General features: G+C 36.8%; 3 protein-coding genes across 5 annotated transcripts; all 3 read left to right on the forward strand.

Annotated features, from left to right (window-relative positions):
• Positions 1 to 21,678: 21,678 nt before the first annotated feature.
• Positions 21,679 to 38,195, forward strand: PRRG4 (proline rich and Gla domain 4). 2 transcript variants are annotated; one of them, XM_007426993.4, is made up of 6 exons: positions 21,679 to 21,850; positions 22,945 to 23,057; positions 27,598 to 27,761; positions 29,067 to 29,115; positions 31,226 to 31,358; positions 35,832 to 38,195. In XM_007426993.4, the coding sequence occupies exons 2-6, from the start codon at positions 22,955 to 22,957 to the stop codon at positions 36,052 to 36,054; spliced, it is 672 nt and encodes a 223-aa protein (XP_007427055.1). In that variant the 5' UTR covers positions 21,679 to 21,850; positions 22,945 to 22,954; the 3' UTR covers positions 36,055 to 38,195. The 2 variants fall into 2 exon arrangements, with proteins under 2 accessions (XP_007427055.1, XP_007427056.1); XM_007426994.4 differs by lacking the exon at positions 21,679 to 21,850 and adding an exon at positions 21,884 to 21,906.
• Positions 38,196 to 38,701: 506 nt separating this feature from the next.
• QSER1 (glutamine and serine rich 1) lies at positions 38,702 to 85,301 on the forward strand. 2 transcript variants are annotated; one of them, XM_015887860.3, is made up of 13 exons: positions 38,702 to 39,208; positions 56,189 to 56,298; positions 56,832 to 56,993; positions 58,811 to 62,362; positions 63,091 to 63,362; positions 65,136 to 65,252; positions 66,883 to 67,016; positions 68,010 to 68,206; positions 69,446 to 69,583; positions 72,909 to 73,006; positions 74,541 to 74,693; positions 77,366 to 77,461; positions 80,786 to 85,301. In XM_015887860.3, the coding sequence occupies exons 1-13, from the start codon at positions 39,081 to 39,083 to the stop codon at positions 80,924 to 80,926; spliced, it is 5,298 nt and encodes a 1,765-aa protein (XP_015743346.1). In that variant the 5' UTR covers positions 38,702 to 39,080; the 3' UTR covers positions 80,927 to 85,301. The 2 variants fall into 2 exon arrangements, with proteins under 2 accessions (XP_015743346.1, XP_007427054.1); XM_007426992.3 differs by having other exon boundaries at positions 58,814 to 62,362; positions 80,786 to 85,300.
• A 6,857-nt stretch (positions 85,302 to 92,158) lies between these two features.
• On the forward strand, positions 92,159 to 105,133 carry DEPDC7 (DEP domain containing 7). Its single transcript, XM_007426991.4, has 9 exons — positions 92,159 to 92,290; positions 95,628 to 96,021; positions 98,562 to 98,692; positions 99,897 to 100,086; positions 100,784 to 100,998; positions 102,379 to 102,521; positions 103,233 to 103,358; positions 103,447 to 103,525; positions 104,030 to 105,133. Exons 1-9 carry the CDS (start codon positions 92,218 to 92,220, stop codon positions 104,245 to 104,247), a joined length of 1,569 nt encoding a protein of 522 aa, XP_007427053.2. The 5' UTR covers positions 92,159 to 92,217; the 3' UTR covers positions 104,248 to 105,133.
• The last annotated feature ends 364 nt before the right edge of the window (positions 105,134 to 105,497 follow it).

Here is a 105,497-nt window from a genome sequence, read left to right on the forward strand (position 1 = left end):
ATGTTTGTAGGGTTTTTGGATCAAGAAAGAAGACACACACACCTCCCCAAAAAGCAGCCACTTGTAATGGGGCCAAGGCAAAGCTACTCTTAAGAATAGTTAGAAAACTACAGGGGAATGGTGACAAGGTGCATGGCACCTTTGCTACAAAAGTGGAGAGGGAATCCCAGGAAACAGGAGGAACTATTTATCCCACAACTACAGAGGAAACAGGAAAAAATAATTGAATTTCTTGTTGAAGCTCTGTGTGGAGTTTAGCACCACCCTTGCATGTGGAAGGATCCATAATTGAATCAATCATAATTTCCTATGCTTATCTGTCTGAAATGATGAACAGTTTTAGCAGGTAGCTTACCATCTATTAAAAATTGTAGTATATAGGTATTAATATGAAATACAGGACTATAAATATAAAATTACTTTAGTCAAAAAAGATAATTTTAAATTATTGCTATTTTTACATGTAACAAAGTCAAGTCTTATCTGTAGTTTTGCCTAATCAGTGGATCTCCTGCCTAGGGAAGTCACACTGTTTCTTTGTAGTGGCATTCTATCACATTGAATTGTTTTTGTTTGTTTGTTTGTTGTTTCTAGAAGACTTTTAGGCTATGGGAGAGGGCTGTGGCCATCTTGGTATTGAATGTTAGAGCTATAGTATAGAAATAGATTTTTTTTTTAACACCTGCTTATCAGTATTAATCTAGTTTTTTCCTTTAGCTCTGCATTTTCTACAATGCATTCAATATTATTATTGCACTTGTTTTAGATACTGAATTCACACATCATGCTCAGCCATAGTTTCCTCGATTATGATTTACTGACTAACGTACAATTGATAGATTCACACAATATTCTAAACCATACTTTATAAACTGCAGGAACTGCATTCACACAACACATTAAGCCAAAACTCAAATGAGTAACATTATAGCTCAGTGTGATATACAAACATAGCCACTATTAGCTGACTTAGATATTTCAGGGAAAACAGGACAAATATTTTTAAAACAAATTAACTGCTTAGGAAAGAAAAATCTGTACAAAAAGAAACAAAATATATTTTAGATTACTTAACCTAACTTTATCTAGAAATCAAATATTCACTCGGAAGCTCAAACAGTCATTTACCTTTCCTTGAGGTGATATTCTGTTCTATTCCTCACTTACAAAGATATTTCAAAAATGTAATGTCAATATTCTACAGTAGTTAAAAACTGATATTTAGTTTTTCAAGTAATGCAGCAATGCACAATATTTTTCACCTGATTTTAATAAAATATTATGACCGAAGTGCTGTGTACTGATGCAGGAAAAAATTTGTCATAGTATTTGGTAAGGTCACCAAAAATAGAAATTCCGCTCCTCAAATGCATTATAAACTTTCCAAACAATGAAATAATGCCTTCTGGCAGCAAAACAGTTAAAAGCTAAGAATGATTTATGTGAAATATGCTACAGTACATTGTGTCTTTTGATCATATTAAATAAGTGATTTATTTGATCTTCTTTGTACTAAAGAATGTTTTCTATAAATTATTTGAATTGCTGACATAACTTTATTTTGTATAAAAATATAGCAAAAGGGAGGTTATAAAAGAAACTTTAATATAGCTGCGAAAATATATAATTTTAATAGGAAAATCCTGTTGTAGTTTTAGACAATTTTCTTCTTTTGTTAAAATATTTCATTTGACATGAATACAACAAAACAAAAAATAAAAATAAAAATAAAATCACTGCATTGAAATATCCATTGAATTTACTCTTCTGTTATTGACTTTCAGTTTAGCCAATATTGTAAGGTAGAAGTTTTCATTTTACAGTGAAAATGCATTATAAAAATATGTTTTTAACACACCCATAAGTACCATGTAAGTTTTCATATATTTGAACAACACTTCTTATTAAAAATTACATATTAAATAATCTGCACTAGAAAGTAAAGCAGTAAGCCTGATAGGGGTCAAGGTAATAACACAGGATGGACAAATTATACTGTCATTTCACTTAAATTATTTAAGTTATTTAATTTGACCTGTAGATAGACTCTTGTCATCTCATCATGCCTGACTTTTAAGTGGGAGGTCTTCATTCATGATGATCCTTTAATGGAAGCAAAGCTTTCTCCATTTAACCCATGGTATTATCAATCATGTACAGGGATAAATGAGCCAGTAAGATTTTGCCAGTATCACAAATGACACGGTGACCTGAGGCCAACATCTTTATTTGCTTCTCCAGTGATTCACTTCAGCAGATATTAACCAATTTTATAATCCATGAAAGGCAAAATTAAAGGACACCATCCATAAAACAGAATAATTCCTATCAGCAACAAAGTGATGTCTGTATTATCTTATAAATTATATAGCCATATAGTGTGGAAATGTAATGAAGTAAAGATGGTAATAATCAAATGCCTAGGGCAAACGCTAATATGCATTTAATCACACAGCATGAAGCCATTTGTCACTACAGTTGAATGCATGTGTACATAAAATACATGAGTCACGTCCTTATTGTTATACTATAACAGCATCAATTTCACACTATCTTTTTTACTACTATAACAACTATAAGAATTTGATATTATTTTAAAAAACTAAACTGTATACCACAATAGGTGTCAGCACTTTAAGTTAGTTTAAGTACAAGTTTTCATAGAATTTATATTTATATTTTCTAAAGCATAGTATCTTATGGCACTTTGGTACAACTTGAATCAAGTATTAGTTTTGTAATACTTTTAATGAATATTTATTTGTTTTTCATGGGTAACTGTTCATGTCTATAGCTTTAAATTCCCAAAGAAAATATGGATCCATTCCAATAAGTGTTCAGGTTACAATCCTATGCACAATTTTGGCTTTTTAAAGCCCAATATTTTCAATGTGATTGATACAGCCTATGGAGAGGATTGCCATCATATTTTTTTAAATCATGATGGGAGAAACTACGTGAATATGCTTATGTAGCTATGTAATATTGTTGTATAATACTAATTATAGTATGCAGTACAGTATATATTACTAACCTCTCTCTCGAATATGTTGTTTAGACCCAGAACAGACTATTGGGAAATTCAAACAAGCACCAGTTCATTTGTGATACCCTCTGCAGCATTTCAGAACTTCTGTACAGCTCCCTCCATCTGGCCAATGACCTATCATCTTCTCTATAAAATGACCAGCCTCTTCCTTCACTGTGTTTGCTTCTTATGGCCAAGAAAAAGATACTGAAGTGGACATTCCATAAGGAAGTTCCAAAACTACATGGAAGGATGGAACCAAGTTACTAATGTGTCTTCCCTTCAAAAGTGGAGGAGGAACAAGGAGATTGAACAAAGCAGAAATTCTCACCTGGATTGAAAACCTGGCCTTTTCATCAGGGGTGATTTGTAAACCATTTAAATAACTGTGTTTAATTTTTGTGTATTTCCTGAAGCATTGTTATTATGGCATTGACTCTACATAGTTTTTAAAGGCATTTTAAACTCTTATTGTATGCTGCCTTGAATCATTAGCACTTAGGCTGCCCTGAGAATTGATAGTAAATTAATAGGTAGAATTGATAGTAAAATAAAAACAAAGATTTTCTTTTCTTATCATGCTTCTCCTTACATGTATCATTTCTGGTCTATTTAATACTTATGTAGTATACTACAATGCCTTGCAATGATAGTATTCTGCAAAACAATGTCATTCTATATTTTTTACTATAATATACAACATGTTTGATGATCTTGTTAAATAATATTCAGTTGAATCAAACACTGATTTTTCAATGAATTTACCTCAATGGAATCAGTCAAGCACTACATTCTTTCTTCTTTAAAAAAATTAAGTGTCTTTTTCTTTTTCACAGGGTCAAGAATCTTTGGTTCTCCAGATGTTGCTGAATTCCAAATTCCATTAGTCCCAATGTACTTCATGGGAACTGGAGTCCAGCAGCATCAGTAATGCCATAAGCTTCCTATCTGTTTTCTACCTTACTGTTGCCTAGAAAATTATTTGAAAAGCTTACAACCTGTTTTGGAAGTAATTTAGCACAAAACACCATACTATATATTATCACAAGATTACGTTAGTTATAGAATATGCATGTAGAATAAGCACTGTATCTAATTTCTTTCTCATTTAAACACCAGAACATACTTGTAAGGTACATGCTATATACACTTCTAATACACTTCTAATATATTCTAGGTACTATTTTTGAAAAGGAATGATAATAATAGCACGGTTATAATGAGTAACATTAGTATTATAAATTATACAACTGGTAATTATTAAAATTATTTTGCCATTTTAGGGATAATTCTGTGTTGTCCAAAATGATCTTCCTCTGTTTCTTCTGGGTTATATACTTTAATACTTTAATGACCAAGTATAAAATGTAGCTATATGTAGCTCTGGCCTAGCCTCTTCATGGAACCAACCCAAAAGTTAGTTAAGGGTTAATTACAATTATATGTCAAATGCCATTAAAGGAAATGGGAGAGAAAATACATTACATAAAATGTGCTAAGATAACAGGACAAGAGTCATGTATCAGAGGGAAAGACTATTTCTGAAATACCAGTACAATTCATTCTTAAGCATTACTTGTAAATAAAAGGGTTTTAAGGTACTGCTGCAGTATTTTTAACCATTAGAGTAAAAAATTCAGTTTCTGGAAAATATGTAAAAGCCACTAGGCTAATGCAGAAATTATTACACTTTCAATTTTGGGGTAAAAGTTAGTAGATTTGGTGCTGCAATAATTTATCCTGAAAAACATCACATTTTGCAAATGTTTCTTTAATATCCTATGGATTCCACCCTGTTGCTGTTTCACTGGCATAAGATTTCCCCCATATTACTTCATCTTTTTCTTCCTGGACTAACTACATTTTGACCCCACAGATTAGGCATTAGGGCTGGGCAAAGCATTTGAAAGAAGTACTTTATAAAATATTTTATTGCAACAAAACACCTCTCTTCAAAGTGTTCACGTGGTTTCTTTGAAAGCTCCTCCTGTCTTTCTCCAGCCACCAGTCCCAGCAGAAGTGTGTCTGTGCATGCAGAAGTATGTTTCAGCAGAGACAGCTTTCAGAGCAACTTTAACACTTTGAACAAAGGTACCTCATTTGCACTAGCAAAGTACAATTGTACATAAGTCATCACATAGTTTATATTAAAAACAAATTAAAACAATTTATAAGAACATTTTCACAAGAAATGGCATACAATTATTAAAAAGGTGAAAAAACAGTAAAAGTTCTACTGTATCTAGAAAAATGCACAGATATTTCTTATGTTATAACCAAATCAAAAAATTGTACTATTCTTTGTACCAATCAATTAATATAACTGAGCCCAAATTAAGAGAGAATAGTTTGTTTTGGAACTCGTTCAGCTGTACAACTTATGCCAAATGGGCTTCACTGAAAAAATCAAATTAACAACCTGCCTGTATAATAAAGATATAGATTAAAGGCATGATAAGTTTTCTTTATGTAGTAATTATGTGCTAAATTCAATAATATATGAAATTCCATATAACTCAAATATATCTGAAATGTTTGCTATTCCTTATTATGTTATAAAAATAGTGTACACACAGAACATTGCAGTTTGCATGAACAGAGAAACTCTTTCCATTCTTCCTACTCAATGTTGCATCAGACACTTCTCCTACTGCACTTCACTGCAGGAAATTTCTACACCTGTAAATTACTAATCATGATGAGATTAATCAGAATTCTTGTTTAACCATCTCTGGTACACAATCTAATTTCAGATCATAGATCATAAAAGAATCCTGGTTGGCTCTAAAGTGATTAACATCACAGGTGTCAATATAATTTACCACGATTAGCCCAGAAGAGCAAAATTCACAGTCCGGGAAGGAAGAAGTAAAGCAGGGAGAATATAATCTCATAACAAATTCTTGATTGCTTCTATGTAGTTAAACATGAGATGGTACTGCATTTATAATGGCCCTGTTTACATATTATTAGTTGTTAGTTAAGCTCACTGGCTACTGTGCAAATCACAACCAAAGAAATTCTACCTTGTAATACTGAACTGTAATATATACTTATCTAGAAGTTGAAAATAAAATTCAACAGTATTACATGACACAATACAAAGGGGGTTATATTTTATGTTGAATATTATTACATTTTAAATTAAAGTGAAAAGATTAGCATCCTGATCTAGAGAGAGCTGCACAGCAGAAACAAAGTCACACTTAAATGTTTCCTCCTGCGTACAGGTTATTGAATAGAGATGGAGCACTTAACACAAGTATTCAGTGTAAATATTTACATTCTTACAGTGCTGGTAACTTGTTTGGCAAATGAATGAGGATGTGAGACATCTTTTTTCTTTCCTCTGATTGTCTATCAAATAATCAGCAGTATTAAAAATGCTAAACTTTTTATTGAATAGAGGTAAGAGGAGGCTCCATAAGTAGCAAGATTACAACAGAAATATATGATTCAGCTTACCTGTAGGTAGGGTTACCAGATGCCTGGGAAAAGGAGGGCATGTCCTCCTTTTTGTCTTCATGTCCTCCATCCAGCAGGCATAGTCTTAAAATCAAATATTGTCCAGCTTTTTTAATGTCTTTTTTTAAATTATTTTGGATTGTTGCATGACAGTAGTCATTTAAACTTTCGTGTATTGTAGCCTTGTAAATTGTCTGCTTCTTTATTTCCCTCATCCATTGACAAACATGACTGCCTAAATTTATGTTATTTAATTTATTTCCTAATTCCAGCAATCACCTTCAATCTAGCCCTTTCAAATTTATGATTTCTGTAGTCTGTAGATCACATGACTCATCATATGTTTCTATGGTGAAATTTGGAAAGTGCATCGTCGTTGATTCTATATTATCATTAGCATATGTTCTTGAAAATAAAGATTTGTTGGAAAAATATTGCAATTGAAAAATCAGTCTTTCTGTTGCTGGAAAAATTAACTTCATATACATGTAGGCCTAAGTACATTTTTTTGCAGTTTTTGCTGTAAAGTTGTTGCAGATGTCAAGAAAGATAAACAGTGTGTCCTCCTTTTCTTCCCATTTGTCCTCCTTTCCAATTGTCCATGTCCTCCTTTGCCTGTTCAGATATCTGGTAACTCTACCTGTAGGCATATTTCAATTCTTATTGATTTCAAAGTAAACACTAGATTACAATGTAGAATTTTACAAGGCTGAGGTTCCAATCATTTTTTTCATCACCATCTTTCAAATTAATTTTTATTGTTCACTCTTTGAACTGCAGTATTTCCAGACTAATATTAGTCAGTGCAATATATTCACAAGAATGGTTAATAGAACTATATTCAAACTGCATTATTTACAAACCTTTTGGGATACCTCCTATTTTTATTGTTAATTTTAATCCTAGATTGTATTTTAACTGGAACAATCATTAACCACCATTGCTGAAGTTTTTGCTTGTTTGTTTTGCAGAAAAATTGACAGTTGCAGGACTGACTTTTGTCAGGCAACATAACCATCCCTACTGTTCTGTCTCTTTCACAAAAAATGACATTGTCTTTTTATGGGTTCAGAAAAAAAAGTGGGGGAAGAAATTAGCTTCTGTGGTCCTGGACATAGCAATCTTTTCATGATTTATTAGAAACCAAGTTCCAGCTTTAAGCTTTCCATTGCTACTTTTAATAACTTCGAATTACTATCATTATAAAATAATTCTACATTCTTGGCTTATAACCAGAAAGTCATTTTTTTTTTCATAATCTGGCTTGTGTATTTTTCTCATTTAGCTGAGCATTTTAGTTTATAAGCTAAACAAACATATGCCATAAATCACCATTCCCCCTTCAACTGAAAATGTCAGACACAACATGATAAAAAAACTAAAGATGACAATAAACTATCCTGAAAATAAAATTATCAGAAAGATGATTTCCAGCTTTACAAAATTAAGACTATAGGAAGAATCCTATTGGAAGGTGTCAAAGCTTATAAAAACAAGGACCCTTTTATCCAGAGTAATCAGGAAAAATTTAGTATGCAATTTGTTTGTTAATATCATTTAGAGGGACATTTCACGGAATCATCTTCTGAAAATGTAGCTTCATACAGGTACAAACAACTTGAGAGACACAATTTCTATTTTCTCTACTTATAATAGAACTTTTTGAAGAAATCTGATTAAGTTGCAGTTCTCTGTCTAGAATATTAAACATTATACTGTCATCCAGTGGTCATTATAATGAACTACACAATTTCTTTGTTTTACACATATCAGTACAGTACTATTCAAGAATATTAATTAAGATAAACACAGAAATACTATAAAAACAGAAAATGTCTAATTTGTTAGTCTTTAAAGTCCCACAAGACTTTTTACTACAAAGATTAGACAGCTATTACTCTGAAAAAATGAAAGACATTTAAGTTAAAGAGTGCTGCATTATAAAATACAAGCTATTAAAGATATTGTACTAAAGTAATAGGTTTCAAATTTATACATTGAAGCAACTAGCTAAGGAACCAATTAAAAAAAAAAGAATGAATATGGGATCTGACCTTGACAAGATGGAGACACTGTGGATTGGGTTTCAAAATTTGTAAATTAGTATTTTCTGTTTTTAAATAGGATTGCACACAGCCTAAACAATGTATATGTATATGTATATGTATATGTATATGTATACGCATACTCATCATGCTATTCCCATTCAGGGTAACCAGTGTTATGCAGAATAGAAAACAAGAGTAAGAAATAGCAAACCAGAAAATCAGAGATAAGAAATAAAAAAGGGAGAAGGAAATACACCTAAAACTACCATACTCTATAGTTGTAAATAACTGGATATATTATATCGCCTTAAAAGACTAAGAAGACTTAGATCTGGCAGGATGGGTATGTTCTGGGTACCCTTGGTAAAACAGTGTCACCTGGTGGGGCCTCAGAAGCATGCCTTCTGTCATGGTGCCTGCCTTATGGAATAGCCTTCCCCCAGAAATATGGATGGTGCTGACCTACTGGCCTTCAGGAAAGTGGTGAAGACCTGGCTTTTCACCCAGGTACTGGGACCAGGATATTGATAGAGTTAGCACAGGGTAATTGGTGGATCGATGGGAATTTTATTGGGGCCCACAATGTTGTTTATTGTTTTAAATGCTCATTTTATTGTATTCTGCTTTTATTTTGTTCACTGCCCAGAGTTCCTTCTAGCTGATGGGTGGCTATATAAGTTTGTTTAATAAGAATCACTGTTAAGCTTTAAGCTAAGAGTGGATATCAAGCACCATGGTCAGCACAGTAGAAATCATAGAGTAAAATTATGAGCTATAATAAGTTCAATCCATGTTACTAAGAATTTATTCTGATTTAAATGTTCTGTAACACTGAAATATAGTTTCTTTTTTCCCTTTATTTTAGAAGAGTACAAAGTGTAGGCAAAATACCAAGATGCACTACAATAACAAAGTTAATCTGAACAATCCTTAAAGTTAAAAATAATTTTAAAAACCGGCAAAAGAAAAGAGAAAAAAAGGGGAAAATCAGACAAACAAAAAAGCTCTACTGTATATATTAAACTTACAGATTTTCACTGGTTTATTAAAAATACCATATAATACTATAGTATAATCAGGTACAAAATATTATTGTAAAATATCATAAAATCTGTACCAAAGAAGAACATATTGCTACATCCTTAATTAGTAAAAATACAGTATTTTCCAGAACTGATAATTAATATGAAATATAGATTGTATGCATAGAGAAACCCAAATTTGGGTTTGAATGTGGAACCAGTCCATGAATTAAGTTATGGTCTAAGAATGGTTTCTAGTTTGAATTGAATTCCATGTCAGAATTACTTTTAAGGTATGAGATTATCCTGAACACTAAAGCATATTCCAATCATATGGTTAGCCATTCTTCCATTGAAGGGATCAAACAACCTTTCCAAGAAGCATATAATATTTTTGCAGCAGTTAGCATATGCCAAGCTAACTAAATATCAGTACTTTGAAGGGATATATGATTTAATAAAGTTTAATAGAAATATCATAACTTGAAATGGAAATTCAACTTTAAAATTTGTTTCGAGTATGAATCATTTTCCAGAATTGTTGAACTTTATGAAATTTCTACCAAATATGAAAAAAAATGATCTGACCTGCTCATTACATTTCCAGCAACATGTAACAAAGTATGTTTCCCCCTGGATTGTATTAATTCCCCAAATTCTTCTCTGTTTCTTCCATTATCACCATTCACTGAATATTAACACTCAAACAACTATCCGTAATCTATGGATTTGTACTTTCAAGCTCACCCACCATGTAGATGATACCAGTTCACATTTTCTGACATAAATTTTAGTCATTTCATTATTAAACCTATATCCTCACTTCCTTGCATTTATTCATCAGAAATTGCTGTATTCCACTCCTCAAGGGCAGATTACCTATGTTCAGATTATTGTATCCTTTCCCATTCTTACTTTCACAGACACATAATATATTTCTTTCTTTCATTTCAGATGTTAATCCATGGCTTTTACCATTTTCTCCTCTTCCATTCCAAATTGCAATCTTTCATATACCATTGTCATCACCAGATATACCCACTGGTATTGACCTCCATAACCCTTCATGATTTTAAATTAATTGAGGCTTTCACAGAACTCTCTTTAGAAATACAGAAAAGCTATAAACTAAGTTACTATGCTTAGTTTTACTTGTGCCACATCAACATTCCCTGCTAACACTAAGGACATTATTGATCATTTTGGCACAGCTTGGCCAATATGTAGTATGCAATTAAAGTCCAGTTTTGCCCCAAGTATGTTCATACTGTTCTAGGGAAGTTAGGATGTCTAATCTAGAGACTACCTCACAAGGCAACATATCCTACCTCCCACCAACTAGGAAATACATGCAATGTACTGACAGACAGCATTCTGAGTTACCTACAGCTATTCATGTTTGCTACAAGGGACACATGTTTAACAATAGTGTTAGACTTCACACATAGTACAGGTGTAATCTAAACTAGCCAAATTCTTAACTCTTTATTCAAGAATAGGCTGCTTGGCAGAAGGTTCATAGGTATAACTTGGCTAGATTAGTTATGTTATTACAGAGAAGAATGAAGCAATCTACAACAGATCTGGTCATAGCAGTACATACCACTCAAAGTTTATATATAGGTTTATGCTACAGGGTTTAAATTCTAGGCTTTTGGGTGCATTTGGTATATCCTACAACATAGCACAGTAGAAATAAGAACTAGTTTAATGCATATTTTCTAATGTGCATGCTTATTTTACCATGACTTCATCTGTATCAGAGTATGGCAGGCTTGACATCTACCTCATAACCAATAATCTGTTTGTAATTTGAATCTCTTTGTTCCTGGAAAGTAGATATAGCTTGTATTGGGGTGGGGGGGAGTCTTTCACCTTGGGAGCATTACCAACATGTCCTTTGTGTGACTGATCAGGGTCTGCAGATCCTTGGACAATTTTGGAGGCTGAGTACTGGGTTTGTGGTCTTGACGGAGTGGACGAATGAACTGGGATGAACCTCTCTGTAAAAACAGTTGAGAAAAGAGAGAGCGCTGTGGTGCTCGTGAGTTTTCTTTCCAACAATTGGAAGCCCATTTTCTCAACATGGGTCAGACCAGGCTCTTAGGGGCCTTAGCCAGCCCAAGAGAAGAGAACATTCTTCCCTAGAAAGTATGATGGACATCTTTTCCTTTGGTTTATCTCTACCAGAAACTGATCCTATCTTATCCAGGAGTTAGGTAGTTGAAAGTGGGTAAATTACAAGACCGTAAGGGAATATCTCCATTAGGATTTGAACCATTCTCTTGCCTAGAGAAGCTCTCTTGCATTGGAAGGAACTGCATGGCAGAGCCAAAAGAGACTCCTAGATTTGAAAAGGGAGAAGTAGAAGGGAAGGATACTTTAAGGATACTATCAGTCAAAAAAATCAAATGCTTCCTGCATCTCCCCCCCCAATTATATTCCTGAGGAAAAAAAAATAAACAGTGAATCCACAGTTCTCCAGGGTTAGCAAGATTGATAGGCCTCAGGCCTGCTGCAGGCTATAATGAACTCATATAAAAGGGGGAGAACACGTGAGAAATTAAGTTCTTGTCTGGTCCCATTAGCTAGAATAGTATTTTTTTTTATTTCATTCAGACACCCACACACCCCTTAGTGCAAAACCATGAAGGCCTAACATTTTTATTTCCTGCTGCTGTCTCCTGACTGGCATCACTCTGACTCAGTTTAGGCCTGTAAGTGTGAGCCAAATTTAATTCATCACTTAGGTGAAAATTATTTTCCCCCTTCAGGGTTAGTTTAATTAAATCAAGGTAAATATCTTTCTTTCCCTCAGAAAACTGATTTGAGCAGGACAAGATTAATTTGTCAGCTGAACCATAATGGCAACATGCAGGGTTTAAACAATGAGGAAACTTGTGTATATTTATATCTATAAAATATGAAAGGAAAAATGGGCTAATGAGGGAAGGTTAGATGTTTCTTACACAGCATACTGTTTCCCTGGTGAACTCTCCTGAGGTAGTGGACCTTCTGAGAAGGATGGAAAGAGATTCAGACCAAGGACAAATAGATAGAATTTTGGCGGGAAAAGAAAAATAATAATAAAGGAAGTCTTTATTATTGGGAAAACAAGAAAGGGAAAAGAAGAAAGGGAAAAGAAGAAGGGAAAAGAAAGTGTGTGTTTAGAAAAGAAACCTGATCAGCAATCTTTTCTGTAGTTTTCCATTTTGGTAGAGTGAAAATGCTGAGTTTCCTCCTTGTGGTGCTATGGACATCGAGCATAGCAGAGAGTGATGGCCTAGACTTGCACAGGCAGGGAGGAAGGGGGCATAGCCCAAACAGCTGATCTTTGAAGCTGGGCCACTCAACCCATGAGTCACTTCCAAACATAGTAGAGGTACATTATAGCAGAACTTAAATGGAAATTTCTATTCCAAGTGCTGCATGTTTGCCTTCCATGTAGTTATTAAGAGCACGCAGTTATAGCAAAAAGAAGGCAGCCACTCTTTCAACTGTACTTTACTGTGTTTTATAAAAAATGTGCATTAATCATTCAGAGGTTTCTTTTGACTTGGGAAGCATTATGGAAATCAAATAAACTGCACCTTGCAACAGAATGTAATCCTGAATTCTCCTCCAGAACACTCCATTCCAGTCCCACTGTCCCATTTTTTACTTTTTCTTATTTTTCTCTCTCAAGAGACAGCATTCTGTGGCCACTGAGCATGTTCAGTCATATTTATTTATTTATTACATTTGTATGGCTGCCCGTCTTAGAGCACAACTCTGGGTGGCTCACAGCAACAATGAAACTACAAAGTCATAAAACCATAAATACCGTGGCATAAAACAAAAACTAAAAACTCAGAGCTTCAACAACCATTCATAGACTCCCATCACTCCAACCCATGGGCCAGGTCTTGATGGCCTTAAGGAAAGCTGACAGGCTGGGGGGCTGCCTGATCACCAGGTGAAGGGTGTTCCACAAGGTAGGGGTGGCCACAGAAAAGCCACACTTCCTAGGTGTCACTAGATGGCAATATTTCCCACCCTATCCAACCTGGTGAGACAAGCAGATACCCTCAGGGAGAGGCTGTCCTGCAAATAACCTGGTCCCGTGCCATGTGGGGCTTTAAAGGTGATAACCAGCACTGAGAATTGCATCTGGAAGGAAACTGGCAGCCAGTGCAGCTCGTGCAACAGGGATGTAATGTGGGCGAAGCTAGGATCGCCCGACACTGTGTGCCACTGCATTCTAGACCAGTTATAACTTCCAGGTGGTTTCAAGGGCAACTCCATGTATAGCACATTGTGGTAGTCCAAAACAGGAAGTAACCAAGGCGTCAGCGACTGGTCTTAGAGTGATGTAGCAGTTTCCATTTCATTAGTGTTTTTAAAAACAAAAAAACCAACAACTTTTTTCCTCCACCGCTGCAAATGTTGAGGTTTTCCCAAGCTTGCTGATAACCTCCCTCTTCTAAGTGAATGCATTTGGTAACATAAACAAGATATCTATTTGTGAACGCCAAAACAGAGGGAATAATTAACATGATTATTTATCACAATGATAAATTATTGGTGAAATTCTTCAGTTTCATAACTGGTTTCATGCATCCTTAACAGAGTTGCTTTTTAACACAAACACATACAGTACCTTTGAGACTGTGCTTTCTTTGACACTTGGAGTACCAAGTCTTCTATTTCAGATAAATATTTTTCTGAGTTACTCCAAGATATATTAAAAATAGCAAATATGTTTGTATGCCTATATGTTTGTATTCTGAGTTCTCATGGAAAAGTTTAGAAATGTTTGGCTGAGTATGTTATATTAATTTTCTGATATGAAGGAGTCAACTCTACCTATAACAGGAAAGGAAATTGGCTGCTTTATTTCTTCATTAAAATGTGGGAGTGAAATTAATTTTCTACTATGGTTTTCAAATTAATGAAAATAATTCTTCATTAATACAGGAATTTCTTATCAAAATAACTTTCTAAATTAATTTTAATTATTAAGGTTATGACCCTAAATATTTACCTAGAATAAACCCTATACAAATATTAACTAGGAAAGGCTTTGGAATATAGATAAACCATTAGGATTTTTTTTAAAGGCCTATAGAGAGAGGGGTGGCAGTTTGATAGATTTCAAGTAGCAGTGTGTTCCACTAATGTGAGGTCATGCAGAAAAGACTTCTCTTTCATGTAGGCTTTTCTCACACTTTTCAGGTAAACTAGAAGAGCCTCTGCTGCAAAATTTAAACTGTTCAGGCAGGAAGATATTGACCTCCAACTATTTAAGGCTCTAAGGGTCCAAATCAACTCTCAAATTTTGGTTTGGAAATGTAGAATCTGCAACCAATGTAGCTGGAACGGTACATGTATCATATAAACCAACCACCTCTTAGGGTTATCTACATTGCTTGGTTTCCTCACCATCAGAACAGGCCAGCAACTACTTTTAGAGGGCAGGAACAGATGAAATCATTCTGTACTCATTCCCCTCCCATTGCAAATGCAACATCTGGGCATGTTTTCCTGCTGCGGGTTTAAAGAACCCTTTTCCTCCTTACGTTGCCTTGAGCATTCCTGCCCATTTTGGCTGATGCACATTTCTTCATTACAGGTTAACCCCAGAGCGATCTCTGATGTCTTTTAGAGCTACCTTCCTTACCTCAAAGGCATTTCAATTGTCATCACTCTGACAATTCAGAATAAGTGAAGCACATAAACCAACAAACCCACGCAAAACATTCTGAGCGACCTGTGGACCCATTACCCAAAGAAGCAAAACAGGAGTTATATATAAAATAGAATGCAACAACTGTGAACACCACTACATACTGTAGGACAAACAGGCAGAAGACTAGCAGAATGTATCCAGAAGCTCTAACTAGCAGTCCAAAGACACAGCTTGTATAAAATTCTAATACCAACGCTGATAGCTGTCCTGGTACAAATATGAATTCTAGTTGTACAAAGAACTGTATAACACAAATACTGTATATCTAACATCAGAACAGATTCTAATGTTTGGTCCTATAGAACAATCTGAATCTTTTATGGATAATGAGAAAAGACAGTAGAATATGCTGCTAAATAAGATAATCTGTAAAAGAAACAATGTTTGGTTTATTGAAGGGGCTTCCTCAGACCCAGAAGACTAGAAGTAACTGTAGATTTAGTCACGCGCCTTCTATTTTCCTTACATTGAGAAATTCTGGTAACAATATTTACAAATTAGGTTGCAATACCACATCAAACTACTTGGAAGCAAAGCCCTATGAAATTATTAGAGCTCATATAGGATTAACTATCCATTTCAATTGGTTGAGATCACTGAAAATCTGATTTATTTGTAAAGTAAACAATCTGTTTATTTCTACAATGCACATTTTGCTGCTGAGCTACTGAGACAATCCTCATGGATAAACCCTGCTAGAAGACTCTCCCTCTCCCTCTTTTTCTTACAAGAAATAAAGTTGCTGTATTTGTTATTTCTCATGCAACATCACCCAGTTTTGAACCAAACCCTTACAAATGAATTGTCCATTCAGGTAACAAGAAACAGCCATAAACTACCACTAACTTTCCTATGTACCTTTTCAAGGGCTAAGTCCCATAGTGTGTTCAATGGGCCACAATAGGGGTTCTCTTCTAAATAAACATATATGATTATATTATAAGGTTTTTAATTAAATCACAGACTCCTCTTTAGACTTACTTTAGGCAGTGTGATTACAATAACTTTTGTAACCAGGAAGGGCAATGAAAGGATAAGGTGATCGTGAACATGTGTGGGATAAGTATGGGATACGTTTCCACCTGCTTTAAAGAAGGAGTTATAAGACATTTATTGAAAAAGCCCTCACTTGATCCAGAAGACCTCTACAAGTATAGGCAAGTATTTCATCTGTGACCTCACTTCATCTGTGATCCATCTGGATTAAATTGATTAACCAGACCCATTTCAATCAGAGGTTTGCCTAAGATACACTGATACACTATTCAAGGTGGTTTTGGTTACCTTTCTGGATGAAAACTAGATGGGAGGAATGCAACTAGTTCTCCTGGATCCCTTGGCAAATTGGTACCCTTGTGGGCAATCTAGGGTTTTGCAATGGCTCCAGCTTTTCCCTGATGGATATGTTCCAAATTTGATGCTGGGGGACTCTTGTTCAACACCTAAATTGTTGATCTATGCTGTTCCACAGAGTTCTATCTTGTCCCCCATGCTGTGTAACCCCTGGGGAGATCACTTGGAACTCAAAGTGATGTGGTACCATCTAACCCCAAGAAAGCAATTGGTATCCTTCAATACTGTTTAGTTTCTAATGGATTGAATGAGGGAAAATAAGCTGAAATTAAATCCAGAGAAAACAGAATTGTTGAGAAAGGAGAAAACCAAACTCAGGGATTGACATACATCCTTTTTAGGATGGGGTTGCAATACCACAGAAAATGCAGGTTTGCAGTTTGAGTTTGCTTTTTGATCCCTAGCTATCATTGACTTGTATGTGGTGAGGAAAGCATTTGCACAACTATGGCTAGTACACTAATTCCTGAGGTGGCAGACTTGGTAACAGTTACCCATGCCTTAGTTAAAATCCATATTTACTACTGCAATGCACTCAACATGTGGCTACCCTTGAAAATTCTCCAGAAATTCAAATGGTACAAACCTGAGGCAACCAGACTGCCAGCCAATGTAATGTATACAGATTATAGACAGCTGTCCTGAAAGACCTACACTGCCTACTGGGCATAACTTAAGGGTTGTTTTTGGCCTTTAAAGCCCTAAATACCATCTTAGGGATCGCCTCTCCTGCAATTAATCTGTTCAGTTATTTAAACTAGCAAGAGAAATCCTTTTGAAGATGCCTCTACTCCAAAAGCTCAGTTATTTGACATGGAAGAAAGGTTTTCTCTAATTTAACCCTAAGACATTGGAATGCCATAGAGCTACATTTGACCCACACTCTCCCAGTATTTAGGTAAATAACAAAAACACATTTATTTCACCAAGATTTTAACTGTTAATTGATTTTAATGACTCAATTCCATTTGAATAGTATTGATCTTACTGTCATATTTTGTATTTTGTTTTCTTGATATAAACAGCCTTAATTTAGAATTTCCATCTTTGAGCCAAGTACACTAAATGGCATCAAAATGTTACAAAAAAACTCTAACTCTTTGTTGCCATTGTGATCATCCATCCCAGATACAATAATCCTGTGTTGACTGCTTGTCTAAGCAAATAAGTAGAGTTTAAATAAAATAAATATATATCTAAAATAAAACTCTTTTCACAAGAGTAAACTCACAGTTTCACAATGCTCCAGTAGGAAACTTCAAGTACAGTCCTATGTACTGTATCTATTCAGAAGTGAATCCTATTGAGTTTAATTAACTTTTCTTTCAGGAAAATGTACAGTGGTACCTTGGTTCACGAACTTAATTTGTTCCATGACTCTGGTTGCAACCCGAATTGGTCGCGACCCGAATCAAATTTCCCCATAAGGTTCAATGTAATTATGGTTAATCCGTTCTGAACCATGTGTTTTGTTTTTTTTAAAACCGCAAAAATATGAAACAAAATACAATACAAAGAGAGAGAACGCTAACCTTGCTCGACGCGACTTCTGGCGTGGAGGACAGGAAGGCGGGTGGGGAGGCGGTTATTGCTTGGAGGGAAAGTCCCCCTCCCTACAGGAAGCCACGACCACGTGTCATGGAAGGGAAAATGGCCACGGATCCTGTTCGTCACCCGATTCGGCGTTCGCGAACAGAGGCAAAATTTTGCAAATGGAGCTGTTCGTGACCCGAATTGGTCATGAACAGAAGCGTTCGTGACCCGAGGTACCACTGTATATAGAATTTCAACTGAAATTGAAAGTGAAGTCAATCAGCTAATATGGTCTTGTCTGTAAAACATGGGTAGGATATGAAACAAGGTGGATAGTATTAGGGGCAGAAAAATATACTGAGACCCAACTGTATAGAGACAAATATTGGGGGGAAATCGTTATCAGAAGTGTATACCTCTCTGAGATGAATGTTCCAAATTAATAGTTAATTCATTTCTAAACCTGTGATCTTTAAATTATGGTAATATGTGATATCTTAGCTTGCTCTTAATTTTTGTCTTATGGACCAAGGAATGTGCTGCCTGATATTTAATCTTACCAAAGACTATCCAGATTGGTCTGTGGCTGAAAAGTCTCATTCAGATTATTGTCTGTTTTACTGAAATGAGGTACCAGGAACAAATTTTGAAAAAGTTTAGCTCTATGGGCAATATTTTATGTAAAATTTTATTTATTTATTTATGTATTGTATTGTATTGTATTGTATTGCTAAATACTGCCATATCTTCAAATGACACCTAGCAGTTAACAATGTTACCTAACTTAAAACTTCTATAATATAATTAAAGTATCCATGGTAAATACAAGAAAATACTTATGTCAAACTAATAACATTGTACTACAGCAACTAACAAAAATCTAAATGGTCTAAACCTATGCCAGATCACCAAATACTCTTCAGAAATGTTCAGAAGAGCTCTCAGAAAGCCACTGCTGATAGATTAAGTCCAACTTCTAAAAAGAAGCTATCTATAGGGCCACAATCATAACAGAAAAGGAATGGTTTCAGCTCTCCCTCTCTACTTCATGAAAGTAGGGAACAATTAACAATTTCTCCCAAGATGGCCTGAGGATACCTAGGTGCCAAGCCATATAAGGTTTTATAATTAATACCAACATTTGCTGATAGGTGAGTGACAAGATTACATAATTTTATTGATGGGACTTGGAATGTGTCCATTCTACTTGATCTAGAGGGACAGCAGACATAACTAGGGAGAGGTTACAGTATCTCACAGATAACCAGGCCCTGACTCATTAAGGGTTTTATAGATGATGACCAGAACCCTGAATTCAACATGTAAGCCAATTGGTTACTAGTTCAGCTCACAGAGAAAAGGTGTTACCTAGGTGAACCAAGGTACATACATAACTACTCATGCCATCACATTCTGGACCAGTTGTAACTCACAATTAGTCTTCAAGGACAGTCCCATGTAGAGCATATTGCAATAGTCCAAGAACATATAAAGCCTTTTTTCCACCAAGACCTTAATTGTCCTCTCCACTGGGGTACTCTAAGGATTATTCTTACACTCTTAATCATCCTTTCTTTAATTTACATTATCTGGGCCCCTTTCAGTCAGGATTCAGGCCTGGGTATGGGATGGAACTGGCATTGGTTGCACTGTTAGATGAACTCTGGTGAGAGCAGGAAAAGAGCTATGCATCCATCCTTGCTCTACTGGACCTCTCAGCAGCCTTCAATACCATTGACCGTGGTATCCTCCTGGATTGGCTCTGGGGATTGGTTGCTGGGCAGCACTGTATTGTTCTGGTTCTACTCCGTTCTCTGGGGTCAGTATCAGTCAGTGTTGATTGGGGATGAGAGATCCCACTCTTGGCCCCTAATATGTGAGGTGGCATAGGGTTCAGTAATCTCTCTGCTTCTATTTAACTTCTACATGAAGCCACTGGGTGAGATAATCTGTCGCCATGGGGTAAGGTATCATCAGTATGCTGATAATACCAAGTTGTACATCTCCACCCCAGTGAATTAAGCAATGCTGTTGATCTCCTATCCAAGTGTCTGGGGGTTGAAGGGGCCTGGGTGGGGAACAATAGGTTTCAGCGGAACCCTGACAAGAGTGGCTTTGGGTTTGGGGGCCTTCTGGTTCTGGGACTTTGCCAGAATAAATAAAAAAAAACTCAACCATAGTTTCAACTGGGGAACTATGAGCATCCTAGACTAAGCTAAATCCAAAAATGCTAGGGAATTCCTGGAAGCTTGGCATTCAGACAAATTAGCCATCAATAAACCCATAGAGATAAACCACATATACACATCATTCAAAAGAGACAATAAAAAAAGTAAGAAGGAAACAAAAAGACCAGAACACAACCTTTCCAGCAGCCAACACCCAGATAAGCAGGGATTAACACCAGACAAACAATCAAGCAAAAAACAATACCCTAATCAAGGAACAACCAGGGAGAAAAACCACACCCCCAGCAACACTGGCAGGGCAAGCTACTGTATATAAACAGGGAGCAAACCCCACACTCACGTGCACTGATGATGTTACCTAGTTGGGTAATGAAACATCTGCAAGCAAACAACCAAGCTCGGAGAGCACCAAGGACTCCACAGTTCATCCCTGAGCTACAGATATTCTATTTTAAATCTGCTTTATAATACATTTGACTCAGCAAGTCTAGCAGTATTGTGTAATTCAACAAAGTTGCACTAAAGACAATATTTGTAAATGTCATTATCTCTTGTGTGTACACTCACCCTTAATCACAATTAAAGCAACTTTGTGGATGAAATTTTCAGTGGGTCAAAGGATAAAGTGTAGGCCTCACATGCTCATCTTATCAGGGCTCATGTAAATAATTCAGTATGTGACAATAGCATTTCCAGTCTTTGGACTAATTTAATTTGTACAGGAAATAAGTGTATTAGTGCTCTGTTCAGCTGGACTAGTAATTCCAGAAGATTTGATGGAATCAAGAAAATTTTATAGCAGCTTATTTCATATTTTTCATAAAACATTTTCACAGGAGCAAAAACTAGTCCAACAGTGCCAAAGCATTCCAGCAGCTTTGTGCCAACCAGATTTTATAGTTCCTCAAGCAGCATTACATGCCAGAATTCATCCTAGATTTAAAAGTTAAATTGCCATACCAACACTACTAGTCAAATTATTATAGAGTGAAGTAGAAATAAAATCGCACTTTATTTCAGATAGTAGATAGGAAGGTTCTGCAACTGTACAACAACATTTTGAATGATTCTTAAACTTATTTGCAATTGCGGTCCACCAAATCGCAACACAATGCCACCTAAACCCAACTTTCCTCTCCTCATTTCTCGGATTCCGACGAGCGTATGCCCAACGCGTTACGCAAAGAGAGAAACAAGGACCGCAAAATGCTTTGTTTCCCAGGAGATAGTCAGTTCTGAACACGTAAAGTAAAACTCCGTTCAGCACGCAGACTGCGAGCTGATTTGAACATTTAAATATGCGGTCCCTTCCGCAGCTGAGTCCTCTTTTCCGGAATTCAGGTGGGCGGTTACAAAGGCAGCAGTCATAACACCATATGATCTCAGCCCCTCTCAGCCTCCCGGGGAACTCTCGGAAGTGGGGGAGAGACGATGCCTTCGCGGCGCGGACGAGAGTGCTAACATTTGCGCATTGAACGCAACAGGTAGGTGAACGCGAAGGCGCCGTACCCGCTCGGAGAGGCCGTTCAGGGACGGGAAGGTGAGCAAAAGGAAAATCACCGTGGGATTTCCTGGAGCGGCGGAAATAAACTTTCTCCAGTGAAAGGTCTTTCTGGGGCTTTGCTGTGCCCGTCTGATTGCTTGATCTGTTTCTCAATAATTAGGACAGGGCGGGTGGGTAGTGTGACTTAAGCCGAAAGGTGTTTTCGTTCGCTCGCCTATAGCGCTTGCCTACTTTACTATATCCTGCTTGTTCGAGGTATAGGCTGCCCTGCCGAATCAGTTTCTTGCGGCGACGTTTGGCCGAAAACGAAATTATCTTGAGAAAGAGAGCTCGAAAGTTATTAGTGGGCGTAGCTAAGTCTTAGTTTCAGCGGGGATCAGTTTCCCTCGCGCAAAGCAGCTCTGATGTAGTCAACTTTTTGTGAACCCGCCAGCCAGCCCTCGAAAAACCTTGTTGTAATTGCAGCTAGTCCAAAGGTGCTTGGGGAGCAGTGGTCCGTCCAGTTCAGTCTCTTATGAAAGTGCTTTGCAGCACCTGGGTATGATGAGGCCAGGGTATTTTTGAAAGAAGGGAAATCAGTCAGCCCCTTGGCAGGGCAGAGTTCTTAGCTATGTTTAAACTTGTTGTGTGGGTTCTGGTTACTATCTTCAGTAAATGCTGATTTCTGCTATGCCATATATGTCCTTTCATCTCTGTAGTTCAGTATCTTTTGCTCTGTGAATGGAATTTTGTGAGCCAGGCAACTTCCCCATGCAAAGCTCTACATGCAAAGGAAATGTGCTAACAGATGGGTGTACCAACGATTAGCATGTGTAACCCTGTCTTTCTCTTCAGTAATAATATTACTTCTTTCCTTCTGATTCTTGTGCAGTTGTGCAATTTCTGGGAATTCATTTATCTTATGAAACCACAATGGTTGTACAGGTTAGGCTAGTTTGTGGGAGTCCTATAACCTGTTTCCAATGTAGCGTTCATTGTATTTGACTTGTGCTGACTTGTGGGTGATATTCTTAGAACCAGATTAGTCCTTTTATTAGGTCTGCAGTGACTAATCTATTAATGTTTTCTTGACAGGCATCAGGGTATGTTATTTTTTTATGTTTTGCTACTTCAGCTGCTTATAAATTTGTCTGCGTTCCCTCACTGCTCAAGTCAATTTAAGGAATCAAAGGATGCAATAGAAGAAGGTAACGTATTTATATTAACAATTTTGAATCAGTTTGTATTAAAATTGTTTCTAATATGAAGGACAAAATCATCAAGGAAATGTAAAATTATGAATGTGTACTGTAGCCTAATGCTGTTGCTTAAGATGGCTCAGTTGGAGTTCAAGAGTCATTACCGTGGCATATATAAAGTCAAAATAATGAATTGCAGTAGTCTCATAAGGGATGAAATGAAAGATTAATTGTTCTGGATTTAAACCAGTTTTTCCCAGACAATTTCTCTTTATCTAGTATATTCTGCTGAAGATCAGAATAATATGTTACAACCAGTTATATGAATATATGTTCTATCCTTCCTAGAATATCATTTTCCTATAATGCAAGTAGAATTCCTCAACATCATTGCTAATCCCTTAATATATCCAAACATTTACCAGGTTTTATCATCAGGTGTATCTGCAGCCTTTAGAGCCCTAGTTAGTTTTGAAATCTCCATTTTCTCCTAAACTCAGTTTGACTGTATATAACAAATATTCCTGTAAGGTTTTCCTTTACTCTTTTTTTTTTTTATAACAACTTTACTAAATTTTAAAAGAGAAAGATAAAATCTAAAAAGAACTAATAATCAAGAAAAAGAATAGAGAAAAGAATAGAGAAAAAGAAAGAAAACAGAGCGCAGAAAGAAAAAGAATAAATACAAAAAAGAATTACTTCTGACTTCTTTTATAGCAGATACAAGTAAAACTTACATTAAACTCTTACTCTAAGATTACAACATAAGATCCATTTTTCTATTTTCTACTAGTATTACTAATTATCAAATCCATACATCATGATTTCAGTTTTTTCTGTTTCACACAAAAAGTCCAAAAAGGGATTCCAATTAGCATTAACATTAGTCAATGGGTTTTTTTTTAACTCTTTCTATTATCACTTTTGAGTATTATTTCTCTCCTTGCTGATTGCAGATTTTGGAATAAAATGAGTAACCATGAGGGAATTTCAGTAAAATTGGACTGTGTTTGTTCAAATTATATATGAATCAAGCTCTTTTTCTGGTTTTTGGTGTGCTGTGCAAATAGCTTGCCATTGCCTTTCTTTCAGGATTTTATTTTAACTTCCAGTCTGTACAGTCTCAGAATTTCTTGTCTCCCGTCCAAGTACTAGAGAGCCAGTATAGTGGTTACAGACACCAGGCTAAAAACCAGGGGACTGTGAGTTCTGGTCCTGCCTTAGGCATAAAGCCAGCTGGGTAACTCTGGGGCAGTCCCTCTCTCTCAGCCCTAGGAAGAAGGCAATGGCAAACCACTTTTGAAAAATGTTGCCGAGAAAACTACAGGGACTTGTCCAGCCAGTCACGAGGACTCGAGGCTGATTTAAAAGCACAAAACAGATCCAAATACTAGCCAGGTATAAGCCTCGTTACCTTTCTGAGATCAAGCCAGATTGTCCAACTAGATGACAGAAATGTGCAATCTGCTTACAGTACCCATAAACTTTTTCAAAGTTGCTTTGATACGTACTAGTCTCACCAGATGTGATAGTGGCTCTTAATATATAATGTCTTTGGGCAAGTTCAGGTTCTTTTTAATAAATTCCTGCTGGTTATCTTCTATAATATTTTTGTAATAAGTAACTTATGTTAGGTAAAGATGAACTGTGATGCAGTCTAAAAGTTCTTCCAGATCTCTATTGCATGCTAATATAACATATAGATATTGGAAGAACATTGCTATATTTTATAGAATTAGACTTTGGTGGGTTATGGAGATTTGCCTCTTCCCTTTTGAAAAAAAAGATTGTTTTGTTGGGTGGGAGATTAAGGGTGACAGTGGGTGATTCCATTAATGGATGATTCCATTCCTCAAGCCAGAGCACAAGGCGACCTTGTTGCCCTTTAAACTCTGAGGCATGCCAGCCATAGATTGTATGAAGGCAAAGGTGAGTAACATGTAAACTCAGATTTGGGGTCTCTAATCATAGGAGGCACACTCCATACTTGCTTTCAATTTTTACTCCTAATTGGCTTTGCAAAATTAAAGGAAATGTAAAAGTAATGATGGGTTTTAATGAATAATAAGGTAAGGTTAAACTACAAAGTGGGTTAAGAAACAGGCATATCCATAATATCCATATGTTTTCAATTATAGGCTTTGGCCAAGCTGACATTTTGCAGTTGCAGATTAGCAGATCTATAGGACATAGGATGCCATATCCATGTGTTCCAGTCCTGTGGTCTTAGAGAACTATATTCCTCAATTAATGGGAAATAAACTCATTTTCCCAAATATCAGAAATCTCTGTGTGCAGCTATTAAGATCTGTGCATTCCACTATAGTAGCACAGGCTTTCTTGTGTATAATTTCCTCTTAATGCTATAAAATGGGAGATGGAACTGCATCAAAACAACTGGCTTTTTGTCTTAATAGCAATTAATACAAGTTTATGTGTATTTTTTTCTTGGGAATATTTGTGCATATTAAAATCCATATTTCCATCTGAGAGTCAATCACGGCAACAATAAATAAAATAATGCTGCCAAACAAAGCCTGCCCCATCTTTTTGTATGTCATAGAAAAATGGAGATAGCTTTAAAGAGACCTGTTAAATTAAACAACACAGCTCTTCTGTTTCTATTGCTTTGTTTGACCAGAAAATTGTGTCTTACATCTTTTGAAATGGTAGGAATTTATATTAAAAAATTCCCCTCTCAGCCCTATGGGTGGTCTGTGTCTTCCTCAATCTCAGGTCCTCTACCAGAGGCCTGGGAGTTTGAGGGTTCTGCGCAGTATCTTAGCTGTTCCTAGCACTGCACTCTTCTGGACAGAGAGCTCTAATGTTGGTCCTGGGATCTGTGGGAGCCACTCTCCCAGCTTAGGAGTCACAGCCCCAAGTGCTCCTACCACCACTGGGACCACTTTGGCCTTTACTTTCGACATCCTCTCTAGTTCTCCCTGCAGGCCCTGATACTCCTCCAGCTTCTCATACTCCTTCTTCCTGAAGTTGTTGTCACTTGGCACTGCTACATCTATCACTACCGCTGTCTTCTGGTCTTTGTCTACTACCACGATATCTGGTTGATTAGCCAGTACCTGCCTGTCCATCTGGATCTGGAAGTCCCACAGGCTCTTAGCCCTGTTATTCTCCATGACATTCTGTGGAATCTCCCATCTGGACTTGGGAGGGCCTAGCCCATACACAGTGCAGATGTTCCTGTACACAATGCCAGCTACTTGGCTTCAGTATATGCTATTCCTGCCTGCATCTTACACCCTGCCACTATGTGTTGGACTGTCTCTGAGGCTTCTTTGCACATTCTGCACCTTAGGTCCTGTCTAGTGTGGTAGACCCCTCCTTCTATGGATCTGGTGCTTAGTGCCTGTCCTTGTGCTGCTATGATCAGTGCCTCAGTGCTATCGTTTAGTCCAGCCCTTTTCAGCCACTAGTAGGATTTCCCAATGTCAGCCACCTCAGCTATCTCTCAGTGGTACATCCCGTGCAGGAGCTTGTCTTGCCATAGTACTTCCTTCACTTGAACTTCCTCCCATGTCTGCTGCTGCCTCAGGCATTCTCTCAGCATCTCATCTTTGGGTGCCATCTTAGTGATATACAGTATTCCTGGATGCTCTGGGTTTCATCCAGGACAGTGGCAGAAGACCATATGGGCCAGTACAGAAGATCATATGGGCCAGTCAACTCAAGACAGTTCACACAAGTGGCCATCAAATGCAGCATATACCAGGTGATGCACTGTCCCCACTGCTGTTCTGTATAGGCTTAAACCCCTTCGGCCAGATAATCACAAGGACTGAATACGGGTACAAGTTCAAAAGTGGAATCACCATCAGCCACCTCCTCTACATAGATGACATCAAGCTGTATGCTAAGAGTGAATGAGACATCAACTCACTGATCCACCTGACATGGATCTACTATGAGGATATTGGGATGTCATTTGGACTGGAGAAGTGTGGCAGGATGATAGTAAAGAGAGGGAAGGTAGTTAAGACCTTTATTCTTCAACAAGACAGTAAAGTTGTCTTTCTACCGTATGTTCTTCCAGTACTGACCACTACAGAAGACAGACAGATATACATGTCGATAGACAGATAGATAGATATACATTTTTCTTGTATACTCATATCTTAAATATAATATTTAAGTTCAGTAATAATAAATGACAATCAAGCTAAAAGATGGATTCTGGCATGTAGGCTTAGTTAATACTTCCTAATCTTTCTCATGCTGCCATTGTTGCAGGAATGTGGACAAAGAAATGTATAAGCCACAAGGACCACACAGTTTTCTGGTGTAACTTGGGAAACATAAGAGATGAAAATATATAGCATGATTAAAAACAGATTCTCAGTAATTATTGAGTGGTATGTGACTTTCTCAATGTAGCTGTAGCTAAAGAATGAGCATTTGTGAGTTTGTAAGCATATAAGAACTGAAGTGGGGAGGGGTTTTAAATATTTTAACAATCCTTGACAAAAACTACTTGTATAAGTTTGTTTGGTATGAACTATGGTATTTAACATTATTTTAATTATTTTTTTAGTATTCATCTTTGCAGAGAAAGCCAATTTATTCATTGGACGACATCTTCTATATAACAGATTTGACTTTGAATTAATAACCCAAGGGGATCTTGAAAGAGAATGCTATGAAGAGCAATGTGATTTTGAGGAAGCAAGGGAATTTTTTGGAGATTCAAGAAAAACAGTAATTATTTAATTTTGATTACTTACATAGAGGACATATTAAATATCAGTGCTGTTGACTATTTGACATACTGTATGCATGCTTATTTATTGATAACAGGTCAACAGCACACTCTGTATAGGAGAGGCTGTTAATGTTTCTTATACACCCTAATAATGAAGCCTTCTAGGTTAGCTCAGGTCATGTTTTTCTTCAGTTGTTTAAACTCTGCTCAGAGATAAAAATCATCCCCTGTTTAGAAAGTAGCCATCAAATGCCCAGACAAATGTCTTTATAAATCCAAATCCCTGATACAAGCAGAGAATCTTATCTCTATCAAGCAGATGGGGTGACAGTGTGAAATAGGAATACCTACTCTACTCTTTATTTTTCTTGTGACTAAGAAAACTGGCTACTCAAACTCTGTGTGATCATTTTACTAGTGAAGGGGTACTCACCATTTCATTTACCAGTTAATTTCTTAAAGGTAGTAAAGGCTTTGAAATGTATAGTGGGTGTGTGGATATTCATTTTCTTTTCTATTTATCTAGAAGAGTATGGCTCTCAACTCATACTGCAAATGCACAAAGGCACTAAGAATGTAATTTTTAAAAATCTCATGGGAATGATGTGAGATAATCCTGTGCACTTTCCAGCTGATGCCAGTGGTGTTCATAAAATGATATTCTACACAGTGCTTTTTGTAGGAACAGATGTGTTTCTTGTGGAAACAGTTTCCTTTTTCCACCACCTGATTATAGTACCCTGGATGCCAGTAAATGGAATATCCCTGCAATAGTATTTGAATATTCACTTAAGTAGAAAGGTGGAATGTAAATCAAATAAACAGAGCTGTCACTTTGAGAAAAAAATCACAGTTCAGTGCAGCAAATGTGTCTTGTTCTGGAGAACAAGATTCAATAATTGTCATGATCCTAACTATTTCAATTGAAATGTTTCTAAAATAATTTATTTAAAATATAAAATCACATCTCCTCTGTCTCTCTCTTCTCCCCACTGCTCCACCCCATCCACCATCTCACTGAACTTTTTATTAAGGTTTTCATTTGAGTTGTGGTTTTAATTTCCCAGTATCAAAGAGAATTGACATTTCTTTAAAAATGTGTATGCGTGCAATATATGTTGTTCCAAAGAAATTGCTGGGGTATTGATATATTTAATGTCTAGTTTTAAGCATTTTGAAAGCAAGTAAAATTAAAGGCTAATCTGGAAAAATCTGCCTACCTTCAGAAAAAAATATCTTAGCAGAACTTGGTTAGACTTTTGTAGTCCTAATCTAAATACGTTGTTTGTTTTCTGTCTTAGATGTCTTTTTGGACTGAATATACTCTTAGGGGTCCTGGGTCAAAAACAGGTAAGACAAAAACAATGTCATGTATCAAAATTCTTTTGACATATAGTATCTTGGTTTATGTCTTCTATCTGTGATGAATTAAAGCTGCTCTTTCAATGGATTTGCAGACAAGAAAGACCCAAGCTGTAATCAGTGCATTCATCTTCTATAAGAAGTTCCTTGTGGTTCTTCTGATGTACACAGCAGAATAAAGGAATTGTTGATGCTGGCAGCAAAAGTGACTGAATTTATACTAGAAAAGAATATCCATAGTATTGTGGCTTGCTATTTTCTCTTTCTCTTGGTATTTTAGCTGCATTTTATAATATGGGAAAGTGTTTTCTTGCAAGCTAGTAATGCTTAGAAGGGCAAGATTTTGTTTACTCAGATATTTAATTTTCTTGCCACTAACTGCTCTGTCATGTACTGTGATCATGCAAGTCATATATTTGTAGTAGACATACTGAGTTCTGAATTATTTGTATGAAGATTTTGAACAACATCCCAATGTCATGCTAGCAAAACGTCTGCTTATACAAAGTTTCTATTGTTCTCCCCATCTGAATCTCTTCCCCAAACCTTTTCTAAGATACTTGTGCAAATGGGAAGGATAATTGATTTAAAACTTTTCTGGCTGACCCCTTCCAAGAGTTTATTAACAGAAGATACTTATGACAAACTGCCACTGGTCAGGCTGAACTTCCTGACATGCCCTAATCTATCCAGTTGGAGAGTTTTTAGCTACTGTATTCTACAAAGGGCAATTCCCTTCAGATGGAGCAAGGAAGGAATAATTCGTAGTGACTAAGGTGAGGGGAGATCCTTATGGAACTCAGATCTATTGCTGCAGCAGCAGTGAGTCAGGGGACAAGAAGCCACTGTATCATCCTACTCCTTCCTTTCTCCTGCCTGCCTTCAATTGCTATAGCTTTGGGGAAGAAGCTTGGTACCCAAGATCTCTCACCATTGAGAAACCTAAGCAGAGAGATTTATCTTGGGGGAGGCAGAGAGTTCTACTTACACCTTGATGGAAAGGAATATGCTTTGGTCTTCCTGCCTAGAGGCCAGAAATTAACCAATCTTATGCCAATCTTGAAACATAATGTGTAGTAATAATGCAGCCTTGCCTATGGATAATGAGAAATTTTCTTACAAAACCAGCAAAGTTTACTAGAAATGGAAGTATACAGGAAAAATAAGGGAAGGCAATAAGCTTTCTCTTTCTCTCTCTCTCTCTCTCTCTCTCTCTCACTCACTCACACACACACACACACACACACACACACACACTTCCAAGTAAAATCAGTATAGTCACCCTGGTGAAACTAGTTACTTATTACCTCCTTGGGTTATTGGGTTTCAGCACATTTTTAGAGTTTCTTGTACAGAAGAAGGTTGGATGTCTGTCTCTCTTGCTTGTATGCTTCTGTGTAGTCTTCATTTATTTTTGACTTTCCTCAGTTGTGTAAAATGTGGAGATAATTGAAAGCCAGCTTCTTTGGGCAAAGCAATAGTCTCCCCAGTCATCTGATGTCTGGGTCTAGCCAGCAAATTATAAATTATCTACAGGCTAAACCCACTTTGCTAACAACCTTTGCTGGAATTATAAAGATGCAATCTACTTTTCATTGGTTGTGCCATTATATAAATGGAATTATATAGGAAAAAGTATTGGAGAAAACAAAAGCTGAATTTTTTACTTGTGCTTTTCAGCACAGACTGAAAGAATTCACCAGGTACTGAGGGAACTCTGTTGTGCCATATCAAAAACTAGACATTTGTCACAAAGACCTATCAAATATCTGCAGCAGATTTAGGAGATGCAGAGGAAAGGGAGAATCTGATTTGCTAGTGGGATAGGTTTCACTGATGGATGGATACAGTTGGGTTGATCCACTTATTACTTGTCACCTAATTCTTTAGCATTTAAGAGCTATAATTGCTCTTCAGAAGATGTATAATGGGTATAATGCTTTTATAAATGTAGAAAATAATTTAAGGAGCTCATCCCATATATTTATTGGCATACTATAATCATATTTTTGGCAGTACTGGGTTAAAGTATGACCCAGGGTAGATTAGGAAACAATGAGAGATTTGAATATGCTTAATCATCTTTCCTTCTGTGCAGGTGGCCAAGCAGTAGAGAAGATTGATGTCATAGGACTTCTGACTGGACTGATTGCAATTGGAGTACTATTGATTATAACTGGATTGCTTATTTATTACCTCTGCCAAAGAAAGTGCAAACCAAGATTGCCAGGGTAAGAAGATACTGGAGTTAACAATATCATTTTCAGTGTTGATACCAATATTAAACATATTGTTGTATCAGGACATATTATATATTTATCTGTTTACATTTGCCAGTTATATCCTGCATGGATTTATGCTATGCAATATCTGTATGTACCTAATAAACTTCTGGAGAACTGTTGAGGTGAGAGAGGTTTGAAGAAGAATAAATATAATTCCAATATTCAAAAAAGTGAAGATGATAGACCCAGGAAATTACAGAATAGTTTTAATTTCTCTAATGAGCAATCTATAATAGAACAGATTGTCAACAAGTCATGTTGACAGGCATTTAGAAAAGAATGCTACCATTATCTGGAGCCAGCACGAATTTGTCAAAAACAAATTAGACTCTATCTATCTATCTATCTATCTATCTATCTATCTATCTATCTATCTATCTATCTATCTATCTATCTAATGAATAAGGTGACTAATTTGGCAGACCAAAGGAATGCTGTAGATGTAGCATATCATACTTTCAGTAAATGTGGTGGATAAATAGGAACTAGGCAGTAATGGAAGCCTGAACATTTGCAATTATATGTATAACTACACTCAAAGGGTGCTCAAATGGTTTTACATCTTCTTGGAGGGAAAATATTGATACCCTGGTACTGTATACTTGGTCCAATGCTTTATAAATGATTTTGAGGATGGAATGTATGCTTATCAGATTTGTAGATGACACCAGGTGATGGGAATTGATAATAAAATCATAGACAAAAGCACAATTCAAAGCAACCTCAACAGGCTCAAAGAAAATCCATCGGGAAGATATTCAAGTGTAAGGTCCTGTGCTTGAATACATACAGGATTGGAAGCCCGGTTTGGCAGCAGTACAGATAAGATTTGAGGATTTAAGAGAACTTGTGGACCACTAATAATTGGGAATTAAAGGATAGAATGAATATGGATAATAACAAAGAGGAACATAGAGAGTGACATTATGCTGAGTCCAAATGTTGGTCTATTTAATTTAGTAGGGACTCCAGAATTCTCCAGGTTTTCATTTTGGATTATTTCCAGCCCTAGTTAGACATGGCAGGACTTCAATCTGGAACTTTTTCTTATGCATTGCATAAAATCTGTCTCTGAGCTATGATTCCTTTCAGAAATTTCCTAACAGATTAAATAAAGCATAGAATCTTGAAGTTATGTAATATTTTCATTAAAAATTAAAGCACATATTAAAACTGTTGTACATATTTTTCTTCAGATATTGCAATATGTGTAGACAAAATTAGCAATTCATATTGTCTGGCAATAAGGGGGCTGGTGTTTCGAAGTTGAAAATAAAAAGAAGACATACCTCTTCTTATGACACATGCATTACTAATGTTATACATGTCATCAGATCCGTTTATCTTCCTAAAGGAATGAGAAAACTTATTCTTAGGACCATCAGTTGTAAAGCATATTTAGGATTGTGGCTGGAAAGCTGATGATTTTAGAATGTACTGTTCTTTAAACAAGTTGTTATTTATGGTTAGTTACTGATGTAATCCCTTAACATGTTCTTCAGTAACAAAACAGTGTGCGTTGGGGGGGAGCTTTAATCCTTGAAAATAGTTTTTACTTGATAGCCTATGAAAGCATGAAGCAGACTGGGTGAGTAAATATTAAGCAACAACATAGTGTGACTGTTTCACCAATAATATTTTTATTAAACAGGAACGGTTTGAACACTATTCTGTGATTGCTTTGAATGAACCACAGGAAGCTCTAAAAATCATGGCATGTAGTATCAACAAAATCCTCTTCTCAGCTTCTGTGGATTATTACCTTTTCAAATCATTCTAAGTTGTAGAAGAGACTCGTGCACATTTCACACTCTATTCTGTCAACCGGTGGATTCAGAGTAATAACTTCAGCAGCTTTCAGTAATCTTTGATGTAGAAGACCTTAACCCTATACCTAAAAGTAGCATTTCACTTTGTCCCTTATAGAGAATTACTAGTGACTGCAGAATTTCACTGCAGGGGAGCTGTTCACTTGTTTTACAATTGTCATTTGGCTTCTATAAATACCCAATGGCAGTTTCTGTCTCCAAATACGTGGTCTGGAAAGATGACAATATGACAACTCACGGCCCATATCTATTAGCCTGTGCCATTTTGAAATGTCTACTATTTTAAAAATGTTTTTATCTTTCTGTATAACTGTTTTTTAAAACTCATATGTTCATCCTATCTAGTGCTAATCTGTTCATTATAGCCTAGAACAAATGGGTACCCCATCAGTAAAGATATTTGTAAGGATATATCAATCAACATATTTGTGTCACATGCAAATAGAAATAGAGTATAACCATTTCATTAGCTGTGTTTCCAAGTGGTTTCTGTTGTTTCCTCTAGAAAGCTTTGCATCATTGTAATAGGATGTCAGCTTCTTTGGAACTTTATATGACAGTCAAAAATGTCATGAGAAAAGTTAGTGAGATAATTAATGTTTAATTCAAGTTAATCACTTTCAGCTAATTTAATGTTAGATTAACACAAAAATATATAAAATAAAGTGAATTGCCTATTAGCATTATTTGTCAGTTTTTAAATTTATATTTATTTATTTATATATCAAATTTGTCACCTCACATCTTGTTAAAAAGCAACTGAGCGGTTTACAGAAGTGTAAAGGTTTCAAATGCAATACTGTGAGTCTTTTTTCTATAAACCCAAGAATATGTATATATATGTGTGTGTATAGACAGACACAGCCGTGCATGCGCGCGCACACACATATCCTGCATTACCTGCAAATAGTATTAGATTTGTCAGTTTCCAGAATAACAATTTATCCATTATCAGATTTGTTGTTCTCATCCCCTACATGTAAGCTACTTTGTAAGTCAGTGCATTGTAACCATACCAGAATAACCAGAAAGGAGACATTTATAATCAGGAGTCAGTGAAAGTAAATAACATTTTTGTTGATCAAAGGTAACAAAATGATATGAAATAAACCTGAAACAGAAATATTGAAAGCATCTGAAAATCAAATTTAGACATTAGTGCAGTGTGTAGTTGAGAGAAGTGGCCTGTATAGTCTAGTGACTGTGCTGTTAGAGTAGATCTGTTTTCAAACCAAATATGCTTACGTTGTCTGTGTTCAAGACTGTCACTGGGTGACTTAGGATCAGTCACTTTCAATTTAACCTACTTCACAAGGGTTCTTGTGGGGTTACAATGAAGGCAATCCCCATGTAACATGCTTTAACAAACAATAGACTTGAGAATTAGGTTGCATGAACCTGGAAAGAAAGAAAAAAGTATTTTCATTTAAGAATAATTATTCCTCAAAAGACAGTAATTCAAAGAGGCATCCTAAAAATACATATTTATTTCAATACAAAGATATTCCAATGCCTCTAATTCAATATAAGATTATTACAAGAAACTTAGCACTATTCTCCAAATGCCCAGAATAGTTAATAATTTTTTATCATAAAATCCTACTGGCATTAAAAATGCTGATGGGTTTATAAATAAACTACTGGTATTTATGGCATTTTAAGTTTACAAGCAAAATTTTGAGATTAATGTCTATTTACTTGGGTGTGTCTCATTTTCCTGAAGCCTCTTGGAAATCTTGTCAACTCTTAAAAGTGCACAGAAAATTCTAACATGAATAAACTTCTGGACTTAATAGTTCATAGGGTATTGTGACTAAACTAGAAATATATTTCCGGCTTATCTGAAAATGAGCCATTTCCTGGTTCATATTATCATTACTCTCATTTGGTTTCTGTTGCTACTAGGCAAGGCTAGCAAATCTGGTGATATCATCAATGCTTTGCTTAGTATTACAGATCAATCAGGGATTTGGGCTTGTTTTTCTTGCAACAAGCAGACTCAAGTCCTCTCGCCCCCCCCCCCCCTTGGTTTGTGCTCTGATTTGTTCAGGGGAGCCATTGCTGCAATTCAGGAAATCATGAATGAAACTGTCCAGATTTCATGGTTCTTTCCATCTGCAGATGCTAAGGGAAGAACTGAGTAGAGAGTTCCCTGATCCCAAGGAACTTTTTTTTTCAGTGTACTGGTTTACCACAACATGTGTGACCTGATCTCACAGGAAGGTCACCTCATCTCTCTCAAAAAATTATTTACTGAATCTCTAGGACTATCAAACTATCATTCCATGGTGTTCTGCAGAATATAAACAATTAATGTATGAAGGGAAATATTGGGAGACCAGATTTATTTTAAGAAAAACTTTACCTTTTTTCAAAATAAATGAGAACTACTTTCCCCAGTGTGACCTCCTTCAGATGTATTGGGACTAATACTCTTAAATTTCCCACCATGGAAGATGCTAGATTGACAAGGCTGCATTAATTAACTTCTCAATTAGTAAGCTGAAAATGTTCGTGTTAGCTGTTTCAGTTGATTAATTAGCATGATTTTTTTATTGTCCTTATTCATCAAAGTTGTTTTTTATTCTAGGTGCAGAAACTGCAGGAGGCATAATTGTTCCATCATCTTCCAAAGACAGGAAGAGTTTCCTTTAAATCACGTGTCTCCTCATAGAACAGAACAGATAGGATTGCCAACTTATGATCAAGCAATGGAATTAAGAGAACATTATGATTCTCCACCCCCACCATATCCTGGAAGTTCAGGAAGGTTCAAAGTGTTCAAGAAGTCTCTCTCACTTCCAGGTCCTTAATGAGCAAACATGACCTGTGAAAATTAGTCTTAATAAAAGATGTACAGCTGAAATGCTACAGTACTGTGCTCTAAGAGTGTCAAAAGAATCTTCTTCAGCATGCCTATGAGGGACTAAAGAGTGTCAGGTGAACAAGGAACCCATCTTTCTCCAGTGTTCTGATAGCTAAGGATGAAAGACTCCTTTTATTATGTTTCCATTTATGTGTAAAAAAACTGTATTGAATTTGGCTCCTATGCATTTTGAGCCACTGAGTAAATTGATGTGCTACTTCGGTTTCTCATAACTTAAAAGTTCATTTCCAATTCTAAAAATTGCACTAGTTTTCTAACTATTTTAGAGTAAGAAGTAGTCAGTACTTTTGTTTTGAATAATTTTCTCCCATGATAAAAAAGTGTGCATGCCTTTCAGTCAGTTTTGACTCCTGGCAACTGCCTGGACTAGTCCCTGCAGTTTTCTTGGCAATGTTTTTTGGAAGTGGTTTGCCCTTCCTTCCTAGGGCTAAGAGAAAGTGACTGGTCCCACGTCACCCACCTAGCTTTGTGCCTAAGGCAGGACTAGAACTCAGTCTCCTGGTTTCTAACCTGATGCCTTAACCACTGCACCAAACTGGCTCTCCTGTGATAAAAATACTAACACATTAAAATTTCACATTATCTCTAACTGAATATTTAATCAATATATATTTACCTATGTTATCTGTGTTTCTTATACCAGAAAGAATATATCCACATGGGTGTTATATTATCAATAAAAAGTAGAATAAGATTTTTATAAATAAAATAATTTTGTACCTAGTTCCACTTTCTTTGTTAATTCCAATGAATAATGAATCTGAAGAAAAATGTCTATCTGAAAAACTGCCTTGCTTTATGAAGCCAAAGATCTGTTTAGAAGATTAAACAGACTTTCATGGGAAGCTCACAAGGAAGGCATGATGTAAGGGCTCCTCTTTCATTGCTTATCTGGAGGGCAAATGGCTGCAAAGTAGGTGGGGTCACAGCAAACAGAAGTGCAGCTGGATTTTAGGAAGGGGAAGGCTTTTTAAAAATAAAGATAGGCTTATTGTAAGGCCTTCAAGTCAGAAACCACATAATTTTTTTTCCATGGCAATCTGTCCCTAACCTGGTTCTTCAGATTTTCCCATATAAGCCTTGCAGTACCATTTTTGTCTCCCATCTGAGAAGGAAAGGAAACTGCCTTCAATTTTCAACCCACATAGTCCAAATGAAGTCTAAGGGCCTTGTGGTGTCTTGGGACTGCCATTTACAAATCTTTGCTCTGTAAGAAAATGTTACACGCTGAAGTTTTGAGCCACAAAAGTATGCACAAAGTTTTCAACTTTCCTTCTCAAAAATAATTCAACAAATGATGTTTGGGAATTAAACCAATTTGTCTGCCATATTCACTAATACAAGCTTGCTAGAATTGCCATAGGAGCTATCTCTGCAGACTATTGCAGTACAACTCGAATCTTTTGTCTGCTTTCCACCACTGTCAAGATAACCGCAAGATTAAAGAATCTGTTTCCTCTGCACAATTCACAGTGGCAATATTATATCTCAAAGTCTGTGTCCTCTTTTTCAATGTATAAAACTTTTCAAAAGTTACACTTTCATATTTGAAAGTAGGTCCTTATATGCCAGAATAAGTACTACAAACTTCCCTCAGCTGTTAATTTCAAATTGCATTGTACTGTGATTCCTATCATCCCCAGCTGCTCTAGGCACGTTGGAGAGAGCACAAAAGTTGGGAAAGTCTGTACTAAAAAGATGTATCCTATTTGTTAATGCACCATTATTGCATCTGTGGATTTTTGGCAACTTGTAATACCCATTTTTACATCAGTTTGTTATAGCCTCCTATAATTCCCAAACATCTGTAAATGCAAAGAACATTTGTGTAGCAATGTCAGAAGTCAAGCACAGAAACAGGCAGTGATTCATTCAGTAGGCTGGGGGAGATTCTCCTAAGCTATGAAACACTGGAAGCATTTAAAGAACAATTTACGAAGTTCCACTGTTCAGTCATTTTACTTCTTCACATGCATTCTGAAATAGTACAATAAAGAGAATTTTCCACACACCCCTTTCATTTGACCCTTCAGACAACTTTGCTTATTACCTGCCTACGACCCTGGATCCTCCATCATGTACAGGTACACTTAATAAAAACGCTAAGCATTCAAATGTTTCTAGTTGTGTGATACATATGTGCCTACAAGCAGTTGAAGGCATTCAGCATTAAAATTAAATTTAAAGCACACACGAATAGGAAACGGCAGAGGGAAAATCTGTCGTTTTAAGCGGACAAGCCTACGTGGTCACAAGGCCACTTCATGTATTATTTTGTTAGTCGACTTAACAAGGACATTTCACTTGCACACCATACGCAAAGGCATAAGATTACACAGCCGCCTACAAGTTCCAGCAAAGCTTTTCATCTATAGGCGTCGCGGAGATGGAAACCGCGGAAACTGAGAGGACCGCCGCCGCCGCTTCGTTTCGCCGCCGCGGGAACAAAGTGAGTCGGGGCAATCCCTTCGCGCTCCCGCTCGGCGTCCTCCGCAGTGCAGGCGCCCTCTTCTTTCTCTTGCTACGGCTGCGGCTGCAGCTCCAGCTCACCAGCGGCGGCAGGAAGAGCGGCGGCGGCGGCGACGGGCGTCGCTTCCCGTGTCCTGAGGCCGATCGGCCCCAGTCAACTGCAGCGGGTGGGAGGGGCAGCCTGGGAAAGCCACAGCCCGACATGGGTCTTCGGCGAGGCTCGCAGCCCTCGCTGCCAACTTGGCTGCGGCACGCCGCGGCTACCCTGGTTCTAAGCCGCCCTCCCGCCTCTCGCAGCGGAAATTGAGGGGAGGACCGGGTGGGGGGGTGGCCGCCGCAGCTGCCCTCCTCCTGCGAGCGGGAAGGGGGAGTCGTCCCACCCTGCTCAGTCCCTGCAGCCGCCCCCCCTCCCCGCCCCGGCTGGCCGCTCCTTACGCGCCAGGCCCCGAGCGCAGCCCCGGCGTCCCCTCCTTTCCCACTCGGATGATGGACAGGAACTACCCACCAGCCCCCAGCTACCCTGATCCATTGGGTTCGGCCGCCGCTGCCGCGTCTTCGCAGCCCGCCACTGTCTGGGCCTATGAACGGGGCGCCAGCAGCCTCAAGCCCAGGTAAGGAGGGTCTGTCCCCCGCCAGCCCGGGAGGCTGCGGCAGGAAAGGCCGGGGATTGAGACGAGGCCTGCCTTCCCTCGCGCGCCCGCGGGACGTGCTCGGAGTGCCTTCGCCTTCCTCGCAGTCGGGCGGCTTCTCTGCTCCGTGGCGTGGGACGGAGGGGAGAGGTCTCCTGGAGAGGAGAGGGCAGAGACGCGTCGCCGGGGCTGGGCCCGCCAGTAGGGGAGCACTGGGGCCCTGGGATCCCCATCGCTCTGGAGCTCAAGCGGGGTTTTAGAGGGGCGTAGCGAGGCAGACTTGCGCGTGGAGGGAGTTCAAGGGACAATGAAAACAGGAGGCGTTGCGTGGTGCAATAGAGGAGGGACGCAGTGGAATTCGTGGCTGCCATGTAGCCCCGAGCCACGCTTTCCCCTCTTCCCCACCATCAGACACCCGCCGTTTTCAACTGGAAAGCGCGTGTGCCGTCCCCACTACCACGGGAGAAGAGTTCATCATGACAGAAGCCCCCTTCCCCTCTCCCCATCCTTTCGTTTCCAGGGTGTCACTGCAAACGCAGCAGGATCAGGGAAAGCTCTTGGCCTCCTTTTCTTGCTTCCAAGGTGCGTGTGGGGCAGGCCGTTCAGGTTCAAGAGTTCATGTTTACTTCCTGCGTTTCCTAGGGGAGGCATTTTTGAGGTCTCTGGGAAAAAACAGGGTAGGCTCCCCCCCCCATCCCATGTATTAATACAGTAATGGAAAGCAGTCCCTTAAAGAGAGGCTTTAAAGAAGGTGTGGCTCCATTTGTTAACTGAGGATCTGGAGCATAAAAAACTATAGTATGTGTGCCTTCGAGGTTGAAAACAGAATTGCCAGGCTGTAAGGGTGGCAGCCAGGGATGGGATTGCCAATTCTGGGTGATCTCATCTGAAAACCACCAGAGACTGATGTGAGCTCACCATATGGATTCCCAATACACCTTCATCATTTTGTGTTTTATTTTGCCAGTTTATTTTTTTCTCCTGTTTTCCATAAATAGAGGTTCATAGCCTTTGGTCTGTATGCCCTACAGCTTAAAACTTTATTCATGCTGAAACTTGCTCGAGAATATTTAGCTCCCAGGGGCTAGGATAGTAACACAAAGAATATTGAATGGGATACTTTCCAAGGATATTTTATTAGATAGAATAGCAAGTGGTTTTCCCATCCTGTAGATATTAAATAAAAAATTTAAAAACTGATTGTTCTATCTATGTTAACATTCATTTAATAATCTGTTTAATGGAGAACCTGTGTTGCTTTTTAAGAGAAGTTGCATATGTTTACCAGTGGTTTGCATTGAACTTGAAATTTGGGCTGTAATATAAGCGTACAGTAAGTGTAAAATAACAACCAAAAAATACAATATATCTTCAAGCCTGTATGTCAGCAAGAATTAAATTAGCTTTGGTTTCTTCAGTAGTCCTTCGTCCTGCGATGGTTCATATGTGTGGGGAGAACTTTGCCTGCTCGTGTATTCCTTCTTCCTGTTCTGCAGCTATGCCTCTTCTGAGAAGAATTTATTTATAGTTTACTTACCAAAACTTAGCAAAATACAAATTGCCTAAGGCAAGAAACACATTTCATTGAGGGAGTTGTTCAGGTGGTATTATGGTGAGAAAGCATAAAAAGGCACACCTGCAAGGTGAGAGGGTGGAGTAGGAAGCTGTCTGAAGCAGTGAAAGAAATTAAAAAATGGGGAAGTTGGTTTCTTATGTTTATGCTGATTATACAGTATCTGTTCATTTCTTTGGGGGGATGAGGGGGTTCCTGACTAAAGTGACAGATTTGATTCTAATGTGAAGATTAGTGGAAAAGATGACCCAGGATATCTGGAAGAAATTAATGTCTCCACTGATCAGCTTCCCTTAATCCTAATTTTTATTAACTTTTGCTTGCATGATTTTATTGCAATAATCAAATCTATAGTGAGTTCTTTTAATATCTCAGAATATATCATTCATCTTATTCAAGTAAATAGTTTATGGAAAATAAAGGAATGCTACTGGATATGCCCCATGTGTAGGATCACTCAAACTTCAATTGTTGCCTATGAGGCCTCCCTTGCTTTGCCCACAGCCCACCCTCAGAAACCCTGTAAAAGCAAAATAATTTAATTCTAGTTAATTCCATTTAGACATAATGATTTCAGAAAGCCCTTTTATTAAAAAAAATAGAAGTATCATGCACAAACCTGAAGCAGCCTTCATTATTTTAAGACACCGGCTTTTCTATGCTGGTTAACAAGTTCAAAAAGTCACACACAAGGTAAGGGCAATACAATAACTTGTTTCAAGTTTCCCACCTGATAACGGGGTGCAGGACTGTGACCACAACTGTTCAGAATTCTTACTTTGAGAATCCAGAGTGTGGAAATAATCACTTAATAATTTGCATTTATGTACTGCATGTATGTAGCCATAAGAACATAAGGATGTCACCTTTCTAGATCCTCTCTCCCTTGTGAAATCAATATGGGAAGGATATTTATTTCTACATACCTTGAAGATGCTCCCAAGTATGCAGAAAGCCGCCGCCTTTTGCTGATTGTCCTGTTTTGCTTCCAAACCAATAACTGATTTTGCAGTTATAAGGAACAAGAAAAAAAATGCCCCTAGACCCTAAGAAGGGTACTCCTGATCCATAATTCCAGCCAGCTTAGCATGCAAAATTATAGCACTAGGTTTCTTGGTATAAGGTGGGCTGAGGATGGAATAGTTTTGCTGCATGAAGCTTTTCCCTGATAAACTGTGTGATGCTGAAGATAGTGGGTTTGGAGGTGATTATCATCTCCATACATTAACACTTTGTTGCTGTCAAGAGGATTGTTTGGGAGGAATTGTATAATGTATCACAATCTTTAGTTACTATGTTTTTAACAGATTTAGAAGGTTAGTTTCCTCTGTATTCTGTTTTCCATTTATGTCCCAGCTTCAACTCATACTAAAAATGTGTATATCACAATTACAATCTATTGTAGGATGTCATGTCACTCTCCTTACATTGTTGTCAACTCCTATCAGTCTTAGGCAATATGACTAGTGATAAGGGACAACTAAGTTGTGACAGAGTCTGGCTTCACATAACATGCTAAATCAAAACTGAACCACATTGTGGTTGATTAAACAAATCATGTCTTAGGGCAATGTGTGAATCCAGCCACTATCTGCCTAATTTTAGTTCTGTTGCACATATTCTTCTTCCCCTAGGATGAAAATAAGCCTTCCCATAGAAGACAATGATGAAAGCTTGGATTTTAGTCAGGTGTGATAGGGCACCAACAAAAGATAACAGCCAAAAGAAAAAAAATCCTCCAGAAAGTAAGATGAATGGCTTTATTATTTTAGTACTTCTGTGTTCCTTTCTTTTTACTAGTTACATGGCCATTTTCTGGTTAAAAAAAAAGTTATGATTTTTGTGTGACTCAGAAGATTCTTCTGAGATTCTTCAGAAGATATGAGTTTTGTAGAAATTCATATCTTGTTTTTTTTAGTGATTCAGGTTGCATTTAGTTTGACAGTTGACCAGAAGCCATTCCTGGAGGAAACAAATAGAATCTGCAACAAATTGCTTCAGTGTATTGGTAAGAGTGATTAGCTAGTCACTTAAATCCTCTTCAGTAGGCCAGTCCATATGATCAACCCCCATGTTCCATTTTTAATTTTCCATCTCACACTCCATATTGCATGTCTTACTGGTTGTGCTCACTGAGCTATTTTGCATTTTAAGAGGGAAGGGCTTAGAAATCTTTTTAACAGCAGCCTAGTAGGTTCACTAAGGCTAATATCTCTTGTTCTTTCCTGTCTCTGCTTTGGCTCCATCTAGCACTTCGTGTCCTGTTTGAGATGAGTGATGATGTGGGATGATTTGGTTGCTAGATCTGCTTAATTGTTAATGATTAAATTCAGATACCATGCTGTAGACCAAGGAACAATCCTGGACGTGCAACATACAGTATTAAGTATAGACAATGCATTAAGGACCACAGTAGCCAAATTCACACAATTGCTAAGCCCAAACTGCAGTATTGTGTATTACACATAATGTGTATTACATAAATTATATATTGGTGCTATGTATAAACCTAGCCATTTTTTGTTTTAATGGTTTGTTTGTTTGGATCCACACATCATGCTAAGTTCTAATGAGGTTTAGTTTTGTTTTGGGTTTAGTTTTGTTTTGGAACAATGTACATGGACTCAGTGCCTGTGGTTTATAGACTATGGTTTATGGTTCAGTTTAATGTGAATTCAATCATTATTCAACAGACCATAGCTTAGTGGTGACCCCAGTCTTTATTATTTTATTGACTGAAATATCTATTTTTGGTTTTTTAAAACTTTCTCTAACTTGAGTCACAGATATAAATGCTGAATTATAGGCAGATTAAGGAAATTATTTGTTAACCCAGAGACCTATTTATCCAGGATATAATATATATCTGTGTATAACTACACGTAGTGCCATGATCACAGAGCATTTTCATAGCCTTTCCATTTCATCATTGTGTTACTATAGAATTGAGTAGGTGCTTAAGTTTTTTCTTTCCATCTTTAATATGGTATTCTCCACTGGCTGAGACCATTTGAGATCCTATTGGGCAAGATGGAGATAAGTTTTTCAACCACATGGGTATTTCAATATATACTTGCCAAACATCAATCTCTATCAGTTCAGTTACCACAGCGCTATGTGGTTAAGGCTGTAAGATAAGCAAATGTTTATTTTTATATCACTCATTCCTACTATGTTCTGCAGTCAGAGATTTCTGTGAAGAAAATTTGTAGTGGCAGTCACAGATTTGCATAGCAGAATTCAGGATTAAAAAAATCTGAATCTTTTTGGAAGTTACTGAAAGATCTTTTAAATATTTGAAATGCATTTTTTTTATTTCTGTGAGAATGATCCAAGTTAGTTTCTACTACAAGTATTTCTGAATAAGTTAACAAATCTTCCCTTTTCTTTTTTAATATTAAGTATATTAATATTGCTGGATAATAAAGTATTTTCCTCTATTTCAGCATTCACTTTTAATTGGTACAAAATATGGAGGAAAGAGAAAAGTAAAATTGCAAAATTGTGCCTGCTTTGTGTTTAATTGTATATTTGGGAAAGCTACATAGCTAGTTGTATTGAACTGTTTAACTGAACTGTTCACTCTTGATCACAGGATATGACATCTTGTGAATTGTGAATGGCAATTGAGTCACATGAAAAAAATAGGTGAGATAAACATAATGTGGAGATTTGATAAAGTGATTTCTCTAATATTTACATCTTGTATTTCCTCCAAGAAACTCAGAACAATGCACATGAAATTTACTCCATTTTGTTCTCAGAACAATCTTATAAAGAAGAGTAATCTTGTAAAAATACTAAAATTGGGCAGTATGTTTAATGGCTGATTAGGTATTTAGACTTAGGGTTCTGTAGTCTTTGTGGCTTCATTTACTTACAACAATATTTCTATAAAACCTCTGAGTTATTTTTATATTGTGATATCAAATTATAAATATATCTGGCATGGATGGTGCTATCTGAATTTAAATGGGGCTGAAGTTGCTGAAAAAGTAGATGTGAGAAAGAAAGGTATGTAAAATCTGGGTATTGGCACTAGCTTACGTTACAAGTAACATTTTTCTCTGTCTTTGCAAGACACTAATATGGAATTAGTGGCACTGTTGTTTCCATTGTTTATGTGCAATCGTCCATAATGACGAGAGGTTGATGAAAATTGGTACTTTGAGTAGATTTTTAAAGTGTCACATAAAAGTGAAGACAACTTTTTTGTTGATGTACAGACTGTAGAGGATGGATTTTGTATTTGTTTACTTCAATTTCTAAAAATTCTTCAAATTTATACAATAAGAAATTAGAGATGCCTGAGAGAGACAGAAAGAGAGAGAGAGACAGAGAGACAGAGACAGCGATTAATCTGTTCAATCATGTCTGATTCTTGGAGACTGCCTGGACAAGTCCCTGCAGTTTTCTTGACAAATCTTTTTCAGAAGTGGTTTGCCATTGCTTTCTTCCTAGAGCTGAGAGAAAGTGACTAGTCCAAGGTCACTCCATTGGCTTTGTGCCTAGGCAAGGCTAGAACTCACCGTCTCCCAGTTTCTAGCCTGATGCTTTAACCACTACACCAAACTGGCTCTCTAAGTACTGTATACTAATCTGTATTTATAATACAGCAGAAAATATGTATTATGCATCAGAATAAACAACTTCTACACGTGACCTATAATTTAATGCATGTTTTGTATAAGACATTTGTTCTTCAGTTTTTATAACTTAAATGTGTATAACATTTTGACTGGATTTGCACATTTTAATAAGCAACAGTTTGCTTAGCTGTGATTAGTTAAACAAGCCACAGGTGTCTGGATTCATACATCGCATAAAGCTATAGACCATGTACATTTATAAGGATTGTGAGTTTATCAGTAATTGAATAGCCATTATGATTTGTAAATATGGTTTAAGATTTAGTGTATGTATGTGAACTATACCATGGCTTGTTCAACAAATATTAATACAAGCCATGTATTAGCAGAATAGCAGTCTAGCCAGTGTTTCAATTGGACAACATACCGCCCATAAATAGCCACATTGATATAGTTTAATTTTTCAAACTTTCAAATTCCTTGATTTTTGCTGAATATATTTTTTGCGCTACAGAATCACCTCCATATTGCATCTTGCTTGTTCTTTCATTGACCAAAATTAATAAAGTCTAATCTGAACTGTTGCTTGTTCTTACATTAATGGTACCATGGTAAAATTTAAATACGGTATTAAATATATATTGTACCTATACATTTGTTTAGTGATAGTCCAGAAATTTGATTAACATGTGCTTTTTTGACCCAAAGTGTTGCATGGAAACATGTTACAAATAAGTAAAACTCTCAGGAGGAGAATTAAACTTTTATTTAGATATAGAGATGGCCCTCATTATTCATTAAAGTTCCTTTCTAGTTTAACAATCATGAATAACAAAACGATAGATAACAAGATCTTTTTAAAAAGTATGTGCATGTAAAGCTATCACCACTTTGTGCATGCATAAAACACACAAAAATATTCTAAAACTTATTCTCTAAATAGAACTGAATGCCAAAAAAAGTGGATATGCATATCCATTTACCATGGATAATGAGGTCTGGTCTGTATTTACCATTGGGGAATAGAATTGCCAGTAGTGAGGGCCACCTATTTTGCCAATGGAAAATTCTTCAAAATCAGAACCGTTTAAGATCCTTTTAAAGCAATCCATGCATGGATCTTTCTAAATCAAATGGTAAAACAAAATACATCGCTAAATCTCACTGAGAACAAAATACATTACTAAAGAACCCTTTACTGAGCATGATGACATTGCTATGAATGGGGAGGAAAATGGGGAGGAAGACAGGACTGTAGAAAAGTCAATATTCATGACTTTTTTTGTTACTGTTAAAAGTATTGTAGATTTTTAGTAGGCTTAAGCAGGCAAGTTGGTACTTGCTTTCTAGTATTAAAATATTTTCTATTTTACTTCAGTTTGTGCATAAGAATGTTACACTAGAGACTAAATGCCCATTTTGAATTATTATAAAATGTGTATGTGTGTGTGATATATTTATATTAATTGGATGTCCATAAACCTTGTAACAAATCTTGTTATGAAAACAATTAACTTAAGCAATATTCTCTCAATCCTAAATATGCAAGTTGTATTGTTTTTCAGCTCTATTATTCTCAAAATATATAAATAATAACACAGGAACAAATAATTTAATATTAATATTTTAAGAGTACAATAGCATTAAAATATTAGTCCTTAAAGTACACTTCTAATGTTGTAGTCCTGTTTATTTTGGGATCTTGTATATTATGGGAGTTGGGAGAAAGAGGCGGAAATTTCTTATTTTTGTTTCTTTGTTAATTTTGTTATTTCAGTTTCAAACATTGTAATTCAGATTTGATCCTAGATGAGTAAGTTGATATAATAGGTGCTATTGACATCAGCTAAATGAGGAGGGAAGGAATTTATTTGGTCTAGTTATGCCCAGTGTTTTTAGTACAACAGCAAGATAGAGGAATGGGTGGGACCTCTATTAAGGTATCCTGTCTAGGTTAGAATGTGGACACGGCATATTTTTAAATTTTAACTATAAATGTATGGCTGGGTCTGTACATCATAGTAAGCTATCATGATTTAATTTAGTGCACTGTGTGAATCTAGCCATTGTGTTTTTAAACCACAGTTTATTTATTACAAAAATATAACAATTTTTTTTTGTTACATTCACAACAATTTTTGGCTTGGTTTTTGCAAAAATATTAATTCCAAAATTACATACAATAAAACCAATCAATCTTATTGAAATTACAAAAGTTAAAATTGTAAAATAAGCAGGACCATGGGAATGATGACAGAAGTGCAGTCAAAAGTCTGAGCAAATAGGCCTTTACTTGATTCCAGAGGTTAACTAAACTTGTTGCCAACTGGACAGGGAGGGAATTCTATAACCCGGGTAGCCATGTCAAGAATGCCGTTGCATTGGAAAGAGAAATGTATAGCCCCATTTATTCAATGGATTGAAGACCTGATTGCACTTGCCACTTGTGAGCAGATTACCTATAGATGTAGACTTTGCATGCACAAGTATAATGAAATATAGGACTCATTTATACAAAATGCAGTAGGTTAAAAAAAATGATAGGCCCGTAAATGTATTGGAAATATATATGCATCTGAATAGTAGTTGCATTAGATAAATATATATAGATTTGTAACTGTTTACTGATACAATGATATATTTTGCTAAGTTTTTATTTCCTTTGTTGTATTTTTGTCACTTTTTTGTAATAGCACTTTTTAATGTTTTTTTTCTTCTTCATAGTATATTATTATTTTTGTGTTTTGTTTTTCTTTTTCTGTTATTAATCAAAAAGCAATAAAATGATTTTAAAAAAAGAATGCCATTGCTTGGGTTGACACATGATTATTGTCTGGAAAGTGCAGAATTCTGTCCTAATTTCCATGGAGGTAGTAAGCAATGTGATGGTCCTTCAGATTTCCAAGACCTGAGTCATGCAGAGCTTGATATTCATTTTTAATTTAACTTGATAAGTATAGGTAACTAGTGCAACTGATTCAGAACACTGTAATTTATTTACAATAAGTTGCCCCCTTCAGCAATTTATCTGCAGTATTTTGCACTGACTTCAGCCCTCTTGATCGGCTAAAAACAGAGTTCTCTGAACAGTACATTACAATAATCCAAATTTGAGATTATGTTTAGCATTGTACAAACACAATTATTCAATAACAGTAAGCCATGTTATAGTCACATAAGTTAAGATTCAAAGCAATAAGTGAGCCCAGTCACTGTTCACATTTCCATAGCTATTAACTTATACCTGATTTTACTTGGTCCTTGAATCTTTAATAAATAATAAAGTAAAATCAGAAAGCTTGGAACCAACATATATCTAGTATAGATGGCCTCTATGATAGCAGAACAAATAGCTGAAGTGTATTTTTGGTGAGGTATGGTAGTAAATGTTGGTGGTTATATGGCTTAACTGGAATTAACTGAGCCAGGTGACGATAACAAGGATTAACTCCTGAGGAAAAAACAAAAAATAAGTAGATTAAAAAATTGAAAAAATCTTGGGAAGTTAGGGGGTATCAGAAGAAAATGTTAGGATTTTAAGCTATTATATATAAGACCATAAACAATGGTGATGAGAAAAATATACAAGAAATATGTATTGTTCATCAGCATGTATAGTATATCAAATCTCTACAGAATCTCTCAATATATAAAACAGGTCTTAATTCAACCCTATGGAGTAGGATAATATGAAAGATGATTAATGACTACAATATAGAGACACCAGTGCTATCTGAACTTTGCAAGTGAAAATTGCCTAACATCAAAGAATGAAGACAAAGATATGATTGGATTTGCTGGAATTTTGTGGTCTATGTCCTATGGGTAAGGTAGTTCTTCCTAGTTTCTTATAGTTCTATAGTCTATAAGAATTTATCAGGAACAGCATAAATAGTACCTGTTCCTGCTAAGCGAAACCCGACATTTGGCCGGCTAAAAAGCTACTTTGAGTAATGCAGAACATTGATTCTGCATTTTTTTAAGAGGATATTTTTTTCCTCTTATTTTGAACAGTTGATCCAACCTCATACTACTAAGTATGTTTGGAATTCCTTGACCTCCCCCCCCCTTACCATGTGTGTCATAGGGATTGCTGTTGAAGAAACTGTACTGTGGTTCTTAGTCTGTATATTGTTGTTGTTGTTGTTGTTTAGTCATTAAGTCGTGTCCGACTCTTCGTGACCCCATGAACCATATTGCGCCAGGCCTTCCTGTCCTTCACTGCCTCCCTGAGTTTGCTCAGTTTCATGCTCATTGCTTCAGTGATGCTATCTAACCATCTCATCCTCTGCCGTCCTCTTCTCCTTTTGCCTTCAATCTTTCCCAGCATCAGGGTCTTCTCCAAAGAGATCTCTCTTCGCATTAGGTGACCAAAATATCTGAGCTTGAGCTTCATTATTGATCCTTCCAATGAGCAATCAGGGTTGATTTCCTTTAAGATTGACTGGTTTGACCTCCTAGCAGTCCAGGGGACTCTCAAGAGTCTTCTCCAGCACCACAGTTCAAAGGCATCAATTCTTCGGCGCTCGGCCTTTTTTATGGTCCAGCTCTCACAGCCAGTCTGTATATAGTTTTTACCAATTAATTGGTCAAATTAATAATTATGAAAAAAAATGGAAGGAAAAGTTTTATAATTGCTGACATACAATCCTATATATATTTACTTGGAAATCTGTTGAGTTCAAACCATAATGGCAAGGTTCACACAGCAAACTAAGCCAGAATTAAATACATTACATTTGGTTTAGCATTTTCCATTCTACAGAATACTAAGTTTTGGGTTGCTTCCTTAAACTCTCAGTAGATAAAAAAATGTTCATCCCTATGAGAGCTGATAAACTTAGAAAGTATTATTGCATGACTTAAACAATGAGAGACTTGGCTAACTTAGTTAGGGTAGTTTATTTTAATTAATTAGTGTTTTTTCCCCCAAGAAATTAAACATCAAAGCCCTGTCTAGTTAGTTCATTCTGTGCGAGGACTACTTGTGAAAAAGAGTAGTCATCCAGTGGAGGTCCCCAAATTACAGGTTAGATTAAAAAGTGGCTTGTGAGAGTGATAGGTGCATGAGTATGACAGTTATACTTAATTTTACCTTGCTACCGACTCCTGTGGCACAGTCAGTGGCATTCCAGACAATCTCTAGACCTTCACAAACAGCTTGTAGAAGAGTCAGCAGTGAAATGCTTTATCATCAAGCATTGTTCAGATTGTTATTTTCCAGATTCAACCCTCTTTATATTTTGCTTTGGTTCTGTTGAAACTAAAAAAGGATACATTTGAAACATCTAATTATGAATGAGACATTTCATGCTTTTACTGAAATTTTACTTTATTAATTGCCAATATTGTCTTAATGTTTTTCATTCTGGGCACAAGTTAATTTGTTCTTGTTAAATTATAGCAGTGTTTCCCAACTGTGGCCACTTTAAGATGTGTGGATTATGTTAAAGCCATCAGCTTTCAGTAGTTCTAATTTGCTAAACACAGAGGATTAAAATAATCAGCTGGTAATAGATTAGTTTTAATTTTATCCAGTTGTTTAAGCATCTATATGTGTATGTTGTGAGAAGGTATTGGACTGACATACTAGTAGTTTGCCTTAGTATAACTCTCTCAAATTTTTCTTGATTTTTCACAACTTAGGCATTTCCAAAATAGGCATGGTTATTATACAGTTGCTTGTACTGGTAGACTGTGTATAGAGGTACCTAGACAAATTTATTGTGTATTTGAGCTTAAATGATTTGGCCCTTTAGGAATGTATTGCACAAGTTAATTAAAATTAACTCATTAAAAACACAGAAGTTTTGTGCGGCATGCTCTGCCAGTTCACTCTGCAGATTCATGCCTCTAGAGGCAATTTTTTCCTCTGGCCTCATTTCTGCAAACAGATAAATCATTATATCCAGCAAATTCCTGACACAGTTATGTAAATCTTTATTAAGAAAATGTCTGATATTGATTTGTTTTGTTTTGTTTTGTTGCTGATTGAAATGAAGATACAAAGGATATTACTAATTCAGAAAAATATGTTCCAAAGTCATAGATTCTATTTAAATGCAATATTGATTATCTTCATTATTCATGTTCAGTCTTCTACTAACTAACTTTGGCCAAATGCCCATCTCATTGCAATATTAAGAGAAAATACAAATTTCTATTATTTGGGCATTTGTGTAATCCATTTAGTCACTTAATTCATAGCAAAATACATTTGCAGTGCTTTTTAGAATTAGAGATTCTCAAAATATTTTTATAATTAACTGTTTAATTTAATAGCTCAGAAAAAGAGTGGAAAAATATTAAAGTGTTCAGAATAATAAAGGTGTAAGTAAGTCTAGTATGCTATATTTAGTATAGATAATTCATTACAAGGCAAAAATATATGGCTAAATAGACCAAGAATATGAATAGTGTGTTAATACACAGATCTTGTTTCCTGTTTACCTTATATAAATAAACAAATGAGGAATTGCACTGATAGTTTCTTGTAAAGTCTAAACTGAAGATTATGGTATTAATTTTAATTACTTATATTTATGAACAGTTTTATGCTGTCTGTTCTCAAGATTCTAAACTGAAGATTATATTTCATAAAAACAGAATTTAGAGATGGCCATTTAGGCTCGATACAGGAATCAAAATTAAAGTATTGCCATTAAACGGTTATCTAGCCTCCACTTGATCATATCCTCTGAAATAATGATACCACTGTCATATTGTTCTTACTTCAGTTGGGATCTTCCCTTCCTGTTAACGTAAATCAATTTTTTTGTGTCCCACACACTCAGGTTGGGAGTTGGAGGATAGAGGTCAGGTATTTGCTTCTGTGTAACACATTTTCACACATTTGAAAAGTATCATCATATTCTTTCTCAGTCTTTTTATCTCAAGATGGAAGATTTGCACTTCATTCAGTCTGCCTTCATAGTTCCAGGCCACCTTCACTGCTTTTTTTTTTAACCTATTCCAGTTTGTTTGAATTCTCATAAAAGTGTGGCGCCCAAGTATAAACCTTCTAAGTGATGGTCCCCCTTCTATGGAATAGCTTACCCTGGGATATGCAGTCTTCCCCCTCCTTATTGGGCTTCCGAAGGGCCATAAAGACTGGCTTTTGAGGAAAGCTTTTGAGGATGTGGGAATTAATTTATTACTTATTTATTGATTAGATTTATATGGCCACCCATTTCAAATACATGACTCTGGGCAGCTATCAATATTGAAATAATAAAACCACATACAAAAAACATAAAACACATAGCAGCTGAGAGAAAATTTAGAAAAACTTCATACAGTCAGCACAACCAGGAAATAGGCTCCATCACGCCACTGGGGCCCCAAGTCTTCAGGATTTATGGACAGCCAGCAGGGTCAGGGCCTATCTGATCTCCAGAAGGATGATATTCCAGAGGGTAGGTGCCATGGCAAAAAAGGCTCTCCTCCTGGGCCACGCCAAATGGCATTCCGTAACAGATGGGACAGGTAGAAACAACATGTCCAAGCCATGAAGAGTTATTAGATGTTTGTGGGAGTGGTGTGATGTTTTTGAACCTGTCTTTGGCCTTTTGTAAGCCATTTAGAGTCTATAAGAATTAGCTGCATAGAAGCCCGATAAATTTATAAATTGAACACAATCTGTACAGAATAAAGTGGGACTGCTACTTCCCATGATTTGAAAACTATACTTCTGTTGCTGCAGCTAAAAACCTTTTTGCAGCAACATCATACTACTGATTCATGTGCAGATTCGATCAACTACTATTCCAAGTACTCCCAAACGAATTTGCTTCCATTCTCTTTCTCTGCTTTTAATTTTTGTTTTTTCAGTGAAGAATGTTTCATTTGCCTCTGTTTTTGTTCTGTTATTTTTAGCCCTTTTTGTTTAATCCTTTACAATCTTTTTGAATTTTATTTTTGTCTTCTATATTATAAGCTGTTCTACCTAGTTTTGTGTCATCTGATAAGCATTTATCCAAGTCACTAATAACAAAGTTGAAGAATGCTGAATGTTGTGGCACTCCACTTGATACCTTATTTGAGTTTGGTCAGGAACATTTGATGAGTAGATTTGAGTACAATTTTTAAGTCAGCTGTTGAACCACATGTCATCTAACCAACACTCAGTGGTAATCAGACTGTCATGGGATAATTGGTCAAATGTTTGCTGAAATCAACATATTTCATGATTACAACATTCCCACAAACTGCTAAGTAAATTGCTGTTTAAAAAATGAAATAAGATTAATCTGATAATACTTGTTTTTGACAGTCATGGCATTATTTATAGTTGGACTATTTAATGTTCTGCATTAGAATCTTCCAGTATATCAGTGTCAGAGTGACAGGTTTGTGGTTCCCTTGTTACTCTTTTCTCCCCTTTTCGAAGATAGGGACGTTTGCTCTCTTCCAGGGTTTCTCAGAGATAATATATAAACATTCAATTACTTGGGAGTCCTGGAATGCAATTCATTTGGCCTGGGAGTTCTAAATTCATTTAAAGTAATTAAACATATTTCTGTCAGTCTTGGGCTTCAATCCTGTCCCTTCATTTTGCTCTTCACAACTGCCAGATGAAATACTTAGCCATCTTCTCAGAAAAGTCTGAGCTAAAATAAGGGTAGTATTACCTTTTCTTTGTACCCAAGCAGCTGGTATACTGATTCTTTTTCTCTTCCTTTTGTTTTGAGCACATCCAAAGCCTTGTTTGTTGTTCTTAGCATCCATTATCAAACAAACTCAGCTCATTCTGAGCATTAGCCTTTCTGACACTATATCTTAAGCTACTTTTATGTACAGTTCCTTGTTGATTTAATCCTCTTTCCACCTCCTGTATCTATCCTTCTTTCCTTTTCAGTTCTTTACTTTCTTTTTCTATTGAGTACAAAAAGCTGTGTGTTCAAATAATCTATATAAGCCAACATTAAATTAAGACTTGGGTTTACAGATGCTGACTCATATGGACACACTGATCTGTAAACTTAGATTTTCGTGCCTCAAGAAATGACTTTGTTTAGTTTATATGTTTGCACAAACAGAATATGAAATAGGGAGTGCTAGTGTATTAAATTGTAAGTTCCTGGTTTAGTCAGATATACTGTATATGTAAGACTTGTCAAAGAAAATTTTGATGTAATATGTTTTTGATATAAAACAACTGCAGTAAAGTGACATTGAGATGCACACTAGTATTTAGACCTGTTGGTAGTATTTAACAAAATTTGGGGCATTGGTATTTTGCCATAACTGAAATGAGCAGTCTTTGTTAGATATGTGATCTGCAATCATTGCCCAAGATGAAGGGAATATATCTGTGCCATGGGGCTTAATAGTGCTGTCAGATAGAAAGGATAATACCTATGTTATGATGGCCTGTTTTCTTTCATATGACAGTCATACTTCTGGTGCATTGGTAGCTGAAAAATTTTTTTAATACTTAATGTGGAAATTATAGGTATATAAAATGAAGTTGAGTTAGATTTGAAGAACATTTACCTTTAAGAATTAATTAGAGCTTTTTCTTAATTGGAATTGTCCCTAAATAATACTGTTTGGAATATTGCTTTTTTATACTTGCCATTAAATATTATTTTGTTAGTTGTCTAGAGAGCTAAGATCACTTTTGGGACTTGAAGCAAGTGTTCTATCTGTTTGGAAAACCATGTAGCCAGCTAGTAACTATTACTTCTGAGATAGTGCTTTCAAAACTAATTCTATACAGTGTAAGATAAAAAGGGAACTGCCTTGCTGTACTTTCATATATATGAGGAGCCTAAGAGGAGTTTCTTTTCTGTATGTGCACTTCCACCTCATTTTTTGTGATTGATTTATTATGGAAAGTGATTTTCCTAAAAAGATAAATTACTGTCATTATATATGTTTAAATAATTTATATATACTGTAGATACACATTTAGGTGGCTTATCATATGCAGAGTTAACAGTTTTACTTGCTGTGATAAATGCTGCTTTGTTCAAATTTCCACGCAAAGTTTGGTATATCTTGACAAACCTTGGAGAAAGCATGGAATATCTCACAGCAGCATTGAACATCAAAGGCACTTGACACAGTGTTCTCCTTCAAACTCATAAAAGAGATTTGTTGGTTTGAATCTGCTTCTGAGATACTTGGAGAACCTACAAAGATCAAAAACTTCTCCCTGCCTCTCTTCTGCTTGGAGATCTAAAGGCCAATTGGGACTTGCTCTCTATTTTGCCTCTAGAGCTTGAGTACCTTTCAAATGTGAGGTATTTCCAAGAAAAATCCTTCCTGCTTCTTGAAAGTTAAGAAAGGTCATGAATCCTTTGATTCACATTTTTTGGACCTAGCAATGCTTTTTGAAGCTACCATGTGAAGTCAGAAGTGTATTTCTGGTTTCGAAAGGAGACTTGAAATGAAGGGTAGGTAGATGTCTTATGGATGGTATAACTTTTTAGAAATTTGAAAGACATTTAAGTTTGTTTTATATATATACTTGAACACATAATTAAAAACTCGGATAAATATTCATACAATGAATATTTAAGCAATGTAAGGAGCAAAATAGTAAATATCTTGCCATCACTCTGAAATACAGAAAGGCAATCCCTCTCTTCTTTAGATGTGTTAGCTAAATTACAGCATTACCAGTGTATTGATGCAAAAGGATCCTAAGTTACAATAATTTGTACTCTTGCAGATCAGTCACTGCTCAACCACTAAAGTTTAAAATTCTGATATTAATCTCTCTAGGATGTTTTGGTTAATTGTCAGATTTTCATCTACATGTGTGTTCTCTTCCTTTTTAATTGCCTTTTGAAGTTTAAACTATGGAGGAGGACATTCATCACACTCTGAAACGGATCTTCTTAGACAAACGTATACAACTTCTCAGCAGCTTCCTGCGTATGCTACCACATCCCATCCTTCTGGTAATAATAATTTATGAAATGAATGCCTTTCTTTTAAAATAGTTTAGAGCTGACAAATGATAAAATACATTTCATGAGAATTACTGAGATATATGTTTATCATCTCTATACCTGTTAAAAATTTGAGAGGGAGCAATTTCTCTGATCCCACTTTCTTTCCTGGAACTCAGGTTTCTGGAAGCATGGGGACTTAGAGAAGAGTAGAATTGGTGAAAATTGCCCATTCCCTCCCACATTTCATTCTTCAGCTAATCGTGTGCTAAATACAACATGAATGAACGTTTCTATAGATAATTTGTTATATTATTGTCCATTTCCTCTCTTTAATTACCTTCAGCAACTTGTATGGTTAATTAAGTAAACTACCAAAACATTGTGATAGAGTTTTTTGGCCATTCCCAAAACGCAACTAGAATGTTGTGATTGAGCGTTTTGGTTGGACATTTAAATGTTGAGGTTTATCTCCCTATTAATGCTTGTATAAGTCTTAGTATCTAGGGTAAAACTCATATGTGATATACTTTTTCATACAGGTCTTCCTGGAATTTTTGATAATACTACACACAGTAGCAATAGCAACACTAAAGAAACATCAGTTATGAATTTTCTCTCTGCAATTGAATCTCGCAATACTCAGACTGTTTCTTCAGGAACAACTCTTTTACCACAATTTAGGGCTCCCACATGGCAACCAGGTGACATTTTCCTAATATTTTGGTAAACATGTCAACATATCTCTATGTAAAAATCATTAAAGTGTATAACATTGGCTTAGATCTAGAGCCATTGTTCTCTGAAAAGGAAGCTTCTACTATCCATGGTAGACTTCTAATTCACTGGATTAGGGATCTTTCTTAATCTCTATCTTTGCGGCCTTATTATCTGCATAGAAATATGGCCTATATAAGCTTGGAGAACTGTTCTAGAGAGGGGAGAGTCCACTGCTATCATGGAGAAAATTTGTTCTTGTGACAGTGGGAACAGATGGAGAAATTGCAAAACTCCCAGTGTATTCTGCTGTGGGAATATTCTGAACATAATTCTACTTGTGAATACTCATGTTGGCATAATAAAAAGTGAAGCCAAAAAAAGGTAGTTTCCAATGGGATGGGAAAGATTCCTGCCTCCTATAAAGCAACCTTTAATAGCTGAAACTGTCAAGACAGGAACCAGGAACTTAGTGCTACTAAGACTGGTCTCAATCATAATGTCAACATTGAGCAGATGCCTTCTAGTCTCAAGGTTGGGAAAAGAATTATCAGAAGTCCAGTGACTCTCGAGGGTGGGAAGAAAAGGCTTAAGGTTTAAACCCTGGGACTGATATACATATAGGGCTTGATTTTTGTGTTCTGTAGTAGGCAGATTTTATTTGTTTGTTTGTCAAATTTATATGGCCACCCATCTCACATGAAGTGATTCTAGGCAATGTATAATAAAACTGGCAATTAAAACATTCTATAAAATCAGTTAAAAACAACATAAATAAAGCAAGATCATGAGAGGGAAGATACTACATTTAATACAACCAGCTCTCAGGCTCCCTATTTCCAGGGTATCCCCGGGCTTGCTGATAAAACCAAGTTTTAAGGATTTTCCGGAAGGTCACAAGGGTTTGTGGCTAACCTCACCTCGGGAAGGATGATGTTTCAGAGGGTGGGTGACATGGCGAGAAAAGGCTCATCTCCTGGGTCCCATCAGATGGAACTCCCTCATGGACAGGACCCACAACATGCCCTTCATGCAGGACCTGATGGGATGGATAGATATAATTGGGAAGAGGTGGTCCCTCAGATAACCTGGCCCTATGCCACATAGGGCTTTAAAGGTCAACACCAGCACCTTGAATTGGACCCGGAAGCAAACTGGTAACCAATGCAGCTCATGGAGCAGGGGTATAATGTGTGTCCTTCTAGGGACACACATAACTGCCTGTGCCACCGCATTTTGCACCAGCTGAAGCTTCTGGATACTCTTCAAGGACAGCCCCATGTAGATGAGTTACAGTAGTCCATTCAGGAGGTGACCAGTGCATGAGTATATATGACTTTCTTGTGTGTGCAATGAAGCAACTTACCTACCATTGTCAAGTTTGTGAAGCTATTGTTGTTACCCTGTTCCTGAATGTGGGGTTAGGATTCTTGAAGTCAGCTGAATTTCTGGACTGTAGAGATTTTTAATTATGGTTGGCCTGAAGTCTAATACAACCCTCTGGGTTTCTGTGTTAGATGTAAAACAAGGACAAAATGCTTCACCTATCTACATCAGTCCTCTTAGCATAGGATAGAATAATTGAAAAGATTACCTGCTTTCAGTACTACCTGCTAAATCTCATGTAAACTCAGAATCCTGAGAGAACTTAGCACTAAGTCTTTGAGTGTATCTGGTTTTCAAATACAGAGATGAAATGTTTTCTGTGATTAGGTTCAAAACTAAATGAAATGATTGCCAGTTTTATATTTCCCTTTTCATTAATAACTGACTACATCTCTTTTTATTTATTTATTTATTTAAGCAGGCATGCATTCATCAACTGAGCTTTTTGTTACTGGAACCCTGCCAACATCTGGAACCTTTCCATCAACCTCAGTTTATCAACATCCCAATGCTTTTAGCAGTAGAAACTTTGTTACTACTCCTTCTCTAACACTTCAGGATACAACTTTTAGTTCAACCTCAAATGGGCTTCTAACTGCTCATGACCCTTTATTGCAGATCAAGACATCCCAAGGCACAGTTCCCCCTGCACTAACATTTGAACGTCTGGGCAGTTATGTATTAAGTACCAGCATACCACCACAGTCTTCAACATACCGTTCTGCTCAAGAGTCTGCACCGCATCTCCTACAGCCACAGTTCAGTTTATTGCCTTCATCACTTGGTGGAGGAGCTCAGCAGACTCCACAGGTGTATAGCTCAACTCTGTTTACTGGTTCTACTGCCTCCATTGAAAGAGCACTGCAGCGTGAATGTAGTGTAATTAAACACCATCAGCGGCCTTCAAACACACAGTCTGTTCAGGCACAACTGACTGGTTCACAGCATTCCTTACAGAACTATTTACCAAGCGCAACTGAAACTGATTTTCAGGATGCATCCCGCCAATCATCTTGTAGCCCAGCTGGCAATGCCACTCAGGTGAGCAGTAGTGGTCCACAGCAGAAAACCTCTCAGGTTTCAGTGGAGCTTGCTCAGTCATATGCATCAGCAGTTCCATCACCAGGTTTCCCATCTGTTTCCACTACAAAGGCAAAACAGTGTTCTACAAAGCAGCCACCAAGGTCAACAAAGACCCCTAAACCACAAAATCTAGCCCCTCCTGTACAGACACAAAGCTATTCCAAAATTGCACAGAACCAGAACTCTGTAATAGCTGGTCAAGCACAAATCTATTCTACAGCACAGCTCCCAAGTCTCTTGTCAGTAAGTCAGTCACAAAATTATGTTTCAACACAATCACAGAATGTACCACCTGTTAGTCATGCACAAGTATTCTCAACCATCAAGATTGAGAAGCTACCATCGTTATACAAAACACTTGCTTTTGCTGGGCAATCACAAGCTGCTACTTCTGATAGCCAGGCACTAACTTACTCTTCTGATCAACAGGTATTAACCTCAGTTTCAAATAATAATTTCTCTGGGCAAACAAGGGATCTTTCTTCAAGCAGCCAATCTCAAAATTATTCTTCTAGTCATTCTCAGGGTATGTCAACAGTTAGCCAGCCACAGATTAGCTATTCATCTCAGTCGCAGGTCTTGTCGGTTGTTAGTCCTTCAGAAACATTTTCTTCTTCTCATGTCCAGAACTTGTCAACTACAAGCCCTCCCCAGAATTATATTTCATTACATTCTCAGGTACAAGAGTCATCCTCTCCACAGTCTCAAAAATTTTTGCCAGTTGTACAGTCAACTCCTTTTGAAGTAACGCCTAATTCACCAGCATTACAGAACAACAGATCTTCCTCAGATACAAAGTCATATATTAAAAGGAAATCTGATCCTAATTTGTATCAAACATCTAAACAAGATGATCAGTTTCCAATGCATGATTTGCAGGCACTGCAGCAGCAAACATCTCTTGATTCCTCTCCTCAGAGACTTACTGATGGTGAAATTAATGCTCAGGATACAACTTACAAAGTTTCCAAAGCAGATAATCGCTATTCTCAAAGTGTAATCAGGAGTAACTCTCGTCTTGAAGATCAAATTGTTGGGCTTACTCTTCAGGGGTCAAAAAAAGATGAAACAATGGTTAACTCTGTGGCACAAATCAGCCATATTACTAATACAGTGAGCCATGATATTAAAAAAGCAACTAATTTACTGTCAACAACACAAGTAAATGCAGACAGTAAAGAGCTTAGCCAGCAGCAGTCTCTTATGCACAAGGTACATGAAGTTAAAGCCTCAGAGCAACAGGGTCATGTTGTTAGCTCACCACCTCAGCTTCATGCTCAGGCCATACGGCATAGCCATCAGCTGTGCCTGCCTACTTCACAGGTACTTCTAGAACCTGCCTGTGATTTACAAATGCTTCAGCAGTCAATACTGCAATCTGGTTTAGGATACACAAAAAGTGTTCCACAAGTGCAGCACATTATGAATTCTCAGCAGTATCTACAAGTGGATGGTCATATGATTCAAGGAAATGGGAGACATTCTCAGGAGCACCTCCATTCACAACACTCTGAAGTTTTGAAAATAAACATTTCTGAACCATCAAAGCCACTACAGCATCATTTGACATCAAAAGATAATTTTGGGCAGCCAAATCATGAATCTAAGAATCAGTTTGTTTCCCTTAGTTCTGTATGTTTCCCAGAATCTGTACTTCTCAATGATGAAAGGAATATACTGTCTAATGTAGATGATATCTTGGCAGCCACAGCTGCAGCTTGTGGGGTAACACCATCTGAATTTGCAAAATCAACAGCCGGTGAAGAAGAAATTCAGTCAGCTGAAAATGGGGACAGTCCTAAATCTCAGTTCCATACAATAGATGTCAGACACGTGACTCCTAGCTTTAGCTCATCACCTGCAATTTCTGGAAAGCCACTTAGTGTAAACAATGTTTCTTTAAATGGAGGTCATGTTACCCTAAATTTAACAGCAATGTCCACAGTACAGACGAAAGACAGGAATCTTGACCGACAACACACTGAGATTTCTGATCAAAGTATTCCTACTAGAGTTGCAACAGGTGAGATTGAAAGAAGGCAGGAACAGGTTTCTAGTCAGGTTAAGCAACAGTCCAGCACCAGGATTGAATCTGAAGCTAAAAATAATGTTCATGTGGATGGAACATTAAACATGAAAGATATAGACCTTATTTCAAGTAGTAGGACTCTAAATGAAGAGATTGCAGTGTCAAACACAGATTATAACATGGCAAGTGACAAGGCAGAAGCTCCACTGCAACGAATATCTATGCAGCATTCAAAAAGTGAAAATGGTAATAACACTGAAGACAAGAGCCAACTTTTACCAGAAGAGGACCTTCAGAAGCAAAAGGAAAGAGGACAAAATCAAATTAAAAATGTCCATGAAGTTGATGCAAATCAGAAGCAACTCAAAAAAAGTGGGCAGTGCAAACGTCAAAATTCAAGAGGAATTGATGCTAGCTTGCCTTATTCTCCTGTCCCTGAAAACTGTCATGAAACTTACCAACATCAAGAAAAAATGAGGCAGAAAATTAAAGAGGTGGAGGAAAAGCAACCAGAAGTTAGAACAGGATTTATTGCATCGTTTTTAGATTTCTTAAAATCTGGACCCAGACAGCAGTTTTCAGCACCTGCTATCCGTGTTCCTAATCGTGTGAGAAGACCTGTCACCCCCATTATTAGACCACCTTGTCAGTTGTCAATCTCAAAAGCTCAGACAGCAACAGTTCCTTCATCTTTTGATGGTTCTGCTGAAAATTCAATTAAAAACAATCATGAAGAACCTAAGATAAAGTCAGAAGCCCTACCTTTTTTTTCTTTTGATAAAGATAATGGGAGCAACAAAGATCACCAAAAGAGTGTAAATTCTCCATTATCAACATCTGATAGAAAGATAAAGTCAGGTAAATATTACTATGTTTATGATTAGATATATGATTTTAATTTAAATGTAGCTTTTAAACTAGTCCAATATTCACTCAATAAATAGCTGTCTCTGTTCTTTGAGTTAATGAGCATTTGGGTGGGTCAGAAATGTTTTGAGGGTAGTTTAGTTTTTAAGATTGTTGGAAGTGCATTTTGTCATTGAACCAAAACAGTTAATGAATTCACGTTATACAGATGATGCATTAAAAAATCTTTTTACAGACTACCTCAATTGCTTGTTTAAGCTGAAATCTCAATAATCTACCAAAATGAGGATTTTTTAAAACTCTACAAATAATTTTAGATTTGCCAATAATATAGATAATATATATATTTAGAAAGTTGTATGCAAATTTGTTTGCTTTTTTCATTTAGATATTTTCAGCACATAATTTTTCCATGACAAGGTCAAATAGGTAGATACATTGCTTTTATTTGAAAGGTGAGATAAATGTTAAGCTTTATTTTTTTCTTGTATCCTCTCCTGATTTTTTAACTGAAAGCAGATCTATGAAATATATGCAGGATCCAGAATATGAGACATCTGCTAATGTTATCAGGGCAGCTAATACTTTGCAATAACAATAACAATAACAATAGTAATAATAATAATAATAATAATATAATTTGTAGACTAAAATATTTGTGTTATAAAAGTGAAAATGAATTCAAATTCTTATTATTAAGTGCTTGTTTTACACTTCAGAAATTGACAAAACTGTTTCTCAAGCCATCACTAATACTATTGTAAAGAAGGAAGCTTTCCATGTGACTGTTACTGTGGCAGATGCTCAGGTGAAAACCTGTGTAGCACAATTTGAAAAGGAGAGTGTTGTTACAGAGCACTTAGCAAAACCACAAGCATTGGTCGCAATAGAAGGATATATTGAGGATGACCATGGAGACAGTGAAGGCGAAGGCATATACAGAGAGCGTGATGAATTTGTAGTGAAGATTGAAGATATAGAACCACTAAAGGTAAATCATCCATTTTAATCTGAATAATCTTTTATTATTTAATTGTATTTATTGTTAAACTACTGAAATACAAAAGAAAAATATCTGCATTAAATAGTGACTCTTTAGTGGAAAAAAAACCCTTAAATATATTATAGTAGCTGAATGAACTAAATATAACCTGCCCCCCCCCCAAAAAAATCCAGAAAGAAAGATTCAGGCAATAAGTATAAACACATCTAGCAATGTACTGCACCATTTTCTCATGTTTAGAACCCAGAGACTTTTCAGAAATATACATCAATACAGATATTCTCATACTCCTTAAAACTGGAAGGTGACTTTCTTTCCTGTTGATAGAATTATCCTCTTTGCCATACCCCTGGCTCAATAGAGTCAGAGCTCTTAATGAGATGACAGACTCCATGTTTTAGGAATAATTCACATCACATTGAGATCCTTAAATATATTTGTTCCCAAAATTATATTGACATATGATTATTGATTTGAAACCAAAACAAAGCTCTAACAGAGCATGACCAAATAATGTGTTAAAAAACCTTTAAATTTCTAACATCACCAACAAAGGAATCTAACATCCATCCCCTTTTAAACAGTCTTTGAGGGATTCAATAGATGTAAACTAATATTTTCTGATAAATTAATTTCATGTTTAAATCATAGGAAGTTTATTTCATATTTTTTAATATCTGGGACTATTGATTTTCCAAAATTTGATATTCCAATTCTTCCTTCCACAAACCAAATATATAACTGATAGTAACTTTCATTTCACCTTTTAATACCTTCTAAAATTGAATTGTTTCCCACCAGAATCTCTTAACAAAGCTAAAATTGCAGGTGCCTCAGAGAGTGCTAAAGCATCTGGACCATACTATATAATTAAGATATGATTTAAAATATTAATATCTGGTTTAGTCCACACATTCAAATAGAAATATTCCCCACTTTTCAAATTTGAGTTATACCACAGCATCAATGTTGCATGTGATTTAGGATCAAAACTATGAATATGCCTAGCAGCTTTCAAAGCAGGAAAAAAAAATCCCAGTTTAGTATATCTGAACCCTAAAACTTACCAGACTTGTTCTCCAAATGGACCCAAACAGGAAAATAATTGTAATAAATCTCATTCCAAAAAAAATATTGATGTTAAAAGCCCAGTGATGAAGTTGAAAATCTGGTAAATTAATAATATATTAATAAAGTAAGTTATGTGTAATTTATTAAAAAAAATACTTTTTGAGTAACTTATAAAAAATAATTCTCCAGTACGATGCTATTCATCTCAGTATCTCAAAAGTTTTATCTTTGGATAATACTGTTCTTTTCAAATAAAAAAAAGCCTTTTGCAGTTTTGCAAAAAAGATATGAGGCCACCCTGTTCCATAACAGGATGCCACCATTGACATAAAGCATTTTCAAAAGACTGCATTAATATTTTCCATTATTTAATTGGATACAGTTTGTGGATGAATATTTTAAATCTCAATTTGCACTTTTGCTGTCATTTGTTCCAAAACAATGAAAAAGAATATAACAAATAGGGTGTAAGAGATAGCAGTGCTGGGTTTACATATGAGGACAATTCAAGTTTAAAGTTCAACTTACTTAATTATGACATTGTATGTTGCAAAGTGCTATGGAATGTGTAAGGAATTATTTAAAATATTCAAAATGTATTCTGAAATTAGCTTTATTTGAACATAATTGTTGCGATGTATAAAAAGCGAATACTAACAGAATTGGTAATTTTCATTTTGGTCCTTGTAGACTGCTTTAAAAAGAGGAGTGGAGCCTCCAGCCATCTGGAAAGTTCAAAAGGCTTTGTTGCAAAAGTTTGTTCCTGAAGTACGAGATGGACAAAGAGAATTTGCAGCTACTAATAGTGTAAGTATAATTATTCAGCTTTAATCATATTATATTAACTGGTGAGATGGCTACACATAATATCAAAGATGCTCTCTCCTAGTCTTTTTAAATAGTATTAAAGTTTTTATTATGTTATAATTTCTAATATCTGTTTTTTTTATGGTCTGTTTTTATTTTATCCCACCCAGAGTCACATACATGAGATGGGTGGCTATATAAATGAAATTAATTAATTAATTAATTAATTAAACAGTTTTCAGTAGAATTGGGTAGGATTTATTAAAAATAGAAACATTGTCTTGAAGTATTAACAATAAAACTCCCCCAAAAGTTGCCACTAAGAAGTACTTTTTAATGTGATAAGAGAAAGAAATCTTAAATACACTGGGATGTAATCATTGGGCTTGTGCAGAACTTCGAAATGCTGCCTTGTGCCCCCCTGCACCCCCATAATTTAAAGTCAAATGGCTGCATTGCTTCACTTTCCTTCCTCCAGTCATTCCATTAGCCAGAAGAGGTTTGTGTACAGGAGTTACACAAGTGCAAAAGTCTTTTCTGGTGCTTCCAGCAGAAGCCTCTTCTGGCTAATAAGATGTCACAAAATATGCCTCGGACACATTACCTCCTCATCTCACCAATGAGAATGCAAGCTATTTGGCACACCCCTAATCTATATACTACTAAAACTCTCGTGTCTGTAACCTTCAACTGGGCAAAACAGTATGTCATAGGGCAAAAATTTTTGAACCAAGGTACCTCAGATGGGCTAACTTACAGAATGCATCCAAAATCCAGGACCCATTACTTCCCTTGGATTGAAATTTGGGGGATTTGTGACTGCTTCAGCACTGCTGTGCCACCGTGGTCATGTGATTGTCACGGGTATATCCCTGACCTCTTTCCCACCTCCCTCTGTTCCCTGAGCTCAATCAGTTGGCAGCAAGGCCCAGTGGGCGAGTGGAATTTGGCTGCTTTGGAAACAAAGCAGAAATTTGAAATCTCTTAATGGTGATTAGTTTGAGGGAAGGAGGAGGGAGTGACTTGGATGCCTGCTGGTAAGGTAGGGCTGGCTGGGGGGTGCTGGGGTTGGACAGGTAAGCCCTCTTCCTCCCTCAAGGGGGAGGGGGCCCTTGGGGACAGCCGGAATGGGGAGCAGGGGTGCAGTTTTCCCCACAGTCCACAGCTCCCTTTGTTTCACCTCCCCCCAGCAGGCCTGCAGTTCTGCAGGTCAGCTGAGGAGGAGGCGGAGGCAGCTTCACCAGAGCTCTCCTGAGGGTCATGAGGGGAGGGCAAATGGTGCAAGCTTTTATTATATGTGGAGAAGGAGAAGGAGGAGGGAGGGAGGGAGGTTTCTGATGCTCCCTGCCAGCTTCCCACACGCAAAGTCAATGGAGGAACCAGCAACAAGTCAAAAGTCACTCCCACTGCTTTTTTGCCCTTGGTCATTCTGTTTCTCTGTTTAGGTAAGGAAATATCTCTGAAATGATGACCCAGTGGGTCACAGGTTGTCTAATATTTAATAAAATTTAAATTAAATTAACTTGGGGTTTTATCCTGGACCCATCCACTTTTTGTGCTTTATTAATTTCTTCCAAGGTTATAAATTATTTACAAGGTAAGCATAATACATGTCTCTTTTTCCTTGTAGTATCTTGGGTATTTTGGAGATGCAAAATCAAAGTATAAACGAGTATACGTGAAATTCATAGAAAATACAAACAAAAAAGAGTATGTCAGAGTATGTTCAAAGAAGCCAAAAAATACACTTGTACAGTCTGCAAGGTATTTTATTTTAATCCATTTATTCTGATCCTTGATGTGTCTTTTAATTGTATTTAATTTGAGGGTAAACTGTATTATTACTTTTAAAAATTGATTTTAAAAGGCACCTGTTTCATACATATTATTTTAAAGATTTACTATCTAAAATAGTTATTGACATTTTATGCTGTAGAATAGATCTGAAAACAAACCTACCCTCATTTAGATTATTAGGAATGAGCTGTAAAAAGCCATGAACATTTCTCTGTGTTTACACATGAGAAGAGCTTTAAATCTTTGCTTTCCTCTTCTTACTTAACCAGTTTCCTACTGTATGTAAATTTCAGGAATCAGTTTAATCAAATGTGAAAGTAAAAGTTTTTACTCTGTTTGCTTGCAAAGGATAGAGAAAGCAAACATATAATCCCAAACTTGACTCATGGATTACATGATTTTTTTCCAACCTGTTTCTCAGAAGTGTTGCAACTACATTCCCAGCAGCCAGTGGCAATACTTCTTTAACATTCTGGGAACTGCAGTCCCAACAGATACAACAGCATCAGGTTTGTTGGAGGATGGTTTTTAGATGACGATCATTTTGACCAAATCAGTTCTCATTCTATCCTTTAATCAATATCATTTTCAGGTATTCATTTTTCTACAGGCCAATACTCTACAGGCCAATATTTTTAGGGATATCTTTCTGTTCTCTTTTAAAGAATTTGTTTACTCTTTAGGAAGCTAAAGAGTTTCCTTGCTAAGAGCACATTTTAATCTATTTATTTATATTTAGAGGTAGTCTTTAGTTAATATGGGCATGGTGATTTAAGGCTAGCCTCTAATGTTGCCTGGACCCTGTAGTTAGATGGTTTAAGCAATTATCTTAATGTACAGATAAAGTATGGAAATCTGTAAGAGGAAAACTCAAGAAAAAAACTAATCAGCTAAGTGGTATGAATTAGATTTATAAAGATTATATTTGTAAGAGTTTCTTTGAATTATTCTAACTTATAGAACTGTTCACTGTAAGCCAAGCATGAACATCAACAAAGTTCCTGATCCCCCGGTGCCAAAAACGATTACAACAAAAGTTTCTTCAGTGAAACCCAAAGCAAAACAGCCAAAGACAAAGGCTGAACCCCCACCAAAAAAACGCAAAACGTGGAAAGAAGAATTGCCCTCTGCTCCTCAGCTGCAGAGTGATGAGGAAGGTAAGCGTCCCTATATCAGAAGAAATTATGAACATCTGTGGATTTGCATCATTTCCATTGTTGTATTGTCCCATATATTAGTCACGATTTATAAGGAGGTGCATTTTTAATATTAATTCTATTTTAATTTCCCACATTAATTAGTACAGTATGACGAACCCTAATGTAAATATGGCAGTTGTGCCTTTTTTCTACATATAGAAGTGGGAATGGGGGCTACACTCCCTAGCGCATTCCCAGTGTCAGGAGCCCCAGCATCTCTAGTTATTTGCTTGTTGATCCCAGTGTCTGCAAACGTATGGAGCTGCACATGCTCCAAACAGCCCAGTGGCATGAAGCACCTATATGCTTACAGCTGTAGTGTATCAGGAAGCCTCTTCCACTGTCATGTTCAGTACAGAGTCTGAAGGGCAATGTGTGCTATATCCCGTTGGGGGGAGATGGGCAGCATACAAATTTAATAATAAATAAATAAATAAAAATAAAAATATCCACTCCAGTGCCTTGGGCATATTTCTGCTCCTGTTCAATATTTAGTAAATGTTTGTAGCAACTTCTTTGCAGAGGAAACTATTGAAAAAGTCACACAAATTCCTAATTTGTGTTTCAGAAACAATGTGTCCACAACATTGGTGTCTACTGTTTAGATTATTTAAACATTAATAATTGGCCTCAGAAGTCTTTAGTGTGGATAATAGTTAATTTTTGTCAGTATTAACAGCACAGTTTTCAGCTATTAGGCAACTGTGGGTCTAAATTTCCCAGCCAAAGTACACACTTGGAGGAAAATGTTGTAGTAAGTCAGGTTTACAATGGTGACATAAAAATAAAAGTAAAACTATACAGTAGTACAAAATTAACCCAGTAGTTTCTATGGTTGGTTCATGTTGAAATTACTTTCCAATGTATTTATTTATTTAAAATATTTGTATGCTGTCTGATAAGCTATGTACTTCCAGGCTGTGCATAATGTTAAATATGTCTTCAGTATAATCTAAAATATAATAAAATATGTGATGTAAAATAATAGGACTAATAAAATACATAACCAGTGGCCATGACTACTGAAACAGTATCCACATGAAGTATCAAATATCAGTGTGAATATACAGTAAATATTACACTCAGTCCTAATTAGAGTAGGACTGAACTTCTCTGCAGAATCACTAGAGCAATAATCAAGCTAGTGAAAATATTAAAACACAAATAAACACTATATTTCTTTTTTTGATATTTCAGACACTGAACCACCAGCACCTATTGTTGCTCGCTTTTTAAACACCAGAGCTATGAAGGAAACATTTAGGAATTATATGGAGCTGCTTGTCAGCATTGCCTTGGACCCAGATACTATGCTGGCATTGGAGAAGAGTAATGGTACAGTGTGTTAAATCTCTTGTTTTTTAAATTGTTTACCAAATTATGACTCTTGTTTAAAAGCTACCTATTGGTCAAGGATCTGTATTATAAGTACATTGAATGGAACTTCTGAAGCTCCCAATCAGTGTTTTCCAACCTTGGCAGCTTTGAGATTTATGGCCATGCTGGCTAGAGAATTCTGGGTACTGAAGGCCACACATGGTTACCACAGTTGGGAAACAATGCTCCAGATGTTAGTGGCAGGAAGCCTAATAAGGTCCACTATTTGAAATAGGAAAAGGACTGCTACTTTCTACTCTACCTGCCATGGCTGTCCCTCCTGCTGTACACTTCCTGAACAGATTCCTTCTCTGCTGATACCAGAGCACAACTTAACTCCTAACCAACAACCAGTCGGTCATTTTCCAGCAGTTATTTGGAAATGGACTCAGTGTGACATGTGAGTGCATCCTACTCAGAAGTCTAAATTTGCTGATAACAAGACAACAGTTAAAACATTACTCGGAAACCCACAGATGTAAAATACGGAACAGTAACAGGAAAAAGCAATAATTAAAATATTGAAAATATTCGATAGTGGTTGATGAAAATTGTTAGTGACGCAGACCATAAAACATTGATTATATAATGGCCAATTGTTGTTGAGGAATCATACTTTATAAGATGTGTTGACTTTAAGCTTTCTGTTGCTGCTCATTGAAATGGACAAGCTACTTGAAAATCTGTGGTCATGACAAAAAGAATTGATATCTTTAAAAGTCTAAAAATTAAATATACCAGAAGCCACAGAGGTGCATTTTTCCCAACAGTGAAAGCACTTTCCATTCTTTTTAACAGCAAAAGTGCCTGACAAGGTGCTGCCAAGCTTAAATGAAATCTTATTTTATTACATGTTTTCTATTAATTTTCCACTAGTAACAACCCTTAGGGCAGAAATTCTGAAGTTGTCTGAACTACTTTTAATGCATGTACCAAGATGCTATGTTAACAGGAAGTGGACATACACATTTGAGCAAGAAAACCAAATGCCTTATTGCTAAAAATTAGAATACTGTAATGACAGAGTATTATTTATAAACAGAATAAGTGTGTGAAGGCTAGATCCTATGACAACACAGTTCAGTGATCTTCAGGTTGAGATCACTAGCATTTACAGCAGTGCTTCCCAGCTATGTGAAAAGATCACCCAAAAGATGCAAGACTACTTGTGACTTAATGGTAGTTAGAATACTTAATGGCACTCATGAACTGTTAGCATACCATCAAGATTGATTCATAAATAGGCTATATATCCTAGACTTTTATAAGTTTTGTTTGCTTGGACTTGAGGTGAACTCTTTTACTGGGAGAAGAATCTATGGGACTTCATATTTTATACATTCCCTTTTGAGGGATGCCAAAATGAACCTGGGGTGGGTGAACCATAATACATGTTTACACATTCATAAAAATACATGTCTATATGCATACAGAGACCTTTCAGGATTCACTGAAATATGCCTGGCCCAACAGTGAAACTCTTAGGGATGGGCAGAACTTTTGGTGTTGCCACATCAACACCTCTTTAAAGAAGCTGCTTCTTTTCCTGGGCTCAAGCAGTAGCTAATAATCCCAGGAAAATATGTGTTTGAGTTAAAGAGGTACTGATGGGAAACCTGTGCCCATTCTGAAGGACCTTGTTGCATCCCATCAGCCTTAATTCTTAATTCCAATGTATAATTTTCCTCTGTTCACGCAGCTACTCTGCAAGTCTAGGAAAAGAAACTGCTTCTTTAAGAAGGTACCTGTGTTGATACCGAACTACCATTTCAGCTCTCAGTCCAAAGTGCTGCATAACCCTAAAAACTCTTATTCAAGTTAATCCAAATCAGTTCCTGTTACTCTTAACGCAAATTAAACTTTGCAGGCTTATGTACTTTCATTCAAAGCCATGCACAGTATGCATGCAAAAGACAGGGAATTAGGGTTTTAATAGAACTATTCAACAGATGAGAATAGGAAAAATGTATGTAGCAGATTAAAATTTCTTATAAGAATAGCTAATGAAATGAAGAAGTAATTAGAACCTCTTTGTTCTGTATCAAGTTCTTTACTGAAAATAATGTTGGGCAATGGCAATGCTAGGCCATGTGTCTGCTGATGCAATGGTATATGTGAAAGAACACCTGGCTTGTTGAGTACTCTAGATTCATTATGGTTTCATAGACAAATGGTTGCTTTTATTAGGATTTTCTTCACAATACTTATTTGGGTATTCCTTGTAAGCCTTATGAAACTAGGGGATTTAGGAATTTTGGGCAGAGTTCATTGTTCATAAAGTACTTAGAAAATTATTTATTTGAGAGATCTTGCTTTCATTTTCTGTGTTAATCATTTACATTTGAGGTCCCAAGAATTTTGGTCAAGCTAGCTGGTAATTCAGCTACTTGAGCACTGAAGCTACAGCAAATGCCAGAACCTAGCCAACCTTAGTTCATCTCAGAAGAACTAAACAGAATTGCACCTGGTTAGTACTTGCATTAAGGCCATCAGAAAGTATCAGGACAGTAGGGTAGACTGGGAGGTTGAAACAACTTATCAGAAGAAGACAGTGGCAAGCCACTTTCATATTGTTGCTAATAATATCTCTGTATGGTCACCAGGAAACAAGTTCAACTGGAGGAAGTCTTGATCTTACTATATTAGCATATTTTATTGTGTTTATAGTATTCCTTGTCCTGTACCAAATTGTTCCCTCTACTTTGGTATGGTATACGTAGGTTGATTATAGATTAATAAAGTAAAGGTAAATCTCCAAGTTGAATTTGTCCCTGGTGACTATATGAACATGCCCTTTCAGTTTTCTTGGCAACAGCATGGAAGTGAATTGTCCTTGCTGTCTTACAAGTATCTCTTGGAAGTCTCCTATCTGCTTGACTTCTGAGCCCAGACAAGATTAGCCAGTGTGCAACTGATACAACATACCTTCACTGTTGCAGTAAAGTAAATATTTTTAAAAAATATTTAAAATATTTTTAAATCTATTCACACTATCTGTATATTGAATTAAAATAATAATTCAGTTTTATGATACAGCACATTTTATGACATCTAAACACATGCAAGTATTGTCTACAAATAACAAACATCACATTTTAAAATTATTTTATGTTGAAATATGTATTTTGGGCATAGCTACAGTTGTTTTGGTGATTGAGTTTGCTAATAAATTGATTAAATAAATTATCTATTTATTAATTTAACTTATTTGAATAGAGATAGTCCTAGAGCCATGAAACATAATACATTCAGTAAAAGGCATCTGTTGCATTTCCTTTTTTAGATGAGCTGCTTTTGCCTCATATGAGAAAAATTGATGGCATGCTGAATGACAATAGAAAAAGGCTACTTTCCAAATTACGTTTAGAGCGATCATTCAAGGTATCGATAATTATGTTTTTTTCCATCATTTGCCATTCTTCCATTAATTAATATCTTTATAGAAATTGAAAATTAGTGGTGCAAAGCAAATAAGCCACTATACAAATTTCTGTCATATTTCGAATTTGCTACTCCCTCTGAAAAAGTCTGTATTTTCAAATGAAAGGCAACATCTTTTATAGATCAGTAAGTAGAACATAAATCTATATTTACCTTGAAACAGGATTGCTTCCAGAAATTTTTAAGGAACTGGCTGACAGCAATTTTTTTTGTCAAGATTAGTTTTTACGTTGCTTTTTATGGTTTTTTAATGGACAGTTGAGTTCATCAGTTGAGCCCTCTCTCCCAGAAACTCTGGGTCTTCACCCTTTGGCCCTGCCTCCTGCTTTGGAGTAGTGGTTTGGTAGTTCTTATTGCCACTTACTATTTTCCAAGTGGCACCTCATATAACATCCATTCTGTAACATTGGTGTGTTAGAGAGTTTTCATAACCTGTGCTTCCTTCATGACAATTAAAAGCTAAAAATGCAAAAAGTGAAATAATTTCATTAGGGCAGCCTCTTGACCATGAAACACTGAAGTGCGCAAGTGGCTTATTCAGCTCTATCTTCCTTTTTGGGAGGGATCATAAGAAATAAACAAAATCAAACTTTGTTTAAAAAGAAGAAAAGCCCTTATTTACTTTAAATATTAAAATGTAAACATTTAGAGATAGACAGGATAAATCCAAGAGCTGTCTGGATCATAATAAAACAGCTGTTTCAAAGAAACATTCAAAAGAAAGTACAGACCACAAGATGGCACTGGTCTGTTTACAAATAGAGCAATTCAGCCAGTATCTCAGAAGAGAAGCTGCAAAAAGATTCCAAATAATATTATAAATTACAAGAGTAGTGGAAAGACAGTGTTATTTCCTCGTGCATAACCTGCAACATTAATATAATACCTGAGATAACACACAATTCCTGAACTTATCCGAGAAAATAATAGAATAAGATTTAACTAATTGTCAAGCATCACACAGAAAAAAGAAAGGCGGTGGGGAGGAACTAATGCAGGTTCCTGGCTAGACTGGTTATCTATTTCTACTGAAATAAGAGTTTTCAAAAGCATACATTCTCTGCTTCATTTGTTTGGATTTCTTGTAGCTTCAATAGAGATATTGAGGAGTTAGTAAACCCCCACTTTTTCTTCAACCCCTCCATGCACAGACATCTGCTGGAGATCTTTCCTTGAATTTTGCCCATTAATTTTAAAATAATGCCAACATCTCTTCAGCAGAGGAAAAGATTGGGGTAATCTGACTTTCTGTGTGACCAAAAGACGCTTGTCATTTGTGGGTGTGGATTTTGTCTAAGCCTATCTGACATGTAGACTGGCCAGCTGTGAAAGTCGAACTGTTTGCAGCCTGCGTGTTCACAACAGATTTTTTTTTAATAAAAAGGGTCCTAGTTTAAATCTTAATGCATTACTTAGACATGCTTTATAATTCTGTTTAATGTGTAATCTACTGCTTTTATAACTTCCTTTTAAGGCTGCTTTGGAATGTTTTCCTGAACTGACAGTAATAACTCGAGATTCTAAAGCAAAAATGGGAGTGAATGCAGTTTCTAGAATCAAAATGAATGGGAAAGCTTATAATAAGAAAACACTGAAGATTTCTAAAACAACCACAAAATTAGCACAGGTATGTGTATGTAGTTTTGTTTTTTGTTTTTGCCGTATTTCTGATGGAATGCTGATCTCAAGGTTTTCTTGATTGCCTTGAATGTACTTTTAAGCAGTAGATTAGGAATAAATACCTTTTCCTTTATAAGATTTAAAAAGCTAAATTACCAGTTATTTTTTTAAAAAAACTTGAATTTTCTTTCTTCTTTATCTTTTTTAAAGCCAGAGAAATGTTTTTTAAAAGATAGCAACTCCTTATGGTTGAGCATCCTTACTTGAGAGGAAATGCCAGTATACCTAATAATTAAACATGAATAGGATTCCTCTGTAAAGGTCCTTCCTTTACTTGTTAGTTATAAACACACCTTAGACTATAATTTCTAAATTTTCTTCCTGTCTCTTTGACTGCCTTTACCTGGATACTTTTCAGCCGATTTGTATTTACCACTATAAAGACTCTTGCCACCATAATTTTCATTTGAAAATGGTAAGTGTTGTCTCAGAACATGATTCTAGTTGATACAGTAAGCAACCATGCTACAACTTTTAATCTCTTGTGTTAAATCCATAGTGGTTAAGGCACCAGGCTAGAAACCAGGAAACTTTGAATTCTAGTCCCGCCTTAGGAACAAAGCTAGCTGGGTGATCTTAGGCCAGTCACTCTTTTTCAGCCCTAGGAAGGAGGCAGAGGCAAACCACTTCTGAAATCTTGCCAAGAAAATGCAGGGGCCAGTCCAGGCAATCGCCAGGAGTCAACACTGACTCAGAGGCAATACATACATACATACATACATACATACATACATACATACATACATACATAGAAATTTTAAAAATTGTAGCTTCTATAAAACTTAGGAAAACTTTCTTCAACAAACACCTATTTGATAAGAAGGATCAATCCCATATTTAAAAGTTCAAATTGATGACTTCTTGTTTAAGAAGAACACATAGCATTCTGTGCATAAATTCCCCTTAAATAATAAAGGCAGCAGTTCTGGTCATGGAAGAACAGAGCAAATAATTGCAAAAGGAGCCAGTTCTTCTAGCACAGCATTAAATTACACCCAGTTATTTCCAGAAAAACATTTCCTGGAATTTCATGATTACCAGTTGGTACTTTCTTCAAATGAACAGACATGGAAATCCACAACTAGTTTTTTTTTGTTATTATTAGATTTTTATCCCGCTTTTTTTTTTTAATATTTGGTCAGCTCAACGCACATACCTAATACTCCTGCCTCCTATTTTTCTCACCACAACAACCCCGTGAAGTGGGTTGGGCTGAGGGAGAGTGACTGGCCCAAAGTCACCCAGCTGCCTTTCATGCCTAAGGGAGGTTTAGAACTCACAGTCTCCTGGTTTCTAGGCCAGCACCTTAACTACTACACCAAACTGGCTCTCTTTTGTACTTACAGTATTAGGAAACAAAAATCTGATTAATGGAGAGAAGATGTTTTTTTACCCTTAAAAATAGCATTCTGAAAATCAGAGAAAAAAAATCAGGACTCAAAATTGCTAATGTATGAGTAGTAAAGTAAGGGACTTTACTGTTAATTCTCCTAGAGTCCAAGGCACATGGGCAGATTGCTCTCTCTCTCATGTTATCAGGAGTGACAATTCTGTGATTACAGTTGCATCATGTCTTAAATAGTCTTGATACTCAACTATTCCCAGTAAGAAATAGGCTGAGAAACACACATGGAAATAAGGGCACAGACTGCAAGCAGTCAGGTTCTGTATGGTAGCTAAGTATGTACAAATCTATTTTCAACTCTCTTGCTTTATTTATTACTCCATTCTTAACTATTGCCACAGTAGCACACTTTAAAAAAAAAAAAGCAAGAGAATGTGTATATATTTTTCTACTTAACTTTTATAACACATTTTTATAAAAATGAGAAATGTGTTATATAATTCAGCATCCAAAGAATATAGAAAATTTAGATTGGGTCCGTTTTGTGTAAATATGTAAACTGAATAACATTTTATACTATTCCCAATAATAATAGTTATATAAGTGGAATGTATGCTGAGTCTTCTCATATATATCTGACCTGACCCAGCCTAATAGTGCAAGAATTCCTCCCATCCCCTTGACTTACACAATAACCTAACTTACACAACGAATAGTGGCACTCAATGTGTGTCTGCATATTGCATGGTGTGGCAGTGATCTAAACTGAATTACTGTCCCTTAAACTGGGCCTTACCCTTAGCACAGTGTAATGAGCTTCTACCAGTAGTTTTAAATCAGAGATACAAGGGCATCCCATGCAGTTCCAGACTTCAATTTCAATTTAATGGGTAAAATCCAAGTATATAGTTCTGCTAATAAAAGTAGGTTCCAAAAATAGAATGGGAGAATGTTAATACCTCTTCCCCCTATATCTCCCTACTTGAAGTTTTCACCAATTTTGATGGTGTATAAGAGAAGGAAAAGTCCCATCACATGAGTGGAAATCTCCTCCCAGCTCACATTTTTTTAATGATCAACATTATTCGCAGACTTACATGAAAATATTATATAGGAAGCAAAACACATATGCATAAAGTATACTTCTTTCTATTTTCATGTATGATATTATGCATGGTCATAAGTAAATTTTTATATCTTCAAATAAGTATTAGCATCAGGAAACTTAACTGTATTTGGTTACTAGTGTGGTTAATAAATATTTGTTTCTGCAGGAGTTTGCTGTAGATCCAGAAAAAATACCATTGTGTTCTCTGTATCATTCACTCCATCATTACAAGTATCACATGTTTCTCAGATGTAAAGTAGAGGTGAGTCTTTCTCTAGTTTATGTTATTTATTGTATTCATTAGTGCAGTAGAATCAAAATAAATGCAACAGTATCAAATAACAATCAGATGAAGATATACTGTTTTCAGAAGATATTGAGCAGTTTTGTATGTAATAATTTGAATAAAGTTTTGCAGATTATGTATGGTTGTAAAAAAAGAGACCCAGTTTGATGTAGTGGTTAAGGCATCAGGCTAGAAATCAGGAAACAGTGAGTCCTAATCCCACCTTAGGCACGACGCCAGCTGGGTGACCTTTGGCCAGTCACTTTCTCTCAGCCCTAGGAAGGAGGCAATGGCAAACCACTTCTGAAATCTTACCAAGAAAACTGCAGGGGCTAGTCTAGGCAGTAACCAATAGTCGACTTGAAGGCAGTCACACATATAGTTTATAAGTGTCTTGTGTCATGGGAATGCAAGATACTTAATACCTACTAAATTTGAATGAGTGCACATCTCCAGGGCGAGGTAGATTGGATCTTAGAGAACTGAAAGATGTTACTGATGATCTTGTTGAATCCTGTGTTTGCTATCTTGAACAATTCTGGAGAATGTGTGAAACTGACCTGGAGAAGAACAAATGCCCCTATATTCAAAAAGGGAGATAAGAGCACCCAGTTGGTCTGATATTACTACCTGGGATAATTCTACAGCAGATAATAAATTGGTCAATCTATAAACATCTTGATTTTAAGATAATATTTATTCAAAGTCAGAATGGATTTTTCAAGACTAGTATCTTTCAGTGTTTTTGATCAGTAACTTCTGTAATAGATTGTGGGAATGGTTATAGACATAATATATTTTTATTTCAGTAAAGTATTAGAGTATTCTGATTACCAAACTAGTTAGATATTGGCTGAATGTCATGACAATTAAGTTGATCCATATCTGGCTTGAAATTGTTACTTCAGTTTCTTCATTAAACTGGAGTTTGATCCTAAGCAGTATTCTTAAACATTTTCATACATTAATTGGATGAAGGAATGGAGTGTATGGTGATCAGAGTTGCAGGTGAAGTAAAATCAGGTAGGATAGCTAATATATTTGGACATAAGAACAGAATTCAAACTGAGCTAAACAAAGCATTTGTTTGAAAATAATAGAATTAAATTGAATAAAGACAAATGCAGAGTTCTTTAGGAAAGAGGAAAACATGCACAGATATAGGATGCAGTGTTCTGGTTTAATTATAGTCCACATGAATAAAAGTGGACTCATATTAATTACAACCAAAATATGAGTCAGTAGTGTAACATAACTGATAAAAAGGCAAAGGCAATTTTAGGTTACATTAGTAAAAGTAATTTTTAGTAAATTACTTTAATTAGTAATTTAGTTTTTACTAATTAGTAAAAGTAATTAGTAAAGGTAGTTTGTAATTCATAGGAAGTTATAATACTGTGTCCTGTGGTGGGTTCAGCATACAGCCTGTTTCAACTCAGTAATTCTATGCACAAAGCCTTTTAGTGACAGTTTTTCATTGTTCCTTATTTTCATAATATTTCACAAAGTTTTATGCTAATGACTATATTTTAGCGTTTGTTATAGCAATGACTGAGGGTGATTCCTGTACATTGTACACAGCTATCCACAGGCAGTTAAAAGATTCCCCATATAAGTGCAGCTTTCAGAGACCTCCATGATGGTTACCCTATCAGTCCATCATTCTCACTTGCACTATAATTAACGTCTTCCCCTATGCCAGTGTTGTCCAAACTTGGCCACTTTAAGATGAGTGGACTTCAACTCCCAGAATTCCTCAGCCAGCATGGCTGGCTGGGGAATTCTGGGAATTGAAGTCCACTCATCTTAAAGTGGCCAGGTTTGGACAACACTGCCCTATGCTATTGTGGTTGTGCTGGAGAATAAGATGCATGAGGAGAATAATCCTTACTCTTCTCTAACACTTCAGTGATCAGAATAGCCGTGAAACGGACAAGATTATAACCTTCCAATTCCAGAAATCCTGATTTGATATGCATTTTATATTGTCAGAGCCAAACCCGGAGACCGTGAATTCTAGTCTCGCCTTAGGCACAAAGCCAGCTGAGTGATCTTAGGCCAGTCACTCAGTCTTAGCCCTAGAAAAGAGGCAGTGGCAAACCTCTTCCAAAAATCTTGTCAAGAAAACTGCAGGGAGTTGTCCAGGCAGTCGCCAGGAGTCAAGTCTGACTCCAAGGCAATAATAATAATAATAATAATAATAATAATAATAATAATAATAATATATTATAATAATCCCACCTATTAAAAATATTCTAAGCTTCTGCTTAAACTGTAAAATTTAAGAACATTTTGAAATTTAACAACAAAGCAGCCTTTTTTTTTTCTGAATTCACTATTTCTCAAGAATGTTTTGGAGTTCAACCCACAAATCCAAACTGCATCTCTGAATTGTCATTGTCAAGATGTTACATCTACTCAGGGCTTGGCTGCTTGCACGGAAAAGCAAAATCTGCATTCTACCTCTCCTACAACCTGACCCATAATAAATGCTCCATACTTTCCATGAAAAGCTGTTTCTGTCTCGGTGTTTTTCTTAGGATTTATCCACTTGTTTTTGCACTGTACTGGCCTGATTCTTACAGCAAAGCTATCAATGCATGATGGGACTTGGGGGCAGGGGGTTCAGTTGGCTTGTTGCAGAGCCTGATGGTGATTAAGGCTGAGAGAGAATTACTTGTCCAGTGTCACCCAGCTGCCTTCTGTGTGTAAGGTAGGACTAGAACCTGGGTCTGCCCACTCCTAATCCAGCCCTTAGCCACTACACTATGCTGGCTCTCATTCCTCCTATCTAGTATTGCAGTCAATATATTCCATCCCTTTTTGTTTTAAAAACTTGTCATGAACAAATTTTCCCATTCTACAGTAAACTTGCTCTCAGTCCTATGGTGTAAGCATGCATGTGGTTCTGATCTTGGCATTGTACTAATGCAAATTTAGTATAAACGGGAAGGGTTTGTTTCTTAGTATCTATTGAAGCTTCAGTGGTTTCCAGCTTGAGTTCCATATTCTGACTGGGGACAATGAGAGTTGTGATTTAACAAGATCTATTAAAAATATTGGGGATCCTGCCTTACCAAGTATTGTAATAGTTCATTAGAACATCAGGAAGCATACGCAGAAGATCACTGAATAACCATGAACTTTATTTATACTAAGGCTACCTCTGTCACCAAGTGCAGTATACTCTCATAGACACTAGGAGAATGTATGCTTACATTGTTAAGGTATTAGACCTCTGAGTACTGGGAGAAATAATAGAAGACTAACTGTGTGCCATTTCCTTTGTTCTCTCAATAGATTTCTTCTGTTCAAAAGAAGAATGCAGATCTAGGTCAAGAGGAAATTGTACAACAGTGCATGAAAAATATAAAATGGATAGAAGATCTCTTTGAGAAGTTTGGTGAACTTTTGAATCATGTTCAGCAGAAATGTTCCTAACAAATATTGACCCAAATCTCACATTTTTTTTGTTCTGTCCTACTCATCAAAACAAAAGAATAGGCTAATAGGCTGGTCATGCCAAGCTTTATTCTAGGTCAAAAGAGATCATGGTATTCTGGGTTCCTTGGATTCTAATGAGAAAAAAATTATGCTGCCAAGCAAATGGAACTACAAACAAACCTGCATTTTTAACTTGGAGAATATTTTTTCCTATTTTGTAAACTCTTGTATTGAAATAACTTAGGTTTATTTTTGACAAATGATCAAAGCATGCACTAAAATATATATTTTGGCTATGATTAAAATAACTCTTTAAATATCATGCCATTTTTTTACTCTGAACACTAGGAAGAGTCACAGTGGTAAACTCTGTCTGACATCAAGTAGAGTCTTGAACATTTTGCAGACAAATCTAATAGGACATGAATTACTGTATGTGAATAATCTCCATCCACATTCAGAAATACCATTCTCCTTTATGGACTCCTATTACTGCTGTTATGTTCAGGAAACTGGACATGGAGTTGGTGCAATCCTATGACTGCTATTTTGTGACAAATTATATTATAATAAAAACAATTACTTTAATTATTTTCCCTGGTTCTTGAAGAAAAAACATATTTTCCTTTACATTTGTGTTCTTTATTTTTCCCCTTTGGAAAAAAAATCAATTGTACATTTTATCTCACAAATAGTTGTATTTTTCAGAGAGAAAGTATTGTGACTTAAAATTGTTTCATGTACCTTTGTAATACACTTCCAATTGTTTTCTTGTTCATTTTATATATTTCATATTGTAAGCTATGTATCTTGAGATAATCTCTTCGTTTATACAGGTTTGCTTCAGTGTTAACCATGAATGAGACATATTAGACTTCATAAGTTTGCTTTATGTATGGTTATATTGACACACTGCAACTTATTTTCTGACACATGAAAGGTGATTTTTGTCTTAAAATTGCTCGATTAATAGAAAATTTCAATAAACAGCTACTACATTTGTCTTCAGGAAAGTGAGGATTAGTAATTGACCAGGCGATATGCAGTGTTGAAAACAACTGATTTTTTTTAAAATTTTTGTTATTTAGAACTGGTAATGGCAGAATTGTTTGTTTCTTGGTGCCTTTTCAGAGTCTCAGACATCTTTGATAAATGACTTTCTCTGCTGAATTATTTTCAGTCAGAATCAGTAGTCCCACTTACAAATGGGCTAAACTTGCATCAGTAGGAAGGGGTTTTTTATTTGCCAACAGAATGCCTTACCTCAGCCATTGATTCAATATCTGTAGGTCTTGTTATTTAGATTTTGTGAAAAGATTGAAAATATTGTACTTTCATCAAATAATATATAAAAACAATTCATTTCTCCTTTCACTGCCACTTAGTGCCTTAATTTCAGCCAAGAAAGCAGGTTTCCTCATTCACTAGCCAACCAGGATATTATTATATGTAGCAAGATGTATTTTCTTTAGTTGTACATATGTTCATGCACCTTAGATATGTAAAATACAATGAAGGGCTGTGTTCATGAGCAATTAAACTAGGATTTCAAAATATCAAAAGAAAACATTTTGTTATCTTAATATCTATGTTATGTTGGACAACCTCTGTATTTTTCAAAATGTGTTTTAGTGTTATTGGATGTAGTACTTCTCATTTCATTCCTCTGATGGGTTCAGTCAAAATATTGATAAAAATTGATAATTGGACTTAAGATTCTACTACTGCACTTGCCTTGAAAAAGTCAAGTTCTGGTACTATGACTGTAAGACTGAGTTAACACCTTGTGCTAAGACATGGCTTGTTTTAGCTATGATTTTGTTCCATAAGTGACAGTGGCTGAGTGTACACAATTCTAACTCATAAACTATGGTTTACATGCTACAATAGCTACATTCACAGATCACATTAAGCCAAAACAAAGAAAATTATCTTATGGTCTAGCACAATGTGTTAATTCAGCCCAAACGTGCTGTATTTCCACTACTGTAGAAGGGTTAAAGACACATAATTGCATGGTATTAAGACTAAATCTTGATCTTCTGCTTAAGAAAAATTTGTGGAATACATCTGGTGACAAGCAAGAAACCAGTACTGCTTGAAAGTGTGGGAACTTCAGCATATGCAATTTACTAGAAATAGATATACTTCATTCTGACTTTAAAATTGCAGTCCTATACTCATCTGGATCCAAGTCCCATTTACCTACAGGACTTCCTTTTGGATAAATCAGTAGGACAGCAGGGTAAGAATACTGTTCTGTATTAAGAAATTAGAACTTTTTTTTTCTGCTATAGATGCAATAGCCAACTTAATTGGGGATGGGTATTTAAAGGAGGCAGAGCTGCCATATTTATTTCCAAAAGATCAGAAACAATTTGCAATAGAAGGTTTATAAATATCCAAAAACAGCTCTTCTATAACCAATTTAAAATATATCTTGACAAAGGCTCATGTATAAAAGATGTAGGTAGAGTATGACTGACTCATCAGTTATAGCACATTCTAAACTAGCAGTCAAAGAACACAGAGGACTTAGTTGATAGTACTTTAAAAAAAGATGAATGTGTTATTTTTAAATTAAATATTTCAAAGGTCTATCATTTCAACTCCTTACCATCAGTTCTTAAATCATATTTGAAATTTGTATCTGTTTAATGAAATGAAGAGGCTCTCAAGTTCTAATTTCAGACTGCAGTCTTACAATTGCTTACTGAGAAAAAGCTTCATTAAAACCAACGGAACTTACTGATATGTAACCTATACAAGACGTAGATTTCATAACACTAGTGCTGTGTCAGATTTCTATTTTATTCTTAGGGTGAGTAGATGGCAACTGTCAAAAGATAGGGAAGCAGCTTCTCAGGATTACAGAAGTAAATATACAAGCTTTTGTGTTTTGATAAATCAGTGTGTTTTTTTTTATCTTAACATGTTTCCCCATCAATTAAAATGACCTCAGTGTTTCACACAGAAACTTTGTACAATATTTGAGGAGATTGTTCTAAATTAGTTTATGCAAAGCATTGATGAGGTCTGTTGGGTTTTATCATGGAAATTAACATGTATTTTGGAAGACACCTGCTTTGGATGGCATCATATTCTAGGGATAGATTTGTGGTGTTTCAGGTACTATGACCCACAGTCATTGAACTTTTTGTTGAAAGTCATAGTAAGTTTAATGGGAACTCCAGTATTCACTTAAATGTATAGCAACCTGTCATACTAGACACCATTTGTGTTCTGAAGGTATTCAGTGCAGCAATTTGAGATAGCAGCAAATGAAAGGACAAATTTGTAGCAAGAATCAATTTTATTTTCATTCAATTAATTCAAATTTAATTTTTTGCAAGGCCATTTATTTTTATCCCACCTACATTTGGGGCACATTACTTAGAAATTTAAGACTTAAGTACAGTCCTTAGTCTGAAAAAATGTTTGATATTCCTTCTTTAGAGAATTGCCAGCAGTGTCACAAAAGTAGAGTATCTGATATGTGTACAGTTGGTGCATCACCTAAATGTTGAAATCATTGGGACTTGTTCCAAATTAATATGTTTGAATACAATGTTTTTTGTTTAAACTGAGGGTCTGAATGATAAATTTTAGATACTGTGTAAGATCAGATGAATATTTAACTTTCTCAGAAGTACATAATATCCTGTTTTCACAATTCGTTAAACTGTAACATTTGAATCTACCCTCCGGTATAATTTAATCATTGGTTTCAGTGACAGAAATCAAATAAATTGATGTTCCGTATACAACTAAATTACTACAACTTTATCTTGGCATTTCAACAATCACTGTTTTGTGTTCTGAATTATAAAAATGTGAATTATTTGATGTTTTGATTCCAGATTTTGTTTCTATCAACAGAAAAACAACTGGGGTGTATAGCCTTCTCCACCAAAACACAGTATCATTTTCCTTTTCCTTTAATAATATACGTTTAAAAGGAAACTCATAAACTGTCTTCCAATAAACAGTTGTCATAGAGAAAATATTTTTAAATATTTAAATTTTTACTACTATTTAAAGTAATTTAAAAAATGAACAAGCCAAAACTCTTAGGAAACTGAAAATCAACCTAGTCATTTATGATTTTGTTGATGACGGTGTTTCATGTCATATACTTACATACGTTTTTGTATATTATTATACAGTGCACATACTTTATCTCTTCCTATTTAAGTTAATGCTCACAATTGCATGGTAATACCTATCTTTTATGTACTGCAGACATGTAGGCTGGGATTAATGAAAGATACTTTCTAGTCCAGTTTTCAGGTGGTCCACAATAATGTACAGACTTGTGACTTTTTCATATTTTTTTGTATTTTTGATTTGATGTTACTAAATTCATTAAAGTGAAAACAGTTTTTCAAAATACCGGGTATTCTATTATTAGTTAGTGTGAAATAATTGCAATGTCTGAGATAAATGTGTTCTATTCATTAGGGGAAAAAACCCTGTATTTTGTTAATAGGACGGTCCAGATCTTTTTGTGTGTTTGTTTATTTACAGGACTTATATGGCCACCACCTATCTCATACAACGACTAGGCAGCTCAACAATTCATAAAACATAATTAAAACATACACTTCCCCCAGGTGCCAGACCAAACATCCTCACAGTTCAACCCCCCATCTTAGCCCAATGCTTGAGGAAACAGCCAGGTCTTCACAGCCCTCTGGAAAGCTCCGGTGGGAGGCTGTTTCAAAGGACTGCGGTGGCCACTGAGAAGGCAGGCATGTGAGGTCCCATCAGATGGCAACGTTTAAGAAAGGGGACCGGGAGTACACTCGCCCTATCAACTTTACTAGGATAAGCAGATACCCTCAGGGAGAGGCGGTGTCAAGGCCTAGCCCAAGGAACTCCAAGAGACCATGTAAATTCAGTCCAGCTATGTTTATTACCTACAACCTCTAGCAAGAATCTTCCCAGAATGAAACCCCATTTCCCAAAGTCAGCCAGTCACAACAGTGTGAGTTCCTCAGGGAGGTGCCAGTCTCATCCTCTTGTTCTTCCCACGCTGTTCTGGTGAGCTAAGAAAATGTTTATCTCCCTGAGCCTGGCCTTCATAATTCCACTCTATCACAGGCGGTCCTGCAAGTAACCTGGCCCTGTGCCATGTAGGGCCTTAAAGGTGATAACCAGCATTTTGAATTGTACCCAGGAAGGAACTGGAAGCCAGTGCAGCTCACACAGCAGTGGTGTTGCTTGGGTGAACCATGGGACACCCAAAACTCTGCATGCCTCTGCATTCTGGACTAGTTGCAGGTTCCAGATGGCCTTCAAGGGCAGCCCCATGTAGAGTGCATTGCAGTAATCCAAATGAGAGATGACTAAGATAGGTGAGTGAGCAAGTCATTCTAGTCCAGGAATGGGTACAATTGGCAAACGACTGATATGTGCAAAGGCCCCCCTGGCCACAGCTCCCACCTGCTCTGCCAGCAGGAACTGTACGTCCAAGAGGACCCCCAAATTCTGCACCAGATCTCTACAGAATAGTGTTACCCCATCCAGATATGTCAACTCTCCTGACCCCAGGGAACCAAAAACCCACAACCACTACATCTTACTAGGGTTGAGTTGCAGCCAGTTTCTCCCCATCCAGGACCTTACAGCCTCCAGGCACTGAGCCAGCACCTGAACAGCACCACTTGCCTGGCATAGGGTAGAGATCTGTAATTGGGTATCATCAGCATACTGATGATACTGAACACCATGCTGGCAGATGACCTCTCCGCTTCATATAGATGTTAAATAGGAGGGGAGGGAGACCCTGAGACAATCCACATAATAGGGGCCTAGGGATGGACCTCTCCTCCCCCACCAGCACTGACTGGTACCGGCCACGGAGAAAGGAGGAGAACCACTGCAAAACTCCCCCCACTCCCAGTCCCTGGAGTTGGTCCAGCAAGATACCATGGTTGACAGTATCAAAAGAGATCCAGAAGGGCCAGGATGGACATACCACCCCCATCCATGCCCTCCAAAGGTCATCCACAAGTGTGACCAATGCTGTCTCGGTACTATAGCCCAGCCTGAATCCTCACTAAAAAGGGTCCAGATAATCTGCTTCATCCAAGGCCCTCTTTGGTAGGTGGGAACTCACCATCCTCTCAACAACCTTCCCTAAAAAGGGAATTGACTGACCAGCTCAAATTCTTCTCAGATAACTGAGCTAGGACATGTCTCGGTCACTTCCACTAGATCTGCCCAACCAGACTCCAACTCTGAATGAAGTCAAGTGACTTTATCCATCAGATGCCTAGAATAGCCCTCACAGTGATCCTGCAAGGGCTCATCTGCCCCACCCACCCAGGAGGGCCCTGGTCACCTGAAATAGGGCTGCTGGCCGGCCATCTGCAGACACAATAAGAGCAGATAAGGAAGCATGCTTCACCACTCTTACTACCACAAGGTAAGTCCTAATAAAGGCTAGTACCTGGGCTCAGTCGGCTTCATCCCTTGTCTTCCTCCAGCAGCACTCTAGGTGTCTCTTGTGTCATTTCATTTCCCTGAGCCTGGCCATAAACCAAGGGGCCCTATAAGAGCCAAGAGACCACTCAGGCGCAATTCAATCCAAGGCCTTCATTGCATGCTCATTCCAGGAGGCAACTAAGGCCTCAGCCAAATCATGTATCAGAGCCTCAGGAATAACCCCAAGCTCCCTCTGAAACTCCTTCCATCTTTGATCTCCTTGGAATTGGTTACTATCTATCCATTGGTGTCCTTTAGCATACCAATTTGAGGTTGGAACCTCCTCCTAGTTCAGAGATCTTCTGAAAGACTTTGTTTTTCCATATGTGTTTCCATCTTCAATGTCTTTATAGATGTTGTTGTAATACTGCTTCTTGTCTTCTAACAGCTCTCTGCAATTCTTTGTTAAATTCCTTTCCAAAATTTCTGTCTTTCTTGGGTTTGGCTTCTCTTCTCGGCAATTTCCATGGTTTATTCTGACATCAAGTTTGCTTTTTTCTGTTTCTTCATTTTTGGCAGTCTCTTTTCACTTTCATCCTTAAGTTCATTCCACAGTTCCTCTGATTCTCTATCAGTGAGGTTCAGACTTCAGAGTGATTCCTGATGTTCTCCTTGAAAATGGTGGGTATATGCTTAAGTTCATATCATGGACACTGGCTGGCTTTCTTCTTCTTTAGAAACTTGAAACTTTTACATGAGCAATTCATGATCTGTTCCACACTCAGCACCTGGCCATGTCTTTGATGCTATAATTGAGTACCTCCTTTTAGTAATAATATAGTCAATTTGATTTCTATGCATTCCATCTGGTGATGTCAATGTATAGAGGCATCATTTTGGTTGTTTAAAGACAATGAAGACAAGCTACAAAGACAAGCTATGAAGAAATCATTGGAGTGGCAGAAACTGATAAGTTGATCTGCTTTGTTTCAATTTCCTAAGCCATACAATCCAACTATATTTTCCTATTTAATGTTTCCAACTTTGGCATTCCAGTCTCCAATCACAAGTAGCACATCTTGCTTGCATTCTGTTAATTTCAAATTAGACTTGATCATAAAACTCATCAACCTTCTCTTCTTCTGCATTGGTGGTTGGAGCGTAAACTTGAATGACTGTCATATTAAAGGGTTGTCCACAAACTCTAATTGACATTATTCGGTCATTGATTGCATTGTTAGCCAAGTACAGTTCTTGCTATACCCTTCCTAACTATAAAAGCAACACAATTTCTTCTTTGTTTTTTATGTCCTGAGTAATAAATGGTGTGACCTTCTGACTGAAAGTGTCCGATTCCAGTCCATCTCAATTTGATGATGCCTAAGATTTCAATTTGTAGTTGTTTCATTTCATCTTTCACTGTGTTGAGCTTTCTTGTATTCATGCTTCTTACATTCCATGTTCCTACTGTAATTCTACCTTTGCAGCTTCAGATTTTCTTTTCCTTCATAGCAACATCAGCAACTAGATGTCTCAAAGGCTTTAATGTCATGTCATAAACACTATTAGTACTCTGAAAGATCTTCAGCTCTTTTTCAGTAGCATATTGAGTACCATCCCACCTGAGGGGCCCATCATCTGGCACTATATCGTCAATCATTTTATATTTTCTACCCATGTGGTTTTCTTGGTAAAAATACAGGAGTGGTTTACCATTGCCTTCTCTCACACACTATGCATTGATGCCTTTGTCTTGTCACTAAAATGATCATCCATAAACTATGATCAACTATGTTGCTGCCCAATATAGATGCCTCTTTGCTTTAGTTGGGCAGCTGGGATGACCTTCATATCTTGGGTGACCCTGCTGGGAATATATATAATCTTGGCATATACTCACAATGTTCTTCACTCATCCATCCCAGGAGTACTCCCACCATGATGAGACAGCACAGTAGGAGTTGGGAGTTGGTTTTACAGAAAACCTTTTAAAATGTTATATATTGTATATATTTCTTCAAATATCTGAAATTGATCTACAGTAAAATCAGTCAATACAATAGAAGACGCAGAATGAATTACATCAATGGGGCTTTTAAGAAACCACCTGGTTCAGGCCTTTACCAAGATATATAAAGCCAAATGACTTCCCTAAATAGCTTTAATCATGTTTGGTAGCAATAACCTTACAAAAGAAATTTCCCTCCTTTGGGAGGGAACATGAGCAATTTCTAGGTCAAGTGTTCACCTCTGATCTTTAATTATCACTGTAACTGACCTTAGCTGATCTTAAAAAGCTAAGCAGAGTTGAGCCTAGTCAGTATGCGGATGGAAGAACAGCAGGAAATACCAGAGCAATAAACTTGATTAGGTAGTTTAAAAGAAAAACCTCTTGGAAGAAGGCAATATGACATTTCCACATTGCAATAAAAAAAAGAAAGTTTCATACACATGTCTATGAAGTCACAGGAACTGAACCCTAACTTTGTGCATTAATTTTCACACGCAAAAAATTATTTGAAAAGATTTTAAAGGACAGAGTATCCCTATTTCAGTGATGATGTCAGTATTCAATACTTAGTTTTAAATGCAGAATGTAATAAATGTTACTGTAGTTTCATATAGACAGATCAAATGTCATTATGAAGTTTCACACAAATAAGGAATTAGAAGTCGATTTCAGCATTATACTTTACAGAGCAATAAGTACTGAGAAGATACAAATTCTCTTATAAATTTGTACACACCCTGAATATTTTCCAAATGGCCACACTGATGGGTTGATTTGCTCCCATTTCTCTTTCTCACTCTTTCCACAAACCTGGATAGCCCAAACTATTAATAACATAAAATTTAGTTTTCTATAGTGTAGGCTCCACTGAATTCAATGAACTTTCCTCTCTGGTAGTCTGGTGAGGACTAGGGCCTCAGTAAATTACTTAGAGCATTAATTTTCATGCACAAAAAATGACTTAGAATACTTTCATACTTTGGTACTTTTTTCCCCCTAACTTTCTTGTTTTCCCTGCCTTAGAGACCTTCAAGGAATCAGACAGGTGTTTTGCATTCTTTCCTTTGTGCCTTGATGTGACAAAAGCAGCTGAAACTATACATAGCAAACTCTGTCATCTTTATGTCAAAATCTGGAAACTCAATATACAATGTATTTCAACACAAGTAATTTATAAATGCTGATATGGCATTTATTCATGACTATTTTTTTCCTTTACAAGTTTGCTCTTAATAGGATCTGCTAGAACCTATTATGGGTATTAATATATAAAGGGCATGTTAAAGAAAAAGAAATGTTAATATCCTAGGGATAGTATTTTAAGTAAGTTTATCAAGTATAGAAAAACACAAAATGGCTTACTAGGGCAATATCTGCTTTAGGCTTAATGCTGCAAACAGAATGCATACATCCAGGACCACCAGGTTTATTTATAAGAAGTCCCAAAAGACAGGAAGCACATCTTTGCTTTTTTAATAGAAAAAATATACTAATTAACTCATAAAAATCAATGTGGATGAAATGCAACAGGATAAAATTAATTCTATTTTTGGCACCAATCCTTTATACACTTACCTCAGAGTAATCCCCAATGAATTGGATCTAGATTCATTCATGCACAGAATAAACCCATTGGAATCAATAATACTTAGTCATGAGTAACACAAGTTCCATTAATGGGAGCTATTTCTGATAAATTATGCCTAGACTTGTGCATCTGCTTTGTATCTAGTGAAATAAAACAAGGAATGCAATGTTTACACATATTCTGTTCTCTCTGTGCTGGCCTAGTTCTTCACATTCTGACACACTGAACAATTATGTTGTTGGGTCATTTTGTAATTTGTCTCTCAATGAGCCAAGTACTATGTATGATAAATGCTGCTGCTATACACCAATACATTTAATATGAGAATCCTGAATGTTAGAATTACACCCATATTACATGGCAGCGTAAGCTTTTTTCAGCTGCTCCTTGAAAATAAATGGCTCCATAATTATAGCTTTATTGATCTGAACTTTTTGCTGAATGCCAGTTCTTGAGACTTTTTACACATAAGTGGAGATTGCACTGTGCATCATTATCTCAGTAGTTTGCTCCAAGCAGTAGGTCTGGATCCCCGCCTCCAGCAGTTACTGGCCAATGGTGAGGGATACTGGCTGTTATATGTTGGACTTAATAAGGCTTACTTCTGATATCTGATTATACATGTGTAAAGCTGCATTTTTAATCACACTTATCTGGGCTAGGGCACAAGTAGACACCTATATGCACTCTGTTGGAAAGAGTCAGGCCCTTTTACTACTTGCAGACGATTCTTACCTGCCCAACCCGCTCACCATCCTTCTCTTTCTATCTAGGATTTTAGGACCAGTAATACAGGGCAGGATTTCTACTGGACGGAAAAAGAATTTCCTATCAGAAACCACTCATCTTTTCACACAGCGAGGAGAACTTTCTGAAGTTCTCTTTCCATAACTGGATATGAACAGTAATCATCTCTTCTTCACATTCGATCACCCTCGGCAAGGCAAAGATTACCCATTATTCTATTGCAGCAAAATAGTTAGAGAAAATCACCCGAGCAATCAGCCTTTGCAGCAGGTGGTAAGAGTCGCTCGCTACAGCCCAGCTTCCAAATCTAGGAGCAGACGTTCACCTCTCCTCCGGTGATCTCTATTTAGAATGGAAGCGCACAACAAGCGCCGCTCATAGAGCCACTTTGGACCAATAGCAATGGACTCCACATATAAGGGACCGCCCACTTACCCCTGCGGAGAGACCATTAGGAGGCAGCGATCGTTTGCATCACTCGCCGAGACGCGTTTGCCGAAAGCAGCTGCGCTGATGGCCACGGTGAAGGAGAAGGCGGCAGCTTTGAATCTCGCCGCTGTGTATAGTCCCGCCAATAAACCCCCAGGTAACGGTGGACTCCCGGGGTACATTCCAGGGGGAGGGCAGGGGAGCTAAGGCTTCGTTTACAGAAAAGGGTAAGCAGCCGGCCAGCGTGTCATGATGTCTATAGAAAGGAGTAAGGAAACTCGACCGGTCGGGACGGATTTTTTAAAGGTGGCGGTGGTGGTGCTGCAGGGAAGGAAGAGCTCCCTCGTTTTGCTCCCGCGCTGTCTTCTCAGAGCTAAACAAGGACGGTTGACAACTTCACGTCGGGTCTGTGCGCTAATACGCTTCCCTGGGCTGCTGCTCTGAAGAGATGGGTCCCCCGGTCCCGGTGGTGCGGCTCTCCGTCCTCGCCCCTCACGCGCCCTTCCTGGGGGGGGGGGACTTCGGGTTCTTTGCCCCGAACAGGACTGAATGGTTTGTTACGCTGACGCGCTCTTACCTTGTTACCTCTGCAGCTTCCTTGCGCCCCTCTGATCTGATGGGAGTTCGCCTTTGCCTCGGAGGAAGGAAAGGCTGGCCCTCTCTCTACTCCGGGTGGCGTGGAGTCGGATTTGGGGGGAAGGCCTCGCCACTTCCCCATCCGCTCCGCTGCTTTGGGCGAGGTGGTAGTAATATGCAGCGATTGCCCCGGGCCTGTGCCGGCTGGGGAGGGTGTGTGCATAGGCGGACTCCCTCTAACCTACTTCCCAGACCTGCTATCTTTGTGCAAGACTTCCCTTTATTGACTTTGCTTCAAAGGTTTCTCTCCACTGTATTATTCAAGGAGAAAAAGCCGTTTTGTAAACGAAGATTCTCTTGTGCTTCATGCCCGACCTTTCTGCCTTAACAGAAGTGGCTCCCTGGCTTGTGAGTTTCCCCCTTTCTCATAAAAAGTTAAGAATGGCTGCTAGTGGTGTTAGTTTACCGCCTCTTTATAAAAGACATCAATAAATAATGGTTTATGTTGAGCTTGAAAAGCTCTATCTTTGCTTTAGGATCCTTTTAGGAAGTTCTGCTTTTGTACCCGATTTAGGGAGAGGAAATATTGTCTTCCCACTTTGGGGGTAGGTAGCAAACTAGGAAACTCTCTTAACTGAAATGTTGCTAACCAACATATGTAGTTATACCAATTTTAGCAACAATGCTTTGTTTCTTCTCTTTTCTTTCCAGTTGCTATAGGCCACATTCACATAGTGCCCTCAGTCAAAATAGTTTTTGCAGTCTGTCTTTTGGGGCTTATCTCTGTGAACCCACTTTTTGTGGCTTCATTAGCAGTTCAGGGTTAAGTTTTGAGCAATCGGCAAACCAAGCCACATACACACAAAATCTAGTTTCATTTGTTTAAGCAGAATGCCTTTAGATATATTACTGTGATGGATCTGATAAGCATGTTCTTGAAAGGGGCTATTTAGAGGTTCCAAGGTGAGGTTTCACACCTCCCCAGGGCCACCTTTAGACATTCTGGACCCTGGGCAAAGTCATATTCTGATGCCCCCTATGGTTTGGCTCATCCTCCAATTTTATTAGGAATTTCAAAAAGGTGTCCTCTTGTTTCTTTTTTTTCTTCAAGTTTTCTAGCTTTACACTCATGATTTTCAGCCCTGGACAATATTTTTCTTGGACATTTTCACCTTATTTACACAGTAATTATGTTAGCACCCATTGTAATATGGCAACAATTCTGCAAAATTATATTTAATCCTCGAGCACGTGCACAGAGTGTGCTGTTACTGCTTTTAGCTTTTTTTTTTTAGTGTGTTTTTTGGAAGTCTTTTCAAGTTAGGTGTCCCTAGGCTGGTATCTACTCAGCCTTACCCTAGAGCCACCCCAGAACCCCCTGCCAATATGTCAAATGAATAGAATATTTCTCAGGAGCTCTTACAGTAGTAGCCTATTCACAATTATTACAAGCTGACTGTTTTATTAACAACTGAATTAGATATATGTACTACATACACACGTCAGAGGAATTTGTTTTAATAATGTCTTATGTGGATGATTGCTAATTATAAGGCACAATGAGTAATAAGTGTAATAAATATTTTTGGAAGAAATATTTTTGTTACAACAGTTTTAATCTTAAATAGAACCTGTTTTTGTTTTCAAAGGTCTTAGATCAAAACAACATCCCTATATGGCACTGAGTTATCTTATCTGTTATATCCTTATGTACTGCTTTTTACTCAATTTTCCACCATACAGTAGTTTTTTTGCTTGCTTTTTAACAAAAGAATCACCACTGACAATATGTAGCTTGTTTTTACTGAATCATCATACTGGTCTGTCAATATCTCCAGCATGGTTTCTTCAAGATTGTTGGACATTGGTTCAATAACTCATGTTGACTGGGGATTATGGGAAACTGATACTAGCCTTCCCCAAACAGGTATCTGTGTATTTGAGTACTGCAGAGGTGAGGTAGCCATAGAAATTCCTAGTAGTCCCAGCCAGCATGACATGGATAAGGGGTACAGGAAGCTGAAGTGTAGCAATCTCTAGAAGGTGGCAAGTGCCTCATTGCTACAGCATTAGAGAATTGTCTTCTCCCCATCCAGCTAGCAGCTACTCTTTTTTTTTTTTAGTTGGCCATTGTGGGCTTTGATTATAGAATCCTTTACATACAACAGCATGTACTTTACAGTTGAATTGGTCCACCTTCTGATGAAGTTTTTCAAAGCATCATTTGGAAGTTTTACTTTAATGCCATGTAAACAATCAGCCAAATACAGTAGTTGCATCTACTTGGTTAAAATTAAATGGCACCATTCCTGAGAAAGGGGGAATATATTTATTAATGACTTTGCCAACTTGTTGCTTCCAGAAGTATTGGACTACAACTTTGTGCTGGAACATCTAGAAGGAGAAAGGAATACTACTATAATCCAGTGCTATTCACTAGAATGAGAGTACAAAAGGTTTGGTGCTGGGAGTCACAAGCAAATCACCAGCATTTATTTTTTTTTTTGGTGGTTTGCACAACCTACATGGATAGGGGCATTTTGTGCCCATTGTTCCATTGGCATGGAGTCACTGGGAAATTTTAAGAGCCAAAATTAGTATTGGCAGGTGCTCCAGGTATCAATTTCATCTCTTAAAGCACCTAAGCCATCTCAGAATAGTCCATAGCCCAGCCCATTTCTAGAGTGTGGGCTTCAGCCTGCCAAACAAAATTTCTTGTGCTCCAATAGCACCAAAATAAGTTGGTTTTAGCTAATGCCACCTCAAGCGAGAGAGAAAAGCTTCAGAAGCAAATGTAGAATTTCCTTGGTAAATCATATCCCCTTTTGGAAAGGATTCTTTAAAATGTGCAGCACATTAATTGTAGTTTCAAGAATGAAAATGCATCTGCTAATGCATCTTCTGTATTGCTTCATAAGGCTTCAGCTTGGCACAGAGACCATTTGGAGCTACTTATGTTTGGAGCAGTGTTATCCACGCACTTCAGACCCAAGTTGAAGTGAAAAAGCGACGTCAGAATCTAAAATGTTACAATGACTGTTTTATTGGCTCTGATGCGGTGGATGTTGTCTACGCCCATCTTCTCCAAAACAAATACTTTGGTGACACGGATATTAACCGGATTAAAGTTGTACGAGTATGCCAAGCGCTGATGGACTACAAAGTGTTTGAGGCTGTTTCAACTAAAGTCTTTGGAAAAGACAAACGATCCGTGTTTGAGGATAGCAGTTGCAGCCTCTACAGGTTCTCAAATACAGTGAATCAAGTGAAGAGCCTCTATGGAAGACAGGATGGTCATTTTATACAGCAAAGGTCTGTGTGTGGATGCTCAAGATAAAGTGTTGAAAAACTAGAGAGGAAGTTATATTTTTCTGGTTGGGCTAGCTGCATCTTCCCAACTTCTATGCCCTCTTAGTTGTATGGGAGTATAAATCCTATGGCAAAGTGAGCATGTTGGGATTAAAAGAGCTGTTTTGTAGAACATCCAGAGAGTCCTAGATAGGGGCTTATTAAAGTATTAAAGAACTGAATCATGTTACCATGTGAAACTAACAATGTAAGGACCACTGAAGTATTTCTGGAGAGAGTGTTTCACAGCTGGAGAGCCACCCAAAAAAAAAAAAAAAGGCCATACATTTGGTGCCACTAATCTGACTTCAGAAAGGAGAGACACCCATAAAAGTGTTTCCAAGGAATATCTTAATCTGACTTCAGCGGCACTGAATGTTAATAACATAGCCACAAAGCTACCTGACTTAGCAAAAGTAAACCAGTTAGATTGCAATTTAACATTAGCAAGCTAATTTATGAGTATTGGCAGGTGGTACTGGACTTGGATCTTGTATTGTTAAATGAACTCCTCCACAACCATTTAGCAGCTTTGGTCAAATTGCTGTTTTTAGCTTCAACTGCCCATCTGTATATTGAAAATAAGTAACTCCTTATGTGAGAGACAGGATGCTTAAAAGTGAGGAAGCTTGCAAGCTATTTTGCATAATATAAATGTTGGCAATAATTCTAGAATCTATTAGCCATTTACCCTTGGAGAATTAATTTGTTAGATGATCTGAATGACACCATTTATGAATAAAAACTATTGTAAATGCCCCTCCATGCTTGGTGGCAGTGGAATGCTAAATATTAAAAGAAAGAACATGGAACATGGGGGTTGTGGTGGTGAAATTAAGTATTTTGAAAAGGGGCATTGTTGGCTGCCTACTGCTCTGAATTAGAATCACCTAGAATGTTGTATGGGCTTCATGTTATTAATAAAAAGGAATCTTCTGTCCAACTCATTTAATTGCTATTTCATCAGCAGTTTGCTGAAAAACTTTTCCAGTTATCTAAGTTTAGGCAGCCACTCTTGGTTGTTTTAATTACTGACCGTGCTGCATTCCTCAGTACATGGAGAAGCTAATGTCACTAAGACTAACTAGATCACAACTATAAGCTGCATAATGTTTCTTTTGTACTGATCTCTAGCACAAATATTGCCTTTTGTCTGCATGTTGTTAAATGTATTTCCTTTTTGTTTGCCATATTAATTAAAAAGTATGACTAAAGATTAACTGCAATCCAGTAATGCAATTTTAGATCAATCTATATCTAAACTGAAGCTTATGGGTGACTGCAGTGGTAAAATAACTAGATAATTACTTTTCAAAGATTCATAAAGAAATAATGTAAGTTGCATACTAGTCCCAACTGAAGGGATAATTTTTCTCTTTGATTTTGACTGGGGATAAATGAGACTAATTTCCACAGTATAAATCCATATATTACTGACCTAGCTTCTAGTCCACCCTCAGGCACAGAAGCTCACTGGATGACTTTGGACCAGTCAATCTGTTTCAGCCCAGTCTACCCACAGGGTGGTTGTGGTGGAGAAAAAATAGGAGGAGTAACCACTATGTGTGCCATGTTGAGCTGTGATAACAAAAGGCAGGATTTAAATCTAATGAATACATGTGCATTCAGTTTGTATTATCCTAGCTAATGGGAAAGTGATATACTTGAGATCACATGCTTAAGATTCAGTCACATGGAATAATTATTATGATTAATTGGCGAGCTGTTTCAGTGTACAGTATTCTTACGTGGAATAAAAGTAGATTTTTAAAATTGATGTCTTTAATAGGGAGGTACATGAACATTAAGGAGTAATCTTCATGAGATTTATCTATATGATTTAGGGTTTTGTTTATGTTTCTTGCATTTGAGATTTAACTAAAATGCTGTCCCAGTGTTCATAAACTAGAAAGAACTTTTGACTGTACTGTAATGTGCCACAACCCTTGCAGATTATGTTGAACATGCTCTGTTTTGCTTTATCGTTAAACGCTAATTGGATATGTGATTCAGGTGACAATCCTATATCCATTTATTGTAACTTCTAGCCGTACTGAATTCAGTGACAGGCTTCACATACCACTATATTAAGCCATTATTTGCTTAAATACGTGGTTATATTGATTACAGTGACCAGGCTATTAAGGTTACAATTACAGTAAGCCATGTTATACCACTATTGCTAACTTCATATGATTTGCTAACCAAAATCTAACAAACCAGGTAGCTTCTAGCTCAACAGTATGAAAGAATTCTGAGGCTTCCTAAATATAAGTAAACTTACGTAGAATTGCTTGTTTAATAGAACAATGCATGTAGTAATTTAATGTAGATTAATTATGCAATTGTACACAAAATATTTTATGATTTTTTTTTAAGGGAAGTATATCTATATTCATTGGATTTCTGGTAAGGTCAGCATTTGTGTACAGAGACATGACCTAACTATTGTTATCAGTACTGATATTTGGATCATCCATTCCTTTTTTTTTTTTTAACTACAGGCAGGAGAAAAAAGCATTACTTGGTACACCATCAGTGAGGTCAGAAAGTTTGGAGGATCTCTTGGAAAACTTGAGTCTAAAACCTGTTAATTCTCCTCAAGTAAATCCATCCTCACATTTATCTCATCAAGGTAAAGGGAATAGACATCAAACTATCTCCAGCAAAGCTTTTCTATTTCTTAAACCAGAGGCAACCAGTAAATTAATCTCCCTTCCATCATGTCCATTATAAAATGCAGAGTTCCAAGCAAAAGAACATGTGTGGGGTATTTGTCTGAATTCTTCATAGCTGCTAATTTTCTCACAAAGATGATAAATCAGATGTCTAACCTATGGTATGGCCTTACACCATGGCTATCTTAGGGAGTATGAGTCTATAACACATTAGAAAAAAAGCAGGTGGTGCCTGACAATAATGACAGCCTAGATCACTGGGGAACAACCTGCAGCTCTTGACCTAATCTGGAAACAATTCAGACCAGAGGGTGCATAAAATAGGTATGTTCATGCCAGAGATGGGGGAGGGAGGGTGATTTCACTCTCTCAATGCCTCAACAATAAAACCAAAGATTTCCATTCTCCAGCACTTGCTGCTGCCTCCCCTCTTTCAATTTTTAAAACTAGAGATACAAGTTTTTGAAGGAACAGGAAACTTACTACTGTGGCCCTGTCTCATACTTTGGGCCTGACTTGTGGCACAGTTACCAAACCACTTAGAAATCAGCAATACAAATAGTCCATTCTTCCCAAGGCATAGCTGGTTTAAACAAGACGATTGTAACATGTTGCTGCCATGTTCTTTCAATCTGCTTCTTGAACAAGAACAAAATCTGATACTAACTTAGTAGCTAGTTCTATCGTTTTTTTGTGTCTGGCTTTGCAAATTGCTCCGAAAAAATGTAGAAAACCCCAAACAAGTTCTTTGTTTAGTACTTCAAGCTAAGGGTGTCATTGTTCTAGCTGGAAAAATGTTAACAAGGCTTTCTTTCTTTTATGCATCCTTATTAGCATGATTTACATGATTGGTTTTCCCATATAGTAAAGATTGCTTGCAATTTCAACAGGAAAAAATGTAAAGCATTTTGGATACATCAAAGTCCTTGCTGTTTGCTGCATACATCTCTATTAGTTATCTACTTTTTTATTTATTCTGGAGTACTCTTGTGGTTGACAATAAAGCAGCAGGAATAAATTATTTTAATGTTCTCTGCAGCAGAATAGTCAGTGCCCTTAAGCAAAGACATAAGTACTGCAATTTTGGATTACATTTGTTGATCTTTATATAATGTTTGTTAACAATCTCACTATTTCGTTTGTGCCCTTCATCTTTCCTAGTCATTAATGAAGTCTGGGGAGAGCAAACAATTGCCCGTCTCCTGCAGCTAATAGATCTTCCATTGCTTGACTCTTTACTTGAATACCACAAGATTGGATCCCAATTTCCACAAACAAAGCAGGAACCTGAATGTAGCATCACAAACAACTATCTAGACCGAGAAATTCTGAAAGCTTTTGGTGATGCTCAGTAAGTGTATATATATATATATCTGTGTGAATAGGAAGGCAAAAAATGGATTTATCAGCCAAGTTTATTTGCCTTCCCAAGCAAATAATAGCTGTTTTTCAGGCAGGGAAGGAAGGGGTTCAAGTATAGAGTATAGCATAAGCATGGACAGCTTTTTGTGATTTGAGGCCATGTTTTTAATTTTGGGGAGATTAAAAAAGCCATGGGAGACATGTCTGGCTTTTATGGCCTTTGGGGGAAAAGGGACCAGATGAGGACCTTAAGACAGGAGCAATCCTCCCCTTTAGAAGGGCCACCAATAGGAAAAGTCTACTGATTGGGAGGTGTGTTTACGAGTGATGAAAACATTAGGGTCCAGGCACACATTTTGTCCCTTAAGTCCCCCACACACACTCTGCAGGGGTCTTGTGGGCTGTACATGGGGTGCAAATTGGTTACTCCTGGTTTATGGGAAGTGTTCTCCTTCTCAGTGCTGTAATCCCTACCCAGATGTGTCCTGCTCAGTGGCTACTTCATCTTCTTTAAACAAAGATCCTTTCATCATTGTTCATTGGCCCTAACATATTCTTTTGACTTCCGGTGGGACTTACTTATTCTTTTGACTTCCAGTGGGACTTACTTATTCACAGCAAAATGTTACCTGCAATAGAACCGGTACCACAGTCAACAGAGAGCTGTAGGAATTTTCTTTTTCTAGGGCAGATGAATGGCTCTCAGCAGCAATTGACTGTTTGGAGTATCTCCCAGATGCGATGGTGGTTGAAGTAAGCCGCAGTTTACCTGATCGGCCTGACAAAGTGCATGTGGGGAAACTGTTGTTGTTTGATACTATTGGGAGGTATTACAGCCAAAAGAAGGAACCATTGCTAAATCATGTGCCTGAAATCCACCTGGGAATTGCTGAGTTGCTAGGTAAGTGAATGCTTACATATGTGAAAAGCAAAGTGCTTAATTTGTCATGCTTTCCCTTATATTATGCAGGAGTGGCTCTGTGCTGGTGAAATGGGGCCATCCAGAAGAAAACAAGTATCCATGGGATTTCCAGGCATGCTGCTTCTATTTTGAAAAGGGGGGGAAATGTACAAAGGCTTGCTTATAAAGACAATGGAGAGGCATAAATACAGGCTGTTACTTATTTTCTTGTAACCTAAGATGCGATGGGAGTAAAAAGAATTGAGGTCAGATGTGCATTTAAAATACATGTATTTAGTTTCAACAAGTGTATTATGTTTCAGGTTCACATGTCACACTAAACCATGCTTTGTTTTACCATAGTTTATTAAGTGAACTATAATGGCCAGGTTACACAACATGTTAAGTCATAATCCATGATTTAGAAACCACAGTGCCAGAGTTCATAGCTAAGCCAAAATCAAGCAACAACGATGATTTATCACAGTGTGTAAAACCAGTCTATGTGAGGGCCAGTGAAGGTGAGCAACTGTATCGAATACGAACTGTCTGCCAGTTTCTTCAACATGCAGCATTATAGGATAAATTCTTCTACTGATGCAATGATGTCACCCATAAAGCTTTACCTGTATGAACCTATGTAACATGCAGAGGATCGGTGACATTTATACATATGAAAGTGATCCTCTCCAGATCAGAAGTTTGAAAGCCATGGGACCATTACGATCCTAACCAAAGCTATCTTTACTACAGATGCCTGCAGGTCATGTATTTGCATGTAATCCTTAATCATGACTGGGCTTAGAATTAATTTCTAAAGCTAAGCAGACAACAGCCAATATGTGGACAGCTCATGTACTCTTTACAAGAGGAAACTTCCATAATGAATAATGGATATCTATTATGATGTGATAGGGATTTGCCAGCAGATTATATTCTGCTGGTTTGTCATTACTGCCAGAGATAGTGGTCTTATTGTTATTATTTATAGCTAACAAATAACTAGGATTCTAATTAGATCAGAAGCTGTGAAGTTTGATAAAGTGATCATTTTCAGAAATATTTATGGTCTTACTAAACGTCTTATTTTAGTAAGAAATAGACTATCATGCCAACTGACTGGTAGGGATCTTGTCTACAAAAGTTATCCTTGGAGACTGATTCTATGTCCCTGTTTTTTGTTTTTTGTTTCTAATGGCACTGGTGCATAGCATGAAAAAAACTGTATATTGATTTAATCAATCTGATCTAAGTAAATTTATATTTCAGCATTCTTACATAGTTTGTAATAAGAGGGAGGTGGCAAACTCTGCACATTTTGGTCATTCAGTACTTAAATAGAAAAAGCAATGTAGCAATTTTGTTTTGTTTTCCTTCTAGTTAATGGAAAGACTGATCAGGCTTTGGAAGCCATTCAGCTCTATTTGAAGTTATTGGATAGCCCAGCCAGAGAGGAGTTCAGGAAGCTGCTTTATTTCATGGCTGTGATAGCTCAGAATTCTGAACTTAAGCTGCAAAGTGAGGCAAGTACATTGCATGTGAACCTTCTTCATGCTCTTTGGTGACACTGGAGACATTGGAATGCTAACAGAGAACTTGGGGACCTTCAGATGGGCTAAACTACAACTCCCAACAACCTCATTGGGAGCAATCAATACTGTAGTTCAGAAACATCAGGAAGACTGCAGGTTCCTGAATCCTGCGTTAGACAGTGGATTTTCCCTGTGTCACTGATTAATAGTTGAAATCAAAGACTATATAGGAAAAGACGACAATTTTACTTGTGAGCTGCCTAGAATCGTTGGGAGTTGCGCAGCATACAAATGTAATAAATAAGTAAACTTTCTATGGCCGCATCATTCCTCCTGAGAAAGAGGAGCACTGAAGTGAGAAGGTGACCTCAGCATGGATTTCTACCCCGTGATTTTGAACTTCTAATATTGCCAAGCAATACAGGGAAGCTTTAAATTACAGCGGCTGACACAGCTAAGCACTGGAAGGGACTCCATGGGAAGAATGCAAAGAATGCTTGCATATAGGTTGCACTGAAATAAATCATCCTCATTCATATAATGTTTAAAATTGCTTGTATTTGTGTAACTGTGGTTGACTGCACTTTTATAAGTTGATCAATTTACTGAGAACTAAGGAGCAAGCATTTGAAAACAGAATATATGCTGTAATTTTAGCATTACAAACTCTTAATCCTTCTGCTTTCCCCCCATGGTTTATAGAGTGAAAACAGGATGGTTGTGAAAAGAATGTTCTCCAAAGCCATAGTCAACAATAAGACATTATCTAAAGGAAAAACAGATCTTTTGATTTTATTTCTAGTGGACTATCAGAAAGACGTTTTAAAGGTAGGTATCTCTAAGTCATCTTCTCCACACTATTATGCGTAGTCTACTCCATTTTTAATGACTGACATGTTGTTTTATTTTACTCAAGATTCCAGGGACACTGCATAAAATGGTCAGTGATAAGCTTCTGGCTATACAGAGAGGCACAGATTCCAGTCTGAATACTGGTAAACATTATTTTCATAAGCTTTAGTCATGTTAATAATAAACTTTAATGTGAGCTGCCCTGGGCATAGTCCACTATGAAAATGAAGCTGCTAAATAAGCTAGTCTAGAAAAATCTGCTCTTTGAGGGGGAAGAGTGACATTAAAAGTAAATAAATTTATCAAGATGGACTATTCTATATTTTACATGATGCTTTAACTTATTCAGAAGTTCTGAATATCACAGTGCTTACCATTTTCTAACACTAAACATCCTAAACTTCATGAAAAGAGAGTTAGGATTAATCTAGGGCCATGTGACCCCTTCAGGTCTAAAGTGCATTTTCCATGAGAAGGGGTAAGAGGCTTAAGCAAGACAGATCCTCCACCTTTATCTAAAAAGATGGAAATCTCCAGGATCACTCTATGAATTGTAAATAAGTGAATATTGTGTGAACATTTAAGAAAACCACTACAAACACCCCAAATTTCTATATTTTTAATAATGAATTTTATTCTTGTTCTAGGATATACTTTTTGCCAGAGGCTTGATGAATGTGAATATCATTTCAGTGCCAAAAAGACTACAAAAGAGGAACTAGTGTCTTTACTAAAAACTATTGATGAGGACTCCACTCTCTCTGCCAAGGAGCGAAAGAAGTTACTAGATCAATTCTATACTAGTAATCCAACTATCTTTCTGCAGTATTTTGGTGAGAGAGATGCTTCTGATGATGGTGTATAATGTTAGACCTGATGAACATAAAGACTTATGGAAATCTGTACTTTGTATTTTATGAAATTGTTTTATATTGTACTTAAAAGTGTTCTGTAAATAGGGGTGGAATCCACCTGTAAAACTACTATTTAAAAACAATAAAACCTACTGATTCATATTCTAAATAGTGAATGGGAATGTATAGTTTTTCTCCTAAATGCCAAGGGAATACATCACCAAAAGCTGAAAGCAAGCATCTTTTGACCTCTTTTGTGAGCACAAGCCCTTTGAATGGAATGCAGTTCAGGGTAAAGACAGTTGTAATTGGATTACTGATGTTTTTGGTTGTAGAGTATGTTCTTGTTACAGTTACATGACCTCTGGCCATGTGTCTCACTTCTGGCAGTCTATCCAATTTACTGTCATTTGATATATTCCAGTAGTATGCTGAAGTACAGCTGGTGCCCACTGCAGACATGGTCCAGGTGAGTGGTTGACCAGTACCACAAACTCACCAGCTCAGAAAATAAGTGTCCATTCCTTGTATTTGGAGGCCAAATGACTGACAGAAAAGCCATTTATATTGCATTAAAATTATTACTGAATCTTTGTAACCCCTTTCTTTTTTTTACAACCCTAAAACTGCAGAAGGAAATCTAGAATTAACACCTCAAACATTTTTTTAAACATGATCATGACCTATGCAACACATGTATAAATTTACGGTAGAAATCTACTTTGCTGTGGCAAATGAAGCTTCTGGGTTCCTTGTCTAATTAAAGAGAGTAGTTGTAAATCACCCTTGATGCCATACAACTAGTTCTGCCCTTACATGGAAAAACACTTGTATCAGTGTGGAAAGATTTAATGCTGAATAAAAGGAAGTTAAGCCAAGTGTGAGTAAAAGTTTCCAATATATCCCGTGAAAGATACTCCATTCCTAGGAAACTTCTATGCTCTTTGTATGCTGCAGAAATGTTGATTATAATACCTTTAGATTACAAATACCTATTCAGTAGCAATTGACATCAAAATACTTAATCCACTGGCCTCCTGCGTTAAATCAGATTTTAACTTGGAAATGTTTGTCTCTTTTTCTGAGTTCTCATTAGCTCCAGTATGCTACCTTATGATATCTCTGGCAGGATATATTTGTTTTGAAATAATGCTATGGGCTGGTACTCAATATTATAGGTTTAGAAGGTTGCTTTCAAATATTTTGTACAAAGGAAGAAGTTTGAAACTCAGAGTGGTAAAAATAAGTAATCGAGATGCAT

The sequence above is a fragment of the Python bivittatus genome, unplaced genomic scaffold (assembly GCF_059951505.1).
Source record: "Python bivittatus isolate LINGU-HERP-01145 unplaced genomic scaffold, Pbiv_v1 ctg000480_np1212, whole genome shotgun sequence".
In the NCBI taxonomy this organism is placed as follows: domain Eukaryota; kingdom Metazoa; phylum Chordata; class Lepidosauria; order Squamata; family Pythonidae; genus Python; species Python bivittatus.

What these genes read in the sequence shown, in the direction of transcription:
- PRRG4 (XM_007426993.4), top strand. Translation starts at nt 22,955, where the DNA reads ATGTTATTTTTTTATGTTTTGCTACTTCAGCTGCTTATAAATTTGTCT. An exon ending in TTGGAGATTCAAGAAAAACA is followed by an intron (nt 27,762 to 29,066) that starts GTAATTATTTAA and finishes TTTCTGTCTTAG; the next exon opens with ATGTCTTTTTGGACTGAATA. An exon ending in GGGTCCTGGGTCAAAAACAG is followed by an intron (nt 29,116 to 31,225) that starts GTAAGACAAAAA and finishes CCTTCTGTGCAG; the next exon opens with GTGGCCAAGCAGTAGAGAAG.
- QSER1 (XM_015887860.3), top strand. Translation starts at nt 39,081, where the DNA reads ATGATGGACAGGAACTACCCACCAGCCCCCAGCTACCCTGATCCATTG. An exon ending in TGATAGAAAGATAAAGTCAG is followed by an intron (nt 62,363 to 63,090) that starts GTAAATATTACT and finishes TTTACACTTCAG; the next exon opens with AAATTGACAAAACTGTTTCT. An exon ending in GGCATTGGAGAAGAGTAATG is followed by an intron (nt 69,584 to 72,908) that starts GTACAGTGTGTT and finishes TTCCTTTTTTAG; the next exon opens with ATGAGCTGCTTTTGCCTCAT.
- DEPDC7 (XM_007426991.4), top strand. Translation starts at nt 92,218, where the DNA reads ATGGCCACGGTGAAGGAGAAGGCGGCAGCTTTGAATCTCGCCGCTGTG. An exon ending in CTCACATTTATCTCATCAAG is followed by an intron (nt 98,693 to 99,896) that starts GTAAAGGGAATA and finishes CATCTTTCCTAG; the next exon opens with TCATTAATGAAGTCTGGGGA. An exon ending in AGATTCCAGTCTGAATACTG is followed by an intron (nt 103,526 to 104,029) that starts GTAAACATTATT and finishes TTCTTGTTCTAG; the next exon opens with GATATACTTTTTGCCAGAGG.